This window comes from Thalassophryne amazonica, chromosome 3 (assembly GCF_902500255.1).
Source record: "Thalassophryne amazonica chromosome 3, fThaAma1.1, whole genome shotgun sequence".
NCBI lineage: Eukaryota > Metazoa > Chordata > Actinopteri > Batrachoidiformes > Batrachoididae > Thalassophryne > Thalassophryne amazonica.
In genome coordinates, this window is record NC_047105.1 from 36,538,117 (window position 1) to 36,682,295 (window position 144,179).

The window sequence follows — 144,179 nt, forward strand, 5'->3', positions numbered from 1 at the left end:
ACTGAATTTGCTATTGATGGTATTTATTATGTTTCATTTTGCTTATGTACCAAATTAGAGTAAAGTTTATTAAATTTAGTATGAATGGATTCCACCCATCATGTTTTGAAAGTGTTCATCTCTTGAAACTATTGCATTGAGGCCTATTAAAGGGAGTTCAGTGCTGAATATATTGTGTTGTCATTTTTAATATCTGCAAGCAATTTGAGTTGGTTAAGGTTAGTGTCATATTGTTGTTCGAACATGGAAAATTAAATCTGGCATGCCTGAAAACCTAGAATTTGATAGCAAGATCACACAAATCAAATAATTAAACACATTTCTGTGAGAAAAAAAAATATTTTGAGGTAGATTTGGCAGCCATCTTGAAATTAGACACCATCTTGGATTTCACTGATGCTGTGAAACACATCTATTGTTATCAGAGAATTTCAATGCAATACATAATTTTTTTTTTTTTTTTTTGGTCAGTCAATTTGCTGGCCATTTTGGAAAATAAATCTTTTCAGATATGCTGAGTAATATCATGAGAATCCTCATGTCAAATCTGGTGCTTGTGCCAAGAATGATTTTGCTGTAAAACTGATATTATATGGTCCACTAAAACCAAAACTGGGTTTCAAACTATATTTTTTTTTCTCTGTTGTAGCTGCCTTCTAAAGAGAGTCTCTGTCTACTCATATTTCAATTTACTTTCATTTACCTAGCGCCAAATAACAACAAGGTTGCCTCAAGGCGCTTCACACAAGTAAGGTCGAACCTTACCAAGCCCCAGAGTAACAGTGGTAAGGAAAAACTCCCTCTGAGGAAGAAACCTCAAGCAGACCAGACTCAAATCCCTCTGCTTGGGCCATGCTACAGACAGAAATTACAAAAAAATTCACAAAACGAACATACAGGAAATGTTGCCGGTGCACAGGACGGTTTCTGGAACAGATACCACACCTATCTCTGGATGGAGCCGCACCTCAGAGAGAAAAGAAAAAACAGAATCAAGCATCAGAAAGACAAATACAGTGTAATTTTTCAGCATTAAGCAACAAGAAAAGCAGAAGAAATACTTCAGGTGGTCACCGGCCACTAGCCCTAAGCTTCACTAAAAGATCCATAATTTAGATCAAGTTGAGGCTGCGGCCTGCTCCGTTTCCCAATAAAATGAATTAAAAGAGTAAAAAGTATAGAAACATACTATGCCAGTGTGCTAGCCATACCAACGGGAAAATAAGTGCGTCTTAAGTCTGGACTTGAAAGTCTCCACAGAATCTGACTGTTTTATTGACACAGGGATATCATTCCACAGAACAGGGGCATGATAAGAGAAAGCTCTGTGACCCGTAGACTTCTTATTCACCCTAGGGACACTAAGTAGTCCTGCACCTTCAGAATGCAAAGCCTAGGCCGGTACCTAGGGTTTAATTAGGACAGGTAGGTAGGGAGGTGCCAGTCTGTGAACAATTTTATAGGCTAGTAGCAGAACCTTAAAATCTGATCTCACTGGGACAGGAAGCCAGTGAATGGGTGTAATGTGGTCAAACTTTCTGCTTCATGTCAAAACTCTGGCAGCAGCATTTTGAACCAATTGGAGACCCCTAATGCTGGACTGCGGTAAACCAGAAAAAAAATTGCAGTAGTCAAATCTAGAAGAGACAAACGCATGAATCAGGGTCTCAGCATCAGCCATAGACAGGATGGGACGAATCTTTGCTATATTTCACAAGGAAGAAAGCACTCCTCATAATATCTCTAATGTGGAGGTCAAAGGACAACGTAGGATCAAAAATTACCCCAAGGTTCTCACTTTGTCAGTGTGATGTATGACACATGAGCCTAGGCTAAGCGTTAACTGATCAAATTGATGCCAATGTCTCACTGGACCAAGAACCATCATTTCAGTCTTATCAGAGTTTAAAAGTAGGAAGTTGCTAGACATCCAGCTTCTCAATGATGCAAGGCAATCTTCTAAGAATGAGATTACCAGCAGTTATCAGCATGTATATAACTGAGTATCATCAGCATAGCAGTGAAAGGTAACCCCAAAACGCTACAATATGTGCCCAAGGAGTGCTATATAAAGGGGGAAAAGCAGGGGCCTTAAGACGGACCCCTGTGGAACCCCAAATTTCATGTCACTAAGGTTAGATGTAGTGTTATTGTACAACACACAGTGAGAACGACTGCTCAGGTATGACGTCAACCATGCAAGGGCACACCCAGTAATCCCAACATGATTCTCCAGCCTATCGAGTAGAATATGATGATCCAAGGTATCAAACGCAGCACAAAGATCTAACAGCACCACAACCGTAGTGGCGTCTGAATCCATTGCAAGTAGAAGATCATTCACCACTTTAGTGAGAGCTGTCAATGTGGAATGATATTTTCTAAAAGCAAACTGCAGTGACTCAAAAGGATTATTCTCAGTAAGATAGGCCACAAGCTGCAGTGAAACCACTTTTTCCAGAATTTTAGAGCAAAATGATAGATCTGATATTGACCCATATTTTTTCAATACACTATGGTCAAGATTAGATTTCTTAAGTAACGGTTTAATCACTGCAGATTTGAAACATTTTGGAACAGATCCAGGAGTTAATGAGATAATATCCTTTTTTTAATAATCTTTGATTTTCTGTTGTAGCTGGTGGAAGCATATCACATCAGATGAGGCAGGCCGTGCTATCTGTAGTTGATCACAAGACCTGCATCAGCGCAGGCTGGTGGGGCAGCACCGTCAAGACTAACATGATCTGTGCAGGAGGAGGAAAACAGTCAGCCTGTAACGTGAGTGTGCTTAGCCAATCTTAAGATCAGCAGTCTGTGCTAACACGAAAGTAATAACACAGATCACACCCCTAATGAATGAATCCACTGGAATTGACCCCAAAACATCGATTCAAAGTCTTAAATCATCACATTTTTTCCACTTACTTGTAACAATACCATGAACATGAAGACAGTAAAGGATATGGCAATCTGACCTTCAATCCAAAGGATCTTGACCTTTACTTAAATGAATGATCTCTGGCTGACCTTTCCATGGTAGTTATGGAATTCATATAAGCATGTGCTACATTTGGTCCAAATAGGGTTTAAATTCAAATTTCTTGACCATGACCTTTGCCATAATGAATTTTTTAAGGGCAATCTTGGGGACAACCTTCACTGATGTATCAGGTTTGATATAAATCAGTGAAAAGGACCTGGAAGGAGGAGATCAACAACCAGCCAGGTAGACATAACCGTGACCCATCGACTGACCTTTGGCTAACTTATCCTTGCTGGGAAATTTCAGAAACCATCCCCGTATAGGTGTCAGGTTTGATACAAATTAGAGAAAAAAAATTAAATACATTTTGAACTTTGACCTCACCTTTAACCCAGTGATTGGCGTTTGGCAAATTGACCCTCTACACAATTCCAGAACCCATCTCCATACTGGAGTGCAAAATCAAAATTGTGACATTTGCCCCTAATGACCTTGACCCCCCCCTCCCCCCTCCACCACCACCAAAAAAAAACCTCTTTAGTGTTTGACCATTGACTTGCATCAAGTTTAATAGAAATCAGCCACAGGTCCTGGAATGAGTAGAGGAACAAACACTGATCAGAATTTACAGTAGTACGATGTATGTAACACGATTTATTGTTAAGTTTTTGTTTGTTTCACAGATTCAACTGTGTATGGGTGTTTAAATTCACACATTTTACATTTATTGTTACTGTACAAATGCACATCATACATGCAATCCAACAGCCAAATTATCAGTAAAATATAGTATTCATTCATTTTCTGCTACTTATCCATGTCCAGGTGACATTGCCTGCCTCAGCGCTTTCTTCACCATGGTACAGTGTCCGCATCTGACACAGCCCTAATCTGTCTATCGCTCTCAAAACCCAGAGATGGCAATAATTCCAAATATTTCATTATCAAACCCTTATGTCAAAGAAATGGTTTGATGTTTACAGTTAAAATATGAATTCTATTATAAATTACTATAAATATAATAAAACAACCAATGTACATCATGCTGCCAACACAGAGATTGACAGTTACTGTTTCACATCACTCAGCATTTATATACAATAGACTTCTCATCTAATTTGGCCCCACCAAGCTGGTGGGGCCAACCACTTGGCTGTTACTGCTATAAAATGCCCACGCTGATTGAAAACTAATGGCAGCTGGTCGCTTTGCCTCTGTCTCTTGCAGCTAATGTGAACAAGGTGCAATAGGAGGTCCCAGCCATTCTTGACAGTATTACAAACTACTTGATTTTTTTTCCATTTCCTACAGCAAAAGCATTTGTCTGCCTTGTTTGTTTGGTAAAATAAAATTTGGGTTTTTTTTAAGTTTTCATATCAGCAAAAATAATGCTGATGCTGATATGTTCCTAGTTCATATCTCAAAGGGTTCATATCAGCCGACTGATGTATCAGCTGGGCTATAATCTAATCTATACTCTATATTATCTATCGCATAACAAATAAATAATAAATAATTTTGTTGTTGTTTCTGACTAGGGTGACTTTGGTGGCCCTCTGAGCTGCTATGTCAACAGGAAGTGGTATGTTCATGGTATAGCTAGCTTTGTTTCTGGTTTGGGATGCAACGCTCCAAAGAAGCCCACAGTCTTCACCCGTGTCTCTGCTTACATCAGCTGGATAAACTTGGTCAGTAATGGATGTGTTCTGTGGCTAAACATGAAGTAAATCAGAATTATTATTTGTGTGTGTGTGGGGGGGGGGGTAGCATTTTTACTTAGTCATAAAGTTTGGCGAGAGACTTGTTAAACATTGATTGTACAAATTTTTAGGTTTAAACAATTTTTTCAATTTCATTGATAGAATATGTATCAGCGTATCATTCAGTTTAAACATTCATTCATTCATTCATCCTCTACCGCTTAGTCCAATTAAGGGTTGCGGGGGGCTGGAGCCTATCCCAGCAGTCAGCAGTTTAAACATAACATCAAGATATCTTAACTTCAAAGAAAAAAGATATTTTCCCAAAGTAATACAATCAGTTGTACAACCCCAATTCCAATGAAGTTGGGCTGTTGTGGAACATGTAAATAAAAACAGAACACAATGATTTGTAAATCCTCTTCAACCTATATTCAATTGAATACACCACAAAGACAAGATATTTAATGTTCAAACTGATAAACTTTATTGTTTTTGTGCAAATATTTGCTCATTTTGAAATGGATGGCTGCAACATGTTTCAAAAAAGCTGGGACAGTGGTATGTTTACCACTGTGTTACATCACCTTTCCTTAAAACAACACTCAATAAGCGTTTGGGAACTGAGGACAGTAATTGTTGAAGCTTTGTAGGTGGAATTCTTTCCCATTCTTGCTTGATGTACGACTTCAGTTGTTCAACAGTCCGGGGTCTCCATTGTCGTATTTTGCGATTCATAATGCGCCACACATTTTCAATAGGCGACAGGTCTGGACTGCAGGCAGGCCAGTCTAGTACCCACACTCTTTTACTCTTTTACTGTTGTAACACGTGCAGAATGTGGCTTGGCATTGTCTTGCTGAAATAAGCAGGGACATCCCTGAAAAAGACGTTGCTTGGATGGCAGCACGTGTTGCTCCAAAACCTGGATGTACCTTTCAGAATTGTCGGTGCCATCACAGATGTGTAAGTTGCCCATGCCATGGGCACTAACACACCCCCATCCCATCACAGATGCTGGCTTTTGAACTTTGTGCTGGTAACAATCTGGATGGCCTTTTTTCCTCTTTTGTCCGGAGGACACGGCGTCCATGATTTCCAAAAACAATTTGAAATGTGGACTCATCAGACCACAGCACACTTTTCCACTTTGCGTCTGTCCATTTTGAATGAGCTCAGGCCCAGAGAAGGCGGCAGCGTTTCTGGATGTTGATGTATGGCTTTCACTTTGCATGGTAGAGTTTTAACTTGCACTTGTAGATGTAGTGATGAACTGTGTTAACTGACAATGGTTTTCTGAAGTGTTCCTGAGCCCACGCTTTCTTCCGCTTTATCCGGAGTCAGGTCGTGGGGCAGCAGCTCAAGCAAAGCCGCCCAGACCTCCCTCAGCTCCTCTGGGGGAACCCAGAGGCGTTTCCAAGCCAGCCGAGAGATGTAGTCCCTCCAGCGTGTCCTGGGTCTTCCCTGGGGCCTCCTCCCAATGAGACGTGCCCAGAACACCTCTCCAGCGAGGTGTCCAGGGGGCATCCAAAAAAGATGCCCAAGCCACCTCAGCTGGCTCTTTTCGACGTGGAGGAGCAGCAGCTCAACTCTGAGCTCCTCCGAGTGACCGAGCTCCTCACCCTATCTCTAAGGGAGTGCCCAGCCACCCTGCAGAGGAAACTCATCTCGGCCGCTTGTACTCGCAATCTCGTTCTTTCGGTCATGAGCCAAATCTCATGACCATAGGTGAGGGTCGGAGCGTAGATTGATCGGTAAATCAAGAGCTTTGCCCCCCCGCTCAGTTCTCTCTTCACCACGACGGTCCGATACAGCGACCGCATCACTGTCTCTTAATCTTCTGATTATATTATGGACTGTAGATGCTGGAATCCCTAATTTGCTTGCAACTGAATGTTGAGAAACATTGTTCTTAAACTGTTGGACAATTTTTTCATGCAGTTGTTCACAAAGTGGTGATCCTCGCCCCATCTTTGCTTGTGAATGGCTGAGCCTTTTGGGGATGCTGCTTTTATACCCAATCATGACACTCACCTGTTTCCAATTATGTGTTCTTTGAGCATTCATCAACTTTCCCAGTCTTTTGTTGCCCCGTCCCAACTTTTTTGAAACGTGTTGCAGGCATCCATTTTAAAATGACCAAATATTTGCACAAAAACAATAACGTTTATCAGTTTGAACATTAAATATCTTGTCTCTGTGGTGTATTCAATTGAATATAGGTTGAAGAGGATTTGCAAGTCATTGTATTCTGTTTTTATTTACATTTTACACAACATCCCAACTTCATTGGAATTGGGGTTGTATATAACATACTTGACAGATGATGTGATGTAGGTTTTTCCAGTATGTGGTGCAGCATGTATCTGGCATTACAACGTGACTAAAGGCCCCTTCACACATAGTGCAAATTTGGTCAAAGTGCACACAAAGTGCACATGAAACAGGAATCGTATGCAAAATGTGTACATTCGTAGCTGCCTCGAACGTCTCGTACACCTGTTGCTACAATTATTTGTACACACCAGCGGCTGAAAAATGGAGTGTGCGCGCTATGCAAGTCCATCGATCCCTCTTTCGGCAGGTGTTGGCCAAATTCCAGCTGACACATACGAAATTCTAACACTGCTTGTTTGGCACTTAAAAAATGTGTGGCCATTCGCACTATGTAACACAGTGGTAAACATTCCACTGTCACAGCTTTTTTGAAAAGTGTTGCAGGCATCCATTTCAAAATGAGCAAATATTTGCACAAAAACAAACCGCAGGGTTCTGTATTGCATCCCCTTTAATGTATTAAATATATCAACTCAGTGATATTCATGAATTATACAGATGGTTTTTATTTTATTTTCCTCCACATCAGCAGCGTGATGTGGTGCAGCTCCTCCCACAGTGCGAGCAGCTGCAGCAGCGTGCACTGTGTTCCTGCTCAAAAGACACCATCACATGCATGAACCGTTGCACCGGGATTATTGCACGCCTGCCTGTCGGCATGATGTTTCTTGGTGCGCTAATTCAAACTGTTTCGCTGTAATTCACACTATGTGTGAAGGGGCCCTAAAGATTGATTAAAATATATTTCTAAGTTCAACTGATTGATACAGAGGGAAATGTTTCATTTGGCATACAATTTACAAAGTTCTCCCAAAGAAAAAAAAAAAGAGGGAAGCACACTATATTTTCTAAAAGCATGTGTTTTCTCCTTGCAGGTAATGCACAGGTCTTGAAATGGAACTTTCTTTTAAACTGTGAATTTAACTTCACCTCCATGCAATTACATGAATAAACTGTTTCAGAATAAAAACTGTCTTTACTGTTTTTTTAAATCTCTCTCAACTACCTGAAGTACATTTTAATTTAAAAAAGAGCCCTTTCTTTGCTGATGTTCACCTGTATGCTGCTGAAGTGAAACCAGTGTGTTAGTAGCAACCCTAAATCTCTCTCTCTCTCTCATATACGAGGGCTGTCAATAAAGTATAGGTCCTTTTTATTTTTTTCAAAAACTATATGGATTTTCTTCTCTCTGCAGCTTCTCTCCCCCTGCCATCCCCTCATTACCCCATCCCCGTAGAGACGGTGTCTGCTCCCAGACCACCAATAACCAGCAAAAATCTATTTAAGCATAAAAATTCAAAAAGAAAAAATAATATAGCACCTTCAACTGCACCACAGACTAAAACAGTTAAATGTGGTCTATTAAACATTAGGTCTCTCTCTTCTAAGTCCCTGTTAGTAAATGATATAATAATTGATCAACATATTGATTTATTCTGCCTAACAGAAACCTGGTTACAGCAGGATGAATATGTTAGTTTAAATGAGTCAACACCCCCGAGTCACATTAACTGTCAGAATGCTCGTAGCACGGGCCGAGGCGGAGGATTAGCAGCAATCTTCCATTCCAGCTTATTAATTAATCAAAAACCCAGACAGAGCTTTAATTCATTTGAAAGCTTGACTCTTAGTCTTGTCCATCAAAATTGGAAGTCCCAAAAACCAGTTTTATTTGTTATTATCTATCGTCCACCTGGTCGTTACTGTGAGTTTCTCTGTGAATTTTCAGACCTTTTGTCTGACTTAGTGCTTAGCTCAGATAAGATAATTATAGTGTGCGATTTTAACATCCACACAGATGCTGAGAATGACAGCCTCAACACTGCATTTAATCTATTATTAGACTCTATTGGCTTTGCTCAAAATGTAAATGAGTCCACCCACCACTTTAATCATATCTTAGATCTTGTTCTGACTTATGGTATGGAAATAGAAGACTTAACAGTATTCCCTGAAAACTCCCTTCTGTCTGATCATTTCTTAATAACATTTACATTTACTCTGATGGACTACCCAGCAGTGGGGAATAAGTTTCATTACACTAGAAGTCTTTCAGAAAGAGCTGTAACTAGGTTTAAGGATATGATTCCTTCTTTATGTTCTCTAATGCCATATACCAACACAGTGCAAAGTAGCTACCTAAACTCTGTAAGTGAGATAGAGTATCTCGTCAATAGTTTTACATCCTCATTGAAGACAACTTTGGATGCTGTAGCTCCTCTGAAAAAGAGAGCTTTAAATCAGAAGTGTCTGACTCCGTGGTATAACTCACAAACTCGTAGCTTAAAGCAGATAACCCGTAAGTTGGAGAGGAAATGGCGTCTCACTAATTTAGAAGATCTTCACTTAGCCTGGAAAAAGAGTCTGTTGCTCTATAAAAAAGCCCTCCGTAAAGCTAGGACATCTTTCTACTCATCACTAATTGAAGAAAATAAGAACAACCCCAGGTTTCTTTTCAGCACTGTAGCCAGGCTGACAAAGAGTCAGAGCTCTATTGAGCTGAGTATTCCATTAACTTTAACTAGTAATGACTTCATGACTTTCTTTGCTAACAAAATTTTAACTATTAGAAAAAAAATTACTCATAACCATCCCAAAGACGTATCGTTATCTTTGACTGCTTTCAGTGATGCCGGTATTTGGTTAGACTCTTTCTCTCCGATTGTTCTGTCTGAGTTATTTTCATTAGTTACTTCATCCAAACCATCAACATGTTTATTAGACCCCATTCCTACCAGGCTGCTCAAGGAAGCCCTACCATTATTTAATGCTTCGATCTTAAATATGATCAATCTATCTTTGTTAGTTGGCTATGTACCACAGGCTTTTAAGGTGGCAGTAATTAAACCATTACTTAAAAAGCCATCACTTGACCCAGCTATCTTAGCTAATTATAGGCCAATCTCCAACCTTCCTTTTCTCTCAAAAATTCTTGAAAGGGTAGTTGTAAAACAGCTAACTGATCATCTGCAGAGGAATGGTCTATTTGAAGAGTTTCAGTCAGGTTTTAGAATTCATCATAGTACAGAAACAGCATTAGTGAAGGTTACAAATGATCTTCTTATGGCCTCGGACAGTGGACTCATCTCTGTGCTTGTTCTGTTAGACCTCAGTGCTGCTTTTGATACTGTTGACCATAAAATTTTATTACAGAGATTAGAGCATGCCATAGGTATTAAAGGCACTGCGCTGCGATGGTTTGAATCATATTTGTCTAATAGATTACAATTTGTTCATGTAAATGGGGAATCTTCTTCACAGACTAAAGTTAATTATGGAGTTCCACAAGGTTCTGTGCTAGGACCAATTTTATTCACTTTATACATGCTTCCCTTAGGCAGTATTATTAGACGGTATTGCTTAAATTTTCATTGTTACGCAGATGATACCCAGCTTTATCTATCCATGAAGCCAGAGGACACACACCAATTAGCTAAACTGCAGGATTGTCTTACAGACATAAAGACATGGATGACCTCTAATTTCCTGCTTTTAAACTCAGATAAAACTGAAGTTATTGTACTTGGCCCCACAAATCTTAGAAACATGGTGTCTAACCAGATCCTTACTCTGGATGGCATTACCCTGACCTCTGGTAATACTGTGAGAAATCTTGGTGTCATTTTTGATCAGGATATGTCATTCAAAGCGCATCTTAAACAAATATGTAGGACTGCTTTTTTGCATTTACGCAATATCTCTAAAATTAGAAAGGTCTTGTCTCAGAGTGATGCTGAAAAACTAATTCATGCATTTATTTCCTCTAGGCTGGACTATTGTAATTCATTATTATCAGGTTGTCCTAAAAGTTCCCTCAAAAGCCTTCAGTTAATTCAAAATGCTGCAGCTAGAGTACTGGCGGGGACTAGAAGGAGAGAGCATATCTCACCCATATTGGCCTCTCTTCATTGGCTTCCTGTTAATTCTAGAATAGAATTTAAAATTCTTCTTCTTACTTATAAGGTTTTGAATAATCAGGTCCCATCTTATCTTAGGGACCTCGTAGTACCATTTCACCCCAATAGAGCGCTTCGCTCTCAGACTGCAGGCTTACTTGTAGTTCCTAGGGTTTGTAAGAGTAGAATGGGAGGCAGAGCCTTCAGCTTTCAGGCTCCTCTCCTGTGGAACCAGCTCCCAATTCAGATCAGGGAGACAGACACCCTCTCTACTTTTAAGATTAGGCTTAAAACTTTCCTTTTTGCTAAAGCTTATAGTTAGGGCTGGATCAGGTGACCCTGAACCATCCCTTAGTTCAATCAATCAATTTTTTTTATATAGCGCCAAATCACAACAAACAGTTGCCCCAAGGCGCTTTATATTGTAAGGCAAGGCCATACAATAATTATGTAAAACCCCAACGGTCAAAACGACCCCCTGTGAGCAAGCACGTGGCTACAGTGGGAAGGAAAAACTCCCTTTTAACAGGAAGAAACCTCCAGCAGAACCAGGCTCAGGGAGGGGCAGTCTTCTGCTGGGACTGGTTGGGGCTGAGGGAGAGAACCAGGAAAAAGACATGCTGTGGAGGGGAGCAGAGATCGATCACTAATGATTAAATGCAGAGTGGTGCATACAGAGCAAAAAGAGAAAGAAACAGTGCATCATGGGAACCCCCGACGGGTCCGCGCGTCGGGACGCAGCCGGCGCAGTGCGGCGGCACAGGAAAAACACCTCCGTGTTGATAACCATTTGTAAAATCCAGGCAGCTTTTGATGGCTTTCAGTGGAGTGAGTATATGAGAAATTGTTTAACAGCTGGACATGTTCCAACTTGTCCTTATGGCTTCCAACAGAGGTGTTTTTCCTGTGGCGGAGCGTCGCGGCGGCTGCGAGCCGACGCTGCAATCCGTCCGCAAGTCTTTCATTAAAAAAATCTCCTTTAACAGTGGAATATCCGGATAAAATGCTGAAACCGACTTCTTCTGAAACTTCTCTGTTCTCTCACGACGTCCTGGATCATTAGAGCCTGAAATGTGGAGGTTTTCAGCTTGAAACAGGCTGACGACGGCGCCTGGGAGCGCTGCGCGACGTCCCGCTCCGTGGGAAGTCCTTAAAGCGACAGTATCACCTCAAAATCTCTCATCAGCCGTTAAAATTTTCACCGAAAACCAGCTTAATTTTTCGAACCGTGTCCACTTCGATGTGCCTCACAGGTTTAGAAAAAATTTTGATCAAACAAAGCCCCAGTCTCTCAGCAACTTCTCAGACAAAGGAATTCCGACGAGGGGCTGGACGACTCCTCCCACAAGGAGTGCTCACAGGCGAATGACGTCACCGACAGGCGTGGAAAAACTCACGCATGCGCACGAGGGTTCAAGCATGTCTGACGTAAAAACATATGAATGAAATCCATATAGTTTTTGAAAAAAATAAAAAGGACCTATACTTTGACAGACCTCGTATACATACATATATATATACACACTCAACAAAAATATAAACGCAACACTTTTGGTTTTGCTCCCATTTTGTATGAGATGAACTCAAAGATCTAAAACTTTTTCCACATACACAATATCACCATTTCCCTCAAATATTGTTCACAAACCAGTCTAAATCTGTGATAGTGAGCACTTCTCCTTTGCTGAGATAATCCATCCCAACTCACAGGTGTGCCATATCAAGATGCTGATTAGACACCATGATTAGTGCACAGGTGTGCCTTAGACTGCCCACAATAAAAGGCCACTCTGAAAGGTGCAGTTTTATCACACAGCACAATGCCACAGATGTCGCAAGATTTGAGGGAGCGCGCAATTGGCATGCTGACAGCAGGAATGTCAACCAGAGCTGTTGCTCGTGTATTGAATGTTCATTTCTCTACCATAAGCCGTCTCCAAAGGCGTTTTAGAGAATTTGGCAGTACATCCAACCAGCCTCACAACCGCAGACCACGTGTAACCACACCAGCCCAGGACCTCCACATCCAGCATGTTCACCTCCAAGATCGTCTGAGACCAGCCACTCGGACAGCTGCTGGAACAGTCGGTTTGCATAACCAAAGAATTTCTGCACAAACTGTCAGAAACCGTCTCAGGGAAGCTCATCTGCATGCTCGTCGTCCTCATCGGGGTCTCGACCTGACTCCAGTTCGTCGTTGCAACTTCGCACAGCCATTGAAGAGGAGTGGACCAACATTCCACAGGCCACAATTGACAACCTGATCAACTCTATGTGAAGGAGATGTGTTGCACTGCATGAGGCAGATGGTGGTCACACCAGATACTGACTGGTATCCCCCCCAATAAAACAAAACTGCACCTTTCAGAGTGGCCTTTTATTGTGGGCAGTCTAAGGCACACCTGTGCACTAATCATGGTGTCTAATCAGCATCTTGATATGGCACACCTGTGAGGTGGGATGGATTATCTCAGCAAAGGAGAAGTGCTCACTATCACAGATTTAGACTGGTTTGTGAACAATATTTGAGGGAAATGGTGATATTGTGTATGTGGAAAAAGTTTTAGATCTTTGAGTTCATCTCATACAAAATGGGAGCAAAACCAAAAGTGTTGCGTTTATATTTTTGTTGAGTATATATATGAGTGAGCCCCCTCATGGAGGCCGCCATGTTGCACGGCCATGCTGAACTGGCACAAAAGGCGCATACTTACTCTGTCTTTCATATTTTGCAGTACTGCTGGAAAAATAAGAAAAAAAAAAAGGAAGATTAATCAGTGGTTGCTCTCCTTATTGCTAGTGCATACCAAGGGCGTAGGTTTGGTCTCAGCTTTGGTAGGGACAATACCACCCCCCCCGCCCCCCTGCCCACCACCACCACCACCCCCTAACCCACTCATACCATTAGACGCACAAGTACAGCATAATACATAACATATGACGACATAATGCTGAATAATTTAACACTTTATTTACATTATTATGTGTGTAGGCAAACAAAGAAATAGCTTAAATAACAAAATTGCACCCCAAAATCACGAATCTATTCTATAGGCCTACACCTGAGAGAACAAGACAACAAAAAAAAATACTTGTGGAGCTAACAAAAAAAAAGTTTTTGCAACCAAGATGTATAATCTATTCTCTTCATCAATAATGCAGTTGTAGGTATCTGGCAACCTAATTTGCCAACAAAAAAAAGGGCTTTACAATTATATATATGGTGTATTACGGTAAACGTAAGCCTGTGATGTCATAACGCAGAGGAAAAACACGGAAGTTTCACACTAGTGCGCCGCTGATTCTCATTACCGTAAGTTCTCATGTAAGCCCTCACGCTGAAAAATTTCAACACTGACAGCAAGCCAAGAACCCGTGCTTTCCAACAGTATGTTGCATATATTACGGTAAAGTGCGTTCGGTGACTTTTGAAACGAGGGAAAAGTATGAAAAAGCGCAAAAGTGACAGAAAAGTACAGACAGTAAACATAAATGTAGTAATTTTTGAGGAAAAGGTAGGGTGTTAGTGTCATTTGTGAAGGTGTGTGTGCGTATTTGTGTGGGTGTGCAGTTTATTTTAAGTGTGGCGCACAGCATTGTTCGCAAGCCCCGCCCTTCTTGTTTTTCTGCACCGGAGCAGTGTTGCCAGATATGAAATATGAAACTATCGTACCAAAACCTCAAAATGATCGTATTTTGGGAGAAATTATCGTACACAAACAAAACGCATACAACGTAGCTATTTTAGCGTTTTTTTTTTTAATTTACAAAGAATTTTATGTCACATTTTTAAACAGTAATTATAGTAATGGGGAAACTATGGCACAAAAAGAACACAAATGCACAAGCAAATGCACTACCAGACTAGAAAGATTTTTTTTTTCTGTGAAGGGACACAAACGTGTTAATTACCAGACTAGAAAGAGTCGAATTCAACCTCGAGGTCGCTGTCGTCATCCGATGCCATGGACACTTGTGCAGATTTTGTTGAACACAGAAAAAATGTTGACACCTCCATAAGGAACTTTAACTTTTTTTTATTCTTCTTGTATATCTCTTTGCTCTTGTGTTTCGTTCGTTTGTTATTGCATTTGTTGAAATAAAGTTTAAAAAAAAAGAAGATGTTGGTTGGGGAATCTTCCTGTCCTGCAGAGATTGGATGGGAACTCATTACTTTGTATGAGAGGGGGCGGGCTTTCAAATGACTGTCCCGGTCGCCCAAAACCAGCATTTGATGCCGCCTGAGTGCAACACCTGCAAAATGATTCTTGGGTGTCAGAGAGAGATGCGTGTTTGGGCAACCAACTGAAATTATCGTACATATTGGATTTTTTCCCATTATTGATCGTACATTTATTGATCGTACAGAGGGCAAAACTATCGTACAAATACGATAATTATCGTACATCTGGCAACACTGCACCGGAGCCACCCATCCTCTGCGCTCTGGGACCTCCCACTTTACAAATGAAGCACTGCCTGCCACGAGATGCGCTTTGTTTACGTCCATGTGAGAAGAACGTGAGCTAATGAAATTGCAACATGGGTAACCCTGTCACTCTGGCACGTCGAAAACACAAAACGTGACGACTAAAATTATAGTATCGAGTTCGCAAAAAAATAGTGAATGATTTTGTTATATAAAAAAAAATTCTAAATATTGGTAGGGACTATTTTGCCATCCCAAAATATTGGTTGTGACTTGTCCCTATGGTCCATATGCAAACCTACGCCCCTGGTGCATGCTAACAAATTTGAGAACCCTCGTTTTTGTGAAATGGAGGATCATACATATTGTTTTTCACAGGAGAAGGCAAGCAAGAATGAATCCCCATCACCAAAGAATCAAAAACATGAAGGGAAACAAAATAATGACCAGCGATGGCATAATGCAGTCTGAAACCTCACCACTAGATGACACTAAATCCTACACACTGTAGTTTTAAATAAAAAGGTGGACAAATCAGATGCACAAGTAACATTGCATTTGCAGGCAGCACAGTGGGTTCGTGGTTAGCACTGTTGCCTCACAGCAAGAAGGTCATGGGTTCGATTCCCATCTGTGGCCTTTCCGTGTGGAGTTTGTGTGTTCTCCCCGTGTTTGAGTGGGTTCTCTAAAGGTGCTCCGGCTTCGTCCCGCATCCAAAGACACGCAGGTCAGGTGGACTGGAAACTTTAAATTGTCCGTAGGTGTGCATGCGGGTGTGACTGTCTATATGTGGCCCTGCAACAGACTGGCGCCCTGCCTCGCACTCTGACTGCTGGGATAGGCTCCAGCCCCCTGTGAACAATAATTGGAGTAAGCAGTTGAAGATGAGTGAGTGACTTCACATTTGTAATCAATCAATCAAGTATTTGTAATCACAAGTACTTGCAAACAGTCACAACGTCACTGATTCCTAACTGTGGTGATACACAGGTTACCAATGCAACTATACCTCACCATTTTTTTTGCACATATTAGAAAAACAAACTCCTCTCTTAATTTTCCATGTCCTCTCAACATTCAAAAATCATTGCCGGGACACAAGGAAAAGACTTTTTGCATTTTCAGATATTAAACTGTACCTTCAACATATTCTCTTAGTGAATCCCAACAACTATTTGTTTTATTTTGTGAAAGACGTCCTCTTTGCAGTCTCTCATGGTATGTATTTTTTATTGATTTCTGTTGATACTTTTGTGACACTTTAGCAATAAAGGGTTGTACTGAATGTTAATACGGGACACAGTATGATAAGAGTTTTTTTTACTGTGGGAACCCCACACCTGTTATCCCTTAAATAGACTCTCAGGCTGGCAACAGAAAAAAGTTTATTTAAGCCATCCACCAGACATCATTCCCCAGACACAGTTTTTTTTAGAATCTTCAGATTCTTTTCAATTTTTTTCAATTTTGCAAACTTACCCTGGATTCCCTAATTTGCACACCAACACACAAATAATAAAGTAGCCGTATGGCCTTGTGTGTCTGATCATCTTTAGTACGCTATTAAATTTATGATACATGGAAATAAGTATCAAACTGTGGGACATTTGAAGGGACAATAACGGCAGCTATCCTATTTAATAACCATGTCACACAGTCAAATCATTAAAAATTCCCAGCTTACTAAAGCATAAACTGTCCTATGAAAGAGTTAATAGTGTTAAAGTTCTGCATTACATGCCACTGTGTATCATGCACTATAAAATAGGATAATCTTGGTGATATCTTGTGATTGTACACTTATACAAGTTTATATTGCACAATTTCCAACCCTAACTATGGGCAATTAAATAACATGAAACTAAAGTACCACGCTCGTAGAGCGCAAACCTACACCAACACTCCGCCAAATTTTAGCACAAATTTTTATCTTGGAAAAAATGTCAAGGTCAAAGTCTTTGCAGAAGTTGCTTTTCATAAGGTAAAATATAATACAAAATATACATCAAAAGAGCTTTTCAATGTTAAATTCAAAAATCTGCTAAATCCACAATACAGATGAGATGTGAATCAAAATTAGTATATTCATTGAGAGTGCTAGTTTGCACCTCATTGTCTCAAATGAGGGTGATTAAGGCACTTTTGATTGAGATATAATGTAAAATGTGCACCAAACGGGTCAGGGTTACTGGTACAGCGTGGCTGGACACAAATGCAGGATTCAGATGACAATAAAACAGAGTTTAATAAATGTGGACAGGCAGGGTTCAGTACACAGGTAGGCAGGCCAAGATAAACAACCGGATCTGAAGAATTAGGTTGAGACAAAGTCAAAAACTGGCAGACAGGTAAAAACACACACACGTTCAACAAGGAAAAAAAATGCTCAGAAGAAAAGTGCTCAAATGTGGCTCAAGACTCAACAATCTCACAACTGGGAGAAGGCACCTTTCAAGGTGTGGCTTAAATAGAGAGCGTGATTAGCAGGAAATGCAGGACGTGTGTGTGTGTGTGTGTGTGTGTGTGTGTGTGTGTGTGTGTGTGTGTGTGTGTGTGTGTGTGTGTGTGTGTGTGTGTGTGTATATATATATATATATATATATATATATATATATATATATATATATATATATATAGATCTGGAAAGGGGTGTGGCAAGCAGGAGAGAGGACCAAAGGGAAACGACCATCACCAAGCAGAAGACAGCAGATAAGAAAAGTCCATCCACTCCACCAAAACCCCAAGCCAACATAACAGTGACCGAAAATTGGCAGAGACAAAATAAAGAAAACAAAAGACCCTCCTTACAGACTCCAATCATGACAAAATGGGCTTTTCAATATTAAATTCAAATGTACACAAAATCCACAATCCGGATCAGATCCGGATCAAATTTTGTCAGGTGATAGTAAGTGCCAATCTACACCTCACTTTCAAATATGAGAGTGATTGGGGGCATGCTTGATTAAGATATAATGTCAAATATACATTAAATGTGGTTTTTCAATGTTAAATTTAAATGGCCACAAAATCCGGATCAGATCTGCACCAAACTTTGTCAGTTGATAAAGGATACCATCCTACATAATGCTCTCAAATATGAAAGAAGGTTGATCTTTTTTTTTTCTTTTTGACAGAGTTCTGAATTTTTTTAATTTGTTCAATGTTAAAAAAATATAAATAAATAAATTTTCCAAGATTTGTTCTGACTCTCCTTTGATGTATGACCTTGACAATTGAATCAGTTCTTGCTTATCAGGATATGAATCCTCTGTAAAACTTTCATCGAATATGAAAAAGTGTGGGTTCCACGCTGTTCACAGACAGACAAACAAATAGACAAACAAATGGGGGTGAAAACATAACCTAGGTAAACATGGCTCTCATTTACATTCATAACTGTCAAATTGTACTGATATAGGATTTAGCTCTTGTACTTCATATGCACCATAATATTTAGGATTTATAAAATTAGGAGGAAAAGTGTGTATATACACCAATACGGATGGTCGTCTTCCTGAAGACCTCTGTCTTGCAGGAAGACACTGCAGCTGCAGGCTGCAGTTGTTCATCAGGATTCAAATTAATTCAAATCAATCAAATTCAAATTCAAATTAGCATTCAAAATTCTAATAAAATTCAAATAACTCATTTATATTTTCAAAATTATAGGCTTCCCTATTTTGTTGGTAAACAAAAAACACTTTAAGAACCATTTTAAAACCTTTAAGAACCATTTTAAAACTGCTGACAACTTATGTCCAACTGTTTTTTTTTTTAAATCATGAACAATTTTGTTCCAACATCTTGTAATAACTCAACATACTGAAATATGTACATGTAAATTCAGGTTACACACACTAACCCCATGAAATCTTTTGAGTGTAGAATATTTTTCTACAATGAAGAGATATCACGAGATTCTTGCGGTACAGAAGGAGCCAAAATTTAAAGTCTCATTTCCATAATATGTACGATCACGTAGCACCAGCGCATCATAAAATGTCAAATGTCAGCAATAAAAACAGGCAGAACTAGTTCATAAAAGACACTTTTTAATCTACTGACTACAAGTACAGCCAAAAGTGTGGAGAAAAAAAGGATGATGCAAACAGTTCCAGGAACGTGTGTCCCAGCCGCAGTGATAACTGTGAGACAGACACAGGTGCATATTTGCTGTTGCAGAACAAATTACGTGCAGAATCACATGGGCAGAACAGACCCTGAGGGTATAAAACAGCGGTGGGCCTCCACCTGCAGAACCCAACTTTTCAGAAGACTGCAGACATGCTCAACTTTCTTGTGTTGACCTCGCTTGCGGCCCTAGGTAAGGGTTTTTTGTTTGTTTGTTTGTTTTTTACATTCTGCACACAAAAACATGCAATCTCTGATGTGACGCTCACTGTCCTCAGTGCTGGCTGAGCTGGAGGTGGAGCCCCGATACCTGGAGGATGACGATGCTGAAGAGAGGGTTGTGGGAGGTGAGGTGGCCAGACCACACTCCTGGCCTTGGCAGGTATTTATTTATGCATTTATTTCATTTTTTATACACATACGTGGTCTGTCCATAAATTAACGGTCCTTTTTTATTTTTTTTGGATTTCATTCATGTTTTTACGTCAGACATGCTTGAACCCTCGTGCGCATGCGTGACTTTTTCCACGCCTGTCGGTGACGTCATTCGCCTGTGAGCACGCCTTGGGAAGGAGTGGTCCCGCCCCCTCGTCGGATTTTCATTGTCTGGAAATGGAATGAAAAGGACTTTTTTTTCCATCAGAATTTTTTCAGAAGCTGTTAGAGACTGGCACCTGGAAACCATTCGAAAAATGTATCTGGCTTTCAGTGAAAATTTTACGGGCTTCACAGAGAATAAGGACTTTGACTACAGCTTTAAGGACGGTCGGTGCGGAGATCTTGCGGAGGCTTCGCTGATGAAGCGAGACAAAGGAACACCTCCGTTTCGGAGTGTTAGAGGACAAGTTGGGACATGTCCAGCTCTCCACAAGTTCTTTTATACTCACTCGACTGGTAAGCACTGAAAGCCGAGATAGACATGTCCCAACTTGTCCTCTAACACTCCGAAACGGAGGTGTTCCTTTGTCTCGCTTCATCAGCGAATCGGTCGTGACGCGACAAAATCTGTTAAAAGTGAAATCTGCCGGAATGATGTCCAGGTCTTGTGATAACCAGAGAAAGAGCACACGACGGTCTCGTATCCACAGAGCCATCACCTTAGAAATGAACCAGTGGTTTGTGCCGCATCGTCGCAGCTCGGAGCGCGGCGCACCGACCGTCCTTAAAGGGTTCCTTAAAGCTGTAGTTAAAGTCCTTATTCTCTGTGAAGCCCGTAAAATTTTCACTGAAAGCCAGATACATTTTTCGAATGGTTTCCAGGTGCCAGTCTCTAACAGCTTCTGAAAAAATTCTGATGGAAAAAAGTCCTTTTCATTCCGCCATTTCCAGACAATGAAAATCCGACGAGGGGGCGGGACCACTCCTTCCCAAGGCGTGCTCACAGGCGAATGACGTCACCGACAGGCGTGGAAAAACTCACGCATGCGCACGAGGGTTCAAGCATGTCTGACGTAAAAACATATGAATGAAATCCATATAGTTTTTGAAAAAAAAAAGGACAGTTACTTTATGGACAGACCTCGTACACTACCAAACCTTTAGCTGGTACTGTATATATCCATGCCATTCATATTTTTTCATTGTGCAACATACTTTTATTCTATGTGCATGTAATTTTCTGCATTTTCTCAGTTGTTAAACAGCCCAGCACCTCTATGGACCCGTTACAATATACCCACTCAACAGTTAAACTCACTTTTTCACTGCAAAAAAAAAGAAAAAGGTTAGTTTACAAAGCCATCCCAGAATTTTTCAAGATTTAAAAAAACTTGCTTTGACAACAAAGTTTATCTGTTGCTCTACCCTCAAACAGTTGTCAAATATCACTTCCAAATTCTTGACAGCTGGTTTTACATAATTAGCAACAGCATCAAAGTTTGGTGTTATCACATTTGGCATGCCAGAGCATCCAAACCCAGTGGTCTCAGTTTTACCATCATTCAGGTAAAGGAAGTTTCAGGACTGCCACTGCTTTACATTATGAATACAATTAAATATTTATGACAAAGCATTAAAGGCAGATAGATTTTCAGATCATCTGCATAGCAATGGCAGGACAGGTTGTGCTGGGCTATAATGGCAAAATGTACAAAGAAAATAGAATTGGCCAAGAATCAAACCCTGTGGCACTCCACAACACAGAGGAGTGGTTGATGAGGAGAGGTCACCAATGATAACAGAAAACTCCTTTCGGCCAAATACGATTTAAGCCACTTAAGTGCAGTTCTTTGAATGCTAATAACATGCCAGGAAACAAGTACTGTGTGATCCACAGTATCAAAGGCTGCTGTGAGGTCCAACAGAATCAGCACAGGAGATGTGAGAAAGTGATGTCATTACGAACTTTTAAAAGTGCCGACTCAGTGCTGTGTCGCCATCTAAATCCAGACTGGAATTTTGCAAAGATGCAACTGTCTTCTAAAAATGACTGTAACTGTATAAACACAACCTTAGACAGAAATGGTAGATGAGACATGGATCTAAAATTGAATAAAAGGTACGAGTCAAGGTGAGGCTTGTTAACCACAGCATGTTTAAAAGCAGCTGGAACAGACCCCAAGCTAAGACAAGCGTTGATAAAGGAGACCTGCCCCAACAGTATTACAAACATCCTTCAGCACCTTGGAACAGCATCCAAAGCACAACCTGTAGGTTTTGTGTGTTTCACTACCTCACTGAGGAATGAAAGAGAAATGGGCTCAAACTGCTCGAGCACAACAGAATGTGCACGAGTTACAGACAGTTCAACATTACATTTCTGATCAGCATTCTGTCTAACTGATGAGACTTTTTCAATTAAAAAAAACTGAAATTCAGTTTAATTTGAAATTGCCCCCACCCCTCTGCATGCACACACACACTTACATACACACACATTTAAAACAATTTCTCCAATTATGCCAAATGCTGTTCATCACTGACTTCTCTTAGGTGTGATTTTCTCTTTTGTTCTTTCATTAGATTTCTCTTCAGTACAAGTCTGGAAGCAATTATTATCACACCTGTGGAGGAACCCTGATCAGGAGGGGATGGGTGATGACGGCCGCTCACTGTGTGGACAGGTGGCACTTTAATGCATCACTCACACACACATACAAGTTTCATCTTGGCATAAAGTGGCACTAATTATTTGATTATTTGTGCACCTTCAGATCAATGACTTGGCGCGTGGTTCTTGGAGAGCACAACATCCAGGTCTATGAGGGCAGAGAGCAGAATGTTGGCGTCAGCCATGTCTATGTCCACCCCAACTGGAACTCCAACAATGTTGCTGCAGGGTTCGTAGTGACTGAAAAAGCACACAAATATCACCTAAAATCACTTCACATGTATTTATTGCATGCGTACGTTTCTGCATTTGTCCGTATTTTCATTCCTTTGTAAAAATATGAATCATGCTTCCATCCTTAACTGACATCTCTGTAAATAATCAAGGATGATTTAACATGTGAGACCTGAAGACCTTTGTTTTCTTTCCTAACACTGGAAATCTTTTAATGTTTTGCTAGTTGTCACAAACTTCTGAAGCAGCATAGCTTCTTGTACAGTACATTTAGCTGCATGTCTTATATGAACGATGCTACACAACTACGTAAAGCTGTTTTTTTATTATTATTATTATCATTATTATTAGAATTATAACTGTTTTCATGTGGATTATTTGCATGATTATTTTGTTAAAATTCTATTGGGTGAAGTTCTTGGTAACTTAGTTTCACCTAGATGTAACCGTATCATGAATAGAATTTATTACGGCCACCAAGGACGTAATAAATTCATCGGCGTTTATTTATTTGTCTGTCTGTCTTTTAGCAGGATTACGTCAAAACTACTGCACGGGTTTTGACAAAATTTTCACCACAGATAGATATTAGGCCATGGAAGGCTCCACTCAATTCTGGAGGTGATCCGGATCCAGATTCTGGATCAACATTAACTTTATATAGGCTCTGAAGGATTACGTCAAAACTACTTATTGGATTCTCACCAAATTTGCACCACAGATAGATATTAGGCCATGGAAGACACCACTGAATTTTGGAGGTGATCCGGATCCAGATTGGTGGACATCAGAAATCTCTGATTGCTCTTGTTTATATGTATAAAATGGCCTGAAGGTGTTCTGGTTTGACCCTCAGGTGGGACATCGCTCTTTTGCGTCTCTCCACTGAAGCCTCCCTCAACAACTATGTCCAGCTGGGGGCACTGCCTCCCTCTGGCCAGATCCTGCCCCACAACAACAACTGCTACATCACTGGATGGGGACGCACCCAGAGTGAGTCTGATTTTATACATTTACCCAATAAAAGCACAGATTGTGTGTAATCATACATTTAAAAGGATGGATTCTATTTATTCGATGTGTTCACCTGCAGCTGGAGGTCAGCTGTCAGCCCAGCTGAAACAGGCCTACCTGCCTGTTGTTGACCACAGGACCTGCTCCAGCTACGGCTGGTGGGGCAGCAGTGTGAAGGAGTCGATGGTCTGTGCCGGCGGTGGAAGTGAGTCAGGTTGCCAGGTGAGCTGAACACTGAGTATTTGCGCTGGAAAACTCAGGGATCCCAGCTAAGGAAACGCGTACAATCACGTAATGCACGTCATGATTCTGGCAAACACTGCAAATCTACATCTTGCAATGTCAAATTTGGATGATCTCCTTTGACTGTGAATTCACAAGGGTATATTTTGACCAAGTGGGAGTTACAGTTGTATGTAAAAGTTTGGGCACCCCTGATGATTTCCATGATTTTCCTTTATAAATCATTGGTTGTTTGGATCAGCAGTTTCAGTTAAATATATCATATAGCAGACAAACACAGTGATATTTGAGAAGTGAAATGAAGTTTATAGGATTTACAGAAAGTGTGCAATAATTCTTTAAACAAAATTAGCTGAAATTTCTGATCCAGGCAACCAATTATTTACAAAGGAAAACCATGAAAATTATCAGGGGTGCCCAAACTTTTGCATACAACTGTAGTGGATGGAAAACCGGAGCGTTCACCTTCAGCGCTGGTCAAACCTGCAGAATTTACAACAGGATTTACAAAGTTTTCACGCTGTCATTGTTTGTGATTTGTCGACTCTTAATCCAGGGTGACTCCGGCGGTCCCCTGAACTGCAGCGTCAATGGAAAGTGGGTTGTCCACGGTGTGACCAGCTTTGTGTCCTCCTCTGGGTGTAACACCTACAAGAAGCCAACCGTCTTCACCAGAGTGTCCGCTTACATCAACTGGATGAATAGCGTAAGTGTTACACACGAACCAAAAACACTCAAAAACATCACGTGTGCAAAAACATTCAAACACTAAAAAGTGCATTTTCAAAAAAGCCTCTTTGTGGATCCGTCCAAAAAGCTGAAAGTGGTGATACATTATGTTCACATTGTGCATTGCACTGCTGGCAGGTTATATTAAAGGACCTGCAAATAGGGTTGCCAACTCTCTGAAAAATAAATAAGGGACACCTCACCGCCAGGGCCGACCGGCCGACTGACAATTGCCTTCACCCTTCACAGCGTCTGTGTGAAACGATTTTTAACCATTTGACTGACTTGAGGAGCAGAGGTGGTGGACAAGTGGTTAATGCGCTTGGTTTCAGTTCAGAAGGTTCCGGGTTCAAATCCCACCCCTGCCACATTTCTCCATGTAATGTGGAGTTGCGTCAGCAAGGGCATCCGGCGTAAAACTTGTGTAAACCTTAGGCCAATTCAACATGCAGATCCACCTTGGGTTTGCTGTGGCGACCCCAAGTGCAAACAAGGGAGCAGCCAAAGGGACTTACCTACTGTTGACTTGACCCTGAATTTAGGTAGATGCATACATGCATTTGTTCTGATATGAACACGTGGAAAACAAATTATTATTTAGCAATTTATTTTTAGTGCAAAATAAATTTTCAATCACAATTTCAATATGAGCATTCTGTCTTCTTTAAAAATAAATCTCTGTAGTGTTATTGCTTAACTTAAATTGTATAAGTAAGTCCCTTCGGCTGCGCCCTTGTTTGCACTTGGGGTCGCCACAGCAAATCCAAGGTGGATCTGCATGTTGATTTGGCACAGGTTTTACGCCAGATGCCCTTCCTGACACAACTCCACATTACATGGAGAAATGTGGCAGGGGTGGGATTTGAACCCAGAACCTTCCGAACTAAAACCAAGCGCATTAACCACTTGGCCACCACCCCTGCTCTTAACTTAAATTGTATAAATTAAAAAAAAAAAATTAACAAAAAAAAAACCAATAGAAAATTTGCATCATCCAAAACAATGTAACAGTGCACATTTACACATTTAGTGTAATAAAAAGTGCAAAAAATAAAGTCTGAAAAGTAAACAATACTGTTGTCGCGCACCTTTTCCACCCAGCCATTTTCCTTTTCTCATTCGCCCCTGTATTTTTGCATTCTTTTTTGTTTGTTTGTTTTTTTTTTTAGGAGTAGTAGTAACGACGTTACAGACATTGCTGTCCGCAGTGTCGGTGTCCGTATAGATATCAGCCATGCTGCTTTGTTATTGTCATCCAGCGACTGTCGTTGGCTCATGACGTCGGTATCTTCTTGCGAGCAGATGTCCCTCGACCAATGAGATAAGAGTGATTCTGTATTGTCAACTCGTGTCTGTCAGCTCATTGGTGAAAAGCAGGAGAGAGGCTGGGATCAAATTTACCGTAAGTTTCCATATAAAGCGCCAGTCAATTCCATTGACATTTTACAGACTTTTTGATTCTCACAGAAATACGGGACAAACTGCATCCCGTTTCAGGTCAATACGGAAAGCACACTTTTATTTCCAAATAAGGGACGATTCCGTTTTTCAAGGGACGGTTGGCAACCCTACCTGCAAACTATGATTAGCATAAGCATTAGCACTGATGTGTGTTGCAGAGAGTGTTAACATATGCAGTCATTACAAACATGGCTGACAGTAACTGCAGTTGAAGCTGGTCATTTGCATAAACTACAGTTATCATAAGCAATTGGCAAATTCACTTATGCCAATTGTGATTAATGCTAACGGCAGTTTGTGTGACTGCACGTGAATAGGGGAAACCGGTGAATCACGGGGCACAGTGAATCAGTAGCTACATCTGCAAAACTATGAGGTCTATTAGAAAAGTATCCGACCTTTTTATTTTTTTCAAAAACCATATGGATTTGAATCACGTGTGATTGCATCAGCCAAGCTTGAACCTTCGTGCACATGCGTGAGTTTTTTCACGCCTGTCGGTTGCATCATTCGCCTGTGAGCAGGCTTTGTGTGAGCAGTGGTCCACCCCTCTCGTCGGATTTTTATTGCGAATAAAATGTCTGAACGATTTGGAGCTTTGCTGCATCAATTTTTTTCCAGAAACTGTGAGAGACCTCCAGGTGGACACCATTGGGGAAATTCAGATGGCTTTCAGGGACAATTTTATGGGGATTACACAGATTAAGGAGTGCTCCAGCCGGTTTAAAGACCGCCCACAGCGAGCACCGATCGACAGGCTGAATCAACCAGATCATTTCCAACGTGAAGGCTTTGTTGATCCGGGACGTCGTCTGACTTACACAAAAAAGGCAGGAGACGTGGACATCAGTACTTTTTCGGCACATACACAAAAAAGGCAGGAGACGTGGACATCAGTACTTTTTCGGCACATTCCACTGTTACAGGAGTTTTTGTCATGGAAAGAGAAGCGGAGGGATGCGCCACGGAGCCGTTCATGGTGCGGCACAAACCCACCTCCATGTTGGTCTCACAGGATGGCTTTGAGATGGCTTTCGGTGGCTTTTCAGTCGTGTGACTATCCGAGAAATTGTGGATGAGCCTGGACATGCCAGAACATGTCCTGTGAGGCTTCATCACGGCGTTGCCATGCGGCACCGCCGCGACGCACGGAATTCCTCCGCACGTCTGTCTCAATGTGGTGATGTCCACGTCTTCCGCAATTCCTGTGCTAGTCAGACGGCGTCCCGGATAAAATACAGCGTCCAGTTTGGAAATGAACAGCACATTCCACTGTTACAGGAGTTTTTGTCATGGAAAGAGGAGCGGAGGAATTCCGCGCGTCGCGGCGGCGCCGCATGGCGCAAAGCGACGCCGTGATGAAGCCTCACAGGACATGTTCTGGCATGTCCAGGCTCATCCACAATTTCTCGGATAGTCACACGACTGAAAAGCCACCGAAAGCCGTCTGAAAGCCATCTCAAAGCCGTCCTGTGAGACCAACATGGAGGTGGTTTTGTGCCGCGCCATGAACGGCTCTGTGGCGCATCCCTCCGCTTCTCTTTCCATGACAAAAACTCCTGTAACAGTGGAATGTGCCGAAAAAGTACTGATGGCCACGTCTCCTGCCATTTTTGTGTAAGTCAGGCGACGTTCCGGATCAACAAAGCCTTCACGTTGGAAATGATCTGGTTGATTCAGCCTGTCGATTGGCGCTCAGAGCGCAGCGCGTTCTAAGCAGCTGTGGGCGGTCTATAAACTGGCTGGAGCTCTCCTTAATCTGTGTAATCCTCATAAAATCGTCCCTGAAAGCCATCTGAATTTTCCGAATGGTGTCCACCTGGAGGTCTCTCACAGTTTCTGGAAAAAAATTGATGCAGCAAAGCTCCAAATCTTTCAGACATTTATTCACAATAAATATCCGACGAGAGGGGTGGACCACTGCTCACACAAAGCCTGCTCACAGGTGAATGATGCAACCGACAGGCGTGAAAAAACTCACGCATGCGCACGAAGGTTAAAGCTTGGCTGATGCAATCACACGTGATTCAAATCCATATGGTTTTTGAAAAAATAAAAAGGTTGGATACTTTTCTAACAGACCTCGTACATATATCTTACAGCAGTTATGCCATAATTTTTGCATAAAGACATCCTCCTTATAAATTAGCGTTTTGTTTTTGGATACATTAAGGGTAAAGCTAAGTGGCAAGTCAATCAATCAACTTTTTTTTTATATAGCGCCAGATCACAACGGACAGTTGCCCCAAGGCGCTCTATATTGTAAGGCAAGGCCATACAATAATTATGAAAAACCCCAACGGTCAAAACGACCCCCTGTGAGCAAGCACTTGGCTACAGTGGGAAGGAAAAAATCCCCTTTAACAGGAAGAAACCTCCAGCAGAACCAGGCTCAGGGAGGGGCAGTCTTCTGCTGAGACTGGTTGGGGCTGAGGGAGAGAACCAGGAAAAAGACATGCTGTGGAGGGGGGCAGAGATCGATCACTAATGATTAAATGCAGAGTGATGCATACAAAGCAAAAAGAGAAAGAAACAGTGCATCATGGGAACCCCCCCACAGTCTACGTCTAAAGCAGCATAACCAAGGGATGGTCCAGGGTCACCTGATCCAGCCCTAACTATAAGCCTTAGCAAAAAGGAAAGTTTTAAGCCTAATCTTAAAAGTAGAGAGGGTATCTGTCTCCCTGATCTGAATTGGGAGCTGGTTCCACAGGAGAGGAGCCTGAAAGCTGAAGGCTCTGCCTCCCATTCTACTCTTGCAAACCCTAGGAACTACGAGTAAGCCTGCAGTCTGAGAGCGAAGCGCTCTAATGGGGTAATATGGTACTACGAGGTCCCTAAGATAAGATGGGACCTGATTATTCAAAACCTTATAAGTAAGAAGAAGAATTTTAAATTCTATTCTAGAATTAACAGGAAGCCAGTGAAGAGAGGCCAATATGGGTGAGATATGCTCTCTCCTTCTAGTCCCCGTTAGTACTCTAGCTGCAGAATTTTGAATTAACTGAAGGCTTTTCAGGGAACTTTTAGGACAACCTGATAATAATGAATTACAATAGTCCAGCCTAGAGGAAATAAATGCATGAATTAGTTTTTCAGCATCACTCTGAGACAAGACCTTTCTGATTTTAGAGATATTGCGTAAATGCAAAAAGGCAGTCCTACATATTTGTTTAATATGCGCCTTGAATGACATATCCTGATCAAAAATGACTCCAAGATTTCTCACAGTATTACTAGAGGTCAGGGTAATGCCATCCAGAGTAAGGATCTGGTTAGACACCATGTTTCTAAGATTTGTGGGGCCAAGTACAATAACTTCAGTTTTATCTGAGTTTAAAAGCAGGAAATTAGAGGTCATCCATGTCTTTATGTCTGTAAGACAATCCTGTAGTTTAGCTAATTGGTGTGTGTCCTCTGGCTTCATGGATAGATAAAGCTGGGTATCATCTGCGTAACAATGAAAACTTAAGCAATACGGTCTAATAATACTGCCTAAGGGAAGCATGTATAAAGTGAATAAAATTGGTCCTAGCACAGAACCTTGTGGAACTCCATAATTAACTTTAGTCTGTGAAGAAGATTCCCCATTTACATGAACAAACTGTAATCTATTAGACAAATATGATTCAAACCACCGCAGCGCAGTGCCTTTAATACCTATGACATGCTCTAATCTCTGTAATAAAATTTTATGGTCAACAGTATCAAAAGCAGCACTGAGGTCCAACAGAACAAGCACAGAGATGAGTCCACTGTCCGAAGCCATAAGAAGATCATTTGTAACCTTCACTAATGCTGTTTCTGTACTATGATGAATTCTAAAACCTGACTGAAACTCTTCAAATAGACCATTCCTCTGCAGATGATCAGTTAGCTGTTTTACAACTACCCTCTCAAGAATTTTTGAGAGAAACGGAAGGTTGGAGATTGGCCTATAATTAGCTAAGATAGCTGGGTCAAGTGATGGCTTTTTAAGTAATGGTTTAATTACTGCCACCTTAAAAGCCTGTGGTACATAGCCAACTAACAAAGATAGATTGATCATATTTAAGATTGAAGCATTAAATAATGGTAGGGCTTCCTTGGGCAGCCTGGCAGGAATGGGGTCTAATAAACATGTTGAAAAAGTAAATTTTGTGGATATCAGTGTCTTTGTATTTATTTCTCACAACAGAGGAAAGGTGGCCCAAAAAATTGTTTTTAGACCCCGTCCAACTGATGAGTATGTGTTATGTTTTCTCCAGACTATCAGCTATTTGATAACATGATTCATGTGTGTCACATGCACCCGGGGCACAGTGAATCAGTCTAAAAAGTGATTTACTAAGCCCCAGTATCAAGTGGATGTCAAAGATAATATGACAACCGTTTGTTGTACCAGGCTGCAAACATGTCTATTTCTGCTCTAAAGTTGGACATTTTAACAAAGAGTCAGATGGGAAAGTGTTCTCTTTTGCAGCCAGCCTCAAGTGGCCAGTCAAGGCACTACACTTCCACATCAACTTCATTTATAGGGGCTCACATTGCCCCTTGATTGTAACATGTCACGCGTCTGCAGCTGTGTTTTTAGTTTAACAATAACAACGACACTCAGATCGACACAAAGTTTTGAAAAAAAAGAAAAATGTTAAAATATGTTTGTAAATTCTGCACTTTGCTCTTTGCTCTCTATGACCTCACACTCTGAGACACAGAAGGGAACTCTTTTTTTTCCAACTCGGGCCTGCTGCACAAAACAGCAGACTGACAGGTCGCAGTATCAAACACTGATGTAAACACAGGCAGTGATTACAGGTGCATGTACCGAACGTGCAGTGGTACTTCAATAATACCGTGATCTCGTAGAGACCCCAAACAGACACAAGTACACGAAGTGGGCGGTTCGTCCGAATGCCCCCTGGCTATGGGCCAGCATGGGAGCTGCATGAAATAGGACATGTTTACGCATTGTTAGTCATTTTGCCACAATTTTAGTATATTGGAAAAAATACGCTGTTTATCACGAACGGGCTTGCTATTTCCAGGTATCAATGTTATGTATTTACCAAAGAACTGATCTCCGAGGGGAAGGCTGTATGCTAGGAGTAACGCTTAAAAAACAACTGGCATTTCTGCAAGGGATGCCAAAAACAAGGGGGTGCTGTGCCCCTATTTCTGTGTTTAGAAAAAGTCTTGACAGTCTTGCCCCCTTTTCATTAAGGTGTCCACTATTATTTTTATTATTATTATGTTTTTTAAGTAATACTCTTAATAAAATAAAACTGCCATCCTAATAAACAGAGAGCAGCGAAAACAACCTCTGAGGTAATTAAACATCTTGATTAATAAGCATTCTATGAGAATTTGTTCATACTGCAGAATACTCTGCACATCATACAGATGATCTGATCGGCTGACTATGTTGTAATTTTGGTTGATCACCTAACAGTTGACTGGTCCTTTATTTGACAGATCATGGGTTGAGACGAAGGACTGTCGCCATGGAGATGAACAAATGCTGGATGTATTTCAGGATCTGCACTAAAATAAAGTGTTCAACAAAGCTCATTTACCTTGCTCATTTTATTCTGTGTCAGGCACATAAAAAAGGAGTTCATTGTATAAATGCTTACGCAATTGGAGGTGAAGCACAATATGAGGTTCTTCATCTGAGGGAATTTGTGTGAATTAACCTTTGACTGTTCTTGAATTGAAAATTGAGTTGTTACACCATTTTAGGGGTGTAATGGACACAAAAGCAATTTCTCCTGAAGGATAAATGGATTCATTTATCCAGTGCTAACAACAATATTTGACATTCAGCCTCTCTGGGAGCTGCTGTGTACATTAGGAACAATCTGAGGAGCAATAGCTGTCAAAGAAAATGAAGGAATATGAAAAATGTCTCTGTCATATAATGGCTGGGGCGCATAAGCCTGAGATTTAACAAGTACGTGTGAACGGAAGCTGCTGCTTGATACGTCGTGCCTCACAAATCCGATGCTTACACATGATCGCAATGTGAGTTACATAATTCTGTCAGTGAAGATACTTTGCTGCCGCTCACAGCTACAAGCTTTGAGAGAGTCAATACGTGCCTCCAGATTGTGCTCAGCAAAGTCAGAGATGATTTATGTCAGAGGTACAAAACGCCTACATTTTAGAGGAATGACTTGTGTGTGTGTGTGTGTGTGTGTGTGTGTGTGTGTGTGTGTGTGTGTGTGTGTGTGTGTGTGTGTGTGTGTGTGTGTGTGTGTGTGTGTGTGTGTGTGTGTGCGCGCATGCGTACCAGAACAGTAGATGGCACAAAATATTTGTGACACAAGTGTTGACTCACAGGACTGAAGCAACATATCACCAAACTAGCTTAACAGTGTTGAATGAAAGAGAGACACCACAATCATACCCACAAGAAAGACTTTCAAAAAGTCTGGCAAGTTAACCAACAAGTGAGGACAAGTTATGAGGCAAAATTGAAGTTTATGCACATGAATGCAGCTGAGCCACCAAACAACTCTCAAGCAGCCAAGAAATAGAGTGAGAATGCAATGTCAGAAGATATCAAGCCCAAAAGAATTAAGTTAGAAATGCTCACAGTCAGAAAAGTTGATCGTGGTCCTAAAAGTAACATGTGTCCGAGGTGGAAAAAAGAAATGTGGAGCCGTCCAGAATAAAATGTTTTTAATTGCATTATTTTCAAATTAACGATTACCTTAATTAAAATAAAGTCTTGGGCCCAGTTTCATAAAGCGGTCAATCTTGTTTAGTGGACTAAACTCACTTAGTCGACTAATCATTTGACGTCACTGCACAAAGCGTTTAGTCAGCTGTTTTGCGTTAGCTGACTAAAGTTTTAGGCTGTTACAGAGGAGGCTAATCTTAATTTAGTCGACAAAACTTCAGTGTCTTACCTAAAAAAAAAACCTAAAAAAACAGCTGTCATGTACCACCACTTAATGGAGCAGGAAAGAAGGAGGGCCTTGCGGTGAGAGCGGGTGTTCCAGGACTGGAATAATCCATTGGAGATGTTTACAGACGCCGAGGTTCAACAATGATGCCGCTTCCGTCCGCCTACAATCCTCTTCATCATAGACATGATAACTCCAGCCACAAACCACCAAACAAGGTGGAACAATGCCCTGCCAGCCTTTCTTCAGGTCTTGATTGCACTGAGGTTTCATGCCTGTGGGACCTTCCAGCAGGTTACCAGCAACACCACCCATGTCTCTAAGTCAACCGTGTGCCGAATCGTGAGGGATGTTAGTTTGGCACTTAATCCTGCACATGGGGCGATTTGTCCAGCTACCTATTGAAGGAAACTGCAATCTCTTCCAAAGCCTGTCTTTTGGCAAAATTTTGACCTTTGACAACAATGGCCTTTATTGATCTTTGCCAAAAAAAAAAAAAAAAAAAACTCTTGAAGGGAATTTTTGGGATTAACCTTCATCCATGTGCTAGTTTGGTGGGAATTTACCAAAGGACTTGGGAGGAGTAACAGAACAAACAGATGAAATAATGTAAACTTTATTAAGAGAAGGTGACAGTGGCTAGGGTGTCAGTTGTTCAGTCCCTCACTCGTTATTTCTGTGCTTCAAAGTGATTTTCAGCATGACACTCAACCCCAAACTGCACTGTGCAGATCAGCAATTTGGACCAGCGTTATTTTGGGTATAATCTGCCAAATGCTACCATTCAATACAGATTCTTGTCTGAGAGGAGCTGACTAATGCTTTCTGCCTTCGTGTTCCAGTAGATCCATCTCAAATATCGCAACTCCTGACAGCTGTGAGCAAACCCGATCAAAACCAGTCCAGACTCTGTGGCTGGCCAGACTGTCACACGCTTTCTGTTTTCTCATTTGTGACAAACTGTGATTGTCTCTGTGTCAGTGGAGCCATATGGTGGAGATGATAGCTTCACACACTAAAATAAACTGCCTGTCACATTGTCCAAATGGAACACAGGAACCTGATGTAATTCTAACCAACTGGAACATCAACTGCATGTCCAATTAGTCAGAGGAACAGTCAAAGCTTTTTTAATGTTAGAAAGGGGAAGTCAACCCTTTAAGCACCTAAAATATTAGTGTTGCGCCTTTAAATTTTCCACAAAATTGACTTCATTATAAAGTACACTTACTGCTGTGGTATATCACAAAAATACAGCTCCTTTTATTCTTGGTAAAACATATATTTGGAAGGGATCCCACAGAAAATCTGAGTTCATTCCATGAAAGCTTGCATGTAACATTAAGGAGGGAAGTGCATGGGCAAGGATCAAAGTTCATGACATACACATGCTTTTAATAGAGCTATGGAAAAACATTTCCCCACAAACTAATTTCAGCAAACCAAGTAAAAACACTGTAATTGTAACTAACATTATCCCTTACCACTGGCAGCAGACCTGTGTGTTGTCTGATCTGTTGAGCACATATCCCACAAAAACTTCTCATGAAAATTGTAGAGATTTTATCTCAAATTCTTCGTAATGGGAACCTCTTCCTCGGTGACTCTCAAGCCCTCAATTTCAAAAGTCGACAACCTAAACATGAACAGATCCAGGAAGCACTAGGACATGAAAGACTTGGGCCTCTATTCTCCTACAAAGGTTATCGGTATCACTAAACACCTCCACCCAGTGATGACTCCATAAGCTCTTCTGAGCTGTCCCTTGATCTCAAAGGCCAATGAACCAGACATGAACATCACAGACTAGATAAGTGAATGTCTGTCATGATCCTGATGTCTGTGTTTGTCTCCATCCGGTGTCCTGTGATGTATTTCAGTTGTTTATGCACTCAGCTTTAAATGTATAGTGTTTTATGTTTTGACTGATTTCTCATTGTTCTCAGTTTTGGTTGATTTCTAACTGTCTTCCTTTCTTTTCTATTGCTTCTCTGTTTTTGGTTCATTTTTGTCATTTTGTGTTCACTTGTTGTTGTGTTATACTTTGAGGCCTGAAATTGCATCTTGTGTATTGGTGAATAAAGTAACCGTTGGGGTGAATGTGTTTGACTATATGTGTCAGCCCTGCGAAAGACTGGCAGCCTGTTCAGGGTGTACGCTGTCTCTCATCCAGTGACCACTGAGATAGGCTCCAGCCCACAACATCCCCTCCCCATAACCCTTAATAAGCGGGTAAAAAAAAATGAAGCACTTTTGAAGCTTTGGTGCTGACTTACCCAGTGTTCAATGTGGATGTGCATAACTCTGATTCAAAGTCATTCTCTACAAGTTGCTTGGGTATGCATTTCTTTATTTTCACTCAGTACTCTTTAATACAGAAAACACCACCAGTAAATTAGGTTAAACATATCCCAGCATGCCTTAACTCAGCCACTACACCCTGCTATTGAGGTGGGTGCCATTGCCGGGTGCCACCTAGATTTACAGAGTTTGATGGTATCTCGTTAGATGTGCTGATGAAACTTGCAATGTCAACAAAAAGCACAACCTGCTTACTTGACACCATCCCAACAAAACTGTTTAAGGACCTCTGGCCTGTTGTTGGGCCAACAGTGCTGGAAATTGTTAATCTTTCATTAACTTCAGGATCTGTTCCTAAAAGTTTTAAATCTGCAGTGATTAACCGTTACTTAAGAAACCTAATCTTGACCCCAGTGCACTGAAAAATTATAGGGCAATATCAAATCTATCATTTTGCTCTAAAATTCTGGAAGAAAAAGTGGTCTCACAGCAGCTTGTGGACCACTTTACTGAGAATAATCTTTTTGAGCCACTGCAGTCTGCTTTTAGAAAATACTCCACAGAGACAGCTCTTACTAAAGTGGTGAACGATCTTCTGCTTGCAATGGATTCAGGCTAGGCATGGGCCGGTATGAGATTTGGACGGTATGATAACCGTGGGCAAAAATACCACGGTTTCACTGGATTATGTATAGCTTTAAAATGTGCTTTAACAACATTATGGCTATTTGCATATGAAGCATGCATGATTCAGGTGTACTAATTGACGCGATGTCTACCGCATCAATTATCTGTCATATCTGTCCAGACGTTCTCAATGTGTCTTGTATAATGGCACTACCTCTGACCTTGCTGACATGAGATTTGGGGTTCCACAGGGATCTGTTTTAGGCCCCTTGCTTTTCTCCCTGTATGTGGCACCCCTTGGGCGTATACTGCAGAGTTTTGGGATTGCCTTTCATTGTTATGCTGATGATACTCAGTTGTACATGCTGATAACTGCGGGAAATCTCACTCCCATAAAATCCCTGGAGGACTGTCTTCTATCAGTGAGAAGCTGGATGTCTAGTAACTTCCTACTTTTAAACTTTGATAAGACTGAAATGATGGTTCTTGGTCCAGCGAGACATCAGCATCAGTTTGACCAGCTGGCACTCAGCCTGGGTTCGTGTGTCATACATCATATGGACAAAATGAGGAACCTTGGGATAATTTTTGATGCCACGTTGTCTTTTGACCTCCACATCAGGGATGTTACTAGGACTGCTTTTTTCCATCTGAGAAATATAGCGAGGATCCACCCCATCCTGTCCATGGCTGATACTGAGACCCTGATTCATGCTTTTGTTTCTTCTAGACTAGATTATTGTAATGTTATATTTTCAGGGTTACCACAGTCCAGCATTAGGGGTCTTCAGCTGGTTCAGAACACTGCCGCCAGACTTCTGACATGTAGCAGAAGGTCTGAACATATCACACCCATTTTGGCATCTTTGCACTGGCTCCCTGTCTCTGTGAGAGCAGATTTTAAGGTTTTGCTATTGACTTATAAGGTTGTTCATGGACTGGCGCCATCTTATCTGGCTGATCTGGTGGAACTCTACGTGCCGGCCCGGGCTTTGCGGTCGCAGGATGCGGGACTTCTCTGTGTTCCCAGGGTGAAGAAGAAGTCAGCAGGTCAAAGAGCCTTTTCGTATGGTGCACCATACAGTCTTCGTGCAACCGTGAGGCAGTCTGAGTCCGTGGACATTTTTAAGTCAAGACTCAAAACCTATTTTTATTCTCTTTCTTATGGATAGTTTTTATTTTTATTTGTTTTATTCTTTTACTTCTGTTTTTATTTATGTATTTGACTTTTTTTTATTCATTTTTAATTATTTATTCAATTTTATGTTGACTTGTTTTATGTAAGGCGCCTTGAGACGGCTTTTGCTGTGATTTGGCGCATTATAAGCTAATTAAATTAAATTACCGCTACGAGCACTATACCACTGATAAATTTAGAGTAAATACCAAAATAATAGTTACTCTTTTAGACATGTAGAATCTGCCCCATGGGAAACATGACTTACTTGCTTAGCGAGAAACGTGGCTGGAATAATGTCCGGAACTCCGGATGATCAATACTGGCCCAGCTTCACCAGCAAAGTGCTTGGAATAGATGTATTTGTTCTTGTTTGTGGGAGAAATTTGGTCGACCACAAGCACGACTTGAGTCCACCGCTTGTACTTCTCAGTGGTTTCAAAGATGGGATAAAGTTTACTCCTTCCATGTAATCCTTGGCGGGTATCTTGAATCGCTCCAAGTCAGACACAGGCCACAGCTACGGTGCTTTGTTGCCACCATTTTTGGTTTGAAGGGCTATTCCACAGAAAATTAAATGAAAAAGCCGACTTGGTCCTTTTAGACGGAGGGAAAAGTTCAGCGCAGGCTTCACCACGTTCAGCCATGATGCAGAGCTAGCTAACGTTAGCTGCCTGTTTGTAAACAGAGACAGAGGTGTGCGCCAGGGTTAAGGGTGGCAGCGGCCGCCTCCGCTTTGCCTGTCAAGAATTCTCATAACCCGCTCATACCGTAGGGACGGTATAACAGAAAATTTTAGTGTTATTTGATACCGTGTCTTTTTCATACCGCGGTATACCGTGAAACCGGTTATCGGCCCATGTCTAATTCAGGCACCACTTCGGCTTTGGTGCTGTTAGATCTTAGTGCTGCATTCACTACCATGGATTATCATGTTTTACTTGACAGGCTGGAGCATTACTTTGGGTTTACTGGAAATGCCCTTGCATGGTTGACGTCAAATCTATCCAGTCACTCTCTTTGTGTTTTATACGATAACACTACTTCTAACCTTAGTGATATGGAATTTGGGGTTCCACGGGGATCTGTCTTGGGACCCCTGCTATTCTCCCTTTATATAGCACCCCTTGGGCATATACTGTGGTGTTTTGGGATTGGCTTTCATTGCTATGCTGATGATACTCAGTTGTATATGCCAATAACTGCTGGTAATCTCAATTCTATAAAAACACTAGAGGACTGCCTTTCATCAGTGAGTGGCTGCCATATCTAGTAACTTCCAACTTCTAAATTATGATAAGACTGAAATTATGGTTATTGGTCCAGCAAGATATCGGCACCAAATTGATCAGCTAGTGCTTGGCTTAAGTTCGTGTGTCGTGCATCACACAGACAGGGTAAGGAACCTTGAGTTGATTTTTGACCTTTGGTCTACACATTAGGGATGCTATGAGAGGTGCTTTCTTCCATTTGCAAAATATAGCGAGGATTCATCCCATTTTGTCCATGGCTGATGTTGAGACCCTGATTCATGCCATTGTTTCCTCTAGATTGGATTATTGTAATGTCCTATTTTCAGTGTTGCCACAGTCCAGTATCAGGGGTCTCCAATTAGTTCAAAATGCTGCTGCCAGACTTTTGACATGGATCAGAAAGTTTGACCATATTACACCTGTTCTGGCATCCCTCCATTGGTTACTTGTCTCTGTGTGATCAGACTTTAAGGTTCTGTTATTATCTTATAAAGTTGTTCATGGACTGGCACCGACCTACTTAGCTAATCTGATTAAACCCTATGTACCGCCCCGGGATTTGCACTCATCTGATGCAGGACTGTTTTGTGTCCTGGAGGTAATGAAAAAGTTTGTCGGTCCAAGGGCCTTTTCTTATCGTGCCCCAGTATTGTGGAATGGTCTCCCAGTGTCAATAAAGCAGTCCAATACTGTGGAGACCTTCAAGTCAAGACTGAAGACACATTTTTTTCTCTCAATGCTTTGGTTAATATGGTTAACATGCAGTCAGGACTGTGGACATTATGGAGACCAGCAGTGGCGGCTGGTGAAAAAAAAAACTTGGTGGGGCTGGTGTGCCAATAGATTTCCCTGCCAAGTCCAGTACAGGCATTCAAATGAACAGTCGGAAAATTACTACAATTCCACAATAATCATTTAATGTCCTCTTCAAAATCAGCAGTTTCACAGATAAAGTTAGCCATTTACAGCTATATTAGGCCTGATTTATACTTTGGAAAGCAACAGTATCAAATACAACACAACACTCAAGTTCTTGAGCAAGGAACATTTCACCATTTGACACCAGCTACACACACAGTACACCAAACTGTACTGCACTGCCATCATCCTCAGCCAAACAGATCACGGGGTTCACAATGACCCCCCCCCCCCCCCCCCCCCCCCCAGCCCTTAACAGAACAGAAAATATCACCAAATTCAGACTCTTTCAAAATATGGAAAAATTACTCAGATGACAAAAGAAAACAAGAAATCTGGATTTATGTTGACTTTCGGAGACATCGTTTACCGGTGTCCAGCTTCGATTGGTCAGCCGCTCCGTGAGGCGTCATAACATCTGATTGGTTAACTGCTCCGTGAGGCGTCATAACAACCAATCGGTTAGCTGCTCCGTGAGGCGTTATACACAACCGATCAGTCAGCCGCTCAGTGAGGCATCATAACACCCGATCAGTCAGCCGCTCAGTGAGGCATCATAACATCCGATCAGTCAGCCGCTCCATAAGGCGTCATAACATCTGATCGGTTAGCCGCTCCATGAGGCGTCATAACAACCGATCGGTTAGCCGCTCCGTGAGGCGTCATAACAACCGATCGTTAGCCGCTCCGTGAGGCGTCATAACAACCGATCGTTAGCCGCTCCGTGAGGCGTCATAACAACCGATCGGTCAGCCGCTCCGTGAGGCGTCATAACAACCAATCGTTAGCTGCTCCGTGAGGCGTCATAACAACCGATCAGTCAGCCGCTCAGTGAGGCATAACACCCAATCGGTCAGCCGCTCCGTGAGGCGTCATAACAACCGATCGTTAGCCGCTCCGTGAGGCGTCATAACATCCGATCAGTCAGCCGCTCCGTGAGGCGTCATAACAACCGATCGGTTAGCCGCTCCGTGAGGCGTCATAACAACCGATCAGTCAGCCGCTCAGTGAGGTGTCATAACAACCGATCAGTCAGCCGCTCAGTGAGGCATCATAACACTCAATCGGTCAACCGCTCCGTGAGGCGTCATAACAACCGATCGTTAGCCGCTCCGTGAGGCGTCATAACATCCGATCAGTCAGCCGCTCCGTGAGGCGTCATAACATCCGATCAGTCAGCCGCTCCGTGAGGCGTCATAACATCCGATCAGTCAGCCGCTCCGTGAGGCGTCATAACATCCGATCAGTCAGCCGCTCCGTGAGGCGTCATAACAACCGATCGTTAGCCGCTCCGTGAGGCGTCATAACAACCGATCGTTAGCCGCTCCGTGAGGCGTCATAACAACCAATCGTTAGCTGCTCCGTGAGGCGTAATAACAACCGATCAGTCAGCCGCTCAGTGAGGCATCATAACACCCAATCGGTCAGCCGCTCCGTGAGGCGTCATAACAACCAATCGTTAGCTGCTCCGTGAGGCGTCATAACAACCGATCGGTCAGCCGCTCAGTGAGGCATAACACCCAATCGGTCAGCCGCTCCGTGAGGCGTCATAACAACCGATCGTTAGCCGCTCCGTGAGGCGTCATAACATCCGATCAGTCAGCCGCTCCGTGAGGCGTCATAACAGCCGATCGGTTAGCCGCTCCGTGAGGCGTCATAACAACCGATCGGTTAGCCGCTCCGTGAGGCGTCATAACAACCGATCAGTCAGCCGCTCAGTGAGGCGTCATAACAACCGATCAGTCAGCCGCTCAGTGAGGCGTCATAACACCCAATCGGTCAGCCGCTCCGTGAGGCGTCATAACAACCGATCGTTAGCCGCTCCGTGAGGCGTCATAACATCCGATCAGTCAGCCGCTCCGTGAGGCGTCATAACATCCGATCAGTCAGCCGCTCCGTGAGGCGTCATAACAACCGATCGTTAGCCGCTCCGTGAGGCGTCATAACAACCGATCTTTAGCTGCTCCATGAGGCATTATAACAACCGAGCGGTTAACTGCTCCGTGAGGCGTTATAACAACCTATCGGTTAACTGCTCCGTGAGGCGTCATAACAACCGATCGTTAGCTGCTCCGTGAGGCGTCATAACAACCGATTGTTAGCTGCTCCGTGAGGCGTCATAACAACTGATCAGTCAGCCGATCAATGAGGCGTCATAACATCCGATCGGTTAACTGCTCCGTGAGGCGTCATAACAACCGATCGGTCAGCCCCTCCGTGAGGCGTCATAAGCTCCGTGAGGCGTCATAACATCCGATCGGTCAGCCGCTCCGTGAGGCGTCATAACAAGCTGTTGTATCTAATGAAGTCTCGGTTTCAAGATGGCGGTGCAACTTGAAAATTGTCCATTAAGCTGTGGAAACATCTTAAGGATGATCAGGGCAAACAGGATGCACCTGAGCTCAATTTAGAACTTCATGGCAAAGGCTGTGAATGTTTATGTACATGTTATGTACATGTGACTTCTTAGTTTTTTGGGTGTGTGTGTGTGGGGGGGTATAGAAATTTGCAACAAAAAAAAACTGTCATTATGGGCGAACTGTGTGTAGAATTTTGACGAAAAAATTAATTGCATCCATTTTGAAATAAGGCTGTACATAATACATAAAAAAATGTGGAAAAAGTGAAGCACAGTAAATACTTTCTGGGTGTAATATCTGCAATATCTTTCATGTTCAGAAATGTCCATTCCCTGCAGGAATCTCAGGTTTTTGCTGCACAGGCTTTATTTGGACCACAGACACGTTTGATGGGTGCACAGTGCCAGCTACTGGACACTGATGGAAAGACGTTAGGAGAGTAAAATATAAATGGCAGATAAAATATATTTAATGGCTTTCTAAGTAATCAATTTAATGTAATAAAATACATGAATAATTCTGTTTATGTCCAGTTATTGTGTGCATAAATAAAACAGCAGTTTTGTCAGGAATCCAATGCACTGATCTGAGCAGAATCCCCCATTACATTAAACCTTAGTGGCCCCGGATTGAATTTTCTCAGTTTTTGCAAGGAAACAAAATATTGCTTTTTAATCTGGGCAAAACTGGCAATTGCCGGAAGGTTCATGAAGCCAAATCTCGATAAAGAAAAAAATTAATAGAGCTCCAAAATTATACAATTTCCTGCACTCGTGCTGCAGAGGTCTTCGACAGCAAAAATGTAGCATCCTCGACATGATATTTAGACAATAAACCAAAAATAAATTTATCATCTTTTAACTCACCAAATTAAAAGAACAGAATGAGGATAAAGCCCATTGCATTTGTTGAACTTTAATCCACCAGACTGATCAAAAGAATAACTTTTTTTTAATGTATGTCAGTGTTTCTCAAAGATTTTCAGATCAAGGACCAATTAACCAGTTAAAAGAAAAAAATCTCACAGACCACCTAACTCCCGAAGTATCGAAACACAATAATAATTTACACACAAGTTAATTATGAAAATAATACATAGCAGTGGCGGCTGATGAAGTCTTGGTGGGGCTGGTGTGCCAATAGATTTCCCTGCTTAGACATTCAAATGAACAGTCAGAAAATGACTACAATTCCACAATAATCATTTCATGTCCTTCTCAAAATCAGCAGTTTCACAGATAAAGTTAACTATTTTCAGCTATATTAGCCCTCATTTATACTTTGGAATCCAACAGTATCAAATACAACACTCAAGTTCTTGAGTGAGGAACATTTCACCATTTGACACCAATTACACACATTATTATATGGTATGGGATTTTGCCAACTTCTTATTGGCCCATTCGCCACTTTCTGAGCTGTACCACATGCCAAGTTGACCGCTGGTGGAGCCGAGTGGATCGCACGTGCGAAACGAGTACACCTCGCGTGCAGCGTAGCGCAAGCTAATCGAGCGAAACCTTCTATCGATAACGACCAATCAGATAACGCGATACAACACCGACTTTGGCTGTCAGTTTGTTGAAGACAGGTTTGCGTCTGTTAGCGACGCTGACTTAAAACGAATTTTACACCAAAAAGATGCGAAGAACACCCACAGAAATACACAGTCAGCAGCCAACCTGTTTCGCAAGTACGTCACTGAAAAGGGACACATGCACCCAACTTTGTAACTTATGGCAGACAGCTGCTTGACGTAGTACTCGGTCGATTTTACATGGAAGTTAGACAAGCGAATGGCGAACTATGAGAAACAAGCCTGATGTCTCTTCGTCACGGACTTAACAGGCATCAGTCGATCAGTGGGATGTCAGTTGGTGCAGTATGACAGTGATAACAAAGAGTTGAAACTTGAGATTGATTTTTCAGTTTTAGTATGTTTGACAAACTCCCAATTTTCTTGTTTACAATATAATAAAGCAGTTATAGTTTGAACATTAAATATCTTGTCTTTGTGGTGTATTCAATTGAATATAGGTTGAAGATGATTTGCAAATCATTGGATTCTGTTTTTATTTACATTTTACACAATGTCCCAACTTCACTGGAACTAGGGTTGTACATGTAGGAACATACTATTAAGTAAAACTGACATTGAGAATACTTTTGTAAAAAAAAAAAAAAAAAGCTGGAGGACACCAGCACTTTGTCCCATCACCAACAAGAAAAAAAAAATAATAATATGCTAAATTAGACTGTTAACAACATGTTACAGAGGCAGGGCAATGGCATCATCCTTTCAGTTTTGTGGCATTTTCAGATTTATGTGATTAGATCAATATTTCACTCATAAAAGAAAATAAACATTCATCAAGAGAACTTATTGTTTTTGTGTTTTGTGTCACATTACACTCAAAATTAGTGTAATGTGACATTCAATGACATCATGTTCAACAATGTCAGGATAATAATAATAATTTTCATGTATAATGCACCTTTCATTATTAAAAATCTCAAAGTGCTACAGGAAAAAAAAACAAGGATAAATAAGAGAATTAAAAACAGAAAATCTTAAGATAAAATGTCACCAAACAGAATAAAACTAAGATAAAATAATAAAATAGAATAAAAAGACTAAGATGCAACAGATTCAAATTATTGAGATCTATGACGGGCCTGTCTAAACAGGTAAATCTTGAGGCTTTTTAAAAAGCTTCCACAGCATCCCTCAGATGGTCATGGAGCTGAACAGAAGGCCCTGTCTTCCATGGTGTGAAATTTGGTGCGAGGGGGACGGAGATTAGTGTTGTATGAATGGGATGATATGTGTGGAGTGAGGAGGTCTTTGAGGTATGTGAGGGCATTGCCATGGATGCATTGGTGGGTGTTGAAAGCAATCTTAAAATGGATTCTGTGATGGGCAGCCAGTGAAGGTTATGGAGTATAGGTGCAATGTGCTCCTGTTTATGTACTCTCATCAGAATTCTAGCTGCACAGTTTTGAATGTATTGGAGCCTTTGAAGAGTTTTTTTCCAGAGATCCCAAAGAGCAGGGAGTTACAGTAGTCAAGCCTAGGGGAGACAAAGGCATGGATGAGATTTTCAGCATCAATGATGACGTTGTAGTGCAGTGAGTGTTGTTTCCAGTTGCTGAAATGGTTCGTGGAAAGAACTGAAGTCTGTGTGGCCTAAAGAACTACCTGAGGAACAGCAGTAGGCACAGACAAACCAGTGACCTGGTGTCACTCCTGGCAATTACCCCTCAGAGAACACGGCTTCTGGACAGGAACCAAATCATTGATTCTTTTGCTCTTAACCACAACAACAGACGCATTGTGCTGTTATGAAGACATCAATGGTAGGTATTTTTTTCCTCTGCCTGCTGTTGGCATTTTTTCCCTGAGGCTATTGGCTACATACACTCAACAAAAATATAAACGCAACACTTTTGGTTTTGCTCCCATTTTGTATGAGATGAACTCAAAGATCTAAAACTTTTTCCACATACACAATATCACCATTTCCCTCAAATATTGTTCACAAACCAGTCTAAATTTGTGATAGTGAGCACTTCTCCTTTGCTGAGATAATCCATCCCACCTCACAGGTGTGCCATATCAAGATGCTGATTAGACACCATGATTAGTGCACAGGTGTGCCTTAGACTGCCCACAATAAAAGGCCACTCTGAAAGGTGCAGTTTTATCACACAGCACAATGCCACAGATGTCGCAAGATTTGAGGGAGCGTGCAATTGGCATGCTGACAGCAGGAATGTAAGTAAGTAAGTAAGTAAGCTTTATTTATAAAGCGCCTTTCACAGACCAGGGTCACAAAGCGCTGCACATGGCATACAAAAATAATCTAAAAATAACATACGAAAACAATAAAATACAATATTAGGCAAAAAAGCTAACTTAAAGAAATGTATCTTTAGTTGCCTTCTAAAAGTATCTATACAATCCAGAGAATGAAGGGCACAGGGAAGCTCATTCCAGAGGCTAGGCGCCACCACTTTAAAAGATCTGTCCCCGCGAGTTTTAAAACGGGTCCGAGGAACCATCAACAGGTTCTGATTGGACGACCTGAGGGTCCTGGAGGAAGCATAAGGCTGGATCAGGTCCCTGATGTACTCCGGTGCCTGTCCATGCAGAGCTCTAAAAGTCAATACCAGGATTTTGTAATGAATCCTGTAGGAGACAGGCAGCCAATGCAAAGTATTAAGAATAGGAGTAATATGGTCCCTCCTGCGGGTGCGGGTAAGCAGGCGCGCAGCAGAATTTTGCACAACCTGCAGGCGGGCCAACTCCTTCTTATTCAGACAGGTGAAGAGACTGTTACAATAATCCAAACGCGATGAGACGAACGCATGAACAATCATCTCAAGCTCTTTTAAAGTCACCATCTTACGGAGCTTAGAGATGTTCCGAATTTGGAAAAAACAGTTCTTAACCAGGTAATTTGTGTGCTGCTCCAAAGACATCCCTCCATCCAAAATGACACCCAGGTTACGCAGGCTGCTTTCGACCGTGCAGCTTAGGCTACCAAGATGCTGCTTAATTCCAGGTACAACACTATCTGGTGCTACAATCAGAGTCTCAGTCTTATTGGAATTTAACTGCAGGCTGTTCTCAGTGAGCCATTCCTTAATTTTGACCAAACAATTTGTGAGAGAGCAGAGTTTCTGTGGCTCAGTTGTTTTAAAAGAGCAGTACAGCTGCAGATCAATGTCCACCAGAGCTGTTGCTCGTGTATTGAATGTTCATTTTTCTACCATAAGCCGTCTCCAAAGGCGTGTCAGAGAATTTGGCAGTACATCCAACCAGCCTCACAACCGCAGACCACGTGTAACCACACCAGCTCAGGACCTCCACATCCAGCATGTTCACCTCCAAGATCATCTGAGACCAGCCACTCGGACAGCTGCTGAAACAATTGGTTTGCATAACCAAAGAATTTCTGCACAAACTGTCAGAAACCGTCTCAGGGAAGCTCATCTGCATGCTCGTCGTCCTCATCGGGGTCTCGACCTGACTCCAGTTCGTCGGCGTAACCGACTTGAGTGGGCAAATGCTCACATTCGCTGGCGTTTGGCACGTTGGAGAGGTGTTCTCTTCACGGATGAATCCCGGTTCACACTGTCCAGGGCAGATGGCAGACAGCGTGTGTGGCGTCGTGTGGGTGAGCGGTTTTCTGATGTCAATGTTGTGGATCGAGTGGCCCATGGTAGCGGTGGGGTTATGGTATGGGCAGGCATCTGTTAAGGACGAAGAACACAGGTGCATTTTATTGATGGCATTTTGAATGCACAGAAATACCGTGACGAGATTCTGAGGCCCATTGTTGTGCCATACATCCAAGAACATCACTTCATGTTGCAGCAGGATAATGCACGGCCCCATGTTGCAAGGATCTGTACACAATTCTTGGAAGCTGAAAATGTCGCAGTTCTTGCATGGCTGGCATACTCATACAAAATGGGAGCAAAACCAAGTGTTGCGTTTATATTTTTGTTGAGTGTATGTCATTAGTGATTGTCACAGATCAGAATGTGGCTATGTGCACGCATGCCCGTGAATGTGGTAGAGGTGTAGCAGAGAGCCGTCATGACACATGACCCCGTAGCACCCTCATAAAAATGCCAAGTTCCCTCCCCCTTAGCACCTGCAGGAAAAAATCACTGGAGCCGCCACTGCAGCAGTCATTGGGCGATAGACAGGCTGCACCCTGGAAAGGCTGCTAGTCTATCACAGACAAATGCTTCGAAAGGTTCCAATTGATCTGCTGTTGAAACATTAGCACACAAGTGAATGAACTATGACTGCACTGTATTTCAATTTCACATGCAAAGGTTGCAGTCTGCACGTACACATGCGTGCATGTTACCTGTAATTATGTATCTCCTGGGTCTTTCTATGAAACAAAGCTTGTGTCTCCATGACTATCAGTCAACACGGAGTCTCACGGCGCAGTACATTATGCAAATATCACAAGAACACAATGCATCTGTCGAGTGCTAATTTAAAATCAGAGAAACGCTAGCAGATGCTCAGATAAAACAAAACTGCTCATTTTATTGCCTTGTGACAATGTTTTCACTCCCTCTGCTGCCTGTATTGTTTTATGTCATGTTTCAATTTAACTGACTTTTTTCCCTTTCCTTTTGCAAATTGCAAATCAGTCTGTATGTAGCAATAAGGTGATTTATTCTTTCACCTGCTGCAAAGGTGCATTCAATTTTTAGTAGTAGGATTAGGCACAAAAAAAGACAATAAAAAGAAAGAACAGTGTTTTTTGCACTTGAAAACCATGAACCAGGAATTATAACAAGAAGAAAAAGAAGAAGAAAGCGCACTGTACACTTGTAGTTATTAAGCATTTTTCCCATGATTTTCTTTTTCTCCTCCTATTGGCTGTTCCAGTTAGGGGTCACCACTGCAGATCAGTCGTTTCCATCTCACCCTGTCCTCTGTATCTTCCTCTCTCACCAACCACCTGCATGTCCTCCCTCACCACATCCATAAACCTCCTCTTTGGCCTCCCTCTTCTCCTCCTGCATGGTGGCTCCATCCTCAGCATCCTTCTCCCCTATATACTCTGGTTCCCTCCTCTGCACATGTCCAAACCATCTCAAACTTGTCTCTCTTTGTCCCCAAACTGTCCCACCTGAGCTTTCCCTCTGATATGTTCATTCCTAATCCTGGCCACCCTCATCACTCCCAAAGAGATGTAGACTTTCCCTTTCACTCTTGCAGATATTCTTCAGTCACAAATCACTCCTGCCACCTTTCTCCACCCACTCCACTCTCTTCTTCACCTCGCTACCACACTCTCCATTACTTTGGACCACCAATTGTTTGCAAGCTGACTTGACTTGAGCCTTGACTTGGGACTTGCAGATTCATGACTTGAGAGTGACTTGACAGTGAGTTCGTCCCACCTCTGCTTTGGACAGTTGACCCCAAGTATTTAAACTCATCTACTTTCACCACTTCTACTCCTTGTAACTGTGCTATTCCACTGGGCTCCTTCTTATTCACACACATGCACTCAGTCATGCTCTGACTGACTTTCATTCCCCTGCTCTCCAGAGCGTATCCCCACATTTCCAGGCTGGACTCAACCTGCTCTCTACTCTCATGACAGATCACAAGGTCATCTGCAAACTGCCACATGCTGCCAATCAAATAGAACAGACACCTGAATGAGCTAATCAGGTTGTGGCAGAACAGGAAGAGATGGAAAATCTGCAGTACGGTGATGACTGAGGACCAGGTTTAAGAAACACTAAATTAGGATTTATTTTTTTCTCTATGATGTCATATACCACAATGCTTAATTTTCTCTCTCTCTCTCTCTGGTGTTACAAGACAAATAAGCGATTGTTTATGATGTCATAGGTCAGGAAAGGTCAGTTTTCATCTATGATGTCATAAAACAAGAAGGTTCAGGAAATTTTCCTCTGTGATGTCATAAGACAATTAGATCAGTCTATTATGATGTCACTGGGCAAGACTGTTAAAATTGATGATGGTGAGTAACAAACAAACAAACAAGACATACCTCTCATCCAAATTTCACTGAAATACGTTTACTTTTTATTTTTTTCACAGAAAACATAATTTACATGCTGAATTCTCCACATTGCAAGCATTCTGGACTTTAGCAGAGGTATTACTGCTGCTGACTGCCCTTCTAGTTATTCTTACAGTCAAGTAACTAGGATGCAAAGGCATTCTGTTCTCTGCTTGGTGCTCCAAATGTTTTGTTTGGTGCATTTCCAAATGTGAGAAGTGTCTTGACATGCTGTGGCCTTTGTAGATTGTCACACCATGCCCTCGACGGGATTGACTTTCTGCGGGTTCTCAGTATCGCTGTGCTGCCTGCAGACCCGCTGATAGTCCTTCAGCATCGCGACCACAGCATCATGTCCAAACTGCATGGCATCGTCCACTGGCAGGTTCCCCCACCTGCATGCCACAACAACCACCACACACAGCAGGTGACATCAGTGACGAGATTACGGTGTATCCATGTATTCTGTCTCTGGTGCTCCTCAGAACACAAAGGACAGAAGGTGCAGGTCTTACCTGTCTTGTACAAATGGATTAACTTTGCAGGTTTCAGTGAGAAATTTCACCACTTCGATGTGACCTGAAAATAATCAGATTCAGGTGAGACACTCAAGCGAGTGATGACTGCAGCTTTCACCGTCACACAAATGCCAGTACCCACTTAGTCAGACACCACTTGATCAATTTATACATTTAATGTTATGGGCTTCAGCTGCACTGCAGGCCAGTTGCCATGGTTACTGAGGTTAGGCCAGTCTGACCCCAAAGGCTGCAGCATTTGTACAGATTTACATTCATCTTTCATCTAAAACTCAGTGTACTGACTTATTTGTGGTTATGTTTTCACACATTTATTAATATAAATAAATGCAACAGCTTCCAAGAATAACCCTGTTAATGGCTGTTTTATCATACAGTTGTGTAGTTACTCTTTGAAACAAAAGGTTACAGATCTCTAATTTCGTGTTGAGGTGACACTGTTTACATTTAGATTTAAAATTCAGTGCAAAGAGTCACAGAGCAACGGCGATCACCTTAGTACACTCAACAAAATTATAAACGCAACACTTTTGGTTTTGCTCCCATTTTGTATGAGATGAACTCAAAGATCTAAAACTTTTTCCACATACACAATATCACCATTTCCCTCAAATATTGTTCACAAACCAGTCTAAATCTGTGATAGTGAGCACTTCTCCTTTGCTGAGATAATCCATCCCACCTCACAGGTGCAAGATGCTGATTACACACCATTATTAGTGCACAGGTGTGCCTTAGACTGCCCACAATAAAAGGCCACTCTGAAAGGTGCAGTTTTATCACACAGCACAATGCCACAGATGTCGCAGGATTTGAGGGAGCGTGCAATTGGCATGCTGACAGCAGGAATGTCAACCAGAGCTGTTGCTCGTGTATTGAATGTTCATTTCTCTACCATAAGCCGTCTCCAAAGGCGTTTCAGAGAATTTGGCAGTACATCCAACCAGCCTCACAACTGCAGACCACGTGTAACCACACCAGCCCAGGACCTCCACATCCAGCATGTTCACCTCCAAGATCGTCTGAGACCAGCCACTCAGACAGCTGCTGAAACAATCGGTTTGCATAACCAAAGAATTTCTGCACAAACTGTCAGAAACCGTCTCAGGGAAGCTCATCTGCATGCTCGTCGTCCTCATCGGGGTCTCGACCTGTCTCCAGTTCGTCGTCGTAACCGACTTGAGTGGGCAAATGCTCACATTCGCTGGCGTTTGGCACGTTGGAGAGGTGTTCTCTTCACGGATGAATCCTGGTTCACACTGTTCAGGGCAGATGGCAGACAGCGTGTGTGGCGTCGTGTGGGTGAGCGGTTTTCTGATGTCAATGTTGTGGATCGAGTGGCCCATGGTGGTGGTGGGGTTATGGTATGGGCAGGCATCTGTTATGGACGAAGAACACAGGTGCATTTTATTGATGGCATTTTGAATGCACAGAGATACCGTGACGAGATCCTGAGGCCCATTGTTGTGCCATACATCCAAGAACATCACCTCATGTTGCAACAGGATAATGCACGGCCCCATGTTGCAAGGATCTGTACACAATTCTTGGAAGTTGAAAATGTCCCAGTTCTTGCATGGCCGGCATACTCACAGGACATGTCACCCATTGAGCATGTTTGGGATGCTCTGGACCAGCGTATACGACAGCGTGTACCAGTTCCTGCCAATATCCAGCAACTTCGCACAGCCATTGAAGAGGAGTGGACCAACATTCCACAGGCCACAATTGACAACCTGATCAACTCTATGCGAAGGAGATGTGTTGCACTGCATGAGGCAAATGGTGGTCACACCAGATACTGACTGGTACCCCCCCGCAATAAAACAAAACTGCACCTTTCAGAGTGGCCTTTTATTGTGGACAGTCTAAGGCACACCTGTGCACTAAACATGGTGTCTAATTAGCATCTTGATATGGCACACCTGTGAGGTGGGATGGATTATCTCAGCAAAGAAGAAGTACTCACTATCACAGATTTAGACTGGTTTGTGAACAATATTTGAGGGAAATGGCGATATTGTGTATGTGGAAAAAGTTTTAGATCTTTGAGTTCATCTCATACAAAATGGGAGCAAAACCAAAAGTGTTGCGTTTATATTTTTGTTGAGTGTAGATCCATGATTTTTTATCTTCACGTGTGTGGTCTCTCAGGTTTTGGAAACCTAAAGATAATTTTAAAATCCTGTCGTGTGAACCAGGCTTAAGGTGCAGTTCCATCCAGAGATGGGAGTTGTGTTTGTGTTGGCGTTCCTCCTGTCCTGTGCCCCAACAGCAATTCTTGTATATTTGTCCGTGAATTGTTCTGTGAATTATTTCTGTAATTTATGTTTGTAGCATGGCCCAAGCAGAGGGTCACCCCTTTGAGTGTGGTCTGCTTGAGGTTTCTTCCTCAGAGGGAGTTTTTCCTTACCACTGTTGCTCTGGGGGTTGGTAAGTTTAGACCTTACCTGTGTGAAGCACCTTGAGGCAACTCTGTTGTGATTTGGCGCTATATAAAGGAAAATAAATTTAAATAAACTGAAATAAAGCAGAACAGCTGAATTAATCGTATTTGGTTTGTATAACACACAGAACTGTTTGTAGCTGTGCACACGGCGCTGATAATGTCACATTTGCATGAAACAACACAATTAGGGATTTAAAGGCAAACAGCAGCAGAGAGATGACATCAGCTCGGGAAACTAACAGCTGTTTCCAGATCAATATGAAATAGAAAATGGTGTCTTCAACACAAAATAAACTCCAAAGTCCAACAAACAAGCAGAGTTTAGGAAATCAGGCTGACGTGCAGGACCCCTTATGATATTCACCGTACATACAGACATGATTGGACCTCCAACAGCAGCAGGCTCTTGGATCAGATAAGCCCGGTTCAGTTTAATTCATTTGACTTATGCAATACCAAATCTCACAACGTCATATGAGCAAGGATTAAACCTTCCCCACCCTGCAACTCACAGTTCTTCAGGAACATTCTACTTTTTAAATGTTCATAATGAAAGTCATCTGTTTTTTGTTCTGTTTTTGTCTTCTGAACACCCCCACAATCAAAATGCTGTTTAAGGCCTCAAACATACTGCAAGCGTCATGTTCACATCAGGGCTACACTGTGTGTTGATTTTAACTGAGGCGTCCATGTAAACCAGGGGTGGGCAACTTGTTCCAGAAAGGGCCAAGAGGGTGCAGGTTTTCTTTGCAGCCACTGACTCCACCAGGTGATTTCACTGATTAACTTGTTCCAGAAAGGGCCAAGAGGGTGCAGGTTTTCTTTGCAGCCACTGACTCCACCGGGTGATTTCACTGATTAACATGATCAGTTAATCAGTGAAATCACCCGGTGGAGTCAGTGGCTGCAAAGAAAACCTGCACCCTCTTGGCCCTTTCTGGAACAAGTTGCCCAACCCTGGTGTAAACAAATTAAACCTTGCAGACCACCAGCATGCAGGATGTATCTCAGAAACATCCCAGACATGTGTGTTGAATGGCGTGAGCTACACCCCTCCAGAAAACAGAACTGGAGCCTATTTTTTGCACATTTTGGCAACATACCAGTAACATTAAAGCTGTACAACCTTTCAAATTTTTAAGATTTAACTCATAACACCACCACTATAATTTTATTTATTAGCCTTTAAATCAGGGATTCATAATATGGCATTCCCAATATGATCAAAATTTGCGTTGTCTAAAAACATCAATAAATAGTTCACCTGAACTTTAAAAGAATAGGCAGCCTTGAATTACTTACAACAGTGACCCATACAGTCTATGACAGTGACGTCATAGATCACGTGGAGGCTTCCCCCGATTTGTGTGAGAGATGCTGTGAAGCACATCATGACAGCCAATCATAGTAGAGAGGCACGGTGACATCTGCTGGCTGCTCTCTTGAATAAAACAATCACACATGGTGGAAAACACTCTGCAATGGCTTAGTTCTGTATAAATCTAATGTTTCTCATATATTTTGGAAAGGTTGGTGAGAAATAAACACTTCTAAATCTAAAAACTCTGTTTCCGAAATCAGATCGCACCTCTGAAGTGATTTACAAGACATCTTATAGATGTTAGCGTGAACCAATGTTGTCATAGTTACTTAGAAAGGTTACTTTATTAGTTACTTTTTACAGTTACATTTTGTTATGGGTGGTTAGAAAGCTCCTCGGTGGCAAGGCTCCTGGGGTGGATGAAATCCGTCCTGAGTACCTTAAGTCTCTGGATGTTGTGGGGCTGTCTTGGCTGACACGCCTCTGCAACATCGTGTGGCGATCGGGGACAGTGCCTCTGGATTGGCAGACCGGGGTGGTGGTCCCTCTGTTTAAGAAGGGGGACCGGAGGGTGTGTTCCAACTATAGGGGGATCACACTCCTCAGCCTCCCCAGTAAGGTCTATTCCAGAGTACTGGAGAGGAGAATTCGACCGATGGTTGAACCTCGGATTCAGGAGGAGCAGTGTGGTTTTCGTCCTGGTCGCGGCACACTGGACCAGCTCTACACGCTCCATCGGGTGCTCGAGGGTTCATGGGAGTTTGCCCAACCAGTCCACAATTTTATAACACATTTAAAAAATAAACCAACATTATAATGCTTGAATTTCATTAGAAAGTATATTTTGCCAGTTTTGTGAAATTTGAAAGGCCGTACACTTTTAAATAATTGACACCTTTTACTGGACTTTCAGTGACTGTGGAAGAACTCATAGCCATGAAAAATATAAACACAATTTTTTAAAACCATTACAGTAGCCGAAAAAAGTCTCCTGAGCGCTGTCCAGTTACAAGAAATCACTTTCTGCTCTTCACTTTTCCAAATGCTCCTCAGCTAAACCCAAATGGAGCTCTGCGACCTACAAGATCTGGATTATAAAAATAATCTAACAAAATACTATGTATAGCTATAATTTATATTTTTTAAGTTTATATATTATTAAATGTTCAACATGAATTGTGTTGTCAGTTGACAACCGTATCAGCAAAACGAGCCAGTTAAAAAAAAATGTACCCACACACACGCACACAAAAGCCCAAACTGAATGCACACTGTAAAACAGTCACAAAATATACAGTGTGAAATAAAAGTCATTAACAAGGACAAATGACAGGGAAAGACTGAGAAACGAAGGAGACCTGTTTTTATTTTTTCTTTTGACTGTTTTGTCACCGCAAGGAGCTCGTCACCTGAAGAAGTACAGAATACCTGAAGTACCCAAAGCTACGTGACAACCACAATTTTATAAGTTTTAGTATTTGTGTGGTTCTACAAAGTTTGACAGATCCACTCCAGGGACAAAACCAACCTTTACACCAAGTTTTAATATTTAAAAAGCAAAGCAATAATAATAATAATAATAATAAAATGTTATGTTACAATCTTCAAGCAGCATCAGTGTGCAAAGATGTAACAAGGCTGAATGCGAGTCAGGTGAGTCATGAAACACGTGAAGCTGCTGGTAGTGAAAACAGATGTCAGATGTGTTCTCTGAGGGGTAATTGCCAGGAGTGACACCAGGTCACTGGTTTGTCTGTGCCTACTGCTGTTCCTCAGGTAGTTCTTTAGGCCACACAGACTTCAGTTCTTTCCACGAACCATTTCAGCAACTGGAAACAACACTCACTGCACTACAACGTCATCATTGATGCTGAAAATCTCATCCATGCCTTTGTCTCCCCTAGGCTTGACTACTGTAACTCCCTGCTCTTTGGGATCTCTGGAAAAAAACTCTTCAAAGGCTCCAATACATTCAAAACTGTGCAGCTAGAATTCTGATGAGAGTACATAAACAGGAGCACATTGCACCTATACTCCATAAGCTTCACTGGCTCCCCATCACAGAATCCATTTTAAGATTGCTTTCAATACCCACCAATGCATCCATGGCAATGCCCTCACATACCTCAAAGACCTCCTCACTCCACACATATCCTCCCATTCATACAACACTAATCTCTGTCCCCCTCGCACCAAATTTCACACCATGGGAGACAGGGCCTTCTGTTCAGCTCCCTGACCATCTGAGGGAGTTTTTTTTAAAGCTTCCACAAACTGTGGAAGCTTTTAAAAAAGCCTCAAGATTTACCTGTTTAGACAGGCCCGTCATAGGTCTCAATAATTTGAATCTGTTGCATCTTAGTCTTTTTATTCTATTTTATTATTTTATCTTAGTTTTATTCTGTTTGGTGACATTTTATCTTAAGATTTTCTGTTTTTAATTCTCTTATTTATCCTTGTTTTTTTTCCTGTAGCACTTTGAGATTTTTAATAATGAAAGGTGCATTATACATGAAAATTATTATTATTATCCTGACATTGTTGAACATGATGTCATTGAATGTCACATTACAGTCATTTTGAGTGTAATGTGACACAAAACACAAAAACAATAAGTTCTCTTGATGAATGTTTATTTTCTTTTATGAGTGAAATATTGATCTAATCACATAAATCTGAAAATGCCACAAAACTGAAAGGATGATGCCATTGCCCTGCCTCTGTAACATGTTGTTAACAGTCTAATTTAGCATATTATTTTTTTTTTCTTGTTGATGGCGTCCTCCAGCTTTTTTTTTTTTTTTTTTACAAAAGTATTCTCAATGTCAGTTTTACTTAATAGTATGTTCCTACATGTACAACCCTAGTTCCAGTGAAGTTGGGATATTGTGTAAAATGTAAATAAAAACAGAATCCAATGATTTGCAAATCATCTTCAACCTATATTCAATTGAATACACCACAAAGACAAGATATTTAATGTTCAAACTGATAAACTTTATTGTTTTTGTGCAAATATTTGCTCATTTTGAAATGGATGCCTGCAACATGTTTCAAAAAAGCTGGGACAGTGGTATGTTTACCACTGTGTTAAATCATCTTTTCTTCTAACAACACTCAGTAAGCATTTGGGAACTGAGGACACTAATTGTGAGTGTCATGATTGGTACAAAAGGAGCATCTGCTGAATTCTCCACATTGCAAGCATTCTGGACTTTAGCAGAGGTATTACTGCTGCTGACTGCCCTTCTAGTTATTCTTACAGTCAAGTAACTAGGATGCAAAGGCATTCTGTTCTCTGCTTGGTGCTCCAAATGTTTTGTTTGGTGCATTTCCAAATGTGAGAAGTGTCTTGACATGCGGTGGCCTTTGTAGATTGTCACACCATGCCCTCGACGGGATTGACTTTCTGCGGGTTCTCAGTATCGCTGTGCTGCCTGCAGACCCGCTGATAGTCCTTCAGCATCGCGACCACAGCATCATGTCCAAACTGCATGGCATCGTCCACTGGCAGGTTCCCCCGCCTGCATGCCACAACAACCACCACACACAGCAGGTGACATCAGTGACGAGGTTACGGTGTATCCATGTATTCTGTCTCTGGTGCTCCTCAGAACACAAAGGACAGAAGGTGCAGGTCTTACCTGTCTTGTACAAATGGATTAACTTTGCAGGTTTCAGTGAGAAATTTCACCACTTCGATGTGACCTGAAAATAATCAGATTCAGGTGAGAGACTCAAGCGAGTGATGACTGCAGCTTTCACCGTCACACAAATGCCAGTACCCACTTAGACACCACTTGATCAATTTATACATTTAATGTTATGGGCTTCAGCTGCACTGCAGGCCAGTTGCCATGGTTACTGAGGTTAGGCCAGTCTGACCCCAAAGGCTGCAGCATTTGTACAGATTTACATTCATCTTTCATCTAAAACTCAGTGTACTGGCTTATTTGTGGTTATGTTTTCACACATTTATTAATATAAATAAATGCAACAGCTTCCAAGAATAACCCTGTTAATGGCTGTTTTATCATACAGTTGTGTAGTTACTCTTTGAAACAAAAGGTTACAGATCTCTAATTTCGTGTTGAGGTGACACTGTTTACATTTAGATTTAAAATTCAGTGCAAAGAGTCACAGAGCAACGGCGATCACCTTAGTACACTCAACAAAAATATAAACGCAACACTTTTGGTTTTGCTCCCATTTTGTATGAGATGAACTCAAAGATCTAAAGATCCAAATGGAGCTCTGCGACCTACAAGATCTGGATTATAAAAATAATCTAACAAAATACTATGTATAGCTATAATTTATATTTTTTAAGTTTATATATTATTAAATGTTCAACATGAATTGTGTTGTCAGTTGACAACCGTATCAGCAAAACGAGCCAGTTAAAAAAAATGTACCCACACACACGCACACAAAAGCCCAAACTGAATGCACACTGTAAAACAGTCACAAAATATACAGAGTGTGAAATAAAAGTCATTAACAAGGACAAATGACAGGGAAAGACTGAGAAACGAAGGAGACCTGTTTTTATTTTTTCTTTTGACTTTTGTCACCGCAAGGAGCTCGTCACCTGAAGAAGTACAGAATACCTGAAGTACCCAAAGCTACGTGACAACCACAATTTTATAAGTTTTAGTATTTGTGTGGTTCTACAAAGTTTGACAGATCCACTCCAGGGACAAAACCAACCTTTACACCAAGTTTTAATATTTAAAAAGGAAAGCAATAATAATAATAATAATAAAATGTTATGTTACAATCTTCAAGCAGCATCAGTGTGCAAAGATGTAACAAGGCTGAATGCGAGTCAGGTGAGTCATGAAACACGTGAAGCTGCTGGTAGTGAAAACAGATGTCATTCATGTCAAAATAAAGCATTCCTCTAAAACAGCTCACATGCAATCAATAATTCATCACGCACACACTGCACATTAAATTCATATTTTAAAGTTATGATTCTGAAAAGATGCACAATTTTACTGCACAATATACTTCCTTTTTTCTCTCAAATCCACCTTATGAACTGGTTCTCTGATTGTGTTCCCATTACACATAAAAAAGCTCCAAATACAGCCATTCCAAACAGAAGCTTGAGCTGATGCAGTCAGCCTGATCCAATCACATCACGTAATTGTGATCAGCTGCTTCTGGAAACAATTCCAGGAGCTGAAGACAGGCGATAAGGAAGGAGTCAGCTGGGGCCTAAAACTGCTGATAAACTAAGTCAATAAAAGCACCCCCCACTTCTGACAGGACTTCAGTACCACATCATCTCCAGCCAGCTCAAAAACTGGTCCCAGAACCTGTTGGCTCAGGTAATCAGCGGTTTTAGTTCCCAGATGATGCTAATCCTTCTGTTTTTGTAACAATCTGGGGTGATGATCTCAACACTTTAAAGTTATTTTGTAATCTGAAGAAGGCAATGGGAATAACTTTGTTTGTCCAACTTAATTTTTTAATGTGGCTAACTGCTAAATACAGTGACTGAAGGAAAAAATGGAATGTAACTTGCTTTTAACTAAAAATCAAATTAAATGTCAAAGGTTGAAAAATATATGGTTCAATCCAATTAAGTAAAGCATTTTATTAATTTGGTTCAGTAGCTCTTATGTAATTATGGTCTTGACTGGTAGCAATTTTTATATATATATATATATATATATATATATATATATAGTAATTAAAACCTACATGATACTGAACTGCATTTGTCCTATACTTTAAAACTGGATTTTCTTTAATTCACTTTTCATCTGTGCTGTAATCACAAAGACTTCACAATTACTCTAAGCTAAATAGTGGCTTTAATTGTCTCTAGTTTCGGTCCTACGCCTAATGATGCCTCACCGCAGCTGTGCTGTTGAGATTCATAACAAGTCTTACTGCTACACTCTGACTAACCCAAGGTAAGTATTTGTTACTGCTCCTAAGAATTAATCTCATTTCTGTGAAATGGGATTAATCAAGACAACTGACTCTTGTGGCTGTTTAATATTGGGCTGTAAGTGGCTTCATTGGAAAGGAGGCTGAAAGCGTCTTGAAATTGCATATTTAAGTGGCTGGACAAAAGTGTGGTATTTAAATGACTCTTGGAAGCCATTAAATGTTGTACCCTTGCACAACTACTCTACCACTGAAATGGCACTAGGCACGCGCACGAACAAACCGTCTGTGAGGAAATGTGCCGATGTCTGGAGTTATGCTGTATTTTGTGGGCATGTCCTGTCTCTGGCAATCAGTCTGTGAGCAGGACTTTGGACTGTATTTAAAAACAATTGAGAGAATTTAAGGAGTGAGCAGCTGCCTGCAGTCAGGCTGCACAGCCTTTTTTTTTTTCTTCTGTGCTCTCTTTGAGCGTGTAGTTTTACTGCATTGTGTACACAGTATAAAAACAATCTTGTGTGATCTATACTTCGGGAACAATGGAACACAGCAGGAATCATAAATTGGCGTCGGGTAACGTTGTATTGTGAGGGTGTGGCTTCAGTTGCATTGAGTACCGTTGCTTTGCCCTGACTTGCGTTGAAACCACTTCTTTCTACGTCGAGCACAGGACGCAGAAAAAATTAAACGTTTAATTTTTGGCATCCGACTGGCTTCGTCCTTTGTGTCCCTCAGTGTTCTGGCATTGAGCTACATCGTCTCTGCACTAGGTTGCATCCACGTGGCGTTGTCATGACGCAACTCAAAGCGGGCCAGGTGTGAAAGGGGCTGTACTTAAAGGGAACTAACTTTGAATTTCTTTACAAAGCAGTGTTAACACTTAAATCTGCTACACTTTTTAAAAAAATTAATTCTGGTAGCTGTGGTCGAGGGGAATGTTTTAAAAATTAGTGAATATGTACATGGCTCTACATAAAATATGTATTTTACAGTTTAAACATATTATACTGGATGCTTCCTGACGCAATAACACATTATATTGCATGGGTGGGGTTTGAACCAGGGAATACTTCACACTGAAACAAAGCACACAAACCACTTGGCCTGAGGGAACCGAATCAGTCCACCTCCTGTTTGAAATTAAAACTTTTTTTGCTGTAACATTGCGATTATATAAACGTAGATTAAATTGTTACTGTATGTAGTATGTTACCTACTAACAAATAGTTATTTTCTATCTTAGCCCTTTTTTATTTTTGCATGTTAATTACAATGCAAATATATGGGCTACTGTCTATTGAGGAGATAAAATCTCTGAAAAATGGTCAACTTTGTTTAAATATCTTCAAAATGTAGTTTAAACAGACAAATCATCTTTTTTCAAACCTTTAATTTACTGTATCTGAATATTATCTGTAAAGTCTGAAACAATAGTAAAATTCAACATTAACAGTGTCATGTAGTAATTTTAACTATTGTACAGTTTTTGGTATGCATGTTGAAACTACTCACTTGTAAATTGTACAATGGTATATGATTAACATTTGTACTGTTCAGTTTCATTCTACATCTTACAAATTACTGCTATAAATTAAATGCTATTCATTGTTCTCTTTAGCATTATATATGTATATATGTATATATGTATATATATATATATGTATATATGTGTATATATATATATATATATATATATATATATATATATATATGTGTGGTTTTTTTTTGGGTTTTTTAACAAGAGTTCTGTTAAGTGTAATATATCAAACTTGTGTATAGCTCAGCTGAAATCCAGAATGAGAATAACCACCAGACATTAGCAGTCTAATAATTTAGGGCTGGAGTGGAAGGTGGACCTCTAATGGTGGTCTCTGAACTGCACTAGTTGACCGCCAGACCTTTTCCTTAATGTTAACTGTTGGCATTGTGACAATAATCTTCACCCTCTGACCTTTGTGACTCTGTTAAAGACTGAGATTCTAAAAGGTTTAATTTGAAGGACTATCTGAACCAGGGGTGCTCAAGTTCAGTCCTCGAGAGCTACCTTCCTGATACTCTTAGTTGTCTCCCTGCTCCAACACACCTGAATCCAATAAGACTCGTTAGCAGGCTTTTAATGAGCCTTTCATTGGATTCAGGTGTGTTGGAGCAGGGAGACAACTAAGAGTATCAGGAAGGTAGCTCTCAAGGACTGAACTTGAGCACCCCTGATCTAAACTCTTTGTCTGTCCAGGGTGTTCATCGAGAACGGCTGCTGTGATGTTCCTCTGGCACCCTCAGTGGGTCCCTCCTCCACCGCAAACGCATTCTTCAATAAGACCACTGGTGCCGCTACGGGAGCAGTGGGCGTCTTCACTTACGACTTATTCAACCCCGATCTCCACGACTACAGCCACATCATGGCTGTCATGTACTCTGTGCCCTTCGACAGAGTGCTCCACCACAACTGGTTTGCCGTTGGAATCTTTGAGCGCAGCACAGAGTGCAACTATGCCCTATATGACATGATGTATAACGCAACAGAAAACGGCTTTGTAAGGGCAAAGGGCGAGGGTTCGTACGTCTCCTATGAGGGGACTTACATTAACGTGAGGGCCAGCATGTCAGAGGAGTGTGAGGCGGTGTTAAAGGTGGAAGTTAGTGACACTGGCATGTATTGAGTACAGTAGAAAACAATCTGCCAATAAAATGGAACATGAGAAAGGACTTGCACTGGTGTCAATTTAAAGTTGTGTCCAAATGAAAATCTTACTCTGCCAAAATGAGGTTGTGCCAAAGAATTTATTTTAAAGTGGCTCCAATTAATGGAGATTCTATTGTCCCAGTTGATCTAGGATCTAGCTTAGACATGTGACTCATTTAGGAGAGGATAACTAGACTAATATAAACACAAAATGTGCTAAAATCTCTATCTGGGACCAAGAGCCTGACAAGGACCACCCCCTTAATATCCTGAGTTTAACTTATACGGCTGTATTTTCTAAACTGCAGCAGCTATAGATTTTCCAAGGTACTAAATATGTGCAGAATGACCAGTACATGTTTAGATTGGTCAGGAGTGTAAAATTTCTAATTTTGGCATTTTAAGAGAACTACTAGAAACCATTAGGCCAAATGACCCACATACAGTCTGGAATCACCACATATTTAGTAACTTAAACTTTCTAGGCTATTGGCTTTTTGGAAAGTTCCCCGATTTTAAACATTGAACATCTCTAGATACTGCTGTTTGCTAAAAGATTTTTTCACTTTAAATCAAAATCCCATTTATAAGTGACTGAAAACAAAACTTCATTTGGCAAATGTTCAATTTTGGTGCACAGTAATAAGTTGACCCACTTATTTTAGCAATTTTCTTTTAAAATATCAATAGAAATTTCCACTTAATGACCCTTTCAAACAGCAGGAAACATTTGTTCAACTCAAATCTGAAAGATGTGTGGAGTCAAAGCAGTATTAAGACTATGCTGCCTTACACCCTAGAGCAGAGGTCTTCAACTCGTTCCAGAAAGGGCCAAGAGGGTGCAGGCTTTCTTTGTAACCACCCCCTCCACCAGGTGATTTCACTGATTATCATTTTGAGCAGGTGGAATCAGTGAAATCACCTGGTGGAGGGGGTGGTTACAAAGAAAGCCTGCACCCTCTTGGCCCTTTCTGGAATGAGTTCAAAATCTCTGCCCTAGATAGCCACCAGGAATTAACAATAATTGACCCTGCTGGCTGCAAATTGAGTCAATGGATAGATTAATGAATCACAAATTGTGGATATTGATCAGTCGACAGGTATATGACTGGCTGTGTAAATGAATTTATATAGCGCTTTTCCATCTGCATCAGACGCTCAAAGTGCTTTACAATAATGCCTCACATTCACCCCGATGTGTGTGTGCGCTGCCATACAAGGTACTCAATACACACTGGGAGCAACTAAGGGATTAAGGACTTTGGCTATGTGACATAAATTGGCTTTGCCACATCAGCAGTCAACTCCAAATTTATACAAGTTAAATGAATGTTCTTGTGGCAGTAACCTTAGGTCAAAAGGATGTACAGTATTTTCATATGCCACAACAGATATGTGATATCATGATCCCACACTCATTTTAATGTTCCTCTACACTGTAAACAAGCATGACTTCAGGAAAAGAGGAACACATGCACGTCATTCCTTCCTAACAAGCAGGTGAAAGTGCATCAGACTGATGTCAATCATTAAACCTGTCTTGTTGCTGAATAGTCTCAATGTTTGGGTGTCAGCTGTAGGTTTTTTTTTTTATCTCAAGAGTTCAGAAAGTGAGCTATATCTAGCATTTATATTCTAATGTAGAGATGGGATATATATATTTTTGTGTATTTCAGGTTTCTTCAGTGAACATTAGTGAGAATTTGTGAATTATAATGTGTTGCACTCACCCTCTGCTGCTGCGATATGAAGTGCTGTCCTGGAGTCGTAGTCCCTCAGTCCCATGTCTATGGATGACAGTGCAGACCTGAGAGGTTAAAAGCATTTAACAGATTATTAATACACTGCATAAATCTGATATCCTTGCAAGCTCAGTCAAACAATGTAATCAATGCAGAAGCTTCTGTCAGCTTCTGGTTCTTTATTACCAACTGGTTAACTGTCTCATGACACAAACCTGTCATGTCGATGACATTGATCAGCCTATGGTAATCTGAAATACATGCACTACAGATCATCCTACTACCTCTATTTGTTCCAGTGTTGTTATGGAAAATGTGATTTAAAAAAAAAAAAACAAAAAAACTTTTTTGACCATTTGATGTCACATGAAGTCAATTGACATCATCATGTCACATATCTATCAGAAGATTGTATTGTGTTAGCTGAGTTATATACACTGGAAATTGTTTTATCAGTTTCAAAGTCTGACTAATTCTAATGACTTTTACTGATAATTTACCTTCTCAGGGCTGAGACATCTCCACTGGAGGCAGCAAACATCAAGTTGAAAACTGACTCATTCTGCAAAAAAAAATCACCATGAACACAGACACACTAAACACATTTAAGGCCCCATTTAAAAAAAAAAAAAAGTTTATCATCCCTGCCCGCATGCTGAAAACAGCCTACATCAATGTTTGTTTTTTATTTTGGAGAATTTCACTGACAGCAATACAGCTGGTGCAAGAACCGGCACGTCCGCTAGTTGGCGAGTATACTTTGGTCAAAGAGGTCACTGACAGCCACAGTCAATTGTTCCATCTCAATCACACACAGTACGCATGTTTATCACGCTACTAGCGTGCAGTACACTGACTGTATATACATGGAAACAAGATTTATTTTAAAAATATATTTTCAGTTCCCCACTTGGTATGCAGGTGCTGTATGTGTCATAAGAAAAAATAAAACATTTTTAAAAATCTGCCCACCCTCACCATTTTTCTCTAATATCAAGGATGATAAACTGTTTACTTTTTTTGGTGGTGTTGCTTTTTTATGGGGCCTAACATGCCAAAAGTGCAGAAAATATGGTAGCAAACTGACTCTGTCATCCCCGTCTTGCCGGCGAGGGTCCTGCTTCTTCACAAAGTGCCTCAAGTTGTCATAGTTGTGGAAATTGAAAAGAGACACAAGCTCCTGAAGACAATGACATACAGATAAAGAGGAAAATATCTTTCCTGTTATCCCTGAATTAAGACATGACAAAAGTAATGAGTTAATGAGAACAAAAGAATGAACTGCAAATTCAAACCTACAGGAAACTGATGTTACATCCCTTACAGTATAAAGTCTGGAACGGTAACTGTTGAATCTTGACAATGTCACTGTACAGAAATACAGCTTACTGTACTGTTCACAAATTTAAATAGAGCTGTCCAATGTAACATGTTACTGCTGCTGACTGTGCAGAAACAGTATTCACTCAGGTGTAATTCTACTTAAAACTACAACATGCAACTCTCTTTTAAGTATATTATCATTTCAGCTGTGGAATATGTGAACTATCTAGTACTTCCCATTTGTAAATTCTGCGCTTGAGTCCGTCAGGTTATACTTTACAGGAATTATTGGTGAAATTATATTGTACCTGCATTAACTCTCCACCAGGTGGAGATATTGCTCCATTTTAATAACCTTGGGACATAAGGAATGTGTTGCTTATAGTAGCAGACATAATTTATTTTTGTTTGTATTCCTATTGTTAATATTACACATCTATTTCTATTCTTATATTTCCTCTTGATTAGACTGCTTGTTTACTTATTCTTTATTTGCCTTTTTTCTTGTATTTTGTTATCTACTTTGCTGCTGGGTAGCACTGTTGTTTTACAACCAGAAAGTTCTGGGTTTGCTTCCTACCTGGTCCTTTCTGTTTGGTGGTTGCGTGTTCTCTCCATGTTTGCATGGGTTCTCTCCAGATGTTTTGTCTTCAGGTGAATTGGTGACTCTAAACTGACTGGAGGTGTGAGTGAGAGTGTGAATGTGTTTGCGATAGACTGGCGTCCTGTCCAGGGTTTACCTCGTCTCTCAACCACTGACTGTTGGAACAGGCTCCTGCATCCCCGTGACCCATAATTGCAATAAGAGGATTTACAAAATGGATATTGGTTATCATCCAATAATATATATTATTCTGAAATGGGCCATGAAATGGTAAAACGTGATGGAAATTATTGGTTTAGATAATAGGGTTTTAGAAAGGAAGTGCTTAGTAACATATGTCAATGGACGGTGACATTGTTTGACCTTTACTTTGGAGACCAAGCATTCAACACTGTCAAAACTATTCCAATTATTAATCCTGTTAGTTTTTAACAAATGGACTGCAATTATATAGATCTTTTCCACCTGCATCAGATGCTCAAAACGCTTTACACATCAGTGCCTCACATTCACCCCAATGTCAGGCTGCTGCCATGCAAGGCGCTCACTACACACCGCAACTAAGGGATTAAGGACCTTGGCCAAGGGCCCTTAATGATTTTCCAGTCAGGCTGGGAGTTGAACCGACGTTCGTCTGGTCTCAAGCCCAACACTTAACCACTAGACCATCACTCCCCCCAGACCATCACCTCCCTACCAAAATTGAAGCAACCCTAACGTTTGACCCCTGTAGACACTGAAATTGACCTTTGTCACCATTCTTGCTGTTTTTACCCCATCCATCCATCCATCCATTTTCTTCCGCTTATCCTAGGTCGGGTCGCAGAGGCAGCACCTCCCGATCCACACACACCTCCCCCAGCTCCTCTGGGGAACCCCGAGGCATTCCCAAGCCAGCTGAGAGATGTAGTCCCTCCAGCGTGATCCGGGTCTTCCCTGGGGCCTCCTCCCAATGGGACAAGCCCAGAACACCTCTCCAGTGAGGCGTCCAGGGGGCATCCGGAAAAGATGCTCGAACCACCTCAGCCGGCTCCTTTTGACGTGGAGGAGCAGCGGCTCGACTCCGAGCTCCTCCCGAGTGACAGAGCTCCTCACCCTATCTCTAAGGGAGCGCCCAGCCACCCTGCGGAGGAAACTCATCTTGCCCGCTTGTACTCGCGATCTTGTTCTTTCGGTCATCAGCCAAATCTCATGACCATAGGTGAGGGTCGGAATGTAGATCGATCGGTAAATCGAGAGCTTTGCCCCCCTGCTCAGCTCTCTCTTCACCACGACGATCCGATACAGCGACCGCATCACTGCAGACCGTGCACCGATCCATCTATCAATCTCACACTCCATCCGTCCCTCACTCGTGAACAAGACCCCGAGATACTTAAACTCCTCCACCTGAGGCAAGGACATCCCACCGACCTGAAGAGGGCAAGGCACCTTTTTCCGGTCGAGAAACATGGCCTCAGATTTGGAGGTGCTGATCTTCATCCCGGGCACTTCACACTCAGCTGCAAACCGCCCCATTGCACGCTGAAGGTCCTGGTTTGACGAAGCCAACAGGACCACATCATCTGCAAACAGCAGAGATGAGATTCTGTGGTTCCCAAACCAGACCCCCTCTACACCCTGGCTGCGCCTAGAAATTCTGTCCATAAAGGTAATGAATAGAACCGGTGACAAAGGGCAGCCCTGGCGGAGGCCAACGTGCACTGGAAACAGGTTTGACTCACTACCAGCAATGCGAACCAAGCTCCTGCTGCGATCGTACAGGGACCGGATAGCCCTTAGCAAAGGACCCTGGACCCCATACTCCCGGAGCACCCCCCACAGGGCGCCTCGAGGGACACGGTCAAACACCTTCTCAAGATCCACAAAGCACATGTGGACTGGTTGGGTGAACTCCCATGAACCCTTGAGCACCCGATGGAGGGTGTAGAGCTGGTCCAGTGTGCCGCGACCAGGACGAAAACCACACTGCACCTCCTGAATCAGAGGTTTGACTATCGGTCGAATTCTCCTCTCCAGCACCTTGGAATAGACCTTACTGGGGAGGCTGAGGAGTGTGATCCCCCTGTAGTTGGAACACACCCTCCGGTACCCCTTCTTAAACAGAGGGACCACCACCCCAGTCTGCCAATCCAGGGGTACTGTCCCCGACCGCCACGCGATGTTGCAGAGACATGTCAACCAAGACAGTCCCACAACATTCAGAGACTTAAGGTACTCAGGACGGATTTCGTCCACCCCAGGAGCCTTACCACCAAGGAGCTTTCTGACCACCTCGGTGACTTCTGCCTGGGTGATGGATGAGTCCGCCTCTGAGTCCCCTTTCTCTGCTTCCTCTTCTGTTTTTACCCCATAACTCCAGAACATTCAGTCATAGATAGTCCAAACTATACCTTTTTGGGATCTTTATGTTCAGACAAATAATGTGATATACACTCAGCAAAAATATAAATGCAACACTTTTGGTTTTGCTCCCATTTTGTATGAGATGAACTCAAAGATCTAAAACCTTTTCCACATACATAATATCACCATTTCCCTCAAATATTGTTCACAAACCAGTCTAAATCTGTGATAGTGAGCACTTCTCCTTTGCTGAGATAATCCATCCCACCTCACAGGTGTGCCATATCAAGATGCTGGTTAGACACCATGATTAGTGCACAGGTGTGCCTTAGACTGTCCACAATAAAAGGCCACTCTGAAAGGTGCAGTGTTGTTTTATTGGGGGGGGGATACCAGTCAGTATCTGGTGTGACCACCATTTGCCTCATGCAGTGCAACACATCTCCTTCGCATAGAGTTGATCAGGTTGTCAATTGTGGCCTGTGGAATGTTGGTCCACTCCTCTTCAATGGCTGTGCGAAGTTGCTGGATATTGGCAGGAACTGGTACACGCTGTCGTATACGCCGGTCCAGAGCATCCCAAACATGCTCAATGGGTGACATGTCTGATGAGTATGCCAGCCTTGCAAGAACTGGGACATTTTCAGCTCCCAAGAATTGTGTACAGATCCTTGCAACATGGGGCCGTGTATTATCCTGCTACAACATGAGGTGATGTTCTTGGATGTGGCACAACAATGGGCCTCAGGATCTCGTCACGGTATCTCTGTGCATTCAAAATGCCATCAATAAAATGCACCTGTGTTCTTTGTCCATACGCCTGCCCATACCATAACCCCACCGCCACCATGGGCCACTCGATCCACAACATTGACATCAGAAAAGCGGTCACCCACACGACGCCACCCACGCTGTCTGCCATCTGCCCTGAACAGTGTGAACCGGGATTCATCCGTGAAGAGAACACCTCTCCAATGTGCCAAACGCCAGCGAATGTGAGCATTTGCCCACTCAAGTCGGTTACGACGACGAACTGGAGTCAGGTCGAGACCCCGATGAGGACGACGAGCATGCAGATGCGCTTCCCTGAGACAGTTTATGACAGTTTGTGCAGAAATTCTTTGGTTATGCAAACCGATTGTTTCAGCAGCTGTCCGAGTGGCTGGTCTCAGACGATCTTGGAGGTGAACATGCTGGATGTGGAGGTCCTGGGCTGGTGTGGTTACACGTGGTCTGCGGTTGTGAGGCTGGTTGGATGTACTGCCAAATTCACTAAAACGCCTTTGGAGACGGCTTATGGTAGAGAAATGAACATTCAATACACGAGCAACAGCTCTGGTTGACATTCCTGCTGTCAGCATGCCAACTGCACGCTCCCTCAAATCTTGCGACATCTGTGGCATTGTGCTGTGTGATAAAACTGCACCTTTCAGAGTGGCCTTTTATTGTGGGCAGTCTAAGGCACACCTGTGCACTAATCATGGTGTCTAATCAGCATCTTGATATGGCACACCTGTAAGGTGGGATGGATTATCTCAGCAAAGGAGAAGTGCTCACTATCACAGATTTAGACTGGTTTGTGAACAATATTTGAGGGAAATGGTGATATTGTGTATGTGGAAAAGTTTTAGATCTTTGAGTTCATCTCATACAAAATGGGAGCAAAACCAAACACCTGTCGGTTGCGTCATTCGCCTGTGAGCAGATTTTTATTGCAAATAAAATATCTGAACGATTTGGAGCTTTGCTGCATCAAATTTTTCCAGAAGCTGTGAGAGACCTCCAGGTGGACACCATTCAGAAAATTCAGATGGCTTTCAGGGATGATTTTATGGGGATTACACAGATTAAGGAGTGCTCCAGCCGGTTCAAAGACCGCCCACAGCGGCTGAGAGCGCGGCGCACTCCGAGCGCCGATCGACAGGCTGAAACAACCAGATCATTTCCAAAGTGAAGGCTTTGTTGATCCGGGACGTCATCTGACTTCCACAGAAATGGCAGAAGACGTGGACATCAGCACTTTTTTGGCACATTCCACTGTTACAGGAGTTTTTGTCATGGAAAGAGAAGCGGAGGGATGCGCCACGGAGCCGCTCATGGCGCGGGACAAAAGCACCTCCGTGTTGGTCTCACAGGACGGCTTTCAGATGGCTTTCAGACGGCTTTTGGTGGCTTTTCAGTCGTGTGACTATCCCAGAAATTGTGGATGAGCTGGACATGCCAGAACATGTCCTGTGAGGCTTCATCACGGCGTTGCTTTGCGCCATGCGGCCCCGTCCCAATGCGCAAATTTCTCCGCTCCTCTTTCCATGACAAAAACTGCTGTAACAGTGGAATGTGCCGTTCATTTCCAAACTGAACGCTGTGTTGATCCGGGACATCGTCTGACTACCACAGAAATTGCAGAAGACGTGGAAATAAGCACTTTTTCGGCACATTGAGACAGACGTGCGGAGAAATTCGCGCGTCGGGACGGAGCCGCATGGCGCAAAGCAACGCCGTGATGAAGCCTCACAGGACATGTTCTGGCATGTCCAGCTCATCCACAATTTCTCGGATAGTCACATGACTGAAAAGCCACCGAAAGCCGTCTGGAAGCCGTCCTGTGAGACCAACACGGAGGTGCTTCTGTCCCGCGCCATGAGCGGCTCCGTGGCGCATCCCTCCGCTTCTCTTTCCATGACAAAAACTCCTGTAACAGTGGAATGTGCCGAAAAAGTGCTGATGTCCACGTCTTCTGCCATTTCTGTGGAAGTCAGACGACGTCCCGGATCAACAAAGCCTTCACTTTGGAAATGATTTGGTTGTTTCAGTGGGGTTTCAGCCTGTCGATCGGCGCTCGGAGTGCGCCGCGCTCTCAGCCGCTGTGGGCGGTCTTTAAACCGGCTGGAGCACTCCTTAATCTGTGTAATCCCCCATAAAATCATCCCTGAAAGCCATCTGAATTTTCTGAATGGTGTCCACCTGGAGGTCTCTCACAGTTTCTGGAAAAATTTGATGCAGCAAAGCTCCAAATCGTTCAGACATTTTATTCGCAATAAAAATCCAACGAGAGGGGTGGACCACTGCTCACACAAAGCCTGCTCACAGGCGAATGACGCAACCGACAGGCGTGAAAAAACTCACGCATGCGCACAAAGGTTCAAGCTTGGCTGATGCAATCACACGTGATTCAAATCCATATGGTTTTTGAAAAAATAAAAAGGTCGGATAGTTTTCTAACAGACCTCGTAGTTTTCAATATGGTTGGAGCATTTTTAAATCTGGACCCATGTGTAATTCTTCAACTGACCCCTACCTGGCTGCCTATTGAAAATTCAAGTGGTCAGTCCATTGTCTAAGGAGTATTTGTGCAACATTTGGTGCTTGCATCATCATTGGAAGGATTCCTCTCTAGATATTCTATTATCCGTTGCACTACCAGGCCTGTGTCCTTTCCCCTCTGCTCCTTATTTTATACACAGGTCCTCTCAGGAAAAGCAGCTACCTTGTCAAATTCTCAGATGACACAGTCCTGCTATCTCTCCTTCAGGGCCACCGATCTGACTAAGATTGTGCTCTCCTCAAATTTGTCAGATGGTGTGATGACAGCTTGCTCAATTTAAATGTGAAACAATTGAATTAATTATAGATTTTAGGAAGTGTAGTACTGAATCAAAAGCCAGTGAGGAGGTATAAATTGTGCAAACGTACACATATTTAGGCACAGTGTTTGACTCGCAACTGAAATTTAGTGAGAACACAGACAGCATTATCAAGCCAGTTAAACCAAAGATCTCACCTGCTGATGAAACTCATCTGTTTTACTGTCTGTAAAGAGATTGTATGTACCTTTTGAGTGAGAGTCTTTTAACATTTTCTTTTATATTGTGGTTCTATGGGTTATCTGTGAAAGATAAAAAGTATCTGAATGACATTCCAGGATCACTGGCACCAAATCTTAATGACCTCTACTCCCTTTGGAAGAAGCGAGCGGTCCAGAAAGCAAACGAAATGAAAGTAAACCTGACCATGTGCTTTATCTCTGTCAACAAAGTTGGGCGGAGGTTGTTTTCGCCCAACTTAGTCTGTTTGTGAACAGTGTCATAATTTTTCATATATCTTCATGAACTTTTAACTGAAGATTCATGCCTTCATAAACAAACAGAACGGATTCAATTTTCAAGGTCATAGGTCAAAGGTCAAAATCAGGAAAACTCGTTATCTTTAACATTGGACAAATTTTCAGAAATTCATAACTCTTTCAAAAAAGATCAAATTTCTTTTATATTTGAGAGCATTGTGTAGGATGGTATACTTTATCGACTGACAAAGTTTGATCCAGTGTCGGAGACCGAACGGTCCCCCTAAAAATCGCGGACCAATTTTTAGGGGGAAGACAGAGGATGCAACCAGAGCGCCGCGGCTACACGAGCTGCTAGCTAATGCGTTCACTACGCGTCGGTCATTTCTGCTTAAAACTACCTTTAGAATGATTTAAGGGTGGAGGGGACTCTGTCTCAGACGAGCTGCTGAGCTCCGAAATGACGCATGCGCAGTGGAAGCAGGGCGTGCCAATTTTTAGGAGCGGACCGTTTGGTCTGCGACACCGGATATGAATCAGATTACAGATTTTAAGGCTATTTAAATTTAACATTGAAAACCCCATTTAATGTATTTTTTACATTATATCTTAATCAAATGTGCCCCAATCACACTCATATTTGAAAGTGAGGTGCAGACTGGCACTCACTATCACCTGACAAAGTTTGATCCGGATCTGATCCGGACTGTAGATTTTGTGGACATTTGAATTTAACACTGAAAAGCCTATTTGGTGTACATTTTGTATTATATCTCAATCAAAAGTGCCTCAGTCACTCTCATTTTTCTATTAAGGATTTACCTACACCACTAAAACTGTATGGAGGTTCCAATTTTATGCCTGTTTGTTTTTCTTCCAGTTATCAGTCAGAAACCAAGTGGCAATAAGCAATGACAAATTGTACATAGCAGAGATAACCAATATTCTGTGAAAATTATCTGAAAAGGAATTCAGAAAACAAAAAAGTTGAAGAAAAAAAAAACTTGACAACACCACAAAAAACAGTGATTCAAGTGCATTAACTAAATACATACTCCTGAAATTTGATCACATCTCATCTATCTTATGAAAAGCCACTTCTAACAGGACTTTGACCTTGAAAATTTTTTCCAAGGTAAAATTGTGTGGAATTGGAAACTAGTGTTGGTGGAGGTTTGCGCTCCAGTTCTTTTTTATCCTGTTTATTATGAATGGGTTGACTGCAGGAATTAACTGCCCTTTTGGGACAAATAAAGTACTCTAAATCTGAATCTAAGTAAAAGATCTGAGTACTTTTTCAACCACTGTAATTACAGCCCAACTTTTGGGAAAACATCTAAATTTGAGGGAGACAGCTAGGACAGTACTGGGTATGACATCTGGACAGTGGACAAGAAAAGAAGACGTGGTAGTGGAATGAAGAGGTCCAGGAAAGCATAAGGAGAAAGAGGTTGGCGAAAAAGTTTTGGGATAGTCAGAGAGATGTAGAAAGTAGACAGGAGTACAAGGAGATGCAGTGTAAGGCGAAAAGAGAAGTTGCAAAAGCGAAGGAAAAGGCATATTGCGAGCTGTACAAGAAGCTGAATAGTAAGGAAGGAGAAAAGGACTTGTACCGATTGGCCAGACAAAGGGACAGAGCTGGAAAGGATTTGCAGTAGGTTAGGGTGGTAAAAGATGCACATGGTAATGTGCTGACAAGTGAGGAGTGTGTGCTGAGAAGGTGGAAGGAGTATTTTGAAGAGCTGATGAATAAAGAAAATGAGCAAGAGAAAAGGCTGGATGATGTGGTGAGAGTAAATCAGGAAGTACAAGAGATTAGTAAGGAAGAAGTGAGGGCTGCTATGAAGAGGATGAAGAGTGGAAAGGCAGTTGGTCCAGATGACATTCCAGTGGAGGCATGGAAATGTCTAGGAGAGATGGCAGTAGAGTTTCTAACCAGATTAATAAAATCTTGGAAAGTGAGAGGATGCCTGAGGAGTGGAGACGAAGTGTGCTGGTTCCTATTTTCAAGAAGGTGATGTGCAGAGCTGCAGTAACTACAGACGCATAAAGCTGATCAGCCACAGCATGAAGTTATGGGAAAGAGTAGTAGAAGCTAGGCTTAGAAAACAGGTGAAGATCTGTGAGCAGCAATATGGTTTCATGCCGAGAAAGAGCACTACAGATGCAATGTTTGCTCTGCGAATACTGTTGGAGAAGTACAGAGAAGGCCAGAAAGAGTTACATTGTGTTTGTGGAATTTGAAAAAGCTTATGATAGGGTGCCAAGAGAAGACCTGTGGTATTGTATGAGGAAGTCTGGAGTGGCAGAGAAGTATGTTAGGGTAGTGCAGGACATGTACAAGAATAGTGTGACAGTGGTGAGATGCGCAGTTGGAATGACAGACTCATTCAAGGTGGAGGTGGGATTACACCAAGGATCAGCTCTGAGTCCTTTCTTGTTTGCAGTGGTGATGGACAGGTAGACGGATGAGATTAGACAGGTGTTCCCATGGACTATGATGTTTGCAGATGACATTGTGATCTGTAGTGAGAGTAGAGAGCAAGTTGAGTCTAGTCTGGAAAGGTGGAGATATGTTTTGGAGAGAAGGGGAATGAAAGTCAGTAGAAGCAAGACTGAGTACATGTGTGTGAATGGGAGGGAGCCCAGTGGAACAGTGCAAGTTACAAGGAGTAGAAGTGGTGAAAGTAGATGAGTTTAAATATTTGGGGTCAACTGTTCAAAGTAATGGAGAGTGTGGTAGAGAGGTGAAGAAGAGAGTGCAGGCAGGGTGGAGTGGGTGGAGAAAGGTGGCAGGCGTGATTTGTGACCGAAGAATATCAGCAAGAGTGAGGGGGAAAGTTTACAAGACAGTAGTGAGACCAGCTATGTTGTACGGTTTAGAGACGGTGGCAATAACAAAAAGACAGGAGGCAGAGCTGGAGGTGGCAGAGCTGAAGATGTTGAGATTCTCTTTGGGAGTGACAAGAATGGACAAGATTAGGAATGAACATATCAGAGGGACAGCTCAGGTGGGACGGTTTGGAGACAAAGTCAGAGAGGTGAGATTGAGATGGTTTGGACATGTGCAGAGGAGGGACCCAGGGTATATAGGAAGAAGGATGCTGAGGATGGAGCCACCAGGCAGGAGGAGAAGAGGGAGGCCAAAGAGGAGGTTTATGGATGTGCTGAGAGAGGACATGCAGGTGGTTCGTATGACAGAGGAAGAGACAGGGTGAGATGGAAACGACTGATCTGCTGTGGCGACCCCTAACGGGAACAGCCGAAAGACAAAGAAGAAGAAGACAGTGAAGATTAAAGATCAAATGCATTTCCTGTGCCATCAACTCAACATGGACTTTTTTTTTAATAAAAGCGATGATCAGTGTGCAGGTCTCGTTCTGACCTGACAAAAGTGTATTCCTCGAACACTGTTTCCAACCTTGTCCAGTGGAGGAGACCAACACATCACTCCCATCACATTGGGGACCACCAGCAGTATTGCACCTGATACACCTGATTTAGCAGGCAAACCAACCTGAGCAAAAAGGACAGACAATCAAAGTTAACAAAAATGTATCTACTTGTTTTGTGTCAGAGGGTTGATCCAATCCAATCCACTTTATTTATATAGCACATTTAACAACAAAAACGTTCCAAAGTGCTGCACATACAGTAGAATCACGATAGATAAAACCCCAATAGTCAAGAAATAAATTAAAAATAAGAAAATTAACAATACCAATAACTAAAATGTGCAAGATAAATAAATAAATACATACAGCTTACAAAAGATAAAACCAATAAAATCTACCAAAATAAAACAAAACCAATAAAACAGAGGACCACACAATTCATGCAGTGTTAAAAACCAGAGAATAAAAGTGGGTCTTCAGATGAGACTTAAAACACTCCACTGTGGGGGCTGTTCGGACATGGAGGGGCAGAGCGTTCCAAAGTCTGGGTCCTGCCACAGAAAAAGCCCGGTCCCCCCGGTTTTAAGTCTCGTCTTGGGTACCACGAGCTGGAAATGGCCCTCAGACCTCAGAGCACGCGCCGGAGAGTAAATTTGTAGGAGGTCAGTGATATATTGAGGGGCCATTCCATTCAAAGCTTTAAAGACAAACATTAAAATCTTAAAATCAATTCTAAAATTAATAGGAAGCCAGTGCAAAGATGCAAGAATCTGGGTTATGTGCTCACGCTTCCAGGCTCCTGTTAAAAGTCACGCTGCATCGTTCTGGACTAACTGCAAACGGAAAAGAGCCCGTTGGCTAATGCCGAAATAAAGTGCGTTACAGTAGTCCAGATGACTTGAAATAAAGAGTGGACAAGTTGTTCAAAAAGGTTGAAAGATAAAAACAGTTTTACCTTTAATAAAAGACGAAGATGATAAAAGCACGATTTCAAAGCACCATTGATTTGTTTATTAAATTTGAAATCGCTGTCTATCGTGACGCCAAGGCTGGTGACCTTGCGACATACAAAATCCTTAAGAGGTCCCAAGTCAACGAGGACACTTCCAAACAACATAACCTCTGTCTTGCCCTCATTAAGTTTCAAAAAAGTCTGTGACAACCAAGCTCTGACGTCACACAGACAGTCGAGTAGGGGTGTCAGGGGGCAAAGGCTGTTTTTAGCGATAGGCATGTAGATTTGACAATCATCAGCATAAAAATGGTAGGCCACATCATGTTTTTAAAAAATCTCTCTGAGTGGGAGGAGATAAAGTGCAAAGAGGATGGGTCCCAGGATAGAACCCTGGGGGACTCCACAATGAAGAGGGGCTGATGACGAGGTGGAGTTCCCCAGCCTGACGGAGAAAGACCTCTCCGACAGGTACGACCTAAACCACTCCAGAATAGTACCCCTGACACCCACACAGTCTCTCAGGCGGTCTAAAAGAATTGCGTGGTCAACTGTGTCAAAAGCTGCAGTGAGGTCTAAAAGCACTAAAATGGCTGAATTGCCAGAATCAGTTGTTAAAAGGAGATCATTAAAAACCTTTAAAAGTGCGGACTCTGTGCTGTGAAATGCTTTGTATCCTGACTGAAATGGATCCAATGTGCCGTTTGTATCTAAAAAAGGCTGCAACTGTGCAAAGACGCATTTCTCTAAAATTTGAGACACAAGTGGTAACTTAGAGATAGGTCGATAATTTGAAAAAGCCGTGGGATCCAAACCCGGTTTTTTGATCAGTAGCTCCACATAGGCTTTTTTTTACAAAAAGAAGGCACAATTCCAGAAGATAGACTACTATTAATAATTTCTCTGACAAAAGAGCCAATGGTGTCCCAAACCTCCTTAAAAAAGCGAGGGGGGACCGGGTCAGTGGGACAGGAAGAGGGTTTTAGATTCCTAACTATTCCTGTCAGCACAGTCATTGACACAGGCTGAAAGTTTCTAAAAACACACGAGCACTGATTTGTTACACAATGACACACCGGGGATGGTGATATATTGGCCCTAATGGCATCAACCTTATCAATAAAAAAAGTGGAGAAATTTTTCACACGTTTCACTTGTGATTTCCAGTAAAGTGGATGGACTGAGATTAAAAAAAGAATCAATTGTTTTTAAAAGAATACGAGGCTTGCCAGGATTGTTTAAAATCAATTCTGAAAAATACTTATTGATTGATGATAAAACTACCTCCTCATCTTACTTACATTAAAAGCCATCTGGCCAGAGAAGTCGGACATGCCACATGAGTGCATGAGGCTCAAAGTGTCTCGCACCGCCTCAGCATTCAGCACTTGCTCGCCTGTAATTGGACAGATCCCTCCATTGGCGAGAGTGGCAGCCATAATACTTCCAGATTCACAGGTGATCTCGATGGAGCAAAGCTTAAAGCAAACAAAAGTCACTCATTGCCAGAATAAAGAACACTGACAGGTATGCATGCTGCAACGTCATGGTTTGAATCTTTCGAAGGTCTGGGTGGGTGTCTGTGATAATGTCAATGTGAGATACTTTGGTAATCACTTGTATTTCCACAGAGAACGCCACATCACTAAGAGGCTTTCCAAAAGCCACAATGCTGTGCTACAGTTATACAACAGGTGGATTTTTGCACAACTCACATGGTACAATTCAGATGCGTTACGTCATCAAACCATGCACTTGATCACATATGTGAGTAACCATGACCTTGATACATATCCATTAAAGTGAGAACGAGGCCTTGGAGTACTGGTCTAAGAATTTTTAAACTACTCTTCATTAAAAGCTTGGTTCAAGGCAGAGCAGTTTACCTGAAAGTAGAAGTCAATGGCGTCAATCATGTCTGCTCCCTCAGGAAAACACTGGTGGAGTAAATGTGATCACCAGGACAATAGTTAGCTTAGCATGATACAACCAAGACATGATAATTTCCCAAGTAGAAGCTTTGCCTTCACATACTATATGAGGTTACAAATCGACTGCAGATGAGAGGATGTATCTTACTGTACGAGCCCCTTATCGGCAGTTGACTTGTAATGCCTCGCGGAGAGCAGCACTGGAGAGGGATGGCTAGGCTAAGGTTAGCAGCTCACTGTCTCAATGGTAAGTTTAAAAACAGTTTCTTTATATTTAATGAGGTGAATAAGCACCTGTTTACCTCTGCAGGGACTCTCTCCACACTAATAGACAGTGATAATGACATTTTTGCCTGTTCAGTGGTTACCAGATTTAAGACAGGAAACATTTTCAGGTTGCCCCATCCAGTAACATTACTTGCACATTAGCCAATGAAAGGGTTTGCATTATAAATCGATACTGCGTGGATTAATTTCTCATTTGCCCCAGAGTGAAAACATAGCCCACAAAAATATGTAAAATTATAGCCCAGGCTGTAAAATTTCAGAATTTCCCTTTAAACCAGCAATAGTATGGCGACAGATGAAGGCCATTAGGTGGCCAAATATGGCACAAGATGTACAACAAAACGGAAGTTAAACTGGAATTAAATAACTTATAAAACATGGCTGGAAAAGATACCAAATTTTTTCACTGGCACTGCAACTTAGTGAATAAAATTGGTGGTAAACCAACTGTTTAAATACTGTATTGGACTGGTTTGGACATACAAAAGAATGAAAAAAATAGGACACAAATTTACAATCCCCTGCAACTGACCTTCTTCTCTTTCATGTAGTATCCAATAGCAAAATTTCTGTCTCCAGTTTCTTTTTCGGACTGGAACCTGAGACAGAAAGACAAAAAAGGTCAATATGAAAACATTAATAATGCAATAATGCAGTGGGCAAACTGTTTTCTTGCAGCCTGCACCTTAAACTACACTCACGTGGCGTTGCTGAAACCAACGTACTCGTGGCCTGCCATCTTTTTCACAAAATCCATAACCTATGGAAACAAAATAAAGGAAAGATGAGCTCTGTGACTTCCTTTCACCTAGTACAGACAGACTTCATCTGATTGGTGTATTTACTTACGTAGTCGAACTTCTCTGCTTTATTTGAATGAGGCTGGAAACAAAATGAGACGTTCTCTTATGACAAAAAACACTGACATTATAAATATGACATTCACATAATCTTCACACATGAACACACTTGCATACACATGAACAATTATTAGGATTTTTGCCCTAAAATATGTAATTGTATATTTTTGCTTGTCTGATCACAGTACCCAAATATCAACTGGAACAAAAACAATGAATGAATGAACTCTTTGTCTTTACACCTAAGCAGTGGTGGCCACAGCTGACCTAAAAGTTAGCTTTGATAACTGCTGATCAGCTGACTGAAAAGTTAACTGATAAATGCTAAACCAAGAAATTGCGAAACCAAAAAACATTGAGCTACCAACAACTGCTAACCACTAACTTTTATTATACAAATTTAGCTTTGGTTTGGTTTCTTTGGCTCCAAAACTCAACCCCCCCCCCCCCAAAAAAAAACAGACCTAACAAGCTGAAATTTTAATATGTTGATAAATAATTAAATGAACAAATTAAATTAAACCATAGTACAGTAAGTGAAAAAAACAAGTACTGTATTAAATAAAAATACACATGAAAAATATTTTTAATAATATAATTAATGCATTATTCTGGTTTGGCCACTTGCTCCTCCATCTCCTCGAGGTGATGCTTGCTGCCTTCGCGCCATGTGTCATTTTCAATTATTGGACAAGTGTATGAACTACAACAGGAACAAACGTGCATGATCTTACAGTTTACAAATGTTTCTGGCTATCAAACTTTAGTTTTTTTAAATGTTAGCTGAATTACAGTTGGTGTAATTTAATTCAACTGGTGCAGTGGCCGTAGGAAGTTTGTATATAGAAAATTAGGAGTTTAAGTAGATTTCTCATGGATGGTTGTATGAGGCTGTTTGAAGGTGGGATATACAAAGAGGTGTACTTGTGTTATACAATATTATTATTTGAATATAGTATTTCATATTGTTTTAAAAATCAGTTTTATTATCAATGATATGAAAATAAAAGGACTCCTATTAAGCAGGTTATTGGAAGAGACTCAGAAAAAATTTAACAGAAAATTTAGAATATTTGAAACAGCAAATCAGTATCCCACCTCCTGAACACAGTTTATTTAAACTTGAACTCACAGCAAATATAATATTTTATTAAGCTTAAGTACTTACTAAAGCGTTGTACAAATAGTGGGAAATTTGTTGGCATTAACAAAAAATGGATTTTAGCTAACGTCTCCTCAGTGTCGTCAAGTTAAACTCAGTCGTAAGGAATACTGACAGCATGCCTTTCACAGTAAAAGTGTTTGCTGGGATGCTGGCATTAAACATTTAAACAACATGATGTTTAACTTTTCTACCAGTAACATCAGCGAGCCACGCCATCTTGGAAGTACACATTTTCCAATGTTAATTAAAATAAAGGTTTCAAAATAAAGGTTTGAAAATTCCAAACCCAAAAATTTTCATAATAGAGGATGCACATCATTGTGAAAGCTGAAAGCATATCTGAAAGCTGAGGTTGATATGACAAAGTCAGAGAGATATGTGAGAAACATGTCCACACACAGACATTTCAACAAAAAAAGGTTAGGTTCACTAATTAGCTGTTAGCCAATTAGCTGAACTGTGCCCACGAATGGACCTCAGTACAATGAAACTTCATCTTTTACTCAGACACTAAAACATTAAAGATGGCAAAACATAAGAAGGGATCATATGAAAGAACAGAGGTCAGATAGGATTTCATGAAGCAGGATGAGAAGTTAACTGTGAAATAAGATAATTCTATCTAACCTGGATTTCCCGATTTAAATCTGTAAGAAAAACCAGATGTCATGTAATTGATTAAAAGTCAAAAGATTTCAACAACAGTTATATTCATAGCTCACTAACACAGCTTTATAAAACATTTGCCAATTTGAAATTATATAATAACATGATTTTGGAGGAGGCTATGACCTAGAAAGTCTTGGGCTGATAATGAAATGGAGAGCTGCTAACAACAGATGGAGGACACATAATAAACAACACGGCCCGGAATAAAATCATACTATTATCTTTATTATCACTTACACTACACAAGCACATATAAACCACATTCACTATCAGTCATCAAACAAATGGCATCCATTCACCTTATGGTCAGATTAACTACAAATGAAGGCAACAAGCAATTGGAGTTTGTCGCTTGATGGAGTTCCTGGGGTGTTATCATGAGTAATGTTTAATGATAGATTATAAAAGTCGAAGAAAACAGTCACTATTAGATTTTTTTTCTCAATTCGCCCTATTGACGTATCCCATAATCCCTTGCGTGCCAGAGAGTCGCTGCAGTCAACAACATATACAGAATCAACACAATGACAGTTGTAAATTAATATTATACTACAAAAATGTATTTTTTATGCTTTTCGTTACGTTAATAAGAGACTGCATGCATGATACCCTGTAAACTTGCTAAAACAATTACACTCAACAAAAATATAAACGCAACACTTTTGGTTTTGCTCCCATTTTGTATGAGATGAACTCAAAGATCTAAAACTTTTTCCACATACACAATATCACCATTTCCCTCAAATATTGTTCACAAACCAGTCTAAATCTGTGACAGTGAGCACTTCTCCTTTGCTGAGATAATCCATCCCACCTCACAGGTGTGCCATATCAAGATGCTGATTAGACACCATGATTAGTGCACAGGTGTGCCTTAGACTGCCCACAATAAAAGGCCACTCTGAAAGGTGCAGTTTTATCACACAGCACAATGCCACAGATGTCGCAAGATTTGAGGGAGAGTGCAATTGGCATGCTGACAGCAGGAATGTCAACCAGAGCTGTTGCTCGTGTATTGAATGTTCATTTCTCTACCATAAGCCATCTCCAAAGGCGTTTCAGAGAATTTGGCAGTACATCCAACCAGCCTCACAACCGCAGACCATGTGTAACCACACCAGCCCAGGACCTCCACATCCAGCATGTTCACCTCCAAGATTGTCTGAGACCAGCCATTCGGACAGCTGCTGAAACAATCGGTTTGCATAACCAAAGAATTTCTGCACAAACTGCCAGAAACCGTCTCAGGGAAGCTCATCTGCATGCTCATCGTCCTCATCGGGGTCTCGACCTGACTCCAGTTCGTCGTCGTAACCGACTTGAGTGGGCAAATGCTCACATTCGCTGGTGTTTGGCACGTTGGAGAGGTGTTCTCTTCACGGATGAATCCCGGTTCACACTGTCCAGGGCAGATGGCAGACAGCGTGTGTGGCGTCGTGTGGGTGAGCGGTTTTCTGATGTCAATGTTGTGGATCGAGTGGCCCATGGTGGCGGTGGGGTTATGGTATGAGCAGGCGTCTGTTATGGATGAAAAACACAGGTGCATTTTATTGATGGTATTTTGAATGCACAGAGATACCGTGACAAGATCCTGAGGCCCATTGTTGTGCCATACATCCAAGAACATCACCTCATGTTGCAGCAGGATAATGCACGGCCCCATGTTGCAAGGATCTGTACACAATTCTTGGAAGCTGAAAATGTCCCAGTTCTTGCATGGCCGGCATACTCACTGGACATGTCACCCATTGAGCATGTTTGGGATGCTCTGGACCGGCGTATACGACAGCGTGTACCAGTTCCTGCCAATATCCAACAACTTCGCACAGCCATTGAAGAGAAGTGGACCAACATTCCACAGGCCACAATTGACAACCTGATCAACTCTATGCGAAGGAGATGTGTTGCACTGCATGAGGCAAATGGTGGTCACACCAGATACTGACTGGTATCCCCCCCAGTAAAACAAAACTGCACCTTTCTGAGTGGCCTTTTACTGTGGACAGTCTAAGGCACACCTGTGCACTAATCATGGTGTCTAATCAGCATCTTGATATGGCACACCTGTGAGGTGGGATGGATTATCTCAGCAAAGGAGAAGTGCTCACTATCACAGATTTAGACTGGTTTGTGAACAATATTTGAGGGAAATGGTGATACTGTGTATGTGGAAAAAGTTTTAGATCTTTGAGTTCATCTCATACAAAATGGGAGCAAAACCAAAAGTGTTGCGTTTATATTTTTGTTGAGTGTATGTTTATTATTACTATTAGGAAAACATGAACACACTAAAGAAGGATTTACAGGAGCAAAACTGGGAAAAGGTATACAGTGAAAGTGATGTTGTCTGTTACGTTTAATCTGCGTGGTATTTAATAAACGTAAACCGAATTTCAGACATATCGTATATATATTAGACTCGAACAAAGAGGACAAACAGTGTTGTAAAGAACAATAATCAAGACGTTAAAGAGCAAACTTCACTTTCCTCCAGAACGACATGATCAGGAAGCGATTGTAGCTCACAGCAGCTCCCATTGAAAATAACGGAGAGACAGCCTGTGATTCTCGCATGTCTACATTAAATAAACACAATAACAATGTCTATAAACCAAGAGAATATATTCATGAGAGTTTTAAGCACAATATAAAAATAGTTTTATGTTGCAATATTAATGGTGTTGTCTGTGTGCAGTGGTTAAAGTGCAGCCTGATCAGAGCGTCTCAATGCAGTTCTCAATGTTACTGAGATCTCGCAGAGCGGCGACCTCTCCAAAGTTTTCAGGGATTTGAAACGTCAATAGGGCGAATCCTCAACTGCTTTATAACTAAAGATCGATTGATTTGTTTCAGTATGTGTGTCACAGTGACGTTCCTGTATCGCTACTTAGCTTGCTAACATCTCTGTAAGATAGCTTGATATCACCTTAAAGGTTTTATCTGGTTATAAAAACAGGGTTTATAGATTTAAAAGTGCTTATTTCTTGTTAACTTACAAAATATAAGAGACAACATTCCACCAGCTTGGATAATTTTGTTTGAACGACCAACCAACCAACCAACCATCGCCCTGTCTTCAGAATTCCTGCAGGTGAATATTATATTTAACCTTGCTGTTACACCTACTACCCTATTGTTATGCAGCTACTGCTTAAATTTAAACTAAACAAATACATTTCTAAATCAAAAAAGAAAAGCTTCTACAGGAGGTCTGACTGGAGGTGTGACATCTTTTCTGCTGCTGAATGAGGAACAGCTACATTGTGCAATGATACCATAGTATGAAAATTAGAATGGGAGGATAATGACATTAAGGGCCCAACTTTAGCAAGATGATCTAGATAATCTGCATCCATGAAAAGTAATGCTACCCTCCAGAGAGCACCTGAGTAAGTGCTAATAATTAAGATTATAAACACAACAACTTTTATTAGTGACCATAAATTAAGTTATTTATAGTGAAGTGAGAGAGTGAGACAGAATGGGTAAAGACAATAAAAGTCTCCCATCTCCAAAACTTAATCTGGGACACTGTAATCAATGCTTCCTGGTATTATGAACTTACTGTATTAAAATAATCACACAATTTATACCTATTCAGTTTCAGCGATCAACACAACTTTCACAACTATAGAAAATCAATACAAGCAGCTGCTTTTGTGTTACTCAGCAGTGTGTCACTTTGGTGGAAGCAGGCTTTTTTAATTGCTGTTATTTTATTTAATTTTTTTACTATTTGCTATAATAAAATGGACATCTGCTTACCTTGGTAAAAGAGCTCATCAGTATGGCTCCAGCATTCACCATGGGATTGTGTGGTTTATCTGAGAGAAAACACACAAACACTTCACTGGTGAATAACAACTTTGCAATAAAAAATAAATTAAAAAAGATCAATTGATCAAACAAGCAAACAAATAATTGTTTGTTTTTTTTAATATAGCCATATTAAATCATTTCAACAATTACTTTGTCAGTGTGGGTAAAAATGTAGCAAATTCAACTGTATCCCCAAAAATGTGTTCCTTGGACAACAGCAAAACAACCAAAACAATTCTGGAGTCAATGTTTATTAAAGAAACGGATGAAACTCAAATAATTGACGTAGTTCATGAATTAAAAGGGGAAAAAATAAACTGATAGTTTAAATTTAGATATGTTTTTGATTAAAAATATCATAGATTGTATTGTTAAACCTCTAACCTATATTTGTAATTTGTCATTAATGACTGGAAAATTTCCTTCAAAAATGAAAATAGCTACAGTGATACCGTTGTTCAAATCTGGTGATAACCATGTCTTTTCGAACTCTAGGCCAAATTCACTGTTACCCCGATTTTCTAACCTTCAGGAAAACGTATTTGCAAGGAGGTTGAATGATTTCATAGTGAAACATCATAAACTTAGTGAGCAGCAATATGGATTTAGAAAAATTGTACAAGTGGCTTTACATGTCTTTGTTGATATCTGAAATGACATTTTGGTAAATTATAATCCTCACATAATGATTCAAATGATACAAAGCCGTCATCGGTAAATAGATCTTGAAAGTGGACCAAACCACATCTGTGCAAAACTGCAAATGCCTGATCTATTTGAGATGGTGTAAAAAGTTGATTAAACGTTATTGGAGAAAAGCCACCTCTGCTTGTCAAATTAAAATGTTTTCTGAGCTGTCCCCAGATCTTAATTGAATTTTGGACCACCAAATTTGAGTTCAGCTCAGATGATTTAATATTTAGTGGTAAAGGTTCCACTTAGAATTGAAATCGGGGAGACTGAAAGTGTAGCTCTCAGTTCCATATCAAACCCAAACCTGACCCTCTGTAAACATATTAATCCAATATGCCAATTTAACAATACTGGCTGCCCAGTAGTAGAATAACAAATTAGGTAAACCCCAACCACCGTTAGATTTAACTCTCTCCATGCTTGCCTTCTTTATACGTGCAGGCTTTTTATTTCAGATGAATGATGCGATAGAGCGCTCCAGCTGAGCAAAATAAGATTTTGGAAAAAAAATGGGGATCATTTGAAATTCATAAAGAAACTTGGGCATCACAGTCATCTTTACTGCTTTTATCCATCCTGCCAGTGAAGATGGGAGTTTCGACCACCTGTCCTGATCAATTTTAGTACAATCTAGATAAACCTGTAGTTATGATGAAAAATGGCTTTAACTGAACCTGCTGTTTCTATTCCCAGGTAAGTAAATTTGTTGCTCTCAATTTTAAATGGTAGATTTTCATACATAATCTATTTTGCCAGATTATTCAATGGGAATAACAAAAATTTTGACAGATTAACTTTACACCCTGATATACTAAATTTTTACAGACAACAGAAAAGGTAGGGCATGCTCTCAAATTGGATCTGATATTAGCAGAAGTAAATCATCAGCATAAAGCAAAACGTTATGGTTTGTTTCAGCCCTGGAAATACTCTTAATAATAAGACCACTCTTCATAATGACCACTGTAATGAACTGAATTTGCTAATGCCTCACACCAGGGCACCAGAATAAAATGTAGTGAATTTACAGGTCCTTCACATGGATGCACCAAAATAAAATGTAGGGAAATTACAAATCTGCCTCACACGCGGGGGACCAAAATAAAGTAACGAAATTAATTTAATTGTTTGGAATGAATGGCACCTCACACCGAGGCACCAATTTAATGTAGTGAAAGTCTTGTTAAACTCCCAAATTGAATTAGATTGGCCTAGACCTCATTTAATGGGTCACCAAAATAATTAACAATTTTAGGGTTTAATAATTATTATTTAATTAGAATAAATCTAATCCTCGGGGCACCACCTATTTAAAGCATAGGTACTTTAATTTAAACATTCATTAATGTATCAGTCTTGAATTAATCAATCAGTCTCAATTTAATTAACCAGTCTCTGGTCTGAAAGTCTGAATTCTACAATACAACTGACCAAAGGTTTCCTTCTGAACACCCAATGAACCACAGCAGAAATATTTACAATTTATTTACAAAAATGAACAGTTTACTGGCATTTTTGTGGACAGTGATTAAATAAGTTCATTTATAGGCACACTTTGATTACTCTTGCGACTTTGAGAGAAGGAGAAATAAATCTTAAAGACTTTAAGTAAATAAATCTGATTAGAATTTAGTGATGAAATTTGAAGCCAATTCATTTTAAGAATATTATTAAACAAACATATGAATACATTTAAAAAGAAGAAAAAGCCACTTTGTATCCATTGACAACAAAACCCTTTTTCTGGAACCTTTAACTGGGTCACTTAGCTGATCCGTTGAAGAGGTAGTTCGGATGACCCATCCATCTGTCGTTGATGTAGGCTCTGCAGCGTGCTGACTTGGGTCAGGGGTTAACCAAGTAGCCTCCCCGGGTGATCCCAAAGGCTTGTGTCGGCTGGCTTTACCGACAGGATGGCTGCTTGCAGTCAGGTTGTCAGCTCGTTGGACCCCAGAGGTGGAAGGCATTTGTTGAAAATGGTTTTGAGTAGCTTTTAAAAAGTTTGTTGGAGCCAGATTAAAAGTCTTTGTGAATTTAGGAAAAAGTAAAACTTTAAAAGCATTGGAAAATTACAGAAAAAGGAAAGTTGCTTTTCTGTCAATTTGCTATTATTTTGAAAAGTTCAGATCGGAAGTTCTCTTAAAACTTCAAAAGACTTGACGCACCTTAAAGCGTCAGGTTCAAATTCTCATAAAGCAATGAATGAATGCCACATGGTAGCTTTAGGTTAGCTTAGCATGGGGCCTTGTTGACCCAAAAATAAAAGTTAAGCATTTAAGAGAAGAGAAGAGGGAAGGCAGCACTCCAAGAGAGGGAGACGAGAGAGTTGAAGAGTTTGAAGAGAGAAGAGAGCAAGAGAGACTCTGTTCTAACTTTTTAAAGGGACTGACGTGACTAAACTCCGCCCATTCAGGGTGTGTAATCTCACAGAAATCTTCATGTGCTCAAAGGCAGACAGAAATGATTCAATTATTTAAACACATTAACTATTTTGGCATACTATTTCTTCTAAGACACTCGAATGGATACCCATTATTAACAGTCACATAAACACATCCTTTGGGTAAACAGAATACTTCACATCTACATACTGATAATGCAGAAAGATCACACTTAAACACGCAGCAGTTACAAGGAACACATGTCAATAAAATGGAATGATTATATGCAAAGCATTTTGTTTGATTAAAAACATTAGAAGTTTTTATATGTGAATAAAAGAATACTGATGCAATTTTTTATTTTAAGCAAAGGTCTTTTCTTTTACTTAGACCTAAAGGTAATAGATGGTTATCAGGGCCCAAAGTTTTATGACCAGGTCTTATTGTGGAAGGGATCTTCCTGTAGTCTTGAGAGGTTCTGGCCTTGGCGTCAGGCCATAAAAGATCGGCTCTTCTGGCCTGGGGAAGTTCAGATTTTGACGTGAAGCCATTATAATGTCATGTAATTCATAGTGACTGAAATTAAACTGATAAAAAGGCAATGGCTCCCTTTGAAGAACTTTGATTTACAGTTCTGTTTTTGCTGCAAAGCACAGTGTTGAGGCCCAAAAGGGGGTCTCCAAGAGCTTATCTACAGATCTCCAGATGACACAGGAATTTCTCAACTGGGAGTGAAAACACAGTCTCTGTCCTCAGATCCAAACCTCAGGTTTTTGTTGAGACAGCATTAATGTATTTATTTAATTAGGGCGACTCGAGGCAATGTGCTACAGCACCAATTGTTTGCAAACTGACTTGAGACTTGACTTGGGACTTGCAGGTTGATGACTTGAGAATGACTTGATGGTGACTTTGTCTCACCTCTGCTCTTAATCCTGCTGTCTGTTCTAATAGCGATCCCCAGTGGTTCGATTGCAATATCAAACAAAAAGGGTGACAAACAACAACCCTGCCTTGTACATCTGTAAACCGAAAAATATTCAGAGATCACACCATTTGTCCTGACTGCAGCCATAGGTGCTGAATATAATACTTTGATCCATTTACAGAAAGTGGGCCCCATTCTGAATTTTTCTAAGGCTGCAAAGAGATAAGCCCATTCAATTCTATCGAATGCTTTTTCAGCATCAAGGTTTAGGATAACTTCAGGTGATACTATTGAACACATGAAACAGTATCACATTAAAAAATGATTGCCACCCAGGGATAAAGCCAGTTTAATCCTCCTTAATAATGGTGGGAATTATATGGCCTAATTGTTGTGCAAGAGTTTTAGTTAAAATTTTATAGCCACAGCACAGAAGACGTATTGGCCTGTATGAGGTACACTATACAGGATCCTTATCTTTATTAATAAGACTGAAATTGTGGCTTGGGTAAGAGTTTGCAGCAATTTTCCATTGGCCAAAGATTAATCAAAAACTGATTTGAGGATAGGTACAAGTTTTAAGGTGAATTCCTTTTAAAACTCTATGGGGAATCTGTCTGGACCTGGTACCTTCCCTGTTTGAGATGATCTGATGGACAGGAATACTATTTTTGGAGAAATAAGAGATATTAAGCAGAACAGTGGATTTTGCTAATTAAATTCTGGACTCACACGACATTCCAGCAGGGGTAATCATCTATATATTCAAAGCCAAGTAGCCTCTGTGTACTCTGTGCATGTGTGTAACTTCAATCACGGAGAAACTGGGGACAGCTGACATTTGCTGTTTGGTATACTTATGTATTTTGGGTCAATCTAGATCCTCATGAGCAATGAGCCATTATGTTAAATAATGCTGCATCAATGATGTATTAACAATGGATGTTTCAGGTGCAGTTTCATCAATCTGCCAAATGATCGTGCTGGACACCAGCATGGACACAGACGTACAACCACGGACACACAAATGTGCAAATTACTTTGATTCACTGTGTCTGTGTACATTTACAGTGTGACATTCAAGTAAAGCATGGTGATAAGCTAGCACAGTGGCAAATTCACTTAACAGACATCAAAGACAACGATCAGTGCACACGTCACACCAGATAAACAAGCACAAACAAAACAAATTAAAAAAAGCAAAATCTACCCAATTTTTGCTTATTTATTTGGGTCTGTAAAACTTGCAAAAGTGTCATCTGTCCAGATAGTGATTTGACAGATATCAGCTCGGGACTGTGTCTGACATCAAACCAAATATGGAAGAAATCCATTAATGCTTTCTGAGATCTTGCTTTAGACAACTGGACAGATACAGTGGGGCCAAAAAGTATTTAGTCAGTCCGTGATTGTGCAAGTTCTCCTACTTAGAAAGATGAGAGGTCTGTAATTTTCATCACAGGTACACTTCAACTATGAGAGACAAAATGAGAAAAAAAAATCCAGGAAATCACATTGTAGGATTTTTAAAGAATTTATTTGTAAATTATGGTAGAAAATAAGTATTTGGTCACCAACAAACAAGCAAGATTTCTAGCTCTCACAGACCTGTAACTTCTTCTTTAAGAAGCTCTTCTGTCCTCCACCTGTTACCTGTATTAATGGCACCTGTTTGAACTCGTTATCTGTATAAAAGACACCTGTCCACAGCCTCAAACAGTCAGACTCCAAACTCAACAATGGCCAAGACCAAAGAGCTGTCAAAGGACACCAGGAAGAAAATTGTAGATGTGCACCAGGCTGGGAAGAGTGAATCTACAATAGTCAAGCAGGCTGGTGTGAATAAATCAACTGTGGGATTAATTGTATGAAAAAATGGAACCCATACAAGACCACTGATAATCTCCCATGATCTGGGGCTCCACGCAAGATGTCATCCCGTGGGGTCAAAATGATCATGAGAACGGTGAACAAATATCCCAGAACTACACGGATGGAGCTGAAGAATGACCTGCAGAGAGCTGGGACGAAAGTAACAAAGGCTACACACTACGCAGAGAGGGATTCAAATCCTGCAGTGCCAGGTGTGTCCCCCTGCGTAAGACAGTACGTGTCCAGGCCCATCTGAAGTTTGCCAGAGAGCATATGGATGATCCAAAAGAGGACTGGGAGAATATCTATCATGTGGTCAGATGAAACCAAAAATAGAACTTTTTAGTAAAAACTCAACTCGTTGTGTTTGGCGGAAGAAGAATGCTGAGTTGCATTCCAAGAACACCATATCTACTGTGAGGCATGGGGTGGAAACATCATGCTTTGGGGCTGTTTTTCTGCAAAGGGGATAGGGCGACTGATGTGTGTTAAGGGAAGAATGAATGTGGCCATGTATTGTGAGATTTTAAGCCAAAACCTCCTTGCATCAGTGACAGCACTGAAGATGCAACATGGCTGGGTCTTCCAGCATGACAATGATCCCAAACACACCACTCGGGCAACGAAGGAGTGGCTCCGTAAAAAGCATTTCAAGGTCCTGGAGTGGCCTAGCCAGTCTCCAGACCTCAACCCCATAGAAAATTTGTGGAGGGAGTTCAAAGTCCATGTTGCCCAGCGACAGCCCCAAAACATCACTGCTCTACAGGAGATCTGCTTGAGGAATGGGCCAAAATACCAGCTACAGTGTGTGCAAACCTGGTGAAGACTAATGCTGCGTTCACACCGGGCGTGACGCGAGCGACAGCAGCAACAGGTTGCCATGTAATCCCTATGGAAGGACGCGTTGTGGCGCCAAGCCACGCAGCGCGAAGCGATGGACGCGAATGAAGCAATGCGAGTGAAGCAATTCTGAGAAATTGGCGTGTTTGTGGCACGATATTGCGTCACATCACGTTGCGTTGCCCTCCTCCCCAAGTTGAAAAATCTGAACTTTTTCGTCTTGTCGTGCCGCGATGACCAATCAGGGACTGAATATGTAGTGACATGGAGATGTCTGGAGTTTGACTGAGATGGATGTGAACATGTCCTGTCTCTGGTAGCCAGCCTGTGAGCAGGACTTATGTCCCTTTTGTCCTTTAGTTCACAATTATGACAGAGTTTGGGAGAAGAGCGAGCTGCAGCTCCGCAGCAGTGGGAGTGGAGGTTTGTTTTTCTACTTACGTGCGCACGCAAGCGATCGTCTGTGAAGATTATTTTATTTATATGAGTTTTTTGGTGAAAAGTGAGGAGCAGCCCCACAGCAAGCAGCGGAGTTTTTTTTTTACGTGCGCGCGAGCGAATCGTCCAAAGATTATTTTATTTATTAACTACACAGATGTATAATAAAGCAAATGGTGACTGGTTTCTAAACACAATTATGACAGAGTTTTTGGAGCGAGCAGGAGCCCCGCAGCAGGGGGAGCGGATTTTTTGTTTTTTTTTAAGTGCGTGCGAGCAAATCGTCTGAAGATTATTTTATTTATTAACTACACAGATGTATAATAAAGCAAATGGTGACTGGTTTCTAAACACAATTATGACAGAGTTTTTGGAGGGAGCAGCAGCCACGCAGCATGGGGAGCTGAGTTTTATTTTTTCTTTTACGTGCGCGCGCAAGCAAATCGTCCGTGAAGATTATTTTATTTATTGACTACACAGATGTATAATAAAGCAAATGGTGACTGGTTCCTAAACACAATTATGACAGAGTTTTTTGGGGAAGAGCAAGGAGCAGCCCCACAGCAACCAGTGGAGTTTTTTTTTTTTTTAATTGTTTACATGTGCGTGCATGAACGGGACAGGAGGTCCTCAAACTGGGTCCTGCAGAGGCGAAGGAACGCAAATAATGATACTCCCTGAATTGGGAACGTCTCATGACGTTTGTCAGCTTTCCACAACAACTCGCTCCATGTGATCAAAGTCCGTCATGTTAACTTGACTGACAACCGGAGCCGGCAAGCGGAATGGAAGCTCGTCCTATTTGATGACGCACTGCGGCGAATTTTCGCAGGAAAAGCAGAGCGACACACCGGGCGATGGTGGCGCATCAATCAATCAATCAATCAACTTTTTTCTTATATAGCGCCAAATCACAACAAACAGTTGCCCCAAGGCGCTCCATATTGTAAGGCAAGGCCATACAATAATTATAAAAAACCCCAACGGTCAAAACGACCCCCTATGAGCAAGCACTTGGCAACAATGGGAAGGAAAAACTCCCTTTTAACAGGAAGAAACCTCCAGCAGAACCAGGCTCAGGGAGGGGCAGTCTTCTGCTGAGACTGGTTGGGGCTGAGGGAAAAAAACAGGAAAAAGACATGCCGTGAAGGGGGGCAGAGATCGATCACTAATGATTAAATGCAGAGTGATGCATACGGAGCAAAAAGAGAAAGAAACAGTTCATCATGGGAACCCCCCCACAATCTACGTCTAAAGCAGCATAACCAAGGGATGGTCCAGGGTCACCCGATCCAGCCCTAACTATAAGCCTTAGCGAAAAGGAAAGTTTTAAGCCTAATCTTAAAAGTAGAGAGGGTATCTGTCTCCCTGATCTGAATTGGGAGCTGGTTCCACAGGAGAGGAGCCTGAAAGCTGAAGGCTCTGCCTCCCATTCTACTCTTACAAACCCTAGGAACTACAAGTAAGCCCGCAGTCTGAGAGCGAAGCGCTCTAATGGGGTAATATGGTACTATGAGGTCCCTAAGATAAGATGGGACCTGATTATTCAAAACCTTATAAGTAAGAAGAAGAATTTTAAATTCTATTCTAGAATTAACAGGAAGCCAATGAAGAGAGGCCAACACGGGTGAGATATGCTCTCTCCTGCTAGTCCCCGTCAGTACTCTAGCTGCAGCATTCTGAACCAACTGAAGGCTTTTTAGGGAACTTTTAGGACAACCTGATAATAATGAATTACAATAGTCCAGCCTAGAGGAAATAAATGCATGAATTAGTTTTTCAGCATCACTCTGAGACAAGACCTTTCTGATTTTAGAGATATTGCGTAAATGCAAAAAGGCAGTCCTACATATTTGTTTAATATGCGCTTTGAATGACATATCCTGATCAAAAATGACTCCAAGATTTCTCACAGTATTACTAGAGATCAGGGAAATGCCATCCAGAGTAACGATCTGGTTAGACACCATGCTTCTAAGATTTGTGGGGCCAAGTACAATAACTTCAGTTTTATCTGAGTTTAAAAGCAGGAAATTAGAGGTCATCCATGTCTTTATGTCTGTAAGACAATCCTGCAGTTTAGCTCATTGGTGTGTATCCTCTGGCTTCATGGATAGATAAAGCTGGATATCATCTGCGTAACAATGAAAATTTAAGCAATACCGTCTAATAATACTGCCTAAGGGAAGCATGTATAAAGTGAATAAAATTGGTCCTAGCACAGAACCTTGTGGAACTCCATAATTAACTTTAGTCCGTGAAGAAGATTCCCCATTTACATGAACAAACTGTAATCTATTAGACAAATATGATTCAAACCACCGCAGCGCAGTGCCTTTAATACCTATGACATGCTCTAATCTCTGTAATAAATTTTATGGTCAACAGTATCAAAAGCAGCACTGAGGTCCAACAGAACAAGCACAGAGATAAGTCCACTGTCCGAAGCCATAAGAAGATCATTTGTAACCTTCACTAATGCTGTTTCTGTACTATGATGAATTCTAAAACCTGACTGAAACTCGCCAATTCGCCAATTCGAATTGGCCACGCGACCAATGCGAATTGGCGAATTGACACACCGGGCGCGTCTGGTCTTACAGGAAACGTTTGACCTCTGTCACTGCCAACAAACATTATGTTACAGAGTATTGAGTTGAACTTTTGTTTTTTTTCCACCATAATTTACAAATAAATTATTTAAAAATCCTAAAATGTGATTTCCTGGATTTTTTTTTCTCATTTTGTCTCTCATAGTTGAAGTGTACCTATGATGAAAATTACAGACCTCTCTCATCTTTCTAAGTAGGAGAACTTGCACAATCAGGGGATGACTACAGTAATATTCAGAATAATAGTAGTGCTATGTGACTAAAAAGATTAATCCAGGTTTTGAGTATATTTCTTATTGTTAAAAGGGAAACAAGGTACCAGTAGATTCAGTAGATTCTCACAAATCCAACAAGGCCAAGTATTCATGATATGCACACTCTTAAGGCTATGAAATTGGACTATTAGTAAAAAAAAAGTAGAAAAGGGGGTGTTCACAATAATAGTAGTGTGGCATTCAGTCAGTGAGTTCGTCAATTATGTGGAACAAACAGGTGTGAATCAGGTGTCCCCTATGTAAGGATGAAGCCAGCACCTGTTGAACATGCTTTTCTCTTTGACAGCCTGAGGAAAATGGGACATTCAAGACATTGTTCAGAAGAACAGCGTAGTTTGATTAAAAAGTTGACTGGAGAGGGAAAAATTATACGCAGGTGCAAAAAATTATAGGCTGTTCATCTACAATGATCTCCAATGCTTTAAAATGGACAAAAAAAACCAGAGACGCGTGGAAGAAAATGGAAAACAACCATCAAAATGGATAGAAGAAAAACCAGAATGGCAAAGGCTCACCCATTGATCAGCTCCAGGATGATCGAAGACAGTCTGGAGTTACCTGTAAGTGCTGTGACAGTTAGAAGATGCCTGTGCGAAGCCAATTTATTTGCAAGAATAAAGTCCCTCGGTTAAATAAAAGACGTGCAGAAGAGGTTACAATTTGCCAAAGAGCACATCAACTGGCCTAAAGAGAAATGGAGGAATATTTTGTGGACTCATAAGAGTAAAATTGTTCTTTTTGGGTCCAAGGGCCGCAGACAGTTTGTGAGACGACCCCCAAACTCTGAATTCAAGCCACAGTTCACAGTGAAGATAGTGAAGCATGGTCGTGCAAGCATCACAATATGGGCATGTTTCTCCTACTATGGTGTTGGGCCTATATAATCGCATACCAGGTATCATGGATCAGTTTGGATATGTCAAAATACTTGAAGAGGTCATGTTGCCTTATGCTGAAGAGAACATGCCCTTGAAATGGGTGTTTCAACAAGACAATGACCCCAAGCACACTAGTAAACGAGCAAAATCTTGGTTCCAAACCAACAAAATGAATGCCTCGCAGATGTGAAGAAATCATGAAAAACTGTGGTTATACAACTAAATACTAGTTTAGTGATTCACAGGATTGCTAAAAAAGCAGTTTGAATATAATAGTTTTGAGTTTGTAGCATCAACAGCAGATGCTACTATTATTGTGAACACCCCCTTTTCTGCTTTTTTTACTAATAGCCCAATTTCATAGCCTTAAGAGTGTGCATATCATGAATGCTTGGTCTTGTTGGATTTGTGAGAATCTACTGAATCTACTGGTACCTTGTTTCCCATGTAACAATAAGAAATATACTCAAAACCTGGATTAATCTTTTTAGTCACATAGCACTACTATTATTCTGAACACTACTGTAAATATTTTTTGGCCCCACTGTACACACACATACACACCCACACTCACACGCACTTTAATATCCCCCGTGTGGGTGGACCATTTGTCCAGTGCAAGACAATAATATTAGGTAAGATAAGAACAAATACTAAAGATTCTTATTGAAGGTATCAACAACTTTGGCCCTCTTAGTGTACATCTGTAAAGCGAAAAATAATCAGAGATGACTGTGATTACTGTGGTTATGTGAAGGATTCAAAGTATTTCATGAGGTGTCTGTACTGTATCTGAATCATGTTCTCAACATACTGAGGAGCATGTACAAATTAACTTAAAAAAATTCAAATCACCTGCAGAATCACTCACACCTGCCCTCATGTCAACTCCAGTCTAGCAGCATGTGACACGATGCAACCGCTTTGGGTCCTGGATGGCAACCACACCAGGTAGACAACTGGACCATCCCCACATCTCTAAAGTAACCATCGATCTGCCACAGTCAGGTGACGTGTGGACATCTCCTTGGCCTTCTCCAGCCACTGGGGTCTTCAACACTCAGGCACCTACTGCACAAGCTGGATCACACAGAGAAAGGGGCGGCATGGTCAAAATGTCACCATAGCTGATGAGCCTATCCCAGCAGTCATACGCCGGGAGGCGGCATACTGGACAGGACGCCAGTCTATCACAAGGCCACATGTAGACGGACAACCACATTCACATCTGCGCACACACCTACAGTCAATTTATAGAGGTACAGTCACTAATCCCCCTAATGTGCATGTCACTATGGGTTTTAGAGCAACAACATGAAACCCCCAATAACTGTTGGTCTGAAGACTGGACCTACAGGTCTTCAAAACGCCTTGACCCTACAAAGCTTATGGCCCAGTCACATGGCACACAACGATTCCTGAATGAAGGGAAAAAAGTAAAAAAGTCACAATTCTTTGAGAAAGGGTGGACGAAAGAACTTTATCACTGAATAGCCTGCAAACCAACAGTACAAAAGGGATGAAAGAGGAACTAAATGAAACCGAAGCTAACACTGATCTTGACGCTTTAAACAAAATGCGCCTGGATCCACAGCTGGAGCAGTGTGTGTCTGTATCTCTGAGTTCCAGGACTCACCGCTGGGACGGAGCTCATAGTGCCTGAATCATGGAGAAACTGCAAATAGAAGCTGTGGAGATCTATGCACATGCAGACCCACTTACTCTGGTTCCTCGTCCAGAACAAAAGAGGGATCATCGCCTTCATCATCAGAATCCACACTGTCTGACAACACACTGCGTGCTCCGTCTTGCTCCAATTAAAAAAAACATGGTCACTGCTCTATCACTGTATTATGTTACTAAGCCATATATATTGATTTATAACAGAAAACTGTCAAAAGAGGGAATAAATATAAGTGTAAAGATGACTGAATATATCAGAGCAGTAAACTGACCAGTCAGCGTGAACGCCGCGCATTGACTCCCCATGTGTGGTTATTTCCACCAGCTCCAGCTGATCCACAACATGAATTCCACCTCCCAGAACAGCTCTTTATATAATCATTTGAATTATCTACCTGTTGCCACGTGTACATAAGGGCTGGACTGTCATTCCTACACTCATATTGTTGTATTTAATAAAAAATAATAAGTGCACGCAGGAGCTGCTGCTGCTGCGGTCAAGTACCGTTGGAAATTACACAACTTTTTTGTTGTTTCAAATTCAGCAGTTGCTTTTGGCAAAATAATTAATTGTATCCACACAAAAGATTACCTCTGGCCTATATAAGGTGCCTGAGCCCACTGAAGCTGACTCCCCACCAAGATTAAAAAAATCCAAGCAAACAGGCTGAGTTTGCCCTGTAATTTCCGATGGTACATAAATGCAGCAGCAGCAGCAGTGCTCACAAACCGGCTTCTGCACTGTGTGAAAACATTCAGCTGGTCGAACAAAGTCAAACTAAACGCTAACATTACAAAAACTAAGCAAACGATAAAAAACATCAAGAATGACAGAAAAACGAAATACTGAAGAATTGAGTTTTTTGTTGCCCTTCTTTCAAAATTTTCAACAGTTTAAATATCCTGACGAAGCACCAGCTGCAGGAACGAAGCTGGGTGAAGGTTAAACGGTGATGGTGAGGAGGTGATGGTCTAGTGGTTAAGGTGTTGGGCTTGAGTCCAGAAGATCATGGGTTCAAATCCCTGCCTGACTGGAAAATCACTAAGGGCCCTTGGGCAAGGCCTTTAATCCCCTATTGCTCCCAGTGTGTAGTGAGCGCCTTGTATGGCAGCACCCTGACATCGGGGTGAATGTGAGGCATAATTGTAAAGTGCTTTGAGCGTCTGATGTAGATGGGAAAGCGCTATATAAATGCAGCCCATTTACCATTTACCATAAACGATGCCAACAAAAGTCAACAAAAGTCCAGATTTCTTGTTTCGTTAGGGCTTCATTGCCCTTCGTTAAGTGCCATGTGACTGGGCCATAAAGGATGCCAGACTATCACAAGGCCACATGTAGATGGACAACCACATTCACACCTGCACACACACCTACAGCAGTTACAGTCACCAATCCCCCAAACCTGCATGTCTTATGGATGTGGGAGGAAGCTGGAGCACCCGGAGGGAACCCACATGAACATGGGGAGAACATGCAAACTACATACAGAAAGGCTCCAAGTGGGAAGCAATCCCACAACCTTCTTCTTGTGAAGCAACAGTGCTAACCACTAAGCCACAGCACTTCTGAAAATGTCTTGAAGTTGTCAAAGAAATCCAAAGATGGACAGGCAACTTATTCCAAAGTTTAAGTGCTACATTCTGAAACATAGGATCACTATGGGTTTTAGAGCAACGACATGAAAACCCCAATAACTGTTGGTCTGAAGAATGGACCTACAGGTCTTCAAAAGGTCTTGACCCTAGAAAGCTTATATATAAAAATTTATAATGAATTCTCAAAGTGTGTGTGAAATAAAGTAGAAGTGATATGGGATCTCAGAGTTAAAATGCAGCATTCTGCATCATTTGAGACCATTTAAAGACACTTTTAAAAGAGGTTAAAAGGGAATTAATGGATTTTCCAGAATAGAAAGTGCACTGAGTATAAATCGCACCTGTTAAAAAAAAGGCCTGTTGAAGGGGAAAAACCCACATATAAGTCACACCTTTTTTCTGTGTTATCAGTTCATTAATTTGGATTTTTATGCAATGCTGTCCTGTACTTCTTCTTATTGGCATATATCTTCTTTTAATGTTGGAGTTGATTTTGTTCCTCACTTTCATTCTTGTGAAAGTCCTGTACAAATAGTCACTATACTCTGGGAAATACAGTACAATAATCCAGTCGAGATGGCACAAAATAATGTATAACATCAATTCAGCTTCAGACACCATAGAGCTGAGGTTAGCAATGTTTCTCAAATGAAAGGCAGTAGTGCAGGTCAGCTGTCTGAAATGACAGTCCAAAGACAAATATAACGACAAAACTAAAATGACACCAAGATTATGCAAACAACTTGTAGATTTAACAGACAAAGTGAATGATCCATTGCACCATTTGATCCTTGGGACTGAGCCATCAGCAGTGACTTTAATCTATTCTGTGCCAGGTGTTAATGTAGCCGTGAGTAGCAAAGCCCTTCGTGTTTTAAAACAAACCCTTAAGGAGGACAATGAAGACATGATGAGGTCAAACCATGATGAGGGAGGAAACTGAATGAACATGGGAGTGCTGAGGTCTTGCCCACCTTCTTCATCCAGTGAGAGCATGTTGAACTTGAGCCCACTGGGCTCCATGCCCACGTAACGGTGAACCTTCTCTGTTCCCACTTCATGGACAGCAATGGCGTACTGCAGTGGCTTCACACAGGACTGCATGCAGAACGGCTGCTTGGTGTCACCTACAGAGTGCCTGGAAGTAAAGAGAGGCCATAAAGACTGACAGAATGTAGAGAGTCCACAGCCACACTGAAAATATAAAAGATTCACACATGGAAACAGCACCGACCTTTGTCCATCCACAGTGCACAAAGACACACCCCACAGGTGTGGACTGAACTTGGCCAGTTGGGGGATGTAGTCTGCAACCTAAAGCAGGACACACAACTATAGCGTTACATCTAAATAAAAGAACAGCGGCAGAAGAAAACCGATTTTGAATAGTCAGTCTAATTGAGAAAACAGGATCTTGTACAACCCCAATTCCAATGAAGTTGGGACGTTGTGTGAAATGTAAATAAAAACAGAATCCAATGATTTGCAAATCCTCTTCAACATATATTCAATTGAATACACCACAAAGACAAGATATTTAATGTTCAAACTGATAAACTTTATTGTTTTTGTGCAAATATTTGCTCATTTTGAAATGGATGCCTGCAACACGTTTCAAAAAAGCTGAGACAGTGGTATGTTTACCACTGTGTAACATCACCTTTCCTTCTAACAACACTCAATAAGCGTTTGGGAACTGAGGACACTAATTGTGAGTGTCATGATTGGTACAAAAAGAGCATCCCCAAAAGGCTCAGTCATTCACAAGCAAAGATGGGGTGAGGATCACCACTTTGTGAACAACTGCTTGAAAAAAATAGTCCAACAGTTTAAGAACTCAACGTTCAATTGCAAGGAATTTAGGGATTCCATCATTTACAGTCTATAATATAATCAGAAGATTCAGAGAATCTGGAGAACTTTCCACACGTAAGCGGCAAGGCCGAAAACCAACACTGAATGTCCATAACCTTCTATCCCTCAGGCGGCACTGCATTAAAAACCGACATCATTGTGAAAATGGTCTTACCACGTGGGCTCAGGAACACTTCAGAAAACCATTGTCAGTTAACACAGTTCACCACTACATCTACAAGTGCAAGATAAAACTCTACCATGCAAAGTGAAAGCCATACATCAACAACATCCAGAAATGCCACCGCCTTCTCTGGGCCTGAGCTCATTTGAAATGGACAGACGCAAAGTGGAAAAGTGTGCTGTGGTCTGATGAGTCCACATTTCAAATTGTTTTTGGAAATCATGGACGGCGTGTCCTCCGGACAAAAGAGGAAAAAGAGCATCCAGATTGCTACCAGCACAAAGTTCAAAAGCCAGCATCTGTGATGGTATGGGGGTGTGTTAGTGCCCATGGCATGGGCAACTTACACATCTGTGATGGCACCATCAATGCTGAAAGGTACATCCAGGTTTTGGAGCAACACATGCTGCCATCCAAGCAACGCCTTTTTCAGGGACGTCCCTGCTTATTCAGCAAGACAATGCCAAGCCACATTCTGCACGTGTTACAACAGCATGGCTTCATAGTAAAAGAGTGCAGGTACTAGACTGGCCTGCCTGCAGTCCAGACCTGTCGCCCATTGAAAATGTGTTGCGCATTATGAAGTGCAAAATACGACAACGGAGACCCCGGACTGTTGAACAACTGAAGTCGAACATCAAGCAACAATGGGAAAGAATTCCACCTTCAAAGGTTCAACAATTAGTGTCCTCAGTTCCCAAACACTAATTGAGTGTTGTTAGAAGGAAAGGTGATGTAACACAGTGGTAAACATACCACTGTCCCAGCTTTTTTGAAACATGTTGCAGGCATCCATTTCACAATGAGCAAAGATTTGCACAAAAACAATCAATTTATCAGTTTGAATATTAAATATCTTGTCTTTGTGATGTATTTAATGGAATATAAGTTGAAGAGGATTTGCAAATCATTGTATTCTGTTTTATTTACATTTTACACAACGTCCCAACTTCATTGGAACTGAGGTTGTAAAATGTGATGCACGAGTTGTGAAACCGGCAAAAAACAGAGCGAAAGGCAAAGCTCGCACCCCTAGCACCCTCTTGTGGAGCTATTCCACAGAGCACCATTCCTTTCCATGTAATCCCAAATAGCAATTTGGGGCTTCTTTTGAAGCATCGTTGTAACATCTTGGTCCATCCTTGTCAATCTTGAACAATCCTGGTATACATAGCAGTTAAGACCGTCATCTGCACCACCTTTAAAATCAGGAGCAAATTTTTTGAACTACTTAAAAATTTTATCCCAATTCTCACTGATAGTACGCGGTAAAGTCAGAGTATTTGAAGTCTTAACAGCTTCAATCATGTTTGAATGTCTTTAAATGTGGTATTCGTAGTGATTACAGCTTGAAACGTGTTTGATCGTGTGCCAATGGGGTAGAAATTTGAAGCCAAAGCAGCGTTTGTTGCGTTTTTTTTTTGTTAAGTTGAACAGCTTGATCATGTGTGGCTGAGAGTGCAGCTCCTTTCTTTTGTTCGGTAGCATCTTTCACGGTGCCAACACCTTGTTACCTTTAATGCTAACCTTGAGTGGGTTTCCAGGTCTGCAATTTATAAGCCAGCCTGTTAGGAGGCATTAAGCTGTTTCATCTGATTTTTGCACTTTTGGAATAACCCTAGGGAACTAGCATGTTGCCTGTGGGGACCCATGGGCTCTAGATTGGATAGTGTTTATAAAAAACGTAGCTGACATATTTCAAAGGTGGTAATAAATTATGCAAAGTTTCTATAATGAGTTGGAATGGTGTGTGAGTCCAGAATGTAATGAATTTAATAATTAACGTCTATTGTTCACTGTTGTTAGCTAATACACAAATACTCCAAAAATATTTATCCTATCAACATTAGGTTTTGGCGGCGTTCATCTTTGACCCAAAATACATAAGCATACCAAACGGAGTGTGTGTGTTTAAAGGTACGCAAGCATACACATGCACAGAGGCCACTTTGCTTTTAACATATAGATGATTTACCACCCTCTGCTGGAATGGTGTATGAGGAGTCGAGGATGTAATTATCAATGTACAACCCCAATTCCAATGAAGTTGGGACGTTGTGTAAATACAATGATTTGCAAATCCTCTTCAACTTATATTCAATTAAATACACCACAAAGACAAAATATTTAATGTTCAAACTGATAAACTTTATTGTTTTTGTGCAAATATTTGCTCATTTTGAATTGGATGCCTGCAACACGTTTCAAAAAAGCTGGGACAGTGATATGTTTACCACTGTGTAACATCACCTTTCCTTCTAACAACACTCAATAAGCGTTTGGGAACTGAGGACACTAATTATTGAGGCAGGCCAGTCTAGTACCCGTACTCTTTTACTACAAAGCCACGCTGTTGCAACACGTGCAGAATGTGGCTTGGCATTGTCTTGCTGAAATAAGCAGGGATGTCCCTGAAAAAGACATTGCTTGGATGGCAGCATGTGTTTCTCCAAACCCTGGATGTACCTTTCAGCATTGATGGTGCCATCACAGATGTGTAAGTTGCCCATGCCATGGGCACTAACACACCCCCCACACCATCACAGATGCTGGCTTTTGAACTTTGCGCTGGTAACAATCTGGATGGTCTTTTTCCTCTTTTGTCCGGAGGACACGACGTCCATGATTTCCAAAAACAATTTCAAACGTGGACTCATCAGACCACAGCACACTTTTCCACTTTGGATTTGTACATTTCAAATGAGCTCGGGTCCAGAGAAGGCAGCGGCGTTTCTGGATGTTATTGATGTATGGTTTTCACTTTGCATGGCAGAGTTTTAACTTGCCCTTGTAGATGTAGCGACGAACTGTATTAACTGCCAATGGTTTTCTGAAGTGTTCCTGACCCCACACAGTGGTTCTGCTGGAGGTTTCTTCCTGTTAAAAGGGAGTTTTTCCTTCCCACTGTAGCCAAGTGCTTGCTCACAGGGGGTCGTTTTGACCGTTGGGATTTTACATAATTATTGTATGGCCTTGCCTTACAATATAAAGCGCCTTGGGGCAACTGTTTGTTGTGATTTGGCGCTATATAAAAAAAAAAATTGATTGATTGATTGATCCTTTACACAATGATGTCGGTTTTTAATGCAGTGCCGCCTGAGGGATCAAAGGTCACGGGCATTCAGTGTTGGTTTTTGGCCCTGCCGCTTACGTGCAGAAAGTTCTCCAAATTCTCTGAATCTTCTGATTATATTATGGACTTTAGATGATGGAATCCCTAAATTCCATGCAATTGAGCATTGAGAAACACTGTTCTTAAACTGTTGGACCATTATTTTCACGCAGCTGTTCACATAGTGGTGATCCTTGCCACATCTTTGCTTGTAAACAGCTGAGCCTTTTGGGGATGCTCCTTTTATACCCAATCATGACACTCACCTGTTTCCAACCTGTTCACTTGTGGAATGTTCCAAACAGGTGTTCTTTGAGCATTCACCAACTTTCCCAGTATTTTGATGCCCCATCCCAACTTTTTTGAAACGTGTTGCAGGCATCCATTTCAAAATGAGCAAATATTTGCACAAAAGCAAAATAGTCTATCAGTTTGAACATTAAATATCTTGTCTTTGTGGTGTATTCAATTGAATATAGGTTGAAGAGAACTTGCAAATTATTGTATTCTGTTTGTATTTACATTTCACACAATGTCCCAACTTCATTGGAATTGGGGTTGTATATTGTTCACTGTTGTTAGCTAATATCTGTAGTTTCACCAAAAATATTAGTCCTATCAACGTTCCATTTTGGTTCATCGTTGACCCAAAAAACATCAGCATACCAAACGGCAAATATCAGCTTTCCCCAGTTTGTCTGTGATCAAAGTTATACTCGTGCACGCACACATACACATACACATAGGCCATTTGGATTTTAATATATAGATGGCAAATGGCAATCTCACTCACACACTCATGTTCAACCGCTTATCCAGAATCGGGTCGTGGGGACAAATGGCAATTTGCTTACACACCCATGATTTGGTCAGACTAAATACAACTCCTCTGCACCCTGTGACTTACATTGCACTTAGATTACACAGCGTGTAAATAGAAAATTGTAGGTGGACACGCCTGAAAACACATGTGCTTTGCATGTTAGCCTGTGCATGGTGACCATCATGTTTAATGAGCAGCTGTAGTCTAACTCTGTTCCGCTGAACCTAACTTTCCACACCTGCACAATGCAGGAAACACAACAAACACTTACCTTCCCATCAGTTTGCCTTTGCACTCTCTTGTAGATTTCATTGATCTTTTGGGTAAAAATGTCAAACTCTGGGATGACAAAATTTTTTCTGAAGGCCTGGATCAGCAGGACAATGTTTCCACCGACACATCTGAGGGAATAACAGAAGACGGCTGCCAGGTGCGCTCGCACAAATCGAATATTTGCTGTGCTATCAGGACAGCGTGTGAGTGCACATATTCTGTGGTGTGGATAGCAGCAGCTGCCAGCTGTCACTCTGAGCGACGGACCTCTGCATCAGTCCGTGCTGACACATAATACCAACATATGAGAGTTAGGAGGAGTTGAAAGTAGCACTTCCACTTTATAGCAATATGCAATCATTTCCTAACATCAGCAAATGCCACAGACTCAAATCAGATACAGTTCTGTGGAAGAAAATGCATCTGTATTTTCGTGTGAAATGTACAGTTTTACCAGTAAGTGGGAATATGACATCGAAAAAAAAAATCACATGAGCAAATTAGAAGACTACCCAAAGTCAAGGATCACTCAGTTTGAGCATCACTAACCCCTCCTGTCTGGTGAATAGTTCCAAAACAAAAAGGAGGCCGGGACAAATGTGTCACATGGGCCGCAAACAAGCTGCAGTGCAACAAAACATCACATGGATCACAATACGAATCACAAAGTTTTCTATCTATTTTTCATGACACTTTGCCTTCAGCAACACAGGTGTTGAGTGTGAATCAGGTGTTTCAAAGAATGCTTCTCTTGCAGCGGAAAAGCACCACTTCATTTATCTGTTTATATACATGTTTCTCATATATTCAGTAAAAGCTTGCAAGAAATAAACACTTCTAAAACTGAAAACACTGTTTTTGGAACCTATAACACCTCTAAAATGATTTACAAGACATTTCACGGACATTAGCATGGTGACATCACAGGCTGGTATAGCTAGCTGCAAACTGTTTCGTTTGTGTGTAAATATAACCTCTTTGTCATATATTATGTAAAAGCTACCAAGAAATAAAACACTTCTAAAACTGAAAACACTGTTTTTGGAATCTATAACACCTCTAAAATGATTTACAAGACATTTCACAGACATTAGCATGGTGATGTCACAGGCTGGTATAGCTAGCTGCAAACTGTTTCGTTTGTGTGTAAATATAACCTCTTTGTCATATATTATGTAAAAGCTACCAAGAAATAAAACACTTCTAAAACTGAAAACACTGTTTTTGGAACCTATAACACCTCTAAAATGATTTACAAGACATTTCACAGACATTAGCATGGTGATGTCACAGGCTGGTATAGCTAGCTGCAAACTGTTTCGTTTGTGTGTAAATATAACCTCTTTGTCATATATTATGTAAAAGCTACCAAGAAATAAAACACTTCTAAAACTGAAAATGCTGGTTTTGTAACCTGAAAACACCTCTGGAATGATTTACAAAGACATTTCGTGGACGTCAGCGTGCATGCTAACGTCTGCTAACTCAAAGCTAACTTACGCTCTTCTCAAAAACGTATAAACGGAAATATTGTTTATGACTGATTGACTGACTAAGAGAGGAGGTTCTTGAACATGTACAAATTGTAAGTAAGACAACATCTCAATAATTCATGTAAATAACTATATATATATATATATATATATATATATATATATATATATATATATATATATATATATATATATATATATATATATATATATATATATATATATATATATCAATCAATCAATTTTTTTATATAGCGCCAAATCACAACAAACAGTTGCCCCAAGGCGCTTTATATTGTAAGGCAAGGCCATACAATGCAATAATTATGTAAAACCCCAACGGTCAAAACGACCCCCTGTGAGCAAGCACTTGGCTACAGTGGGAAGGAAAAACTCCCTTTTAACAGGAAGAAACCTCCAGCAGAACCAGGCTCAGGGAGGGGCAGTCTTCTGCTGGGACTGGTTGGGGCTGAGGGAGAGAACCAGGAAAAAGACATGCTGTGGAGGGGAGCAGAGATCGATCACTAATGATTAAATGCAGAGTGGTGCATACAGAGCAAAAAGAGAAAGAAACAGTGCATCATGGGAAAGGGAAACGGAAAAGTTTTAAGCCTAATCTTAAAAGTAGAGAGGGTGTCTGTCTCCCTGATCTGAATTGGGAGCTGGTTCCACAGGAGAGGAGCCTGAAAGCTGAAGGCTCTGCCTCCCATTCTACTCTTACAAACCCTAGGAACTACAAGTAAGCCTGCAGTCTGAGAGCGAAGCGCTCTATTGGGGTGATATGGTACTATGAGGTCCCTAAGATAAGATGGGACCTGATTATTCAAAACCTTATAAGTAAGAAGAAGAATTTTAAATTCTATTCTAGAATTAACAGGAAGCCAATGAAGAGAGGCCAATATGGGTGAGATATGCTCTCTCCTTCTAGTCCCAGTCAGTACTCTAGCTGCAGCATTTTGAATTAACTGAAGGCTTTTTAGGGAACTTTTAGGACAACCTGATAATAATGAATTACAATAGTCCAGCCTAGAGGAAATAAATGCATGAATTAGTTTTTCAGCATCACTCTGAGACAAGACCTTTCTGATTTTAGAGATATTGCGTAAATGCAAAAAAGCAGTCCTACATATTTGTTTAATATGCGCTTTGAATGACATATCCTGATCAAAAATGACTCCAAGATTTCTCACAGTATTACTAGAGGTCAAGGTAATGCCATCCAGAGTAAGGATCTGGTTAGACACCATGTTTCTAAGATTTGTGGGGCCAAGTACAATAACTTCAGTTTTATCTGAGTTTAAAAGCAGGAAATTAGAGGTCATCCATGTCTTTATGTCTGTAAGACAATCCTGCAGTTTAGCTAATTGGTGTGTGTCCTCTGGCTTCATGGATAGATAAAGCTGGGTATCATCTGCGTAACAATGAAAATTTAAGCAATACCGTCTAATAATACTGCCTAAGGGAAGCATGTATAAAGTGAATAAAATTGGTCCTAGCACAGAACCTTGTGGAACTCCATAATTAACTTTAGTCTGTGAAGAAGATTCCCCATTTACATGAACAAATTGTAATCTATTAGACAAATATGATTCAAACCACCGCAGCGCAGTGCCTTTAATACCTATGGCATGCTCTAATCTCTGTAATAAAATTTTATGGTCAACAGTATCAAAAGCAGCACTGAGGTCTAACAGAACAAGCACAGAGATGAGTCCACTGTCCGAGGCCATAAGAAGATCATTTGTAACCTTCACTAATGCTGTTTCTGTACTATGATGAATTCTAAAACCTGACTGAAACTCTTCAAATAGACCATTCCTCTGCAGATGATCAGTTAGCTGTTTTACAACTACCCTTTCAAGAATTTTTGAGAGAAAAGGAAGGTTGGAGATTGGCCTATAATTAGCTAAGATAGCTGGGTCAAGTGATGGCTTTTTAAGTAATGGTTTAATTACTGCCACCTTAAAAGCCTGTGGTACATAGCCAACTAACAAAGATAGATTGATCATATTTAAGATCGAAGCATTAAATAATGGTAGGGCTTCCTTGAGCAGCCTGGTAGGAATGGGGTCTAATAAACATGTTGATGGTTTGGATGAAGTAACTAATGAAAATAACTCAGACAGAACAATCGGAGAGAAAGAGTCTAACCAAATACCGGCATCACTGAAAGCAGCCAAAGATAACGATACGTCTTTGGGATGGTTATGAGTAATTTTTTCTCTAATAGTTAAAATTTTGTTAGCAAAGAAAGTCATGAAGTCATTACTAGTTAAAGTTAATGGAATACTCAGCTCAATAGAGCTCTGACTCTTTGTCAGCCTGGCTACAGTGCTGAAAAGAAACCTGGGGTTGTTCTTATTTTCTTCAATTAGTGATGAGTAGAAAGATGTCCTAGCTTTATGGAGGGCTTTTTTATAGAGCAACAGACTCTTTTTCCAGGCTAAGTGAAGATCTTCTAAATTAGTGAGACGCCATTTCCTCTCCAACTTACGGGTTATCTGCTTTAAGCTACGAGTTTGTGAGTTATACCACGGAGTCAGACACTTCTGATTTAAAGCTCTCTTTTTCAGAGGAGCTACAGCATCCAAAGTTGTCTTCAATGAGGATGTAAAACTACTGACGAGATACTCTATCTCCCTTACAGAGTTTAGGTAGCTACTCTGCACTGTGTTGGTATATGGCATTAGAGAACATAAAGAAGGAATCATATCCTTAAACCTAGTTACAGCGCTTTCTGAAAGACTTCTAGTGTAATGAAACTTATTCCCCACTGCTGGGTAGTCCATCAGAGTAAATGTAAATGTTATTAAGAAATGATCAGACAGAAGGGAGTTTTCAGGGAATACTGTTAAGTCTTCTATTTCCATACCATAAGTCAGAACAAGATCTAAGATATGATTAAAGTGGTGGGTGGACTCATTTACTTTTTGAGCAAAGCCAATAGAGTCTAATAATAGATTAAATGCAGTGTTGAGGCTGTCATTCTCAGCATCTGTGTGGATGTTAAAATCGCCCACTATAATTATCTTATCTGAGCTAAGCACTAAGTCAGACAAAAGGTCTGAAAATTCACAGAGAAACTCACAGTAACGACCAGGTGGACGATAGATAATAACAAATAAAACTGGTTTTTGGGACTTCCAATTTGGATGGACAAGACTAAGAGACAAGCTTTCAAATGAATTAAAGCTCTGTCTGGGTTTTTGATTAATTAATAAGCTGGAATGGAAGATTGCTGCTAATCCTCCGCCCCGGCCCGTGCTACGAGCATTCTGACAGTTAGTGTGACTCGGGGGTGTTGACTCATTTAAACTAACATATTCATCCTGCTGTAACCAGGTTTCTGTTAGGCAGAATAAATCAATATGCTGATCAATTATTATATCATTTACCAACAGGGACTTAGAAGAGAGAGACCTAATGTTTAATAGACCACATTTAACTGTTTTAGTCTGTGGTGCAGTTGAAGGTGCTATATTATTTTTTCTTTTTGAATTTTTATGCTTAAATAGATTTTTGCTGGTTATTGGTAGTCTGGGAGCAGGCACCGTCTCTACGGGGATGGGGTAATGAGGGGATGGCAGGGGGAGAGAAGCTGCAGAGAGGTGTGTAAGACTACAACTCTGCTTCCTGGTCCCAACCCTGGATAGTCACGGTTTGGAGGATTTAAGAAAATTGGCCAGATTTCTAGAAATGAGAGCTGCTCCATCCAAAGTGGGATGGATGCCGTCTCTCCTAACAAGACCAGGTTTTCCCCAGAAGCTTTGCCAATTATCTATGAAGCCCACCTCATTTTTTGGACACCACTCAGACAGCCAGCAATTCAAGGAGAACATGCGGCTAAACATGTCACTCCCGGTCCGATTGGGGAGGGGCCCAGAGAAAACTACAGAGTCCGACATTGTTTTTGCAAAGTTACACACCGATTTAATGTTAATTTTAGTGACCTCCGATTGGCGTAACGGGGTGTCATTACTGCCGACGTGAATTACAATCTTACCAAATTTACGCTTAGCCTTAGCCAGCAGTTTCAAATTTCCTTCAATGTCGCCTGCTCTGGCCCCCGGAAGACAATTGACTATGGTTGCTGGTGTCGCTAACTTCACATTTCTCAAAACAGAGTCGCCAATAACCAGAGTTTGATCCTCAGCGGGTGTGTCGTCGAGTGGGGAAAAACGGTTAGAGATGTGAACGGGTTGGCGGTGTACACGGGGCTTCTGTTTAGGGCTACGCTTCCTCCTCACAGTCACCCAGTCGGCCTGCTTTCCCGGCTGCTCGGGATCTGCCAGGGGGTAACTAACGGCGGCTAAGCTACCTTGGTCCGCACCGACTACAGGGGCCTGGCTAGCTGTAGAATTTTCCACGGTGCGGAGCCGAGTCTCCAATTCGCCCAGCCTGGCCTCCAAAGCTACGAATAAGCTACACTTATTACAAGTACCATTACTGCTAAAGGAGGCCGAGGAATAACTAAACATTTCACACCCAGAGCAGAAAAGTGCGGGAGAGACAGGAGAAGCCGCCATGCTAAATCGGCTAAGAGCTAGTAGCTACGCTAAGCTAGCGGATTCCTAAAAACACGCAAAGTGAATAATGTGTAAATAATTTAGAGGTGATTCAGCAGAAGGAGTGCTTTAGTTAAGGCACGTAAAGATTACATTGGGAAACAAATCGTAATCTAGATAACTAGATCAATCTAACTGCGCAGATTAAACAGCTAACAGATACAGAAAAACACTGCTGTGCTCCGGAACAGGAAGTGATACAATACCGCAGTGAGAGCCAACCACCAGTAGTAGTATATATATATAATTGCATCAGTGAGTACAGAGGAGCTTCACTGGAAACTAATTGTGTGCAAAGTCAAAGTTGTCATTCACCTGTGAAAGATGTCCCGATCCATCATCACCTCTCCAACAGAGTCCTTAGCAAGCTGTCGCAGCTTCCCCATGCAGTCCTTCAGACGAGGATCAGACGGATGAAGTCCGGTTTTTTTCAGGGCCTGCAAACAATGATGGGCAGCCGTTTTAACAGACGACCTGATTTTGATTACAATATTACAGAATTTAGCAAAGCAACCTATTCATTAAAAATAAAAATATTCAAACACTCACCGAGATGAAGTATGAGACGAGGAGCTGCTCTTTTCCTTCAGTGATGGTGTAAAAAAGCATGTCTTCTAGTCCTCTACTGGATGACTTTGCATGCACAGTCCTCATGCGTGAGAATAAAAAAGTCAGTGTTGTGAGGTTTTCACATACATACCCCCACCCACCCCACCAAAAAAATTAATTGGAACAAACTTTTTAAGTTTTAAAGAAAAAAAAAAAAAATAAATCACTCACATACATACTACACAACAACACAAAAGCAGATGATTTAAATTATTATACATGCTCAATTTCAAAAACAAACTGATCAGTCAAAGGAAACCACCAAAAAGAAATGTCTTTTTACAGCAAAAACAGTCATCTTTTTTTGATGGTGAACAGTGCAGTTGCATATTTTAATAATCTGTACTTATTCTGAATATATATTTTGCCAGTTTTCTTTATTTTTCAAATACATATATTAAAATAAGCTAATTTGGCTTTTCCCTTTTATTTTCATAGTTAAACAGCAGATCCAATATGGATCTGCACCCAGAATTCACAATGGTGCATATATATATATATATATATATATATATATATATATATATATATATATACACACCATGGTCAGTGAGAATTCCATGTCTAACGGGCGTGCATTATTTTCGTGTATACGCACATAGTTCGGTGAGTTAAGTCACTGTTATAATCACTCCGCTCTGGTTGTCACCATAGCAACGCGCAAATCAGTTGGCGCAGATCAGCTGTGTTTTGACAGGTGAATAACAGAAATACGAAAAACATGAATTTCCAAGTGAATTTTAATATTTTTGGTCAAAATAAAACGTTTGAGGAATGGGAAGAGGAGGAGAGCAAACAAGAAGAACAGCAAAAGCAACGGCGTAAAGATTTAACATCGGACGAACTGGACAGGATTGAAGACAGGAATGAAGAAGAGAACGGTTCTATTCTTACGGGCTGTCGGAGCGCTCTGCATCAAAACAGCGAGCACAGTTTCTGGACCTGTTGCCAGAGTTGGCCGCAGCTCCACACAGTAGAGAGGGGAGCGATGTGAGTGGCCCGCTGCGGCGCGAGCCCGCAGACTCAGTAAGCGCATCAGAGGCAAAATATCTTGAGACTGGTATAAAAATACTCACACATTTTTATCAAGTTCTGTTAACTTAAATAAATATTTGTGTGTTAGCTCACTGTGTGGGACCATGGTATAAGTGGATTAAACAACTCTGTGTCGTGCATTCAAACCGTATAATGCACGGCTTCGAGTTGTTTAATTCTTACATACATACATACATATATATACATATACGAGGTCTGTTAGAAAAGTATCGTACCTTTTTATTTTTTTCAAAAACTATATGGATTTGATTCATATGTTTTTACATCAGCCAAGCTTGAACCTTCGTGCACATGCGTGAGTTTTTCCACGCCTGTCGGTTGCGTCATTCGCCTTTGGGCAGGCTTTGAGTGAGCAATGCTCCACCCCTCTCGTCGTTGTTTCATTGCGAGGAAATGGCGGAATGATTTGGGCTTTTTTTCCATCAGAATTTTTTCAGAAACTGTTAAAGACAGGCAGCTGGAAACCATTCGAAAAATTTATCTGGCTTTCGGTGAAAATTTTACGGGCTTCACAGAGAATAAGGAGTGTTACTACAGCTTTAAGGACGGCCCACAATGGCACACGGCGCGCCGCACTCCGAGCCGCCATTGAGAGGCAGAAACCACCACATCATTTCTAAACGGATGGCTGTGTGGAGCCGGGACCGTGCATGAATGCCTTAGTAGATTTTGAGCAGTGTTTAGGGTCGTTGTCTTGTTGAAAGATCCAGTCCTGGTGCAACTTCAACTTTGTCAATGATTCATGAACATTGTTCTCAAGAATCTACTGATATTGAATGGAATCCATGTGACCCTCAACTTTAACAAGATTCCCAGTACCTGCACTGGCCACACAGTCACACAGCATGATGGAACCACCTTGTTATGTCCAAATAACTCAATTTTAGTTTCATCAGTCCACAGCACCTTATTCCAAAATGAAGCTGGCTTGTCCAAATGTGCTTTAGCATACCTCAAGTGACTGTTTGTGGCATGTACACAGAAAAGGCTTCCTCTGCATTACAGCATCATACAGCATCTCTTTGTGCAAAGTGCACTGTGTAGTTGAACAATGCACAGAGATACTATCTGCTGCAAGATCATGTTGTAGGTCTTTGGAGCAGGTCTCTGGGTTGACTATGACTGTTCTCACCATCCTTCGCTTCAGCTTATCTGAGATTTTTCTTCGCCTGCCACTTCAGGCCTTAACTAGTACTGTGCCAGTGGTCTTCCATTTCCTCACTATGTTTCTCACAGTGGAAACTGACAGCTGAAATCTCTGAGATAGCTTTTTGTGTCCTTCCCCTAAACCATGATGTTGAACAATCTTTGTTTTCAGGTCATTTGAGAGTTGTTTAGAGGCTCCATGTTGCCACTCACTAGAAGAGATGCAAAGAGGAGAAAAATTTGCAAATGGCCACCTTAAATACCTTTTCTCATTATTGGATTCACCCGTGTAAGGAGGTCAAGGGTCAATGAGCTTACAAAACCAATTTTGTGTTCCAATAATTAGTGCGAAATGTATTCAAATCAATAAAAGGACAAGGGTGCCCAAAGTTATGCACCTGCCTAATTTTGCTTAAATAGTTATTGCACACTTTCTGTAAATGCTAGAAACCATTTCACTTCTCAAACATCAGTGTGTTCGTCTCCTATGTGATATATTTAACTGAAATTTCTGATCCAGACAACCAATGATTTATAAAGGAAAATCATGAAAATTACCAGGGGTGCCCAAACTTTTCCATACATTTCCCATCCATACTTTCCCCTACTCTTCGCCCTGTATTTGCTTCCCCTGGGGTCCATTCTCAGAAAGCATGGCATCAGCTTCCACTGCTATGCTGATGACAGCCAGCTATATGTCCCCATAAAGAAAAATGATGCCTCTTCTCTTCAGCCCGTTTTGTCCTGTCTTGAGGATGTTAAAGCCTGGATGGCATTGAATTTTCTTAAGAAAAGAAAAGAAAAGAAAACGGAGGTGATTGTTTTTGGCCCTAGCAGCTCCTGTTCTTCTTCACCTGTCGATCTGGGGCCTTTGTCAGCCTTTTCAAAATCTACTATCACAAACTTGGGTTTTAAGATGGACAACGATTTTAAACTGGACCACCAAATCAGTGCAGTAGTCAGATCAAGTTTCTTTCACTTAAGGCAGCTTGCTAAGGTTAAGCCTTTTCTTGCACATCAGCACTTTGAAACAGCAATCCATGCTTTTATTACCTCCCGGCTGGATTACTGTAATGCACTTTATTATGGAATTAGCCAGTTCTCCCTTGCACGTCTCCAGCTAGTTCAGAATGCTACTGCCCATCTGCTAACTGGTGCACGTAAGAGGGAGCACATTACACCTATCCTGGCCTCCCTCCACTGGCTGCCTGTGCATTTTAGAATTCATTTTAAGATTCTTTTATTTGTTTTTAAATCTTTAAATGGCCTTGCCCCGCCCTACCTCTCTGAGCTGCTTCATTGTTATGCCCCTGCTCGCCACCTCCGGTCAGCTGATCAGCTCCTCCTGGAGGTGCCGAGGTGCAAGCATATGCTCAGAGGGGACCGAGCTTTTTCTGTTGTGGCTCCAAAGATGTGGAACGAGTTACCGCTCCACATCAGGCAGGCCTCTTCACTTTTTGTTTTTAAAACTAATCTTAAAACCCACTTTTATGCACTGGCTTTTAATCCAGAATGAGATCTTGATCTGTTTTGGTTGTTTTAAGTGATTTTACTTGTTTTAGTTTTTTTTTTTTTGGAGGGGGGCTTTTTTTTTTTTGTACTTTGTGGTTTGTTACCTTTTATATGTCCCCTTGTGTAAAGCACTTTGTTTCAGCTGCAGCTGTTTTTTTTTAAAGTGCTTTATAAATAAAGTTGATTTGATTTGATTGTTAATTTGATTTGATACAACTGTGTGTGTGTGTGTGTGTGTGTGTGTGTGTGTGTGTGTGTGTGTGTGTGTGTGTGTGTGTGTGTGTGTGTATACGTACACACACACACACACACACACACACACACACACACACACACGGTCCATTACCACCATTAGTGGTCCATGAATGTATTGCCAAAATATCATATTCTAAATGAGAAAGGTTTCTCCAACTGTTTAGAAATTACTTCTAATTCTAATACACAGTAACATACATGTATTATGTTCATTAGTAACTCAACTTGTATGTGAATTGTTATTGTTTTTGGATCTTTGGGGAAGTGGGTTGTGAGATTTATTTATTTATTTTGGCTCAGTGGGTGTTGGTCTGAAAAACTTTGAGAAACACTTATTAGATAAAATATCAAAAATTTAAATATAATATTAAAATAAACATAAATATGATCATGTTTGTGCTTTTATGCATTATTATAATTTTTCATTATTTCATTATTATCATTTTAAAATCGCCCATGTATTTATCCTTCAGTTGATGCTGTTTTTTAAGTCGCCTTGATGGTTTAATTTTTGTAAAATGTAATTATTTATTGTGGCACGTCAAACGCCTCGCGCACAAACACGCCGTCGGCAGCATGACGTCACTTCCCCTCAGAGAGAGAAACACACACTCGCACTCACGTTTTGAGGTGCAGATAGTCGAAATGTGGTGAAGATCGTCGCTGGTTGTCCGCTGGCGACTTTGTGCTCAGACAACATGTTGGCTGTTTGATAAAAAGCTTCCTGACACAGGCTGTCAGCCGCAGCGCCCTCACACGGTGCATAATAAACCGCAGGCAGGCGACAAAAGATAGTTAGCGGCTCCTCCAGCGGGCTCAGATCCTGAAATAAAACGCTCAGCGTTTGATGCCTTCAAGTGCCAACAGGAATTTCGAACTGTGTTGTCACACCAGCAACTGATTTATCGCTAAATTTAGGTTAATTGTTTTTGATAACGGTTGAATTCTTTAAAGTCGTTTAAAATATGAACAATTTCCCTTTGTCATTTCTTTCTTTTTCTTTTTTCTTTTTTTTTTTTGTAATAATAGGATTTTCTAGCAATTTCCTAACGGTTGTAACAAAGCTCTTTTCAGTGTCAGTACAGTGAAAAAAAAAAACGTTAAACAGCTGCCATGAAGAGCATACAAATAATAAAATAGCAATGAACAAAATGAAAATATTAATATGAATGATTTGTGAGCTAAATGGTGAATTATAACAGCAATAAACATTAAGTTATCGCATTATGTCTATTAAAATCAGTGATCATGTATTTTTATTCAGTTGCAATGAAATAATAAAGATGAGGCAGTTTAATGAACACTTTTATGCCTTCGTCACCCTGAAACCTTTTTAAAGAACTAAAAGCTTTTGTTCAAGCTTTTTGTTTCATTAATGACATGGTTGTATGCATCACGTTTTTCCCTGTCATTCTGGCACAAGTTGGTTTTGTCTCGTGTGACCAAAATATGTTACAGAATTGTACACGCATGTTTAAAAGGCAAACTCAAATTTGTTTGTTTTTATTTTATTATTTATATTTTTAAAGGAAAGACGTCCAAAATTCCGCGTAACAGCGAAAGCACCATGGAGAGGCTGGCAGATGCTTTGGCCAATCACCAGCGTCATAGTGATTAATTATTCAGTATTACCAAGAGTACTGTGTTATTGCAGTATCAGAGTACATAGTACTTTTTTCGTTGTGATGAAATTCAAACATAACACCGGCTGATGTTGATGTCTGAAAAAAAAAAAAACCTTTGACCTGTTGCATCATAGAGCAAACAAGAAATCGTTTTGTTATTACTGTGGTCATCTGTTTCTTTCTCTTTTTGCTCCGTATGCATCACTCTGCATTTAATCATTAGTGATCGATCTCTGCCCCCCTCCACAGCATGTCTTTTTCCTGGTTCTTTCCCTCAGCTCCAACCAGTCTCAGCAGAAGACTGCCCCTCCCTGAGCCTGGTTCTGCTGGAGGTTTCTTCCTGTTAAAAGGGAGTTTTTCCTTCCCACTGTGGCCAGGTGCTTGCTCATAGGGGGTCGTTTTGACCGTTGGGGTTTTTCATAATTATTGTATGGCCTTGCCTTACAATATAGAGCGCCTTGGGGCAACTGTTTGTTGTGATTTGGCGCTATATAAAAAAAAAAGTTGATTGATTGATCTGAAACAGGCATTTATCTGATAGTAAAAATAAATAATAATAAATATCAACTAATTACAGAATAACACGGTGATAATAACAATTATCCTAAAAAGTAAGTAGTGCATTTTTGAATACCTTACATTATAACAAATAGTATTAAAACTGTTTACTAAGCAAACTGAAGATTTAAATATTTAATTTCATTTTTTATACCAAACGATTTCAATGTACAACCCCAATTCCAGTGAAGTTGGGATTGTGATAGGTTAGAAGGGTAGCACGCCTTTAATACTACACTCAGTACCAATAAATAGTGATTAGCTCTCTGCCAATAAATAATGATAACTCATAAGGTGATGTTGTATTAACACAGCTCACAGCAACATGTCCCAACAATGTGCCCACTGCAAACAAGAAAATCCACACATGAGCTTGAGACGGTGTTCAGCATGTAAAAAGACATCTTACTGTTCTAAAGCATGTCAGAAGCAACACTGGAATGAACATAAGAGACAATGCAACAAGTTTAAGATAAACAATGAAAATGAGACTGTCCACATCCCACTGCCACCAGCCCAGGTGAACACCCCTCACAAGGTCACATCTCTGGTGGGCAGACAGTGTTTTGTCGAGTGTCTCCTGGATGGCCACAGACTTCTGTAATTCACGTCGGCAGTAATGACACCCGGTTACGCCAATCGGAGGTCACTAAAATTAACATTGAATCGGTGTGTAACTTTGCAAAAACAATGTCGGACTCTGTAGTTTTCTCTGGGCCCCTCCCCAATCGGACCGGGAGTGACATGTTTAGCCGCATGTTCTCCTTGAATTGCTGGCTGTCTGAGTGGTGTCCAAAAAATGAGGTGGGCTTCATAGATAATTGGCAAAGCTTCTGGGGAAAACCTGGTCTTGTTAGGAGAGACGGCATCCATCCCACTTTGGATGGAGCAGCTCTCATTTCTAGAAATCTGGCCAATTTTCTTAAATCCTCCAAACCGTGACTATCCAGGGTTGGGACCAGGAAGCAGAGTTGTAGTCTTACACACCTCTCTGCAGCTTCTCTCGCCCTGCCATCCCCTCATTACGCCATCCCCGTAGAGACGGTGCCTGCTCCCAGACCACCAATAACCAGCAAAAATCTATTTAAGCATAAAAATTCAAAAAGAAAAAATAATATAGCACCTTCAACTGCACCACAGACTAAAACAGTTAAATGTGGTCTATTAAACATTAGGTCTCTCTCTTCTAAGTCCCTGTTAGTAAATGATATAATAATTGATCAACATATTGATTTATTCTGCCTAACAGAAACCTGGTTACAGCAGGATGAATATGTTAGTTTAAATGAGTCAACACCCCCGAGTCACACTAACTGCCAGAACGCTCGTAGTACGGGCCGAGGCAGAGAATTAGCAGCAATCTTCCATTCCAGCTTATTAATTAATCAAAAACCCAGACAGAGCTTTAATTCATTTGAAAGCTTGACTCTTAGTCTTGTCCATCCAAATTGGAAGTCCCAAAAACCAGTTTTATTTGTTGTTATCTATCGTCCACCTGGTCGTTACTGTGAGTTTCTCTGTGAATTTTCAGAACTTTTGTCTGACTTAGTGCTTAGCTCAGATAAGATAATTATAGTGGGCGATTTTAACATCCACACAGATGCTGAGAATGACAGCCTCAACACTGCATTTAATCTATTATTAGACTCAGTTGGCTTTGCTCAAAATGTAAATGAGTCCACCCACCACTTTAATCATATCTTAGATCTTGTTCTGACATATGGTATGGAAATTGAAGACTTAACAGTATTCCCTGAAAACTCCCTTCTGTCTGATCATTTCTTAATAACATTTACATTTACTCTGATGGACTACCCAGCAGTGGGGAATAAGTTTCATTACACTAGAAGTCTTTCAGAAAGCGCTGTAACTAGGTTTAAGGATATGATTCCTTCTTTATGTTCTCTAATGCCATATACCAACACGGTGCAGAGTAGCTACCTAAACTCTGTAAGTGAGATAGAGTATCTCGTCAGTAGTTTTACATCCTCATTGAGACAGCTTTGGGTGCTGTAGCTCCTCTGAAAAAGAGAGCTTTAAATCAGAAGTGCCTGACTCCGTGGTATAACTCACAAACTTGCAGCTTAAAGCAGATAACCTGTAAGTTGGAGAGGAAATGGCATCTCACTAATTTAGAAGATCTTCACTTAGCCTGGAAAAAGAGTCTGTTGCTCTATAAAAAAGCCCTCGGTAAAGCTAGGACATCTTACTACTCATCACTAACTGAAGAAAATGAGAACAACCCCAGGTTTCTTTTCAGCACTGTATCCAGGCTGACAAAGAGACAGAGCTCTATTGAGCCGAGTATTCCTTTAACTTTAACTAGTAATGACTTCATGACTTTCTTGTTGTGTGGGCCGCTGAAGAGGAGGTACTGCTGGCCCACCACCACCAGAGGGAGCCCTGCCTGGAGTGCGGGCTCCAGGCACCAGAGGGTGCCGCCGCCCCACAGGTGCAGCCTCGGTAACAGCTGTCACCCATCACCTGAGACAGCTGACGGCAATTATCACTGGGGTATATCAGCAGGACGGCATCTCCACCTCATCGCCGAGATATCGTTTCTACCGGAGAGGTAACATATCGAAGCATACAGAGTACATTTTTGTGACTGAGCTAGTTTATTGGATTACTGTTCCAACGAGAGGTGGAGGTACCTTTCCTGCCGTTCGGAGTTCTGGGTGCAAACGCGCCCCCATCTAACTGTTCTTTTTCCCTCGCCAGCAGTACCAGGTCCGACACGCGGAGGCAGTGGCCACCTGGGAGTTCGGGACTTGGCGGCTCCAGTATTCCCGGGGTCCTGTGGCGGAGGAAGCCGTGTGGTTCCGGTCTTACCTTGGAGAGGCGTCTCCTATCTTCGAGCCTGCCCACACGACACTTTTGTGAATTGACTGTTGTCCATTTCTGTGATTGGTTGTATTCGTTGTGCACATTCACAACAGTAAAGCGTTGTTATTTGACTTACTCCATTGTCCGTTCATTTGCGCCCCCTGTTGTGGGTCCGTGTTCCTACACTTTCCCAACAGGATATCTCGGCCAGCGTCATGGATCCCGAGGGGCGTCAACCGGCTGTTGAACGGCCAATGGAAGAACAAGGCGCACAGGCGTCCGCAGGAGGGGTAATCGGTGAGTTGCAGCGGATCCTCACCGCTTTCACGACTCGGTTAGACTTGATGGCCGAGCAGAACGCCCTCCTGAACCGCAGGGTGGAGGCTCTCGCCGCGCAGGTGGAAGCGCGCTGCGGCTCTCCCTCCCGTAGACCCTGTGCGTGACAGCGACGTTCCACTGGTTGTCCAACGACCCCCCCCACCATCCCCTGAAGCATACATAAGCCCCCCAGAGCCGTACGGAGGCTGTGTGGAGACGTGCGCGGATTTCCTTATGCAGTGTTCGCTCGTCTTCGCACAGCGTCCCGTCATGTACGCGACCGACGCTAGCAAAGTAGCTTATGTGATAAATCTGCTTCGTGGTGAGGCACGCGCTTGGGCTACAGCGCTCTGGGAGCAAAGTTCACGGCTCCTTCTGACATATGATGGGTTTGTGAGGGAGCTCAGAACAGTGTTCGATCACCCTAATAGAGGAGAGACCGCTTCAGCCGTGCTGCTGTCAATGAGACAGGGGCGCCGGAGCGCAGCTGCCTATGCAGTCGACTTCCGCATCGCGGCTGCGAGGTCCGGCTGGAATAGCACTGCCCTCCGCGCCGCCTTCGTAAACGGACTGTCATTGGTCCTCAAGGAGCATCTGGTGGCTAAGGACGAACCGCGGGATTTGGATGGGCTTATCGATCTTGTCATACGATTAGACAATCGGTTAAATGAGCGCCGTCGGGAACGAGACGAAGGGCGTGGCCAGGCACGCGTCGTCCCTCTCCCTTCCGGTTCCAACCGCGTTCCGCCCTCCCCACGCTCCACGGCCCCTGCGCTCCGTGCGATCACAGCTCCCCCTGCTGACGAAGCTATGGACACGAGTAGGGCAACATTTAGGGCACCGGTCACACAAAGGAGGCTGGCCCGCGGAGCGTGTTTTGTTTGTGGCTCGATTGAGCATCAGGTAAGAGACTGCCCCGAGCGGTTAAACACCAACGCCCGCCCCTAGATACTGGGCTAGGGGGGGGCCAAGACGTTCACGTGGGACACACCCACATCGCCACACGACTCCCAGTTACAATCCTTTATGAGGATTTAACCCTGAAGGCCCCAGCACTGGTGGACACGGGCTCAGAAGGGAATTTGCTTGATAGCAAATGGGCCAGGGAGATAGGGTTCCCTCTGGTGGCGCTTACCTCGCCTGTGCAGGTACGGGCACTAGATGGCTCCCTACTCCCTCCAATCACTCACAAGACACCACCAGTAACTCTGGTGGTGTCGGGGAATCACCGGGAGGAGATCGAGTTTTTTGTAACTCCGGCCACCTCCCGTGTGATTTTAGGTTTTCCCTGGATGTTGAAACACAATCCCCGGATCGATTGGCCGTCCGGGGTAGTGGTCCAGTGGAGCGAGACCTGCCATCGGGTATGTTTAGGTTCCTCGGTTCCTCCCGGTTCCCAGGCCAGGGAGGAGGTCAGAGCCCCGCCCAATCTAGGGACGGTGCCGGTGCAGTACCATGACCTTGCGGAGGTGTTCAGCAAGGATCTGGCACTCACCCTTCCCCCGCACCGCCCGTATGATTGTGCCATTGATTTGGTTCCAGGCGTTGAGTACCCGTCCAGCAGGCTGTACAACCTCTCACGACCTGAACGCGAATCAATGGAGACCTACATCCGGGACTCTTTGGCTGCCGGGTTGATCCGGAATTCCACCTCCCCGATGGGTGCGGGTTTCTTTTTTGTGGGGAAAAAGGATGGCGGATTACGTCCATGCATTGATTACAGGGGGCTGAACGAAATCACGGTTCGTAACCGATACCCCTTACCCTTGTTGGATTCGGTGTTCACGCCCCTGCATGGAGCCAAGATATTCACCAAGCTTGATCTTAGGAATGCGTATCACCTGGTTCGGATCCGGAAGGGAGACGAGTGGAAGACGGCATTTAACACCCCGTTAGGTCATTTTGAGTACCTGGTCATGCCGTTCGGTCTTACAAATGCTCCCGCGACGTTCCAAGCATTGGTTAATGATGTGCTGCAGGACTTCCTGCACCGATTCGTCTTCGTATATTTAGACGACATACTCATCTTTTCTCCGGATCCTGAGACCCATGTCCGACATGTACGTCAGGTCCTGCAGCGGTTATTGGAGAACCGGCTGTTTGTTAAGGGCGAGAAGTGTGAGTTTCACCGCACCTCTTTGTCCTTCCTGGGGTTCATCATCTCCCCCAACTCCGTCGCTCCTGATCCGGCCAAGGTTGCAGCGGTGAGAGACTGGCCCCAACCCACAAGCCGTAGGAAGCTGCAACAGTTCCTCGGCTTTGCAAATTTCTACAGGAGGTTCATTAAGGGCTACAGCCAGGTTGTTAGCCCCCTGACAGCCCTGACCTCACCAAAAGTCCCCTTCACCTGGTCGGATCGTTGCAAGGCCGCGTTCAAGGAGTTGAAACGGCGCTTCTCGTCTGCACCTGTTCTGGTGCAGCCCGATCCTAGTCGCCAGTTAGTGGTTGAAGTGGACGCCTCGGACTCAGGGATAGGAGCTGTGCTGTCCCAGAGTGGGAAGACCGATAAGGTCCTTCATCCGTGTGCCTATTTTTCCCGCAGGTTGACCCCGGCTGAACGGAACTATGACGTCGGCAACCGAGAACTCCTTGCGGTGAAAGAGGCTCTTGAAGAGTGGAGACACCTGTTGGAGGGAACGTCCGTGCCATTCACGGTTTTCACTGACCACCGGAACCTGGAATATATCAGGACCGCCAAGCAGCTGAATCCCAGGCAAGCCCGCTGGTCACTGTTCTTCGGCCGTTTTGACTTCCGCATCACCTACCGGCCCGGGACCAAGAACCAGAAGTCGGATGCCTTGTCCCGGGTACACGAAGACGAGGTCAAAGCGGAGTTGTCGGATCCAAAGGAACCCATCATCCCGGAGTCCACTATCGTGGCCACCCTCACCTGGGACGTAGAGAGAACCGTCCGGGAGGCCCTGGCACGAAGCCCGGACCCCGGGACTGGACCAAAGAACAGACTTTACGTCCCACCAGAGGCAAGGGCTGCAGTCCTGGACTTCTGTCACGGCTCTAAGCTCTCCTGTCATCCAGGGGTGCGAAGAACCGTGGCAGTTGTCCGGCAGCGCTTCTGGTGGGCGTCCCTGGAGGCCGACGTCCGGGACTATATCCAGGCCTGTACCACCTGTGCCAGGGGCAAGGCCGACCATCGCAAGGCTCCGGGACTGCTACAGCCGCTGCCCGTGCCTCATCGCCCCTGGTCCCACATCGGCCTGGATTTTGTCACGGGCCTCCCGCCGTCCCAGGGAAACACCGTGATCCTCACGATAGTGGACCGATTCTCCAAGGCGGCCCACTTCGTGGCCCTCCCGAAGCTCCCAACGGCCCAGGAGACAGCGGACCTCCTGGTCCACCACGTCGTCCGCCTGCATGGGATACCATCAGACATCGTCTCCGATCGCGGTCCCCAGTTCTCCTCGCATGTCTGGAGGAGCTTTTGCCGGGAACTGGGGGCCACGGTCAGTCTCTCGTCCGGGTATCACCCCCAGACCAACGGGCAAGCAGAGCGGGCCAATCAAGAAATGGAGCAAACACTGCGTTGTGTGACAGCCGCGCACCCGGCGGCCTGGAGTACTCATCTGGCCTGGATCGAGTACGCCCACAACAGTCAAGTGTCATCAGCCACCGGCCTCTCCCCCTTTGAGGTGTGTTTGGGGTATCAGCCCCCGTTGTTCCCGGTGGTTGAGGGAGAGGTCGGTGTGCCCTCGGTCCAGGCCCACCTGCGGAAGTGCCGTCGGGTGTGGCGTGCCGCCCGTTCTGCTTTGTTGAAGGCCCGGATGAGGGCGAAGACCCATGCAGACCGGCGGCGAACCCCGGCCCCTACGTATCGCCCCGGGCAGGAAGTGTGGTTGTCCACAAAGGACATCCCACTACAAGTGGCCTCCCCTAAACTACAGGACAGGTACATAGGACCGTTTAAAATCCTCAAGGTCATCAATCCCGCCGCAGTGAGGCTTCAGCTTCCAGCCTCACTGCGGATCCATCCTGTATTTCATGTGTCGAAGCTCAAGCCCCATCACACCTCGCCCCTCTGTACACCCGGTCCGGCACCACCTCCTGCCCGGATCATCGATGGCGAGCCGGCTTGGACAGTGCGCCTGTTGTTGGACGTCCGTCGGATGGGCCGGGGCTTTCAATATCTGGTGGACTGGGAGGGGTATGGTCCCGAAGAACGCTCCTGGGTGAAGAAGAGCTTCATCCTGGACCCGGCCCTCCTGGCCGACTTCTACCGTCGCCACCCGGACAAGCCCGGTCGGGCGCCAGGAGGCGCCCGTTGAGGGGGGGGTCCTGTTGTGTGGGCCGCTAAAGAGGAGGTACTGCTGGCCCACCACCACCAGAGGGAGCCCTGCCTGGAGTGCAGGCTCCAGGCACCAGAGGGCGCCGCCGCCCCACAGGAGCAGCCTCGGTAACAGCTGTCACCCATCACCTGAGACAGCTGACGGCAATTATCACTGGGGTATATCAGCAGGACGGCATCTCCACCTCATCGCCGAGATATCGTTTCTACCGGAGAGGTAACATATCGAAGCATACAGAGTACATTTTTGTGACTGAGCTAGTTTATTGGATTACTGTTCCAACGAGAGGTGGAGGTACCTTTCCTGCCGTTCGGAGTTCTGGGTGCAAACGCGCCCCCATCTAACTGTTCTTTTTCCCTCGCCAGCAGTACCAGGTCCGACACGCGGAGGCAGTGGCCACCTGGGAGTTCGGGACTTGGCGGCTCCAGTATTCCCGGGGTCCTGTGGCGGAGGAAGCCGTGTGGTTCCGGTCTTACCTTGGAGAGGCGTCTCCTATCTTCGAGCCTGCCCACACGACACTTTTGTGAATTGACTGTTGTCCATTTCTGTGATTGGTTGTATTCGTTGTGCACATTCACAACAGTAAAGCGTTGTTATTTGACTTACTCCATTGTCCGTTCATTTGCGCCCCCTGTTGTGGGTCCGTGTTCCTACACTTTCCCAACATTTCTTTGCTAATAAAATTTTAACTATTAGAGAAAAAATTACTCATAACCATCCCAAAGACGTATCGTTATCTTTGGCTGCTTTCAGTGATGCCGGTATTTGGTTAGACTCTTTCTCTCAGATTGTTCTGTCTGAGTTATTTTCATTAGTTACTTCATCCAAACCATCAACATGTCTATTAGACCCCATTCCTACCAGGCTGCTCAAGGAAGCCCTACCATTATTTAATGCTTCGATCTTAAATATGATCAATCTATCTTTATTAGTTGGCTATGTACCACAGGCTTTTAAGGTGGCAGTAATTAAACCATTACTTAAAAAGCCATCACCTGACCCAGCTATCTTAGCTAATTATAGGCCAATCTCCAACCTTCCTTTTCTCTCAAAAAATCTTGAAAGGGTAGTTGTAAAACAGCTAACTGATCATCTGCAGAGGAATGGTCTATTTGAAGAGTTTCAGTCAGGTTTTAGAATTCATCATAGTACAGAAACAGCATTAGTGAAGGTTACAAATGATCTTCTTATGGCCTCAGACAGTGGACTCATCTCTGTGCTTGTTCTGTTAGACCTCAGTGCTGCTTTTGATACTGTTGACCATAAAATTTTATTACAGAGATTAGAGCATGCCATAGGTATTAAAGGCACTATGCTGCGGTGGTTTGAATCATATTTATCTAATATATTACAATTTGTTCATGTAAATGGGGAATCTTCTTCACAGACTAAGGTTAATTATGGAGTTCCACAAGGTTCTGTGCTAGGACCAATTTTATTCACTTTATACATGCTTCCCTTAGGCAGTATTATTAGAGGGCATTGCTTAAATTTTCATTGTTACGCAGATGATACCCAGCTTTATCTATCCATGAAGCCAGAGGACACACACCAATTATCTAAACTGCAGGATTGTCTTACAGACATAAGGACATGGATGACCTCTAATTTCCTGCTTTTAAACTCAGATAAAACTGAAGTTATTGTACTTGGCCCCACAAATCTTAGAAACATGGTGTCTAACCAGATCCTTTTGTTGTGTGGGCCGCTGAAGAGGAGGTACTGCTGGCCCACCACCACCAGAGGGCGCCCTGCCTGGAGTGCGGGCTCCAGGCACCAGAGGGCGCCGCCGCCTCACAGGAGCAGCCAAGGTGACAGCTGTCACCCATCACCTGAGACAGCTGACAGCAATCATCAGTGGGGTATATCAGCAGGACGGCATCTCCACCTCAATGCCGAGATATCGTTTCTACCTGAGAGGTAACGTATCAAAGCTGACGGAGTGTATCCTTTTAGATTTGTGCTTAGTTTGTGGATTACTGTTCCAACGAGAGGTGGAGGTAACTTCCCTGCTGTTCGGAGTCCTGGGTGCAAACGCGCCCCCATCTAACTGTTCTTTGTTCCTCGCCAGCAGTACCAGGTCCGACACGCGGAGGCAGTGGCCACCTGGGAGTTCGGGACTTGGCGGCTCCAGTATTCCCGGGGTCCTGTGGCGGAGGAAGCCGTGTGGTTCCGGTCTTACCTTGGAGAGGCGTCTCCTATCTTCGAGCCTGCCCACACGACACTTTTGTGAATTGACTGTTGTCCATTTCCGTGATTGGTTGTATTTGTTGTGCACATTCACAACAGTAAAGCGTTGTTATTTGACTTACTCCATTGTCCGTTCATTTGCGCCCCCTGTTGTGGGTCCGTGTTCCTACACTTTCACAACACCTTACTCTGGATGGCATTACCCTGACCTCTAGTAATACTGTGAGAAATCTTGGAGTCATTTTTGATCAGGATATGTCATTCAAAGCGCATATTAAACAAATATGTAGGACTGCCTTTTTGCATTTACGCAATATCTCTAAAATTAGAAAGGTCTTGTCTCAGAGTGATGCTGAAAAACTAATTCATGCATTTATTTCCTCTAGGCTGGACTATTGTAATTCATTATTATCAGGTTGTCCTAAAAGTTCCCTGAAAAGCCTTCAGTTAATTCAAAATGCTGCAGCTAGAGCACTGACGGGGACTAGAAGGAGAGAGCATATCTCACCCATATTGGCCTCTCTTCATTGGCTTCCTGTTAATTCTAGAATAGAATTTAAAATTCTTCTTCTTGCTTATAAGGTTTTGAATAATCAGGTCCCATCTTATCTTAGGGACCTCATAGTACCATATCACCCCAATAGAGCGCTTCGCTCTCAGACTGCAGGCTTACTTGTAGTTCCTAGGGTTTGTAAGAGTAGAATGGGAGGCAGAGCCTTCAGCTTTCAGGCTCCTCTCCTGTGGAACCAGCTCCCAATTCGGATCAGGGAGACAGACACCCTCTCTACTTTTAAGATTAGGCTTAAAACTTTCCTTTTTGCTAAAGCTTATAGTTAGGGCTGGATCAGGTGACCCTGAACCATCCCTTAGTTATGCTGCTATAGACTTAGACTGCTGGGGGGTTCCCATGATGCACTGAGTGTTTCTTTCTCTTTTTGCTCTGTATGCACCACTCTGCATTTAATCATTAGTGATTGATCTCTGCTCCCCTCCAGCGTTGCCACAGTTACTTTGAAAAAGTAATCCAATTACTGATTACTCCTTGAAAAAGTAACTTAGTTACTTTACTGATTACTCAATTGTAAAAGTAACTAAGTTAGATTACTAGTTACTTTTTTAGTTACTTTCCCAGCTGTCGACAACAACCCACGTCAACATGACAATGATACCTGTTTTGCCAAAACTCACTTTATAGTCACCCTTTCTTGACTTCAATGAAAATAAATACTTGTTTTATAAAAAGTAAAATAAAGACCTCTTTCTTGACCTCATATTTAACTGTTGACAGCACTGTAACAGTAAAACTTGCAATTTCAAACCGTACATTGTTTATAAATGTAACTATTAAATTCTAACATTTTTCTAACATTTAAATTCTCTCTAAACATTTTACTTGTCGAAATTATTATTATTTTAACCAATATTAGTAGTTGTAGTAAAAAACGGCTTCAAAACTGGACCTTTAATCTAGGGGTGTTGTGGGGGGGCACATCCTTGCCCCACGCCCCCATCCCATCTGGATTCGCCTCTGCTTTGGCGTTTGAGCACAAAGAATGGATAACATTTATTTATGCAGAAAACAGGACCAGATATACAGGTAAGAAAGTTTTATTGCGTTTTCACATCATGTGGTCCTCAGAAAGAGAGTTTAGGTGCATTTGAGTGGAAAATAGTGTTAGTTGTTGACGCGTCGCGGAGGATCAGCTGTTTTTAACGAGACGATACGGAGCAGCTCAGCTCAGAATTCTAAATAAAGGAGGAAAAAAAGTATAAAAATGTCTTCGTAAAGCTCAGTGCAGGTGTGCTGATCACCGCGCTTTAAGAGGTGAGGACGAGCTGCTACAGAAAACCGCGGATGAAAAGCTCACAGCTCACTTAAAGTGGGACGTTCAGTCGAACCCTCCTGCCCACAGACCAAGTTTAATGCTGCTATGGACCCACAATGAAAAATAATAGTAACGCACAGTGACATGGAGAAGTAACTTTAATCTGATTACTGATTTGGAAAGATTAACGCGTTAGATTACTCGTTACTAAAAGAAGTGGTCAGATTAGACCGGCATCACTGCTCCCCTCCACAGCATGTCTTTTTCCTGGTTCTCTCTCTCAGCCCCAACCAGTCCCAGCAGAAGACTGCCCCTCCCTGAGCCTGGTTCTGCTGGAGGTTTCTTCCTGTTAAAAGGGAGTTTTTCCTTCCCACTGTCGCCAAGTGCTTGCTCACAGGGGGTCGTTTTGACCATTGGGGTTTTTACGTAATTATTGTATGGCCTTGCCTTACAATATAAAGCACCTTGGGGCAACTGTTTGTTGTGATTTGGCGCTATATAAATAAAATTGATTGATTGATTGATAAGCTGTGAGTTTTTGTTTATGGCTCGCGCACATTAACAGCAGCTGAGAAGAACTACCACTTTCAACTTCAACAACTTTTTTCTTATATAGCGCCAAATCACAACAAACAGTTGCCCCAAGGCGCTCCATATTGCAAGGCAAGGCCATACAAAAACCATGAAAAACCCCAACGGTCAAAACGACCCCCTATGAGCAAGCACTTGGCCACAGTGGGAAGGAAAAACTCCCTTTTAACAGGAAGAAACCTCCAGCAGAACCAGGCTCAGGGAGGGGCAGTCTTCTGCTGAGACTGGTTGGGGCTGAGGGAAAGAACCAGGAAAAAGACATGCCGAGAAGGGGGGCAGAGATCGATCACTAATGATTAAATGCAGAGTGATGCATACGGAGCAAAAAAAGAAAGAAACAGTGCATCATGGGAACCCCCCCACAGTCTACGTCTAAAGCAACATAACCAAGGGATGGTCCAGGGTCACCCGATCCAGCCCTAACTATAAGCCTTAGCGAAAAGGAAAGTTTTAAGCCTAATCTTAAAAGTAGAGAGGGTATCTGTCTCCCTGATCTGAATTGGGAGCTGGTTCCACAGGAGAGGAGCCTGAAAGCTGAAGGCTCTGCCTCCCATTCTACTCTTACAAACCCTAGGAACTACAAGTAAGCCCGCAGTCTGAGAGCGAAGCGCTCTAATGGGGTAATATGGTACTACGAGGTCCCTAAGATAGGATGGGACCTGATTATTCAAAACCTTATAAGTAAGAAGAAGAATTTTAAATTCTATTCTAGAATTAACAGGAAGCCAATGAAGAGAGGCCAACACGGGTGAGATATGCTCTCTCCTGCTAGTCCCCGTCAGTACTCTAGCTGCAGCATTCTGAACCAACTGAAGGCTTTTTAGGGAACTTTTAGGACAACCTGATAATAATGAATTACAATAGTCCAGCCTAGAGGAAATAAATGCATGAATTAGTTTTTCAGCATCACTCTGAGACAAGACCTTTCTGATTTTAGAGATATTGCGTAAATGCAAAAAGGCAGTCCTACATATTTGTTTAATATGCGCTTTGAATGACATATCCTGATCAAAAATAACTCCAAGATTTCTCACAGTATTACTAGAGATCAGGGAAATGCCATCCAGAGTAACGATCTGGTTAGACACCATGCTTCTAAGATTTGTGGGGCCAAGTACAATAACTTCAGTTTTATCTGAGTTTAAAAGCAGGAAATTAGAGGTCATCCATGTCTTTATGTCTGTAAGACAATCCTGCAGTTTAGCTAATTGGTGTGTATCCTCTGGCTTCATGGATAGATAAAGCTGGGTATCATCTGCGTAACAATGAAAATTTAAGCAATACCGTCTAATAATACTGCCCAAGGGAAGCATGTATAAAGTGAATAAAATTGGTCCTAGCACAGAACCTTGTGGAACTCAATAATTAACTTTCACTTTCTGCAAGCTAGAGTTTTTAGCTTTAAAGTGGGCGATCACAGACAAGTTTCGAGACTACTTATATTATGCCCCGTCATTCACTGTGTTTAGTGATAACAATCCATTTACCTATATTTTGTCCACTGCCAAACTGAATGCAACATCAAATTGGTCGCAGAGCTCGCTGACTTTCATTTCACTATTAAGTACAAACCAGGAAAAGAAAATGGTGATGCTGATGCTTTGTCGAGAATACCCCTTGATGTAGAGACTCTAATGAAAGACTGTTCTGAGGAACTCCCTCCTGACTCTATTGCAGCTGCTATCCAGGCCATAGAGGCACAAAAAGAGACCCCTGCCGCATGGTCAATGTTGGCCACAGCTTTGTCAGTCACAGCACAAGGTGTGTCAGCCGAAGTATAACTCGCACCCATCATAAAAAAGAACAGCTAAGCCAAGCACAAAAGACTGATCCTGTTATTGGCCCTGTATTACAGCTCAAAATGTCAGATTCAAAGCCACTGACCAAAGAGCTAAGAACTTTCAGTCGAAAAATAAAATGCTTATTCAGAGAATGGGGCAAGCTAGTGCTAGATAGTGATGGCATCTTGTACAGAACCACTTCTGTCCACAAACAGCTGGTACTGCCCGAACATTTTAAAAAGACAGTGCTTGAAGAACTGCACAATAACATGGGTCATCAAGGTGTTGACCGCACCGTGTCTTTAGTACGTGACCGCTTCTTTTGGCCTTACATGCAAACAGACATTGAACATTATGTGACCAATGTGTGTTCCTGTGTCAAACAGAAATACCCAGTTGTGATTCAAGAGCCCCTTTGACCAGTATTGTAACAACACAGCCTTTTGAACTTGTGTGTATAGACTTTCTTCATCTTGACAAATGCAAAGGTGGTTTCAAATATATTTTAGTGATTGTTGATCACTTCACACGCTTTGCCCAAGCCTATGCCACTACTTCAAAGTCAGGGAAAACTGCCGCAAACCTCATTTTCAATGACTATGCCCTGAGATTTGGTTTTCCTTGTTGCATTCATCATGACCAAGGCGGTGAATTTGAAAATCAGTTATTCACTCAACTCAAGAAACTCAGTGGCATGGCCGGCTCAAGAACAACTCCCTATCACCCGATGGGGAACGGTCAAGTCGAGCTCATGAACAGGACATTGTTACAAATGCTTAAGACACTAACTGAAACATAAAAGTCAAACTGGAAGGACTCTATCAACAAGCTGATGTACTCCTACAACTGTACTTGCTGTGATGTGACTGGTTACTCTCCATTTTATCTACTGTTCGGACTCTCACCCAGATTGCTAGTAGATATGCTCTTTGGACTGTATTCAGATTCTGGTTTTAGTGACCACAAAGACTATGTTGACAAATGGAGAAAGGGCATGGATGAAGCATATACCATTGCAAATGAGAATGCCAAGAAAACAGCTGACAAAAGCAAAAGACATTATGACACAAAAGTGAGGAGTTCTGTGTTACAGCCTGGCGAGAGAGTCTTGGTCAAAAACCTGACTCCAAGGGGAGGTCCAGGGAAACTCAGAGACTATTGGGAGGACACTATCCATACGGTAGTCAGACAAATGGGGCCTGACCTCCCAATCTATGAAGTGAGACCAGAGAGAGGCAAAGGATGCTCTAGAGTGCTACACAGAAACTTACTCATGTCATGTGACCACTTACCTTTTGAACCAGCCCCAGAAAAAGACAACCCTGTAAAACAGAAGAAGAGAGACAAACCTGCCCCAGATGCTCATGTGTCTGATGATGAGGTTAGTGGTGATGAGTTCAGCTTTTACTATGCACCACCTCAGCCGCCTGTGCCCCAGCCATCAGACCCTCCTGAAATGAAACAAGGACCTGCTGCAGTGAGACATCAGCCTCCAGCACCTGCCCTTGCTGCTGTTCCACCTGAGCCCCCTGGTGAAGAGCATCTCGAAGCACCTCATCCTGCTGCTGAGGAGACAACTGGTGAGGAGACGGATTCAGCTGCTGGTGATCCTCCGGCCTCTCCGTCGCCTGCTGCATCTGAGGGACCAGAGGAGACCACGTCCCAGCGCCCTCAACGAGAGAAACACCTGCCGAAACGGATGACCTACGACTACCTATGGACCCCATCCTGCTACAGTGTCCAGCCTGCACCACCTATGCTGCCTTTGTACCCAGGTCTTTTCCCATGGTTCCCTACTCTGCAGCCATACTACACTCAGCCCTTTGGTATGCATGGACTACAGTAAACGTAAGTTGACACTCTCCAGTGTTGACTTAAGAACTGTATCTACAAACTGTCATCGAGACTCTTCCTTTTATGGTTATACACAGACAATAGACTGTAATTGTGAAGATTCACACATAGACTGCTTATTGACTCCTTAGTCTTCAGTCTTCAGATCTGGACTGTGGTGAAGTGATGGTTAGAGCCCACAGATATGGTTTACTTTCAAGTTAATGAACTAACGGGTAAACACAGAATGTTGATAATTTTGACATGTGGAAGTAAATGTTTTTGATTATAATGTCGGGATGACATTTTTCAAGTGGAGGAGAGTGTGATAGGTTAGAAGGGTAGCACACCTTTAATACTACACTCAGTAACAATAAATAGTGATTAGCTCTCTGCCAATAAATAATGATAACTCATAAGGTGATGTCATATTAAAAACAGCAGGGAATAGAAACAGTTAAAAATAGTAAAGTGCTTAAAATGTTAAAAAGGTTTGTAATAAATATAAATTTACATAAAAGCCTTCAGAACAATATAAATACAGTTAAGAGTTGGTTAAAAGTATGTTATTCTTTATTTTTTCTAAATGTTTTATAATTCTATTCAAAGGAATTGTGACTGCATTCTCGGAAATCGTCTAGTAATCCTGGGATCCTTTATTTTTGCAACTTGTAATGTCTTCCCATATCACTGGAGGGATTTCGCAGGGTTTCTCATCATTGCAATAAACCTCCTCGTGAGAGAAACGACCTGAAATAACTCTCGTGATTATTTCCTCATATTTTCAGCGGTACTGCATCACATTACCCCATATTCAGGGGTACAACAGGATCTTGTGTAAAATGTAAATAAAAACAGAATATGATGATTTGCAAATCCTCTTCAACCTATATTCAACTGAATACACCACAAAGACAAGATATTTAATGTTCAAACTGATAAACTTTATTGTTTTTGTGCAAATATTTGCTCATTTTGAAATGGATGTCTGCAACACGTTTCAAAAAAGCTGGGACAGTGATATGTTTACCACTGTGTTACATCACCTCTCCTTCTAACAACACTCAATAAGCATTTGGGAACTGAGGACACTAATTGTTGAAGCTTTGTAGGTGGAATTCTTTCCCATTCTTGATTGATGTTCGACTTCAGTTGTTCAACAGTCCAGGGTCTCCGCTGTCGTATTTTGTGCTTCATAAAGGTTAGATAATATCTGTGCTAATTTTTTGTTTTATGTTAGCTATTAAGTATTTGTGTTATTTGTTTGGATGTTCTGAGAAATATGTTAAGTTTTACTCTATCATCTGTCCAAGTTTCAGATACAGGGAGAGCTCCCCTGTTGGTGAGAGCCAGTAACATTAGAAATATGAGCCTAAACCACACCCATGTTAACACCCACAAGGTATAAAAAGTGTTGTATGACTCATTTTAGAGGCCTTTCACAAGATGGACACTGTCTGTGGGGGTCCCAGGCCTGGTTTCTAACGTGACCTTGAATAAACTCAAAATGAGAAATACAATGGTTTGGTTTTTGGTAAGGGGCAGAATTTTACATAAAAAGAACCAGGTAGAAATAACAATAATTCAATCAATCAATCAATCAATCAATTTTTTTTATATAGCACCAAATCACAACAAACAGTTGCCCCAAGGCGCTTTATATTGTAAGGCAAGGCCATACAATAATTATGTAAAACCCCAACGGTCAAAACGACCCCCTGTGAGCAAGCACTTGGCTACAGTGGGAAGGAAAAACTCCCTTTTAACAGGAAGAAACCTCCAGCAGAACCAGGCTCAGGGAGGGGCAGTCTTCTGCTGGGACTGGTTGGGGCTGAGGGAGAGAACCAGGAAAAAGACATGCTGTGGAGGGGAGCAGAGATCGATCACTAATGATTAAATGCAGAGTGGTGCATACAGAGCAAAAAGAGAAAGAAACAGTGCATCATGGGAACCCCCCAGCAGTCTACGTCTATAGCAGCATAACTAAGGGATGGTTCAGGGTCACCTGATCCAGCCCTAACTATAAGCTTTAGCAAAAAGGAAAGTTTTAAGCCTAATCTTAAAAGTAGAGAGGGTGTCTGTCTCCCTGATCTGAATTGGGAGCTGGTTCCACAGGAGAGGAGCCTGAAAGCTGAAGGCTCTGCCTCCCATTCTACTCTTACAAACCCTAGGAACTACAAGTAAGCCTGCAGTCTGAGAGCGAAGCGCTCTATTGGGGTGATATGGTACTACGAGGTCCCTAAGATAAGATGGGACCTGATTATTCAAAACCTTATAAGTAAGAAGAAGAATTTTAAATTCTATTCTAGAATTAACAGGAAGCCAATGAAGAGAGGCCAATATGGGTGAGATATGCTCTCTCCTTCTAGTCCCCGTCAGTACTCTAGCTGCAGCATTTTGAATTAACTGAAGGCTTTTTAGGGAACTTTTAGGACAACCTGATAATAATGAATTACAATAGTCCAGCCTAGAGGAAATAAATGCATGAATTAGTTTTTCAGCATCACTCTGAGACAAGACCTTTCTGATTTTAGAGATATTTCATAAATGCAAAAAAGCAGTCCTACATATTTGTTTAATATGCGCTTTGAATGACATATCCTGATCAAAAATGACTCCAAGATTTCTCACAGTATTACTAGAGGTCACGGTAATGCCATCCAGAGTAAGGATCTGGTTAGACACCATGTTTCTAAGATTTGTGGGGCCAAGTACAATAACTTCAGTTTTATCTGAGTTTAAAAGCAGGAAATTAGAGGTCATCCATGTCTTTATGTCTGTAAGACAATCCTGCAGTTTAGCTAATTGGTGTGTGTCCTCTGGCTTCATGGATAGATAAAGCTGGGTATCATCTGCGTAACAATGAAAATTTAAGCAATACCGTCTATTAATACTACCTAAGGGAAGCATGTTTAAAGTGAATAAAATTGGTCCTAGCACAGAACCTTGTGGAACTCCATAATTAACTTTTGTCTGTGAAGAAGATTCCCCATTTACATGAACAAATTGTAATCTATTAGACAAATATGATTCAAACCACCGCAGCGCAGTGCCTTTAATACCTATGGCATGCTCTAATCTCTGTAATAAAATTTTATGGTCAACAGTATCAAAAGCAGCACTGAGGTCTAACAGAACAAGCACAGAGATGAGTCCACTGTCCGAGGTCATAAGAAGATCATTTGTAACCTTCACTAATGCTGTTTCTGTACTATGATGAATTCTAAAACCTGACTGAAACTCGTCAAATAGACCATTCCTCTGCAGATGATCAGTTAGCTGTTTTACAACTACCCTTTCAAGAATTTTTGAGAGAAAAGGAAGGTTGGAGATTGGCCTATAATTAGCTAAGATAGCTGGGTCAAGTGATGGCTTTTTAAGTAATGGTTTAATTACTGCCACCTTAAAAGCCTGTGGTACATAGCCAACTAACAAAGATAGATTGATCATATTTAAGATCGAAGCATTAAATAATGGTAGGGCTTCCTTGAGCAGCCTAGTAGGAATGGGGTCTAATAAACATGTTGATGGTTTGGATGAAGTAACTAATGAAAATAACTCAGACAGAACAATCGGAGAGAAAGAGTCTAACCAAATACCGGCATCACTGAAAGCAGCCAAAGATAACGATACGTCTTTGGGATGGTTATGAGTAATTTTTTCTCTAATAGTTAAAATTTTGTTAGCAAAGAAAGTCATGAAGTCATTACTAGTTAAAGTTAATGGAATACTCAGCTCAATAGAGCTCTGACTCTTTGTCAGCCTGGCTACAGTGCTGAAAAGAAACCTGGGGTTGTTCTTATTTTCTTCAATTAGTGATGAGTAGAAAGATGTCCTAGCTTTACGGAGGGCTTTTTTATAGAGCAACAGACTCTTTTTCCAGGCTAAGTGAAGATCTTCTAAATTAGTGAGACGCCATTTCCTCTCCAACTTACGGGTTATCTGCTTTAAGCTACGAGTTTGTGAGTTATACCACGGAGTCAGGCACTTCTGATTTAAAGCTCTCTTTTCACTACACATTTTCAATGGGCTACAGGTCTGGACTGCAGGCAGGCCAGTCTAGTACCCGCAGTCTTTTACGACGAAGCCACGCTGTTTTAACATGAGCAGAATGTGTCTTGGCATTGTGAAATAAGCAGGGACGTCCCTGAAAAAGACGTTGCTTGGATGGCAACATCTGTTGCTCCAAAACCTGGATGTACCTTTCTGCATTGATGATGCCATCACAGATGTGTAAATTGCCCATGTCATACACACCCCATACCATCACAGATGCTGGCTTTTGAACTCTTTTGTCCGGAGGACACGACGTCCATGATTTCCAAAAACAATCTGAAATGTGGACTCATCAGACCACAGCACAGTTTTCCACTTTGCATCTGTCCATTTCACATGAGCTTGGGCCCAGAGAAGGCGGCGGCGTTTCTGGATGTTGTTGATGTATGGCTTTCGCTTTGTATGGTAGAGTTTTAACTTGCACTTGTAGATGTAGTGACGAATTGTGTTAACTGACAATGGTTTTCTGAAGTGTTCCTGAGCCCACACAGTAAGATCTTTTACACAATGATGTCAGTTTTTAATGCAGTGCCACCTGAGGGATCGAAGGTCACGGGCATTCAATGTTGGTTTTTGGCTTTGTCGCTTACGTGTGGATACTTCTCCAGATTATATTATGGACTGTAGATGATGAAATTCTTAAATTCCTTGCGATGGAACATTGACAAACATTGTTCATAAACTGTTGGACTATTTTTTCATGCAGTTGTTCACAAAGTGGTGATCCTCACCCCATCTTTGCTTGTGAATGGCTGAGCTTTTTGGGGATGCCCCTTTCATACCCAATCATGACACTCACCTGTTTCCAATTAGGTGTTCTTTGAGCATTCATCAACTTTTGTTGCCCCGTCCCAACTTTTTTGAAATGTGTTCTAGGCATCCATTTAAAAAGTCTATCAGTTTGAACATTAAATATCTTGTCTTTATGGTGTATTCAGTTGAATATAGGTTGAAGAGGATTTTCAAATCATTGTATTCTGTTTTTATTTACATTTTACACAACGTCCCAACTTAATTGAAATTGGGGTTATCGGTTTCAACACTATACAGCGTGTCATATAAGCCAGTATTTTTTACAGTTTTTCACTCTTGCTAAGCATATTTCATGAGACATTCCTTTGTTTTCCCAAAACTCGAAACACAAAACGCCTTTTTCAAGCTATGTACATAAAACCTCAAATTCTCTTTTCAAAACCCAAACTTTCACACCAAAACAGTTGCTCATATGCTGCAAAACTGTAAACACTATACATCATTCACACTACAACAATAAAAAAACTGAAAACAATGTTCAGGATGTAAGAAAGTATTTTTTATTTTTTAGAAATGTTTAGAAACTTTCTGATCTGTTCTCAGAATATATTACTGTAGAGTATTGGGCATTCATAGATCTGTGGGTTTCATATGAACAGTATGTAAATTACAGAAAATACAGTACGGAAACTACTGTACTGTGTCACAACTCAGTTCAAACACTACAGAGGAACCATTGCACACAACAATAGAAATTTAAAACACAATGTTCAGGGTGTGATTTTTTATTATTATGGAACTACATGACACACACACACACACACACACACACACACACACACACACACACACACACACACACACACACACACACCACAATCATTGGGCACCATAACGTCAAGCTGGGTCGGGCCACAGGACCTTATCAACATCGCAGGCACTATTGTCCCTCACCAGGCAACATGGGATGAATACTCTGGCATGCTGGATCCAGCCTTGGAATACCTCCACAGCCATGTCATCACCGGTCAGGTCCCTAGCCCCGAGAAGGTTCTCTCTGGTGTAAGGTTGGCGGTCATAGACCTTCCACCTCCAGGATGAGAAAAACTTCTCGATAGGGTTTAGGAAAGGTGAGTAGAGTGGCACACAGAGATTCAGAAATCGCTGGTTGATATTGAATCACTCTCTGATCTGGTTGGTACGATGGATACTAACATGGTACCAAATTATAACATAGATGGGAAGATCTGCGAGCTCAAGGTTCTGTTGCTCGCGATCATGGAGGATGTCTCTTTGCTCTCCCAGGAAGGTGAGGAGACACTGAGTATTGAGTGAGCCGAAGACAGCATGCCGGTGGACAAGCCCCTCAGAACTCATAGCAGCACAAAGAGTGATGCCACTCCCACGTTGTCCAGGAACGTAAATGATAGCTCTTTGTCCAATGATGTTACGGCCTCTTCTCCTTCGTTTCATGAGGTTGAAGCCAGCCTCATCCAGGAATATGTACTCATGAGGTCTGGTCATACAGTCCCACCAGAATATCCTCTGTGAAAATGAAGTGTTTAAGGTGTTCAGAAAAACAATCAATACACTAGCACAGTATTGTACGGTATTGTAGGCCACTGAGCAACATGGTATGTGCACCCATTGTAAATGGTTGCATACTTACTTGCACATACTTGTAACATAGATCTTTGATTCGATTTGAGTTGGGAGCAAAGAGCACCCTATAGGCCTGCTTCATGCACACCCTTGGTCAAGTCTGTGCTGTCATTGTCAGCAATGACTCTTTGATTTCTCAGAGTCTGATTGTGTTGTTCTCCCTAACCATATCTACAAGTGCTTCTTGCACGGGTGTAAATATGGCAACCCTCCTACCTCCACATGGCATTCTTTCAACTCTAGAGAAACAAACATGCATTTTACAGCACTGAATTGTACATGTACTCTAAATAAAACATGCATTCAATAGAAACATCAATAAGTATGTTTCGCAATCTATTTGTCCAGCAGGGATATTGAGATGAAACCTGCTCCACTATACTGTAAAAATGTACTGTTGTGACCAACACAGCAATACTGTACAGTACCTGTTGTGTTCTCTGAATGCCCAGACAATGGTGGCCACTGAGAACCTACTCAGGTTTGGGCAAATTCTTTCTCCTGCTTTGGTCATTGACATGCCGTGGACAATGGCATGGTCAATGATTGTTGCTCTCATCTCATCTGTAATGATGGTGCGTGGTCGTCTTGTTGCCCCTCCTTGCTGTCCTCCTCTCCATTCTTGGTCTGCTCCTCTCCCTTCTCTGACTCAAACTCCTTTTCCTCTTCCTCTGTCCACTGCAGTTGTTTGGATCCCTCAGCAAACTGTATTCTGAAATGGTCTTTATAGGTGTGGTCACATCATTTGCAACACGTGTCTTTAATTTTGAGTCATGTTTAGTGAATGAAGCCAGGTGTGATCATTGTGTTTACATTTTGCTGACTGTAAATTAGCATTTTACATCACATGAGCTTTAATGTGACAATTTGAGCAGGGTTTTTTCCAACTTGAGTTTTAGCAAGACAAAATGTGTTTAGAGTTATGAGGAAAGGAGGATGGGGTTTTGTGAATTGTGGTTTCATGTGAAATGTGTTCATGGTTCACATAGACTGTGTATCCAATAGGAACTGGTTGCCAAAACAGGTCAACCTATTGCAATGGGAGGAAACTCCAACTTTCGATAAAACATCACTGTATTGTGTTTGGGGTTCCTTCTGAACGAGTTCCTGCATGACCTATGTTCATTAAGAACCCAGATCTGTCTGACCTTGCATGAGATTCCAATAAATTGTCTTTTTTGTAAAGTACGGCCTCCTGGGCCATGTGTTCAGGACTGTTCCACTAAAGAGCCGGGTCCTAACATTAGCTTCTTAAGCTCCTCTGTTCAGTCAAGTCTTAGAAATCTGGGTGTTATTTCTGATCATTCAATGTCCCTCAGGCATCATTCAAAACAGCTAGTTCAAAACTGCTTTTATGATTTAAAGAATATTTCAAATCTCAGGCTGCTGGAGTCAAACACTGAAATGGAGGTGATTTTCTATGCTTTTGTCTGTTCTCTTTTGGATTATTGCAATGGTGTTTTTATTTGCCATAAGAAGTCAGCTTTGGAACGTGCACTGGAAACAGGTTTGACTTACTACCGGCAATGTGAACCAACCTCCTGTGCAGGTGTACAGGGACAAGATAGCCCTTAGCAAAGGACCCCGGACCCCATACTCCCGGAGCACTCCCCACAGGGTGCCCCGAGGGACACGGTCGAACGCCTTCTCCAGATCCACAAAACACATGTGGACTGGTTGGGCGAACTCCCATGAACCCTCGAGCACCCGATGGAGCGTGTAGAGCTGGTCCAGTGTGCCGCGACCAGGACGAAAACCACACTGCACCTCCTGAATCCGAGGTTCAACTATCGGTCGAATTCTCTTCTCCAGTACTCTGGAATAGACCTTACCGGGAAGGCTGAGGAGTGCGATCCCCCTATAGTTGGAACACACCCTCTGGTCCCCCTTCTTAAACAGAGGGACCACCACTCCGGTCTGCCAATCCAGAGGCACCGTCCCCGATCACCACGCGATGTTGCAGAGGTGTGTCAGCCAAGACAGTCCCACAACATCCAGAAACTTAAGGTACTCAGGACGGATTTCATCCACTCCAGGAGCCTTGCCACCGAGGAGCTTTCTAACCACCTCGGTGACTTCAGCCTGGGTAATGGATGAGTCTGCCTCTGAGTCCCCAGTCTCTGCTTCCTCTTCGGAAGACGTGACGATAGAATTGAGGAGATCCTCGAAGTACTCCTTCCACCGCCTGACAACATCCTCAGTCAGGGTCAACAGCTCCCCACCCGCACCGTAAACAGTGCTGGTGGAGAGCTGCTTCCGCCTCCTGAGGCGTCGGATGGTTTGCCAGAATCTCTTCGAGGCCGACCGATAGTCCTCCTCCATGGCCTCCCCGAACTCCTCCCAGACCCGAGTTTTTGCCTCTGCAACCGCACGGGCTGCGGCACGCTTGGCCCGCCGGTACCTGTCAGCTGCCTCTGGGTTCAATCCTACCAGCAAAGATAAGTAAGACTCCTTCTTCAGTTTGATGGCATCCCTTACTGCTGGTGTCCACCACCGGGTTCGGGGATTGCCGCCGCGACAGGCACCTGAGACCTTGCGACCACTGCTACGAGCGGCCACATCGACAATGGAGGTGGAGAGCATGGTCCACTCGGACTCCATGTCTCCAACCTCCCCTGGGATCTGGGAGAAGCTCTCCCGGAGGTGGGAGTTGAAGACCTCACTGACACAGGGTTCCGCCAGTCGTTCCCAGCAGACCCTCATGATACGTTTGGGCCTGCCAGGTCTGACCAGCTTCCTCCCCTCCCAGCGGATCCAGCTCACCACCAGGTGGTGATCGGTCGACAGCTCTGCCCCTCTCTTCACCCGAGTGTCCGAGACACGTGGCCTAAGGTCAGATGATACGACTACAAAGTCAATCATCGACCTCTGGCTCAGGGTGTCCTGGTGCCACGTGCTCGAACATGGTGTTCGTGATGGACAAACTGTGACTAGCACAGAAGTCCAACAACTGAACACCGCTCGGGTTCAGATCGGGGAGGCCGTGCTTCCCAATCACCCCCCTCCAGGTCTCACTGTCGCCGCCCACGTGGGCATTGAAATCTTCCAGGAGAACAATGGAGTCCCCAGTCGGAGCACTATCTAGTACCCCTCCCAGGGACTCCAGGAAGGTCGGGTACTCTGCACTGCCGCTCGGTCCATAGGCCGAGACAACGGTGAGAGACCTGTCCCCAACCCGAAGGCGTAGGGACGCGACCCTCTCGTTCACCGGAGTGAACTCCAACACATGGCGACTGAGCTGGGGAGCAATAAGCAGTGCAACCCCAGCTCTCCACCTCTCCCCATGGGTGACGCCAGACAAATGAAGCATCCAGCCCCTCTCCAGGAGTTGGGTATCAGAGCCCAAGCTGCGCGTGGAGGTGAGCCTGACTATCTCTAGTCGGTATCTCTCAACCTCCCGCACAAGCTCAGGC

The 144,179-nt window shown here is 42.1% G+C and overlaps 4 protein-coding genes across 5 annotated transcripts in view; 3 read left to right on the top strand and 1 right to left on the bottom strand.

The window, feature by feature from the left end:
* LOC117506545 (elastase-1-like) overlaps positions 1-7,986 on the top strand; it is a 20,607-nt gene extending 12,621 nt beyond the window's left edge. The window contains exons 6-8 of the mRNA XM_034166050.1: positions 2,639-2,781; positions 4,525-4,674; positions 7,899-7,986. Of these exons, the coding sequence (XP_034021941.1) occupies positions 2,639-2,781; positions 4,525-4,674; positions 7,899-7,916 (311 nt within the window). The 3' untranslated portion in view covers positions 7,917-7,986. The remainder of the gene's footprint in view (positions 1-2,638; positions 2,782-4,524; positions 4,675-7,898) is intronic.
* Positions 7,987-19,588: 11,602 nt separating this feature from the next.
* LOC117506541 (elastase-1-like) lies at positions 19,589-31,762 on the top strand. Its single transcript, XM_034166046.1, has 8 exons — positions 19,589-19,675; positions 19,761-19,864; positions 22,444-22,544; positions 22,635-22,760; positions 23,622-23,758; positions 23,859-24,001; positions 24,579-24,728; positions 31,667-31,762. The coding sequence occupies exons 1-8, from the start codon at positions 19,636-19,638 to the stop codon at positions 31,676-31,678; spliced, it is 813 nt and encodes a 270-aa protein (XP_034021937.1). The 5' UTR covers positions 19,589-19,635; the 3' UTR covers positions 31,679-31,762.
* A 17,551-nt stretch (positions 31,763-49,313) lies between these two features.
* On the bottom strand, positions 49,314-117,275 carry LOC117506546 (glutaminase kidney isoform, mitochondrial-like). 2 transcript variants are annotated; one of them, XM_034166053.1, is made up of 18 exons: positions 117,069-117,275; positions 112,418-112,517; positions 112,184-112,305; positions 105,809-105,938; positions 100,799-100,878; positions 100,539-100,702; positions 85,312-85,370; positions 79,702-79,734; positions 79,554-79,612; positions 79,385-79,451; positions 78,520-78,570; positions 77,935-78,111; positions 75,672-75,803; positions 65,038-65,130; positions 64,451-64,512; positions 63,939-64,015; positions 57,266-57,329; positions 49,314-49,707 (listed from the first exon to the last, which is right to left on the bottom strand). In XM_034166053.1, the coding sequence occupies exons 1-18, from the start codon at positions 117,209-117,211 to the stop codon at positions 49,563-49,565; spliced, it is 1,758 nt and encodes a 585-aa protein (XP_034021944.1). In that variant the 5' UTR covers positions 117,212-117,275; the 3' UTR covers positions 49,314-49,562. The 2 variants fall into 2 exon arrangements, with proteins under 2 accessions (XP_034021944.1, XP_034021943.1); XM_034166052.1 differs by lacking the exon at positions 49,314-49,707 and adding an exon at positions 56,807-57,145.
* On the top strand, positions 58,791-62,222 carry LOC117506547 (DELTA-stichotoxin-Hcr4b-like). The gene is made up of 3 exons (XM_034166054.1): positions 58,791-58,957; positions 59,461-59,548; positions 61,759-62,222. The coding sequence occupies exons 2-3, from the start codon at positions 59,478-59,480 to the stop codon at positions 62,183-62,185; spliced, it is 498 nt and encodes a 165-aa protein (XP_034021945.1). The 5' UTR covers positions 58,791-58,957; positions 59,461-59,477; the 3' UTR covers positions 62,186-62,222.
* Positions 117,276-144,179: the final 26,904 nt, after the last annotated feature.

Coding starts and splice junctions, on each gene's coding strand:
- LOC117506541 (XM_034166046.1), top strand. CDS start 19,636: ATGCTCAACTTTCTTGTGTTGACCTCGCTTGCGGCCCTAG. Junction 19,865..22,443: donor CACACTCCTGGCCTTGGCAG/GTATTTATTTAT, acceptor TTCTTTCATTAG/ATTTCTCTTCAGTACAAGTC. Junction 23,759..23,858: donor TGGATGGGGACGCACCCAGA/GTGAGTCTGATT, acceptor GTTCACCTGCAG/CTGGAGGTCAGCTGTCAGCC.
- LOC117506547 (XM_034166054.1), top strand. CDS start 59,478: ATGATGCCTCACCGCAGCTGTGCTGTTGAGATTCATAACAAGTCTTAC. Junction 59,549..61,758: donor TACACTCTGACTAACCCAAG/GTAAGTATTTGT, acceptor TTGTCTGTCCAG/GGTGTTCATCGAGAACGGCT.
- LOC117506546 (XM_034166053.1), bottom strand. CDS start 117,211: ATGCACCGTGTGAGGGCGCTGCGGCTGACAGCCTGTGTCAGGAAGCTT. Junction 112,518..117,068: donor GACTATCTGCACCTCAAAAC/GTGAGTGCGAGT, acceptor CTCACGCATGAG/GACTGTGCATGCAAAGTCAT. Junction 78,571..79,384: donor ACTACATGAAAGAGAAGAAG/GTCAGTTGCAGG, acceptor TTACTCCACCAG/TGTTTTCCTGAGGGAGCAGA.